This window comes from Genypterus blacodes, unplaced genomic scaffold, assembly GCF_046128005.1.
Source record: "Genypterus blacodes isolate CSIRO-AG114 ecotype Tasmania unplaced genomic scaffold, CSIRO-AGI_Gbla_v1 ptg000003l_1, whole genome shotgun sequence".
NCBI lineage: Eukaryota > Metazoa > Chordata > Actinopteri > Ophidiiformes > Ophidiidae > Genypterus > Genypterus blacodes.
The window spans coordinates 3,847,211-3,988,510 of NW_027466817.1; the positions used below are offsets into that span (position 1 = coordinate 3,847,211).

Sequence of the window (141,300 nt, forward strand, 5' to 3'; positions counted from 1 at the left end):
TCGTTGTTGTTTTGTTTTGCCTTTTTTTTAAAAACAAAATAAAGCCTAAACACGATCTATGGAAGTTCTAATAATCTAGGTCAATTTTTTATGAATAAAATGTCGCCTAAATTTCGGATTCATGGAAGGGAAGGTCAGAGGTCTATCGTCAGGTTTATATTGTGTCAAATCATTCACAAATGTTTCTAAACATGTTTCATTAAGATACTGTTACAGTTTAAGGCCTCAGTGTGAAACATTGCAGAAACTGGTTTTGTGAAATAATGTTACTTTATTACATTCTGATTGGGTATCATAAATTGAGTAAACTGAAAAACGTCTAGTTGGGCCTCCTACCTGTGGAAAAAAATTACTACCCTTGCACATCTAAAAAAAAGAAAAAAGAAAACCTGTTGGAATTGACATTAGTATTTGTTCTCGACAGTTATTTTATTTTATTGGGTTCTGCCAACTGCTTCCTGTAGACTTCAACATATTCCTACACATCTCTACTGGCAGTTTGGCCTAATCTTCTTATGCAAACTGCTCTCTCAGATTTGATTTGTGCATTTCCAAATTCCAACTGCTGTTTTCAGATCTCTCCTCAGGTGTTCAATGGGATTTAGATCTGGGGCCACTTTAGAAGAGCCCAGCATTTTGTTTGGAACCAGGAATGTATGCAAACCTCGGGTCAGCTTTCCTCTTGCGTCCTCTTCCAGGGAGATTGGCAACAGTACCTTGGTAAGATTGCACACTGTGGATAGATGGACTTGTGGTGGTAAAATAATGCACACACACAGTATTTTTCAGTAAAAATGTTTACTGGCACATTATAATTGCAAATGTTATAAGCTACCATATTGTAGCAGGTATCACCTGTTACATTGTAAAGTCTTGCAAAGGGGATTGAAACTGTCTACCAGGACAATATCTGCCCCTTACAGATTGCTTTTTTTCATTGCCCTCTGAGCTTCAACTAACAGCAACAAGCAAAAAAATTGTTACACCAGCATAAGGTGTGACATTCGTGACTGTTGATCACATTCAAATATACAGAGAAGCATTAAGGTAACCATAGTAAAGCTGCAAATCAAATTCTACAGAGCTGCAGGCCTCCCCTTCTACTGATGCTGCATTCACCATCAAGCATTTTTGGTATTTACATGAGTGACTAGGCACTTGTTGTGCCTGTGTATGCCTACAGGAGAGGTCAAGGGTAATAAGTTGCATCTTCAGCTGTGAGGCAAAGCATGGCCAGCAGTGAGGTTTGGAGTATGGCTTCACAACCATTATTACAAAAGTTTTGCAGCACCCCCCTATGGCCATGTTAGCAATGAAGGCAAATTTGAAGCGGAGTCCATCAGTGCAGTGGTTCTGATATCCGGTCCTGCCGTTTCCAAAGAGGACACTAGGCTAGAATGTATTGGCTTATGCCTGAGCCAGTGAGAAGAGGTGCTGGAGTTGTGACTGTAAATCAAAGCCATCCCATCCCATTTTCATCTGCAGGAACTTGGGGCCACCTGCTGCCCAATGATGAGAGCACTGAAAACGTGCTGCTTTTCTGTGTCCTTGCCATTCCTGTACACTCACACTTCTTTCAGTCATACACACATAAATAAAAAGGTAAATTAAAATGGTTCAAATAATGTGAAATGAGTTCCCATTACGTTATATTGATTTTTAACCCAATCTGTTGATTATTATGCAAATGATAGAATTAAGTAATCAACTGTTTAAATTCATCTTGTCATTACTACAAGATAAACAGTTTAAGTATTGATAAACCAAACCAAATGTATGAATTGAGGAAAAAGTGACTGATTAGAGCAAAACAATTTGACAAGTATTGTCAACAACAATACTTCAAAGCATGATGCCAGTAATGTCAAGGCAGATGTCTTCTATTCTTCACTTACTTGGTTAGAATAGTATGCAGCAGGAACAGACTGAGAAGATTAACATGAGCCTGATATTCCTAAAACAGTCTGCACCCACCTGCACCCAGCCATTATTGATGTATTTTTGAGGGAACAGTGAATTCAGTTAATTTACTAATGGAGTGCAGTAAAAGTTCACAAAAATAAAAGTCTTACTGGCAGCAGCTGCTTTTTACCTAAACAAGCAATCATCTGGTGGAAACGATATGAATAAGAAAAATCAAAAGAAAGCGGTTTTGAAACGTTTAATATATATTTTATAAAACGTATACTTAAAACAAGACAGTGTGTCTTCCAAAATTTGAGAAACAAAAGAAAAAAAAAAGGAAAAACTAACAAAACAATGAAAATGTCTATGTTCTTTTAGTGAAGCTAAAAGAGCACCCAACATCTCTTCCAGCAATATGGGATATAATATGCTTGCATCAATATGAGCACTTTTTCAGGTTTGCTGTCTAGAGCTTTTCTAAATCTTGTGCCATCCCGACTCAACAGTATGCAGGTGTTTGTTTCAAGCAATCGATACATCAGCTGACACGATTGATTGGTTCCTTGTTTTTGGTTGAAGGCGTGGCGATTCCTGCTGACGCGGTGTTTGGCTGAACACCAAACCTGCCGACTGTTGCTCTAGATGGTGCAACTACATACATTGTAGTACTCGGACACAGCATTAAAGGAAACAAAAAAAAAAATGCCAAACATCAAATGCGGAATCATTTGAAGTGTTCAACTAAACCAACTCAGTCAAATTTTGGCCTCATTGCATAAAGACTCACCAATGCCGGGCCGATTTCATTCTTTAAATATGGGCACATTCAAACGCTTATTTTAAAATATTCAAAACCATTACTTTGATATAACAAATACAAAATTAACAACATACTGAAGCCTAACACTTCAGGGTAATCCTGCTTCAGCTAGGAATGAGATTACTGGACCAGGGACAGCAGAGTGTCGGTGGTCATCTACATTGGTCTCTGTAGACGTGTGTGTGTGTGTGTGTGTGGGGGGGGGGGAAACATGTCGCCTCGGTCACACATCTACACTATAATCGCCTCCCTTCTCTTTTCGTTACTAAGGAGGCTTGCCTCTCTATTTCAGCTGCGACCCACAGCTAGGTTAAGGTTCGTGTCGCTGATTGGTCACTCAGTCAACTTTCCTGTGCATGTGCCAGTGCGGGACTCGGTGGACTGGCTGCTGCGATTTTTGTGCGCCTGGCGAAGTGAAGGATAGCCATGCAAAAGAGATCCCAGTTTGAAATCCTGACGAGTCAATACGGAGCAAAGCTGGTCACAGACACGGATGGATGGGTTGAGACTCAAATGTTTGTTCATACATTCTCCTGCCCTCGTATGCACGCTGGCATACATTCAGACATACAGTCGCACATACATACATGCAGTGCAAACACAGACATGGCAACCCCTCCTCCCCATCGCCTCCTTATCATTCTGACCCCTCGTCCCCCCCATTCCCCCCCTCCTCCCCCCGACTGTAGGAAAAGTCCTACACTTGATTTGTAACAGCAAGTTCCAGAAAGAGCACTTGTTAAAAATAAAAAATAATAATCACAAAAAATGCAGAAATATGGCTTGACATTTAAAACTGTAACAATCAGTGAAATAAAAAAAAATTTCTTCCCCAAATCTTGTCTCAATTTTGATTATACCTTTTAATTCTATCAAGTACATTTTGTTTACATTATGCAGTCTATGCATGGGTTGATTTAAGTGGGTGGGTGTGTGTGTGTGTGGGTGTGTGTAGCATGGGTTCAGCTGGTAGACGGGTGGTACTTGCTGGCATAACCTGGTTACAGTGAAGTGTCAAGGCTTTGATGTGGTGCCGAGTTGTAGTGCAGCAGAGGTCCTTGCAGGTAAGCTTAGAGCCACTCTGTGAGGACGCACAGAGACAAAGCTGCCAGTCTATTCAAACACACCTGCTGAGGTAAGTCATCCACGGCCCGTGTGTGCCTTTCATACTCTATCATCCATGTCTAGTATGTGTGTGTGTTTGTGTGTGTGTGTGCTAGACCCAATGAAAATGTTATCTAGTGCCAGTTTGGTTTGTGTCATTTCGAATTCCCCCCAGCAGTGCAAGTGTGTATGTGGGATTGTGAACGTGCGTTAGCCTGCCTGCTTCTTTCAAGAGTTTTGACCGATCACTCTCGTATGCTGGCAGAGTAGGAGAACTGAGGGAAGTGCGTACGCTGATCCGAATCCTCTGGATCTAAACTGTCATCTGGAGTAAACAGGGAAGGGGGAAACGGGAAAAACATCCGTAAGTTCAAAACGGACAGAATGACTCAGTCGAACCACGTACATAACAAGAAAAAGAAGCGGCGCAGTTCACCACACGAGGCCTACTTACACTTGTCTGGAGGAGTTATCGTGATGGATTGTGCTGTAAACTCGTCGTCGAAGTAACGCGTGTCTGTTTCTGATGTCACCTGGGGCTTGAAGGGTGGGACGAGCTGAGGAGGGAAATGACACCGGTGGTAAGAATGTCTTTCTTCATCACGTCTTTTACCACAGCCATCACTGCGTACTGGACTCTTACCTTTCTTTCAGTGACATCCTGCCAGTTGATGGCGGTGAAAAACTTGTGGCTCATCACTTCTTTGGCATCGTCTGCTCCGCCCCCAAGCCTGACAACAGAACCAAATCATCAGTCCCCATCATCATCAGTCCCCAAACATCTTTATTGTTCCGACAGTCATCGTCTTACAAATGACTCCATTAGAGGATCACAATTTTCAAGACGTTAAGACAATTATCCTTTTCCCTCAATCTTGCTTGTTGGTACATTTGGTTGAACACACTACACTGCACACACCTTTGCTTGGGATCCTTCTTGAGCAGGCCAGCCAGCAGCGCCTTGGCCTCTGGAGCCAAGTTCTTGGGGAAGCGGATCTCCTCCATGAGGATGAGCTCAAACAGACGCTCGTGGTCCTGATTGTAAAAGGGCAACCGGCCGCACATCATCTCGTACATGACCACGCCGAGGCCCCACCAGTCCACCGCTCGGCCGTAGTCATTGTCCTCTAGCACCTGATTGGACAGGCAGAAAAACAATAAATCAACCGTACACTAGCAGAAATTACATTTCGGGATCAGTGAAGAATTACTGATAGGAGAATATACGTTTGAAATTAATTTGTCTGTCCTGGAATTGACATAGTGGCCCACAATGAAGTGACTCCAAGATGTTCTGACAACGCTGATTTCAATACGGTGACCAGGGCTTTCCCTTCCATTCCAGGATTTGACTGAACATTTTTGCTAATCCCCTAAGTCAAATGATCAAAACTTTATATTTATAATGCACATTTTATCATCTTAATGTTCTGCAGGGTCCAAAACCAAACTTAAACAAAAAGCATCTTTCATCCGACACGCAACAATGCTGAACAACTCCAGGGTGATTTACCTCCGGTGCCAGGTACTCCGGGGTCCCACAGAAGGTTTTCATGGTGGCACCGTCTGTGATGCCCTCTTTACACAGCCCAAAGTCTGTTATCTTTATGTGGCCGTCCTTATCCAGCATGAGGTTCTCCAGCTGAGAGCGAGGGAAAGAGAATCATGTTACATTTACCGCCGAGACGCAGTAGGAAAGCGCCGATGCTGAGAGCAGGAGGACGTTACGCTCTTTACACCGCACAAAAGGCACGAGACACTGCATGGGAACAATAAATAATAATAAATACAATAGGTGCATTATGAAGTATTGAATCTTAAAGAAAATTAGGGGAAAGTGTGGCCGACAGGAAGCCAAACGAGACGCTAAAGAACGGCCACGTTCAAAAGCTCGCCATGGCGGCTTCCCACGATGGACATGAAAGAAAACAAATACCATACAAAGCCAAGATGAATGCTCTAAGTAAACACCGCTGCCTATCAATTATCACGAATTACTCCCTATGAAAATGTAGCCTGGCCACGGATAATGACTAACTTCAAATACCCTTACCTTTAAGTCCCTGTAAACTACGTTGCGTGAGTGTAGGTACTCCAGTGCCGACACTATTTCTGCACCATAGAATCGTGCCCGGTCTTCTGTGAACACTCTGTCCCGGGATAAGTGAAAAAAGAGCTGCAAAGGCATGAAGGATATATACAGGGGTGAGGAACGGAACAGGTTTGAGGTCTTTTTCAGCAGCGTACACAAAAGTAAAGGCAACCGAGACGAAACCCTTACACGGGCGTCTTTAACATCGCATATTCAGGCTAAATTCAAAAGACAGAGAACTCACCTCCCCTCCGTTTGCATACTCCATCACAAAGCATAGCCGGTCGTGTGTTTGAAATGCATATTTTAGTGTCTGTAGGGTGAGAGAAACCACATCTGTGAACGCCTTACTCTGATTAAATCGGCCCTTATTTTGGAACGCCCAAGCTCCATTGAACACGCCGGTGACTCACCGTTAGAAAAGGATGCTTTGTATTTTGAAGAACTCTGCTTTCTGTTACTGTGTGCGCCACCTCATCCTATGGGAACACACACACACACACACACACACATTAACAATACTGTAGCAAAACAACACAGATTCCTCATCTCGCGGTCATGTGAGCGGTACTAACTTTGGCGATGATGACTTCTTTGCGAAGGATTTTCATGGCGTAGTACATTCCAGTGGCCTTCTCCTTCACCAGGATCACTTTCCCAAACGTACCTTTGCCCAGCAGCTTCAGGTAATCGAAATCACTCATAGTCTGTTGGGGGAAACGGCAAGAGATCAGCCACGGCGGGACAAAATGCTGTGATTACTAGTGAGCTCACACTATCTGAGAGCACAAACACATACGACTGATGAAATGATCCTGTAGTTGGGCAAAAGTTAAAAAACTGACAATAAAACCTCTGTTCTGAGAAGAGGGGTAGATTCAATATGTCCCAGCTAAACATAAATACTGTACCTTTCTAGTATTTTATTTTGATTTAGCTGGGACAGGTTAAAGAATACAAAGGGTATAATCTAATGCTGTTTGTTTGCAGGTCCGGGGGTTCGATTGCAGCTGGGTCCTAAACACAGCCGGGTTACGTAGAGGAGAATTTATTCTGTTTATTTCATCACTCCAGCGATGAGTCCACATCATTAATGTTCTATTCCGAGTAGGTAATACACGTATTAAAAGCTTCTGTAGGTTAATATAATTTGTATATGTTTAGTAGTTATGTATTCAGTGAAATAAAGATAAAGATAAATACCCCCTGAGGATGGTGTAAGAAATGAACACATCCTAATCTATTTCGATAAAATCTGTTTCTAGGGTTAACAGTGTGTTTTTTTTTGTTCTCATGCAATATCATACAACTAACACACAACATACAGTGGGGTTTAATCAATGTCTACTTATTTCACAAGTGTGGTAATGCTGATGGTCCAAAATGAGGTGAAAATGCATAGTTTTCACTTAAATAACAACACTTTCTTTTTGGGAGAGACAGAGACTGCTATGACATCAGCTAGGACCTAAAAAAAGCTTGGGAAAACCCTGACTACAGCACAAAACCATTATGTCTTCAAGAACATAATCAATGTACGACACTACATCCTCCTGCTGCGGTGCGGAACTAGAGATCAATCCTTACACTCTGTGCCTCTTCGGCGTAACCGTGCAACAGAGTGACAGAGAAGTCATTTGGGCTGTTTACACACACACACACACACACACACACAGGAGTGTCTAGTCAGAATGCACCCTTCAAACTTGGTATCATACAGATGAGGTGAAGCTGAGCTGAATTAACAGGGAATATTGCTGCAAAGTCAATTGTAGTCTATTTTAGGTGGATGAAGAGGAACAAGCAGGATGATCACATTGGCCTCTTAATGAAATGCAAGCAAAAACTAATATTATTAGTATATATTATGTTACTATATTGACTTAAGACTTTTGCAAAGGCATGGTGACGGACACGGTATGCGACTGCACTGTACTGACCACTTTTGTGCGGGATTTGGACACTGCGATTTCCATTTCCTCTGTGCCGCTGATGTCACTTGGCGAGCCAAATTTGATCTCCATGGGCTCTTCATCCTGCTGCTGACTCTTCAGGCCATTTGCCACCGCCTGGATAGACCGCATCCATTCCTCCCTGATCCCACCGCAAAAAAAAACACGACATTGAATGAGATTACTCTCAACTTATTTTTTGAGCAATATTACACGGGGAGTTTAACAAAAAGAAGTTATGTCCCGTTTTACATTCAGAAATATGATCTGTTCATTTGGGCCAGAAAAGTACATCTTAAGGGAGAAATAACAGTAAAGTACACTAAATTCAGAAGATTTAGGTCTTCAACTGGGGGCTGCTGGAATTTGGTACCCGGCAAATTCAAATCGAACATAAATCTGACTGCGGATTGCTTGGGTTGGGATTGTGTGGGAAGGAGTCACTTTTGCACTGTAATCAGACACTGTGTTTCATCTGGGGGATGATGGCCTTCAAGCTCTAACAAACTCAAATGTGTGTGTCTAGTGAGCGACTGAACACTGAGACCAGAATGAATTTCAGTTGACAAGTGTTAAATAGAGGCAAAACACCTGTCAGAAGTCAAAGCAAATAAATAGTTCTTTGTGCTCAAATTCAGCTGACAAAGGCAAAAAACAAACAGGCACAGAGAGTTAACTTTTGAACAAGACTATGTTATTTTAAAAACATTTGAAAAGAGAAACTACAAGTAGAAATAAAAGGCTCTTACCGCTCCTCATTGCTGTCTACGTGGAAGGTGCGCTCGATGACGGAGGTCCACTGCAGGCAGCGGATGACAAATGTGTTGGGCCTGGGTCGTTCTGTCTTCATTAGCTGGCATTCTGCAGGACGGACAGACAGACAGACAGGTCCACTAAATGTAAGGAGCTGGGGACACAACATAAACACATCTCACATATTATATTTGGAGGGGGGAGGAGCTGACCTGCAACAGAAAAGTTGTTGAGCGGCGGAAGGCTGTGATCACTGGAAATCTCTGGCTTGTCTTTGTAGCCGATGAAGGAGCCGTCGCTCTTCAGGATGAAGTATCTCGGCCTCCATGTCTTGATGTATTCACCTGGAGAAAAAAGGAGAGGGGAGGATTTGTGAGGGACAGCGTGTTTGACCGGTTCCTGTGGCGTTCATCCCGGCTGACGAGGATACACACACTGCCGACGGCCTCTTTACCTCTCTTGTGGAGCCATCCCTCTCTCACAACGCTGACTTCATTCATGCTGGGACAGAAGACTCTCTGGGTTGGGAGGGGGCTACAGAGAAGCAGGCGGAAATTGTGCAAAGTCTTCCTACTGGTGAATATTGAAGTGTACGACAGGTCGCTCAGATAAAACAACGTATCACACCTTAAGGAAAAGAAGAACAGAACAATATACAGTGTTAATTAAGAAAACACAGAGAATATGAAAACAAATTCTATAGGGTTGCACTATCACATATCAGAAACCTAAAAGAGGAATGTTGTCTCTAAATGTACAAGGATCGTGACTGATTATGACATTGTAAAAGCAGTAACGTCGCCTCTACAAAAAGTGTCAAACATTAACTTAATAGGTTAAGATCAAGCTGTGAACCTGAAACGTTTTGGTTCGTATTTTTATTTCCACTTGCACTTTCATTTAAGGGTGTGCAAAATACTAACTGATCACTTTGAGGCGGCACAGGGGCGGTGAAGGAAATCAAACTACACCCAGAGTTGAGTTGAGATGAAGGCAGAAAGTGAAAGAGATTTCTCGAGCGAATTGTCCTTGATATCTATCTCAGCACGACGTCTCAAAGTCCTTTACTTTCTGCTGCTTCAGAACACACGAACACAATAGAGACCTGCTGTATGAAACCACCCGGGTCATATCTAATCATCTAACCTTCTCAAAGCCCTTGTTGCGTGTCCGTGGTAAACATTATCACCTCTGAATCCCCAGCTTATGCTAGATAACACTTAGTTTACTGGAAATCCAAAGTGTTGGGCGTGAAGATTACAGTGCACACAATCACAAGAAAACACTCGATAACGCCACAATTGCACTGTTAAAGTTTAAACGGGGGGAAAAGTCTCAAGCATTTAGATTTTAGAGTCATCATGCTAACATTTTGATAATTTCTCTGCTCAGGCCCAGATGTCATTCATATCTTTAAGAAAACTAAATTAATTAAAGCAGTTTAAGTCATCACAGCAAGTGTAGCGCAGAGAGTTAAGGGGACAGCGTATATACAGCCTTTAATGAGCTAATAACATTAACAGTCTAACCGCTGTTCCGTTATTTAGCCACATTCGCTAATGTAAACATTAACCAGAGGCAGACCTTCAGCATCCATCCGGTAAATTCTAGCTAGCGTACCGCTTTACCGACCTTACTTCCAAACACGGGCGAAATGTTTCACATCTTCTGTAGCACCCACAATGAAGAAACAATTCAATAAAACAACAATAACGCGTTCAGCTAGCCCGGTGAACAGTTTTAGCCGAGTTGTTGTGGCTCACTGACCTATAACTACAGTACGACCAAAGCAAAACCAGAGTAGCATTCGGAGCTAAATGCTAGTTAGCTATGTGAGCTAGCCACTGGCCCCCGGAGCTTCTTCTCATTGTCCCGGCTTTTCTTACCTTCGCTTCTCCGACCAAAAGTGCTCTATCCGCGGGTTATTGAAGGGCACACAGAGTCGCCGCACCAAGCCTCCCCGCCGTGTGTTTGTCCACAGCGTGTGTGTATTGAGCTCTGTCAATGATCACACAGCTTAGCCGAGCTTGTTTTCTTCCCTCACAACAGCGGCAACGGTGGCGGCGGCGTGCTGCTCTGTTGTTGCTGCTGCAGTGGTTAGAAGAAGTGAGGCGGCAGAGTAACGTCCGCTGACCTCTTAACCGTAGTACCGCTAATTTGATTTTTTAAGGACTATAAACAATTCCCCATTGCGTAAAATGTGGAAAGATTCGTTTCTTTGTCCGTTTTATGTGGCTAGTCGGCTATTTTGCGTGCAAGCCCTCCGTCCACCCAGACAGACAGTACAGGAGCCCGCAGACGCACACAAACAGGAAGTGACGTAAGAGGCCACGGCAGGTCTACTGCAAATAAAATAAAAATAAAATAGAACCTTCTTTTCAGATTTCTTTTTTCCATACGACTCATATAAGTTTACTTGAAAACAATTAATTGTCTATTTCAGCATTATAATACGTTTAGGTTCGATGTTCATTGCCACATGTACCACAGTTTTCTTTGTTATCCTTATGAACAAATGCTACAGTATCGATATTCAACTGTGCAATTGTCTTTTTGTTTGTGTGAATTACTTTTTTCGTTTGATCCGTCATCATTTGCTTTCATTACAATCACGTGTTTGGCTGAACATAGCAATCTTTTACCTGATTTTGTGTCGGCTTGTTCAATTAAGTTCTTTTGAAAAGGTTTTTAAAAACGGAACAACGTGAAAGAACATGAAGTACTAATACAGTAACCTTAACCGACCCCCGCTGCGCTCTGTCAGGGGGAGGGAGTCACACACGCAGGCACTGGAAATGGATTTTCCTTTTTTCTTTTTATACAATATCACTCTCTAAGTCAGTTATCTTTTGCCAGTCTGGTAGAGATGTTCCAGGAGGTAGAGCCCGTAGTTCGATATCATCTCAAGTTTGTTCAGAACATTACAGACGTAAACTCTATGTGAAAGAATTCCAGGAGGACCCGAAGCACACCTAGAGATGATTTAGGTTAACTTTATTCAGTAACAAAAGCTTATCCTTGTGCTTCTTGCTCTTTATGAAGTCCTGCTAGAGTATCTCTTATAAAGTGGAGACATCAAAGAGGAAATGGAAGATGTTATAAATGTAAAACTATTTATTCAAAGTATTTACAAAAATAGACATTTATAACAAATATGACATCTTCAACAAGCTTTGTGCCGACATTTTCTTCTCATTGAGCTTTGCTTTGTTGTCGTTGCTGCTTTCGTTGAAGGTATCGAGCCCGAGCGTTGCTGACGGTGGCTTCATCGTTTCGCTTTTCCAGTTTCTTCATGATCTCTTCGGGATGAAGCTCTGCCAAAAGAACAGCAAATCTTATTTGGTGTAGTAAAATTCATTAAAAACAGTTATGTTAATTGAAAGGTCTTTGATCACAACCTGTACTTTCAATCTTAATTTTAAGACCTCCACAATAGATTGTATACATGCATAGTCATAACAGGGACTCCCCTTAGCTTAACCATTAGGCTAAACTAATTACTAATTTATTAATGATTCAGTACCTGGTTGTCTTTTGGCTGATTCCTTAGTCTCCCACTTTGCCATCTCTTCGTCTGTCACCTCTTCTCTCGCCACATTGCTTAGTTCATAGACGTCAACCTCATGGAGTTTAGGTAAGAGGTCTTTCACCCAGTCATAGCGAATGGGACAAACCGTCCTGACATACACACGGGACGTTACCAGCACGTCATGAAAGACGACCCAATCCAGCTCAGCCTCTTGGTCAAACAGCTTGGTCACAACAAGCAATGGAGAGATAATAAGATAAGATAAGATTGCATGCAAAGGTTATGCATCTCAAATGAACATCAAGATTAATAAAGAAGCATTTACCGATGATGATGGATGAATGTGAACCATGGATCCATGGCCATCCATTGTACAAAACACCTTTCCAAATGACCTTTGGGGCACAAGAGACGTACCTTTACAAGTGGTAACAACCGGAATCACACAATGTCAAAGAGTTATTGGAAGATTATCATAAACAAAAGGTAAACAAACGCTGATGATACCTTCTGGCAACGTTAGTGAAGTATCCTGTGCACAGGCATCGTCTGAAGAGTTCACTTTTGTTGCCATTAAACTTTTCTAAAGGGAAATCTGTCTTCTGCGAGAAAAGACGCACATTAACATTAACAACACATTCACCTTGATGTTGACAAAACAGGATGTTAATTATTTATGAAAGAATCCACATCTGGCCACATTTATCTGCAAAGTATGGTATTAGTAATATGAAACTTATTAACGAGTTCCATTTACCTGTTGGAGGCGGTGGAGGATCTCTCGCAACTGAGTCTCCACACTGAAAGCAGACTTTAGTGCCCTCCAGTGGATCCAGTTGTCTTTACACCACGCTGAAGGGTTATCGCTGCACAAAGCAAGCTCACATTTCAGACACGGAGGGACTGAACAGACGGCAAACACTACACTTACACTGACATTTCTTTAAATAAAACACAGAGGAATAACACAAGTTCATGTTGCAGTGTCTGTACCTGTCTTTACATGTCTGAAACACACCCAACAGTGTGGTAAAGTCGTTCATACTGCCTGCTTTGGCGGCCAGCTGTCGGTGCTTTTTATCTGCATCTTTCTGCTTCTCCGGGTGTCCTGCAGGGAATAAGCAATCAGCTGAAAGCCTCACACCACAACTCAGCTACTCTCCCCTGACTGTAGATGCCCTTTGCTGATGATTAAATAAAACGCATCAATAAAAAAAAATGAGAAAAACTGAAACAATTACAAAATCTCCCTCTCTTTATAGTGGTGTCACAAGCACTAGATTTTAATGCTAAGGCCAGACGTCCATACTGTGATCAGCATCCAGACACCGGTGGTGCTTAACACACATCCTGTAAGTGAGTGAGGAAGAAATGATGCATCATCTTGGAATTTACATGGATCCTACTGAGCTCATTGGAATTCAGCTCTAGTGTCAATTTGTTTTTCTATATCGGCCTACCATTGATGTTCACCCGTCATTTGGTGGTTTAATACATAGTCAACATTTGATCAGCCCTTTATATATTTTATATTTTGTCACTTAATATCCAGAAGCCAAACCTCTTAAGAAAGCTAGAAGACAAATAACCTGGACGGATGAAGATGTTCTCTACAGACAACATGGCAGCCACAGGGAGGAGCAGGTCCTGACAGCCGAAGGAGGCGGCTTTAAGCAGGGTCCTGGTGAGTCCTGGCTGCAGGGGGAACTCCACCATCAGCTCCCCCAGTCTGGTTACTTTACCCCTCCTGCAGCACACACACACAACAAATAAAGCAGATTAATATTCCACGTCAGCATCAAGTCACTAAAACTGTGAGTGTACAACTGACAACTCCGTCAAGTGCTCACCTGTCAATGGCATCAAATTGGTAGAGCTGTTTCAGTGCTTCTAGAATGAACCTCTCCTCTGGACAGTCCAGGTAAGGGAATCTTAAAAAGAAGTGAAGGTACCATTGTCATTGAGTAAAAGAGGAGATGCTGTAAACTACAAGAGAGCACCGAGACTGGGTACCAGTGTACCTGATGACATCATGGATGCCCAGGCACTTGAGTGTCAGGACCACTGCAGTCAGGCTCGTCCTCTGGATCTCTGGAACTGTATATTCAGGCATGCATTTTTCCCAGAATTCCTCAGTGTAGATTCGAAAGCATTTCCCAGCTGAGGTTCTTCCAGCTCGTCCTGCGCGCTGCTCGGCTTCACTCCTATTCGCCGACAATCCAAAGCAACTCGATCAACAACCACTTTCATTGCATTGCAGGGAAATGATGTAAACAAACAGGCAGGCTTTGCACGTCAGGTTTTAACACTCACTTTGAAATAGGAACCACCTCCAAGATATCCATGCCTACTCTGGAGTTGTGGTTGAGTTGTTTCACAAAGCCGCTATCCACGATGTATCTTTGTGGGAAACAGAATTGCACGATGAGACGATGTTGACTCTGCATTTAAAAGCTTTAAAGTCGCACGGAAGCTCAATGATAATGCGTAACTCACTTTATGCCATTGATGGTAAGAGATGTTGCTGCAATGTTGGTGGCCACAACACACTTCCTTATACCTGGAGGGGGCGGCTGAAAGATCTGCCTCTGTTGATCTTTGAACAAAGACAGAAAAACATATTTGACCGTCTCACTGTGGCACTGAAAAGCTCCCAAAGACTTTATTTCAATCTATGTGCAACTACAGTTGAACATACTTACCAGTAGGCATTGATCCGTAAAGTGGTAAAATGAGAAGACCATCCACTGACTGATCCACCACGTCGTAGCGGTAGTCTATGGACTCGGCCTTCTGGTACAGCAAGTCGCAGGCCCGCTCGATCTCTACCTGACCTGCCAAACAGAGAGGAATTAATGTGGCAGGGTTAAAGTAAAGCCAGAGCTCTGAGCATGACACCACTGCTTACCTGTTAGAAACACCAGGATATCGCCGGCCATTTCATTGGCATGCAAATCAAGGGCCACTCTCACAACCTGGGGATCAAGAGGGTGTAAAATCCAAAATGAATGAATTGCTAAACTTAAATTAAAGTCCTAACAATCACGACTCAACATTCCCTACCTCTTTCACATAAGCAGTGCTTTCTTTGTCTTTAGGCTTCACCGCAGAGCCAAAACTGGACGTGACAGGAAAGGTCCTGCCAGGGATAGTGAAGACAGGACAGTGACCCAGGAAGGCTGAAAGCTTTTCCTCCTCCAAGGTGGCCGACATCACCACCACCTTGAGCGGCACAGATTGGCCCTTTGTGCTCTTTGCGCGGTTGGAGAAGATTTTCTTCAGTAAACCCAAGAGGATATCCTGTAAACAAAGACAAAAGCACCAATTACGTGCGCACAAAAAACGAAATATATTAAATTGTAGAAAATAGAAACAATAGACGTAACCATGGATTGAATTGACGACAAAGAAACCTTTCTGTACAACAGCAAGACCTCAATGTGAAGGCATTTACGGTGATATGATGCCTAAATTACAGATACTGTTCACACTGGGACTTTGCAAAGATCTTACGGTGTTGAGGCTCCGTTCGTGGACTTCATCCAGAATCACAACACTGTACTGAGAGAGTTCGGGATCGGCCAGGGTTTCCCTCAGTAAACAGCCATCTGTCAGGTACTTCACCGCCGTGTCCTGATGCAAACATCACTCACATCAGACTGCACGTATCCGCCTCCAATGGATCATCTAATAATTAAGGTGTGCGTTGTCTCGTTTCCTCTCACCTGTGTTGTGCAGTCATCGAAGCGCACTTGGTAGCCCACTTCTTTGCCAAGTGTGCACTGCATCTCCTGGGCTACTCTCTGGGCCACTGTGATGGCTGCCACTCGGCGCGGCTGGGTGATCCCTATTTTGCCGTGTTTCGAAAAACCTGTGGAAGCCGATCACGTTATTTTTACATTTAAAAAAAAAGTTGGTTAAATCAGTTGGTTACTCCCTCTTAACGTGGATGTGGGATCTGTTCCGATCGTCGCGCAGAAACGAGCTTACCTACTTTTCAACTGATGGTTAAGTAGATAGAAAATCGATTTACATGTAAAGTTAAAGGATTATAGAGAATACAGACATCTTACCTGCTTGGTGTAAGTACTGTGGCAATTGTGTGGTTTTTCCGCTCCCAGTCTCGCCTGTAACCACCAGAAAATCGCTGTCCCTGACCGCCTGAACCAGTTTGGCTTTGTGCTGATAAATCGGCAGCTTCTTTGACTCATTTTCTTTGCTGTGCCGCCTCGTTGGATTGGACATAATTGTAAAATCTCCGGAGTTTTAGGAGCTAAAGCGAGACAGAAGGACTGTAGTGTTCCGCTAGTTTCAAACGTTCACATGCGCAGGCATTAACTTCCGCAAACCAACTCATCGCGTGTTTCCATTGGCTGAGCAGTGAGCACGTGACTGCAAGCTCCTCCCTGTACACAAACCTCAGCTTGTCTCAGCTGCAAATATCACATTTTAGGCCATTTTATGTTTTATATCTTTACAATTCACGCACAGTGTAACAGTGAACTACTTCTCCAGCTCAGAGCCTTTAAACAATACAACAATAGAGCAGTCGCAGTTGTTTCCCGGGTTATTTACAGCTGCAAAAGTAGAGGTCCACCAGAAATAACAACATTAAGAACTGTCTGTGTCAACTGGGGGCTGATTCCTCTCAATCCACGCCTTCCTGGAAGACACAACACAACAGTTTCAACCACTCAAATCTCTGCAAATCTATTGCTATTGCTTGCTATTATTATGACAGACAAGTTTGATGAGATAAGATGTACCATCGCTGCAGGATTGTGTGCAGTCTGCTCCTTTACAGATCTCTATATTACAGTGGAAATACACCTGTAAAGAACAAGACAACTCTGCCCTGTTAGGACAAATAATACACTTTTAAATCCTGCCATACTGCCAACTTCCTGCAACTTGCCTGGATTTCTGATTCAGGGTCTGTCACAAATGAGAACATCTGGACCACAAACCACTTGTGGAGAGAAGGATACTTCAGGTCCTTACTGGACGCGACGGGTAAAACTACAGTCCTCTGGCTGTCACCGCTGTAAGGACACCTGGATGCAAAGAAGTACAGTCTATGTGTTTAATTTAAATGATTAAAAAAAATGTGTAGTTTGCTTATTTACTGTAAGCTTGCCCTTTAACTAGCAGGTTCCATCTCTGCTGGTCCTGTGGGTCTGTAGTTGGAGTGGCCCAGCAGTCCTCCAACAGCAGCACCAAATCCTTGTCTTCAATTTTGAGAACAGACACCTCCACATGCACCGGCTGGCCGAGTTCTGTTACTATCGGAGGGTCACGAGAGGAATAGAAAGACTGGTAAGAAGAATCTGTGAATTAAATATGAAAACAGAATATCATCAACTCAGCACTAAGAATTGTGACATAACTGCAAGAATATGAACCAGGAGTATGAAGAACAGGAAAGCAGAACCTTTAGCAAACCTCAGCTCAGCCCTCAATACTCCCTCGTCCTTAAGAGTTACAGGGTGCTCAGATTGTTCTCCCTTAACTTCAATCCCCAGCTGCGTCATTCCGAGCAGAGCGAAGCTGCAACGCACTGTAAGTCTAAGAACAGAACAGTTGGATCTGAAAGCAGGTGTTCCAAAATGAAGATAACCTCTCAATCAAACGTCTTTCTTACTGGAAAGGATTCTCACGAAATATGGAGCCTCTCTGCAGATGTTGTTTGGCTTCAATGTTGACCCAGTAGGTAATAATTCCATTCAATATCTGGAAAAACCAACCAAACTCCATTTCATTTAGTAATAACAGACCTATCTGAACTGTGACTGTTCTGCAGTATGATTTGCTTCTACCTCTGCCTGAGTGCCACAGTGTGTGAACGGAAAGTTAAAGGTGACAGTGTCAGATGAGCTGGTTTTAGGTTGACATCTGTGGTTTTGAGCAGAAGGAATCCATACTGTGTCCACGTTCAGAGGCGGGACGGAGGCATTTCGGGAGATTCTAATGTTGAAGCCGTCCTTGTTACAGTGAATTTGTCTTGAGGTCAATAGATTATCACCTTTCATTTGCTCTGTAGGAAACACACAAAGGGGTTTTAAAGTGATCACATCAAACACATCATGACATCTTGTCTACCTTGATGTTCCCTTGTGCAGATGAGAGGTATCAACTTGACAATTTCAACTCTGCCTCTGTCTCCAAGTGTCACAATGACAATGATTAAAGTTGTGGAATATTTCTGTAGAAATCGTATTGGGAAAAGTTACATTTGAATAAAATGTGCATCAAATACGGACAAATAGGTTCAAGGGAATTTCTTGGGCTTACATGTGCTCTCACAAAACAGCCATGGAAAGCTGCTGTGAAGATAATTAAGTTCTCCGTTTCTTTAATGAAGTAGTGGCAGCTTTGTGCAATGACAATAGCTTGGTGATATCTGCCTCCATCATCTGTGTGTGAAACAAACACTTCAAAAAAAGCCCCTGTGCAGGTTTAGGTATGTAGATATGATTATACAGTGAAGCAGGAAATGACTCAGCTGTGTCTGACTTACCTTCAACATAAATGGTGAAAGGAAGATTATCAAATTGCCTCTTTGATATATAAACAGACATGAATCCCTCACGACAAAGCAAAGTGTTGTTATTCATATCTCGATAAGCTTGAAATCCTTTTGGTTCGTGGGCTCCACATGTCACACAGAGCAATGATAGTGACAGGAATGTCATCAAACAGACGTCTGCAGTGTAACACTGCATGTTTGCCCACTGAGTGACTCACACAGGTGCACCAGCTGCTTCTCATTAGGCTTAATTACTATCACTCCCACAATAGCGTCTGTATTTAAAATAATGATTTATATTTGACAAGTTTATTCTGCATTTCTATTATTTTGGTTTGACAAAAAAATTAATGATAAATATTCATGGTAAAATCCAGTTAATTAACATGGATGAATTCACGATGTGGAAAATGTGACATTTAATCTAAAAAACAACAACAACAACAACTTCAAATTAAAAGTCATTCATTTATTTTTCATTATTGACAAGTATGAATTGTGACTTGCAGGACTCTGTTATGAATAGATTTTGCTAGATCAGAAAATTAATTTAAAATAATTATATGAACAAAAAGCACCGAAGCACTTTGTAAAGCAAACTATTTATGCACCAATGTATTAGTGGAACCAAAACATGTTACACAAATGCCATTTTGAATTGTGTCAGAATGATATTTCTTACCTTTAAAAAAAAGTAATGTACAAAAAGCAAGCTTACAGCACAATTGCATACATCAGTCAAATTCAGTTAAGCAAAGTTTACTCAAGTTAAGCTTTGTCCTCAGATATTAATACTCAAAATATCTTAACAGCGATTTGTGCGTTATCCTTTTTTGTCTACTCTTCACCTTGGCTCTTGTTGTATTCGCACTCTGACAGGCAGTGACGGCAGCACTCATTTTGTTTGGCTTTCTTCCTTACAACATGTCCTGCAAAACAAAAAACAAAAACCCTTGAATTATGCATTATATTTAACATTTCCATCTCCAACAAAGAAAGGCTGACGACTCATAATACCTCTCTGATGATTATCCACCTCAGATGATGTGGCATGCTGATGGAGTTCACTTTGGTTAACTGCATCATAACACAAATCAGTGAAATCCGTAACAACACTGAAATGAAGTAAACTGATGATGAAATAGATGATTTTATTACCGTAATAATGTCGGCTGCAACTCGCTTGGCGCAATCTGCTGAGGGGTTCTGAGGAAGGGAGAGAAAGCTGAGTTACACCAGGTCGTCCTGACTTCATTCATCTAATGAGACAAACTGCTGTGTTTCCATTGATAATTTACCTGTGTGAAATCCTGTAGGAGAAGGAGTCACATAGTGCGTAGCAACAGAGACTACATAACATAAGGGAGGCAGTAGTCGAGTGGGTAGAGCTTCCACTTAAGAACCGGAGGGTTGCCAGTTCGAGTCCCTGCTGAGGTGCCCCTGAGCAAGGCACCGAACCCTCAAGTGCTCCCCCCTCTGCGAAGGGTGGTAATATAATGTAATGTAAGTCGCTTTGGATAAAAGCGTCCGCCAAATGATTGTAATGTAATAAGGAACACATGTAAACACTCTATGGCTTATAATTTTGAAACATGATCATTTTAATGTTATGTTTTCCAAACACTTTGCAGCATTTAATTGTTGTCAGGAACTGTGACAGTTTATTTTCGAGACATTTAGCTTACATATGTACTCTTTATACACGTGTGTGCGTGCGCGCGTGTGTGTGTTCTGTTCACCTCCTGGTACCACACCCAAAATAATTTCACGATATACTGAAACCATTTTTGTTTTATTTACCATTCCCAAACTGCATCTATTGATACTCATAATCATAGGGCAATTAAAGAAAATAAAGTATTACTTTTGGAGAATATATTGAAACGTGTCATATTTTGCAATATCAGAGGATATGATGTTAATTCCATTCAGATAAAGGACGTTACTCTGATCAGTGAAAGAAATCAATACTTTGATAATGTTGGATTTTAAAGTGAAAGTCACACACATATCAGTGAGTACCACTGTCCAAATGGATATTATGGATAACTGCAGTACTTTTTGTGCCTTACCTGTGCTGTCAGGATTGTTTAAAGTGTACTTTGCTGAAATCGAATTTTTCCAAATTAGATTATTAGTCCATCCATTCATCATCTCACAGATTGCATCATTTTGCCAAAGTATATGCTGAGTAACTCACTTGCGCATTTCACACTACAGTAGCAGCAAACGCCCACGAGACAGATGACAACAGCCCCACCAACACAGATGTAGACCAGCAGCTTAATCTCATCACTCTTTTCATCTGGAAGAGACGTTGTTACTTTATGTGGGTGTCTCGCACAGGATATGCTCACTTAGTCTCCCACGTACTAAAAAACGTATGAGGTTTGAGGGGGATACACTGTGTCTCTGCACAAAACTGAGTTGAATGAGAATTGTACTTTTATCTTTTGTGTGAAATATAATCCACATAATGTAGGTTCTCACCTTTCTTGGCAACTAGTTCTACTTGGAAACAGTCACCGGCCTGCCCGCAGCGATAACGTCCCAGGTCAGACTGCTGAAGCTCATCGATGCGGATTGAATAGTTCCCTTTGGACGCGTGGTTGGGGAAGGTCTTTACCCGGCCCTGCCTGGGGTCGTCGTACCAAATAAACCCTTTGGATGTGAGATTGACCAGACGGGCTGCAGGCATTTGCAACCACGTCACCCATTGGTGGTTGGCTTTTGCAAAGTGGCATTGCAGGAGCACAGAGGAACCAAGTGAAACAGGGAGCGACTGATAGTTACAGTTTTCCACACCTGTTTGGGTGGAATACAAGCAGGTATTTAAAGTTTGATGACTCATTTCATGCTCAAATAAAAAAACATTAATAAACAACAAATTTCCTCCCTTCGAAATTCACTTCTTGACACCCTCAAATGTCAAACACTGACTTGAGAATCATAGGATTACAGGTCACACCACAGGCTATGAAATAAAAACACTAAGTGTGAATTTCTCAATTACAGATAAACACAAAATAATCTGCAGACAGATTACAGATGGAAAACTTGTTCACATTTATCAAATGTATTACAAAACAGCAAATCGGAGAGGAAAATATGGAATTAATTAATTATAAGACGTGTCTAATGTGTAAAATAAATACTCTCAAGATGAAACATCCCCCAAAAATCACCTAAAACGGATTTGGTACAAAATCAAACAAAACATTTTAGTTGTCAGTTGGGGATTGAGGTGTAATGATAAAAAACAATATTTTCGTCTTACCATTCAAAGGAACAAACGTGAGGCAGAGGGCTACAGAAAAAGCCCACGCGTCGGCACTCATTGACAGCATCTTGCACATTGTGCACAGCGTGGCGATTGCAAACTACTGACAGCATCGTGCTACAAAACCTAAAGACCATTACAGTGCATCTGCTACTTCCGGAGATGTTTACTGCCCCTCATTTTCACATGAACAGAAGCTGAATGTGAAGGTAGATGTTCCCTAGTGTGATATTTTCACTGCCGCACACTTAATCCAATTAAATCATGATTTCATTTAAAAAAAAGTGTGATTACAATGCTGTACCCAGTAAAATACATGAGTAAATTCTCATACAGAGGGGACCTGGAGAGATCTGTTGCAACAAAAGCAGGTCAAAATGACTGCTGTGACCTTAGACCACAGCCACTTCCTCTTGAAATCTATTGAAGACGAACTTCAAAACATGTAAAGTTTGCCGATTAAACATATTCAAATATATGTAGTCATACCTGATCAATTAAATTTCAAATGCACTCTTGATTAAACAGATTTATTGGCTATTCATAGGCATTTGTTTTGGAGCCACAGGGAGAAGCAGGTCCTGACAGCCGAAGAAGGGGGGATTTAAGCAGGGTCCTGGTGAGTCCTGGCTGCAGGGGGAACTCCACCATCAGCTCCCCCAGTCTGGTTACTTTATCCCTCCTGCAGCACACACACACAACAAATAAAGCAGATTAATATTCCATGTCAGCATCAGGTCACAATAACTGTGAGTGTACAACTGACAACTCCATCAAGTGCTCACCTGTCAATGGCATCAAATTTGTAGAGCTGTTTCAGTGCTTCTAGAATGAACCTCTCCTCTGGACAGTCCAGGTAAGGGAATCTTAAATAAGGTACCATTATCATTAAGTAAAAGAGGAGATGCTGTAAACTACAAGAGAGCACCGAGACTGGGTACCAGTGTACCTGATGACATCATGGATGCCCAGGCACTTGAGTGTCAGGACCACTGCAGTCAGGCTCGTCCTCTGGATCTCTGGAACTGTATATTCAGGCATGCATTTTTCCCAGAATTCCTCAGTGTAGATTCGAAAGCATTTCCCAGCTGAGGTTCTTCCAGCTCGTCCTGCGCGCTGCTCGGCATCACTCCTATTCGCTGTCCCTGACTGCCTGAACCACTTGGCTTTGTGCTGATAAATCGGCAGCTTCTTTGACTCATTTTCTTTACTGTGCCGCCTCGTTGGATTGCAGATAATTGTAAAATCTCTTGAGATTTAGGAGCTAAAGCAAGACAGAGGGACTGTAGTGTTCCGCTAGTTTCAAACATTCACATGCGCAGGCGATAACTTCTGCAAACCAACTCATCGCGTGTTTCCATTGGCTGAGCAGTGAGCACGTGACTGCAACCTTCTCCCTGTACACAAACCACAGCTTGTCTCAGCTGCAAATATCACATTTAGGCCCTTTTATGTTTATTATCTTTACAATTCACACACAGTGAACTACTTTTCCAGCTCAGAGCCTTTAAACAATACAACAATAGAGCAGTCGCAGTTGTTTCCCAGGTTATTTACAGCTGCAAAAGTAGAGGTCCACCAGAAATAACAACATTAAGAACTGTCCGTGTCAACCGGGGGCTGATTCCTCTTAATCCACGCCTTCCTGGAAGACACAACACAAGTTTCTATCACTCAAATCCCTGCAAATCTATTGCTATTATTATGACAGACAAGTTTGATGAGATAAGATGTACCATCGCTGCAGGATTGTGTGCAGTCTATATGAAAATATTCTAATATGAAAACAGAATATCATCAACTCAGCACTAAGAATTGTGACATAACTGCAAGAATATGAACCAGGAGTAGAAGAAAAGGAAAGCAGAACCCTTAGCAAACCTCAGCTCAGCCCTCAATACTCCCTCGTCCTTAAGAGTTACAGGGTGCTCAGATTGTTCTCCCTTAACTTCAATCCCCAGCTGCGTCATTCCGAGCAGAGCGAAGCTGCAACGCACTGTAAGTCTAAGAACAGAACAGTTGTATCTGAAAGCAGGTGTTCCAAAATGAAGATAACCTCTCAATCAAATGTCTTTCTTACTGGAAAGAGATAACAGACCTATCTGAACTGTGACTGTTCTGCAGTATGATTTGCTTCTACCTCTGCCTGAGTGCCACAGTGTGTGAACGGAAAGTTAAAGGTGACAGTGTCAGATGAGCTGGTTTTAGGTTGACATCTGTGGTTTTGAGCAGAAGGAATCCATACTGTGTCCACGTTCAGAGGCGGGACGGAGGCATTTCGGGAGATTCTAATGTTGAAGCCATCCTTGTTACAGTGAATTTGTCTTGAGGTCAATAGATTATCACCTTTCATTTGCTCTGTAGGAAACACACAAAGGGGTTTTAAAGTGATCACATCAAACACATCATGACATCTTGTCTACCTTGATGTTCCCTTGTGCAGATGAGAGGTATCGACTTGACAATTTCAACTCTGCCTCTGTCTCCAAGTGTCACAATGACAATGATTAAAGTTGTGGAATATTTCTGTAGAAATCGTATTGGGAAAAGTTACATTTGAATAAAATGTGCATCAAATACGGACAAATAGGTTGAAGGGAATTTCTTGGGCTTACATGTGCTCTCACAAAACAGCCATGGAAAGCTGCTGTGAAGATAATAAAGTTCTCCGTTTCTTTAATGAAGTAGTGGCAGCTTTGTGCAATGACAATAGCTTGGTGATATCTGCCTCCATCATCTGTGTGTGAAACAAACACTTCAAAAAAAGCCCCTGTGCAGGTTTAGGTATGTAGATATGATTATACAGTAAAGCTGGAAATGACTCAGCTGTGTCTGACTTACCTTCAACATAAATGGTGAAAGGAAGATTATCAAATTGCCTCTTTGATATATAAACAGACATGAATCCCTCACGACAAAGCAAAGTGTTGTTATTCATATCTCGATAAGCTTGAAATCCTTTTGGTTCGTGGGCTCCACATGTCACACAGAGCAATGATAGTGACAGGAATGTCATCAAACAGACGTCTGCAGTGTAACACTGCATGTTTGCCCACTGAGTGACTCACACAGGTGCACCAGCTGCTTCTCATTAGGCTTAATTACTATCACTCCCACAATAGCGTCTGTATTTAAAATAATGATTTATATTTGACAAGTTTATTCTGCATTTCTATTATTTTGGTTTGACAAAAAAAATGAATGATAAATATTGATGGGAAAATCCAGTTAGTTAACGTGAATAAATTCACGATGTGGAAAATGTGACATTTACTCTGAGAAAATGTAAAAAAAAACAACTTCAACTTCAAATTAAAAGTCATTCATTTATTTCTCATGCAAAGTATGAATTGTGACTTGCAGGACTCTGTTATGAATAGATTTTGCTAGATCAGAAAATGAATTTAAAAGAATTATATGAACAAAAAGCACCGTAGCACTTTGTAAAGCACTGCTTAAAATATTATCCCAAACTATTTATGCACCAATATGTGAACACACTCATCTTTCATTAATCATACACAGCCACATGTATTACTTGAACCAAAACATGTTAAACTATTTTTTTACACACATTTTGAATTGTGTCAGAAGGATATTTCTTACCCTTAAAAAAAAGTAATGTACAAAAAGCAAGCTTACAGCACAACTGCATGGATCAGTCAAATACAGTTTTGCACTTAAGCAAAGTTAACTCAAGTTAAGCTTTGTCCTCAGATATTAATACTCAAAATATCTTAACAGCGATTTCTACTTTATCCTTTGTTGTCTACGCTTCACCTGGGCTCTTGTTGTAAATGGGGTTGTTGTATTCACACTCTGACAGGGAAAAAAACAGAAAAGACATATAGCATCAGTCCACATTATCAGTTCACCCTAAACATGACACACTGATGTAGACAGCACTCACTTTGTTTGGCTTTCTTCCTTGCAACACGTCCTGAAAACAAAACACAACAACCCTTGAATTATGTATTATATTTGACATTTCCATCTCCAACAAAGAAAGGCTGACGACTCATAATACCTCTCTGATGATTATCCACTTCAGATGTTGTGGCATGCTGATGGAGTTCACTTTGGTTAACTGCATCACAACACAAATCAGTGAAATCCGTAACAACACTGAAAGGAAGTAAACTGATGATGAAATAGATGTAATGTGTAGATATTACCGTAATAATGTCGGCTGCAACTTGCATGGCGCAATCTGCTGAGGAGTTCTGAGGAAGGGAGAGAAAGCTGAGTTACACCAGGTCGTCCTGACTTCATTCATCTAATGAGACAAACTGCTGTGTTTCCATTGATAATTCACCTGTGTGAAATCTTTGTTTTACTTTCTGACTCCGATTCTGCATCCTGTCAAAGTTACTGTGGTTCCTGTTTGGATCAGCTTGACTGGCATTGGCAGTGTGTTCATTGCTCTGCGGATATGACGGGCCTCCTGCTTGATGGTTGGCTGGATCATGAGCATCATTTTCTAGTGATCAAAAAAGAAATAAGATTTGTTGAAGATATGTTAATAAAATCGCCAGGAAGGATGGAATGTAAAAAAGATTAAAAAACAACAACACACAATCTGTGTTAACGTACCATAAACAAGATCATGATCGTTGGCTCCTGTAGGACAAGGAGTCACATAGTGCGTAGTAACAGAGACTACATTACATAAGGAACACAACAACAACAATTTTGGAGCATGATGATTTTAATTTAATGTTTTCCAAACACTATGCAGCTATTAATTGTTGGCAGGAACTGTTAGGGTGACAGTTTATTTTCTAGACATTTAGCATATATATGTACTCTTTATACATGCGTGTGTGTGCGCGCGTGTGTGCGTGTGTGTGTGTTCTGTTCACCTCCCGCATCCCCTCCTGGCACCACAGGTGGAGGACTGATACCTACATTATGACACAGACACATGATTCAAGCAAACATCATCTCATGTTACTCACCCAGACAAGGTCACCCAAAATAATTTCACGATATACTGAAACCATTTTTTGTTTTATTTACCAGCACCAAACTGTGTCTATTGATACTCATAATCATAGGGCAATTAAAGAAAATAAGTAAAGTATTACTTTTGGAGAATATATTGAAACGTTTTGTATTTTGCAATATCAGAGGATATGATGTTGCTTCCATTTAGATAAAGGACGTTACTCTGATCAGTGGAAGAAATCATTGCTTTGATAATGTTGGATTTTAAAGTGAAAGTCATTAAGAGGGAGGGAATGATGAAAGACTCAAACACACAAATCAGTTAGTAACAGTCCAGATGGATATCATGGAGAACTTCAGAACTTTTTGTGCCTTACCTTCGCTGTCAGGATTGTTTAAAGAATTCTTTGCTGAAATAGATTTTTTTTCAAATTAGATTATTAGTCCATCCATTCATCATCTCACAGATTACATCATTTTGCCAAAGTATATGCTGAGTAACTCACTTGCGCATTTCACACAACAGTAGCAGCAAACGCCCACGAGACAGATGACAACAGCCCCACCAACACAGATGTAGACCAGCAGCTTAATCTCATCACTCTTTTCATCTGGAAGAGACGTTGTTACTTTATGTGGGTGTCTCGCACAGGATATGCTCACTTAGTCTCCCACGTACTAAAAAACATATGAGGTTTGAGGGGGATACACTGTGTCTCTGCACAAAACTGAGTTGAATGAGAATTGTACTTTTATCTTTTGTGTGAAATATAATCCACATAATGTAGGTTCTCACCTTTCTTGGCAACTAGTTCTACTTGGAAACAGTCACCGGCCTGCTCGCAGCGATAACGTCCCAGGTCAGACTGCTGAAGCTCATCGATGCGCATTGAATAGTTCCCTTTGGACGCGTGGTTGGGGAAGGTCTTTACCCGGCCCTGCCTGGGGTCGTCGTACCAAATAAGCCCTTTGGATGTGAGATTGACCAGACGGGCTGCAGGCATTTGCAACCACGTCACCCATTGGTGGTTGGCTTTTGCAAAGTGGCATTGCAGGAGCACAGAGGAACCAAGTGAAACAGGGAGCGACTGATTGTTACAGTTTTCCACACCTGTTTGGGTGGAATACAAGCAGGTATTTAAAGTTTGATGACTCATTTCATTCTCAAATTAAAAAAAATTAATGAACAACACATTTCCTCCCTTCGAAATTCACTTCTAGACACCCTCAAATGTCAAACACTGACTTGAGAATCACAGGATTACAGGTCACACCACAAGTTATGAAATACAAACACTGTAAACACTGTGTATCTGTAATTTCTCAATTACAGATACACACAAAATAATCCGCAGACAGATTACAGATGGAAAACTTGTTCACATTTATACAATGTATTACAAAACAGCAAATCGGAGAGGAAAAAACGGAATTAATTTATTATAAAACATGTGTAAATGTGTAATGTGTAAAACATATAACATCCCCCAAGAATCAGCTAAAACGGAATTTTGTACAAAATCAAACAAACTTAGTTGTCAGTTGGGAATTTGAGGTGTAATGATATAAACAATATTTTCGTCTTACCATTCAAAGGAACAAACGTGAGGCAGAGGGCTACAGAAAAAGCCCACGCGTCGGCACTCATTGAAAGCATGTTGTCTATGTGCACAGCGTGGCGATTGCAAACTACTGACAGCATTGTGCTACAAAACCACAAGACCATCACAGCGCATCTGTTACTTCCGGAGATGTTTACTGCCCCTCATTTTCACATGAACAGAAGCTGAATGTGAAAGTAGATGTTCCCTAGAGTGATATTTTCACTGCCGCACACTTAATCCAATTACATCATTTAATTAAAAAAAAGTGTAATTACAATGCTGTACCCAGTAAAATACATGAGTAAATTCTCATACAGAGGGGACCTGGAGAGATCTGTTGCAACAAAAGCAGGTCAAAATGACTGCTGTGACCTTAGACCACAGCCACTTCCTCTTGAAATCTATTGAAAAAAAATTTGAAAAAAAAGTTTGCCCATTAAACGTTTAATATATGTAGTCATACCTGATCAATTAAATTTAAAATAAACTCTTGATTAAACAGATTTATTGGGTATTCATAGGCATATTTTCTGTCCATTTAAATGTGCAGTTTACTTGCTCTCTTGCTGTAAACAATAAACTGTGTATGGAGATCATGAGTGAGCAAAGAAAGGAAGATGGATGACCAACATATTGTTCCCCTTCCATGCTTCCCAACATTCAAGTTGACCTTTGCATTGGTTCTGCTTTACTTTGCGCTGACTTCTAAAGCAGATATCGGATATTTTACAGGGGATTTTTGACTTTATTGTGAACATCAGTAACTGTAGTAACTGTTGAATAATAAAACAAGAGGACCGTATGCAAATGTCACAAACCTCAACTGAGCATTTCCTGTTTGCCTGTGAGTCTGAAATACAGTACGTGTGGTCAAAAAGAGAGACAATTGTCTAACACCTACGCAGAAATCCTGGTGTGAATGCTTGATCTGGACCAAGACCATCTAACCATAAACAAAAGGAAACACTCTGGTTTATAATAATAATAATAACCTTTATATGCAGTGCACCTTTCTTAAAGACACGCAGTCAAAAGTGCTTTACAAGACGCTAAGAGTCTAAAAGTCAGAACTAGCATTACAAAACTAAAGGACAGCATAAACAGCATTGGTTAGAAAGAAAGACAGAAATTAACAAATTAAAAGCTCCTTACCTCACCAGAAGATGCGCAACAACTAAGAGAAAAGCAGTTAAAGAATGTTCTCTGGCAGGAGTACAAAGAGAAAGATAATCTTTGATTTATAATGGAACAAGGTGATTTAAGCCTTTATAAATAACTAAAAGGACTTTAAAATCCATTCTTAAAGACACAGGTAACCAGTGCAGAGTAGTGAGCAGTAGTGAAATGACATCTTTTCTTAGTATTAGTTAAAACTCTAGGTGCAGCGTTTTGAAGGAGTTGTAGTTTTCGTATTGATTTCTCAGGTAGAACAGTAAAAAGGGAGTTCCAGTAGTCTAAGCGTGCACAAGTGTTTAAATAGGGTCTGCCTTTGCTTATATATCCCTACGGCCTGAGAAGCTGATGAGCAGGGTTGTGGATGTGTGAGGGAATCAGGTGATCAAGCTGAGGCAGGAAACTGGGCTGGGGCAACTGGTGAACTGGGTTAAAAGGAAACAGTCTGGAAACATAAGTAGGCTAAAGGCTAGGTAAACAAAAACCTCACTAGTAAACAGTGATCCCTAAACCCAACAAACTGAAATTAACCTATAACAAATATATTCCACTAGATGGCAACAAAACACATTTATAGTGGGCAGCACCCTGTTAAAATCTTTTCACATTTCACATTTGATCTAATTGACACATTTGTCCGACATACAGGTTCATAGAGTGTGTGTGTTTTATTTCTGCACATTTACACTCACAGTTACATATTTACACTCTGTGAAGGATTTTTAAGGCGGAAGATGTGTAGACGACTCAGGCTGCAGGCTGTTTTCTCTCATGGAGACTGTTTGTGTGTGTGTGTGTGTGTGTGTGTGTGTGTGTGTGTGTGTGTGCGCGTATGGATGTGTGTGTGTGTGTTTGAGCGTACAGTGATACCTGTCACTCCGTATGGACGCTGTAGCCCCACAGGTCAACACACGCTGTCACACCACCGCGTGCCGCACACACGTCGCACACACGTCGCACGCAGGGAACCGCAGGATGGCCGGGAACTTCTTGAAAGGACGCTTCCTCTCTTTATTCGACTATAAAACAGAAAAATATATTGTCGCCAATAATAAGAAAATAGGAGTTTTGTACAGATTGTTGCAGTTATCTATCATCGGTTACGTAATTGGGTAAGTGGCGCTGATGTTTTGTAATGTTAATAGCATTACACACTGCGGTTTAAATGAGCGATTAATCAATTAATTGAAGGTTTGCTGTGTGATTGTAAGCCAATTCTGCACGTTTTAACATTAAGGCGAAGTTAGAAACAAATGCAATGCCTGAATTTGATATGAACTCACTGAAGCAGATCAATACAATATTCAAATAGAGTTTATAGTTTTAGATGTTTGAATATGCTTACAAATGTATTAATTATCACGATACATGTATTTTTCACTGTTATCCCGATGAACAGAAGGGATTTAGTTATTTAGACCTTTACGCTGAAATGCTTCATTTAAAAATATACATATTCTCTGAAAGTATTGTGTTCTGTGACATTCAGCGGCAGAAACACAGAGAAATGTAGTATTCTCGTAGCAAGTAAACCATTATTGAAGTATCTTAAATGAGCAGTTGTCATGGGGATATCCACTTTCCTATAATATGTTTTGTAAGTCGCTCAAAAAGATCTTATGCAGAATTCATTTGTTAGATTTCTTCTTAAAGTAAATAGAAATTACACACTCTATCCAAACATTTTCAGAATGTTTGACTGGTCCTGTTTTTCCACCAGTCATGTTTAGTTGGCGTGTTGCTTCTCCCCTTATAGGTGGGTTTTCTTAACCAAGAAAGGCTACCAGGAGACGGATGAAGCTATCCAGAGCTCTGTCATAACAAAACTGAAGGGAGTCTCTGTTATTAACACCAGTGAGTCTGCTCTGTTGGTGTGGGGGCCTGAGGATTATGTCATCCCCCCACAGGTAAACACATATGCAAAATTAAAAAAACCCAAACATTTGCATTTACATTTATTGACATTGTTTTGTCTCTATGTGTAGGGTGAAGCTGTACTTTTCGTCGTTACTAATTTCCTCGAGACGCCAAACCAGAAGCTGGGTCACTGTGCCGAGGTAAGAATATTAGACATGCATGCACAGAAATGACTTTTTGCAGGTATTTGTCACAAGAAAAATGATAGTTTGCATGCAAGCAGAAATCTATGACCTACCAACAAAGTCAAACAAACAAGTTCTGAAGCTGTAGTATTGCTTAGCCTCAAGTAACACAGCGCTCATGATGTGATGCTGCAAGGATGCGCTGTGTAAATGAGAACAAAGCTATAGTTTACTGTTGTCTGTCAGGTTAGACCAGTGGACACGATTTGGTGTTTGGACACTGTGCCCCTTAAGCAAAACTGCTCACTTTGTCATGACAAAGACAACAAGAACGCCTCACTGATCTTGTGCTGTTTGTCACTTACACTGTTCACAATTTCCCTCAGCCGTCCTCATTGCCATTAGTTACATATTTCCAGAGTGCTCCTGGTATGTAAACTCTGCTTCTTTTGGTTTGCGGATGGTGCAACGGCTGCAGAGAAGAATAGCCACACAGCTCTTGTATACATTTACACTCTCGAGACTGCAGCGTCTCTGCACTTGGGTGGCAGCCGAATGCCTCTAAAACAAGATGGTGACAACGTATTCAAAGCACTTTACATCATCATCACACTTGCCTGTAAATTTATGGCCGGGCTGGTTTTGTTTACATGTGTGAAGCTTTCTGAAGTTCACAGTATAAAGATCCGAGCTGGTTGATTCTGGTGTTTGATGAACCTCAGGCATCTTGCGTGTGGTGTTTGTTTCCAGAGTTCTAGAGTGCTAGACGGCCGGTGTAAGAGGGACGATGACTGTGAGGAGGGAAGGCTGGTAGTGGCTGGGCACGGTGAGGAAGAACTCCAGCACGACTTTCAACTTTCAGTATTATTGTTGACATATTGACTCCCTGATTGTTCAAAAATGCACTTGTTAAAGTTCCAAACTAAAGTACTAGAGTACTTATGACCTCTTGGCTTCCTATTGAAACCTGACAAAACAAAAAATAAGAGACTAGACTGATATTTCCACTCAATCCAATTAAATCACAATTTAAAGAAAGAAAGTTGTCATTACAATGCTACGGTATGCAGTAAAATATATTAGAATAGAGTAGAAAAGTAAATTCTCTCATAGAGGGACCTGGAAAGATCTGTTGCAGGACAAAATGACTGCTATGACCTTAGACCACTTCCTGTTGTCTCTTTAGGACACTCATACCTGATCAATTACATTTCAAATACTCTCTTGATTAAGCAGATTTCTTTGCCATATGCATGTACAGTATTTTCTGCCCTGCTCTTGCTGTAAAAGACAAACAGTTTATAGAGTCCACAGGTGCCTGGAAGATAGTAAAGTATACATAAAGAAAGATAGTAAAGTATACATAAAAAAAATCCAGAATTATAAACAGAAATCCTCGAGTAAAAGGATGAACCAACACGTTCCCTCAGATCGTATTGGAGTTGTTGTTCACCTTTCATGTCATCAAAAAATTTGATTTCAGAATGTAGCAATGAAATATGATGAGTGTAGTTTGGGAGAGTAGAGTTGGATAAGTGTCAGAAATGAGTTTCTGAGTAATGCCGGCCTGGAAAATCTAACTTTCCATATGTCACAGTTCAGGATGTTTGGTTGAATATTACTCAACAGAGATTTAGAAAAAGCAGATGTTCAAACATTGTGTCTTTTCTCACAAACTGTGTGCTGATTTAGATGATTTATGCGGTTATATTGTTGTGTTTTTTGAAGGAGTGATGACTGGCCGATGTATGAAAAAGGATGAAAACTCCTCGGGAAGCTGTGAAGTCTACGGCTGGTGTCCGATTGAAAGAAACTTTAAACCACGGTAACCACAGTGATGCCACATAGAATCACATGTAAAGACTAAAATGCGAACTAACCAAAAGTCTATAGTAAGAACACACATACAGAAATGAAGCACTGTCATGGTGGACCAAAGGAATCATAGCCTGTTGGTTTAATTGTCATCGTCTGTATTGTTTTACAGGCACCCCCTGTTGCCAGAGGCTGAAAATTTCACCATCTACATCAAGAATTTCATCCGATTTCCCAAATTTAAATTTTCGAAGTGAGTCAACTGTGTTGAACAACACTTTGAAGACACTTTTTGAAGAACAACAATGGCAACGTGAACAGCTCTAATCCCCTGCTGTCCTTTCCTATCACCTATAGGTCTAACGTCCTCGAGACCGACGATGAGTCCTATTTAAAGAAGTGTCGTTATGACGAGGACAACCACCCTTACTGCCCCATCTTTCGCCTGGGAGACATCACCAAACGAGCTGGACACAACTTCCAGGACATGGCCTCGTCAGTTAGTATTACCCCCGTTTGTCCGGATACAGTCATTACTTACATTTATGCCTTGTATATTCCAATAGTTTAAACAGAACATCCTGCACTCTCGGCACGTCACAGAGCTGTAAACACAGATCAGGGGTTTACTGCTATGTCCATTTGATCTTAAGATTTTATCTTATCTTGTGTAAAATGTGTTAACTTTGACTGAATGCAGGCCAGATGTTTCCTTCAGGTATCTCCCTATTAGGCTGTTTGGTGCAGTTTGGGAAAGTAAAGGCCCAGGTGGAGTTAGAGCAGTAAACCAATCAGCAGAGTCCAAGCTTGTGTCAGCTTAGAGGAGGTCTACAAGTGACAACACCACTGTATTTCACATTTTCTGTGGATGACAAAGATAAAATTGTATGATTTAAGTGGCCTACTGAAACAAAATGACCTAGTTTCTACTATAATGAACCGAGCTTACGCATGATTGTGATTTTTATTAAACCACAATCTTTCGCTGATTGATACCAGCAAAGAATATTACAGAAAATGTATTTTATGAACATTCGCATAAGAATATAAGCCCCCCCTTAGATGTTTCGTCTATTTAACAGTTGTTTTGCAAAAACAGACAGATCTAATATATTTGCATTTAAACTAATATCAGTCAAACCAAATGCTACTTTGGTTAGCTTATGTGATGATCTTTTATTACCCAACAGTTTTACTAACCTACAACATTACAGTTTTGTTAAGTAAACTGACTTTGAGCTCTTGCATGGTTGTAATTTCCTAAATTAAATGAAAATGAAAAATTCTGAAGTTTGCTGAGTATTACAGTCAGATTGATGAATTATAGAATTAGAACAAATTTACAACAACACATTTAATTTACTTATTTTATGTAATTATTTCCAAGCCTTATATAAATGAAATGCTCTGTTGTTCAGGGAGGTTCCATTGGTATCCTGATGGATTGGGACTGTGACCTTGACAAAGGTTATTCTAACTGCCATCCACAATATGAGTTCACCCGCCTGGACGTCAGCATGTCCAGCCAGTCCATCACATCTGGATTTAACTTCAGGTGAGACACACATTAGAGATGAACTCATTTACTATTGTAATCATCTTTATTCTAACACAGAAGCCATTGATTTCAAGCAATAGAAAATAAAGGTTGGGGGGAAAATAACCCTTAATGCCTCATCTACTTTGCTGTTTTTTCCCCACAGACATGTGCGTTATTTTAAAAATGATGCTGGTGAGAGCTACAGGTCTCTATTCAAAGTCTACGGTGTGAGATTTAACATCATGGTGCATGGAAAGGTTTGCAAAATCATTTTTTTCCAGTGTATGCATTAAGTATAGTCTGAGTTAACAGGATAATTATTATGATAAGTTACCTCTGCTGTGTCTCTGTGCTCATTTAGGCTGGGATGTTCAGCATCGTACCTACAGCCATCAATATTGGTTCAGGTCTGGCTTTGATGGGCGCGGTAAGTAGCATTATTCTGAAATAAGTTCCAGAAAAATCTGCACACGACAGTTTTGCAACCAATTTACATCAATGAATGAAACTCTTGTTCACACAGGGAGTTTTCTTCTGTGACATGGTGCTGCTCCACCTGATGAAGAAGAGCACCTTCTACCGGGAGAGGAAGTTTGAAGCGTCCAAGTATGATAAAGCTACTGTACATCTCCTGTGGCCTCTAATCTAATAATGGAGTGCCTATGATTCATTAACAGCAACTGATTTGAATCTTATTTGATCAATAATTACTTAAAATTATTATTATTATTATTATTCAAAGTTATTCCGTCCAGTTTAATTTTTGCTCTTGTGACCCTTTCATGTTCAACCCTTAGAATGTTACAGTCTGTTCTCAAAACAGAGCATTTATATTTGCCTGCTTGTTACACAATCTCTCTCTCTCTCTCTCTCTCTCTCTCTCTCTCTCTGTCTCTCTCTCTCTCTCTCTCTCTCTCTCACAGACATAATAATCTTAATGATGTGAAACAAAGTAAGGATGCCAGGGAGGAGCAGAGTGAGCTGGCAGCAGAGCACTGAAGGACCTGATGGCGGCCAGCATCACTGAGCACACACTTGGAGATGTCCACTCTGTGTTATATGTTTTGCTTAATTCATCACTTTAAGATCTTATCATCATCATCATGATTGGATATGTAGCTATTAATTTATAGAAGCTTTTGAGAAGAACTTTTGTAATTAATGTTTTGAAAAATGTTTAATGGAGGAACTTGTGAATATCTGAACCTCAGCTCAGTCTTTTGTATTGAGTCTCTGTCTGCTTCTCAGTCAGGATCAGCACTGTAGTGTGACTTTGTTGCCTGGCGACTCCTGGGGGATCAAACTGTTGGATATACTGTAACTTCAAGACCTCCAAAAGGACTTCTCAAGGTCCAAACTTTGCACTAATTACCTGATTTCACCAGATCATCAGTCTGCTATCAATGCTGATTTGTGCTGGCCTTGTTTATAGAGTTATACAGTAAATACACAGCTCAGAGTCAGTTTGAACATATTGTTATTGATAGCAGCATTATCAAAATGACCTTTGGTGCCAATAAATACATAATATCTTAACATCAGGAGATCTATTAATAGGTACAATCTGGCTTGGATCAAACACTACTGATTCCGATGACAATAAAAGCAATAAATTCCTACTATTCTTATTTTTTTGTTTCTTTTTTAGGTCAGGGTTTATTTAGAACAAGACACATTGGGTTAAAGCTTGTTCAGCCTAAGTATTGATGAAGCTTCCACAGGCCGTTCAAAGGGTTTCATGTTAGTTTAAGTTTTGATCACGCTGACATATCAGGGTAAGAATATTTGACAGATTCTGAACACTAAAAAGAGGTTATATAATTAAGACGCAAATAATTGAAGTAGAAGCTATGACACTCAATTAGGGCGTAGCTTAAGCTGAGTATTCTTCCAATTATGACCGCCCCTGATCGGCGACAGTGGCTCAGTCCATAGGGGATTCAGCTTGGGAACCGGAGGGTCGCCGGTTCGAGTCCCGTATGGACCAAGAAAGTGGACTGACAGCTGAAGAGTTGCCAGTTTGCCTCCAGGGCACTGCCGAGGTGCCCTAGAGCAAGGCACCGCACCCCTAACACTGCTCCACGGGCGCCGTATAATGGCTGCCCTGCACCCCCTCTGTGATGCATGTGTTTGTGTGTGTGTGATATGAGGGGGTGCAAGATACATTTCAATTGCATGCGATTTGCTGTGAATTGCATGCAAAATGACGATTAATAAAGTATCTTAAATCTCAAATCTTAAAATCTGTACGTATACCCACATTTATCCTGTTGTTTGACATAAATGTTTATAGCAGTATAATGTGTGGTAATGATGAGTCATGCATCAGGTGGAAGCAGTCAGACCAGTCAGACTCAACCAACAGGAAGATGTCTCAGCCTCTGTGTCTTGTTTTGGAATAAATATTGATGATCAGTGAAACGCCGCTTTCGAGGTGAATAAGTTCAAAGGCAATGTTACACACACATAATCCCTCAATTCCCACAATCTACATATAAGGCATCAGTGTCGACTACAACAGATGTTATTATGGTTGAGCATTAATTTAGGAATACAGAAACACAAACGTCTATCAGTAATGTCAAAAATGCAGAATTTAGAATAACGACACGTGCTAAAATATGCACGGCTCCTTAAAACACATCTTCTTGTTGAGTTCAATGTAGAAATGTAACTTAATGTGGCAGGGAAGTTGTACAACTGAGCTGGAAATGTTTCTGCCTTAGAAACCGACCGTGTAGTTCTCTCTACCTGCCAGTAGATGTCACTGAAGTCACTTTGGTACAGATATTTTCGATGGCATCTTTACAACCCAACCAGACACAACAGGTCACGGTCGTTTTCTTGATCTAGTTCCTTGTCAGTATTTTTACCCGCAAAAGTGTTTGCAGATATCTGACCTAATTAGTCCTATTTGACCCAGATACAAATATTACACTTTGATGTAAATCCCATTATGTCTTCTCATTTCTGCTCTGTATATTAGGTATATAGAAGAGGAAGAGGTGCAGATATAAGTTCATGATGGAATAATTCTAAACCAGTTAATAAAGACAAGGAGATGTAGTTCAATATCAGGAAGATGAGATTATTAATTTCTACATCCCATGTGTCTTATTCGATAAAATGTGAATAATGGGTGACAATAAACAACAATATTTTGAATTTTCTGGTCTGATTCATAGTTAAAATCAAATTGAATTCAAGGAGATTTTTATTTAAACAGTTTTTACAGTTTGATTTATTTTCACTTATTCAACAAACTTATACTGTCACACTGTTCCGAGAACCCTCTGTATGTTTCCATCGACAAATCTTGACATATTTATTGTGCTTAGCAAATAAAGTGATGATGTGATTTCGTTAAAGAGAATTTACTCTTACTCTACTCCTTAGGACAATTAATCATACGTTCTTAATTAATACGAAATAAGCCTTTTTGCCAAACTGCTGTAAAATGGAATGAGGTCCGTGGGAATAAGTTGTGCCAGTATAACCCAGGGCAGAGCCGAGAACAAGTCAAGCAAAGCAAAACACCTATTGTTGAGTCGTGTGTGTGTGTGTGTGTGTGTGTGTGTGTGTGTGTGTGTGTGTGTGTGTGTGCGCGCACGTGCGTGTGTTGAGGTAAGGATGTCGTCTCACCGGTCGGACCATGTCAGCACAAAAGGCCTCCCGGGCGACTTCAGTAAACACGTACTGAAAAGAACAATGAAGACACGCAATGTTCAGGAATATTTGAGAGAAAACATGCTAATCTTGATACACATTGTGCACACACTGTATGTATCTATGAGCTGGATAAGTCTAGTCTGGATTTATAAAAAATAAAAATAAAATAGACGTGTGTGCATATAATGTGTGCAGTATAAAAGCACTGATTTCAGACATCTAACTCTTGTTTCAACAACTATGCGTGTGCCAATGTGCGTGTGATTTATCAAAGCAGCAGTACGGCCCATATATTTATCTACAGTAGACCTGCTGAAATCTGACCTCACTATGGATCGTAACACAACACTGCACCTGCAAAAGAAGAAACCACTTTAAATATGTCTTTGTTTGTGAGTCTGAAATTCTTTTCCGTGTTGGAACAACAGATTTGAAAGGAATGTCCATGTACAACATTTACTGGAAGACACAAGGAAGTAACCGATTCAGATCCTGCTTGGTATGTTGTGTGAGAGTATATAAGGGTTAGGTTCTCATACCGTCGACACACTGACATCATGAGGTTCCTGGTTCTTACGCTCCTGATGCTCCTGTGCAGCACCCAAGGTAAGACAAGTCTCCTTTGCTCCTTTGTTCAACTTTGTGTCATTTTACTTCAGACATTTTATAAATACTCTTTCAAGAATAACAACTTGATTTCAAACATTGATCAATCACAAAGACTAGTCTCCATGACTCCAGCTTGCTGAAGGTCAAACTAAATGCTGATTTCTTGTCTTTGTCAGACTTTTATTGCCTTTCATATTGCCTTCATTGTAAGACATAGTTCTGATGCATGTTGTTCTCTCTTCAGTGTTCGCACTCAGATGCTACACTTGTAACGTTACGGATAATGACGACGAATGCAAGACGGTGACAGAGTGTCCATCGACCTCTAACTTCTGCAAGACCGCTGAGATTGGTACATATATATCATTCTGCTTAATACATTCTTATTTCTCTCTCTCTCTCTCTCTCTCTCTCTCTCTCTCTCTCTCTCTCTCTCTCTCTCTGTGTGTGCGTGTTAAATCATTGAACATTTTTTTCATAATTTTCAACAGGTGAACAAATTCAACTCTCTTGTGCTGACACTTGCGACCAAGACACAAGCAACAATGTCTGGTGCTGCAGTACCGACGAGTGTGTTCCTGACGGAGAGGACTAACTCAGCATCCACTTTCCCTTTCTGTAACCTCAATCTGAATGAAAAAATAATACAATGAAACTCTTAAAATCTGAAAATGATGAATGCTTTTTCTATTGATGATGGAAGACTTTGATCTATTCTCTATTCTATTCATTTAACATGACTCTGATACACACACACACACACACACACACACACACACACACACACACACACACACACACAGAGGCACTGCTGTGATGGATACTTTAGCTGCTTTTCGCAAAACTACTGTTAAGAAGACATTCAAATGAATAAGAAATAAATCTGGAAGGAAACCTGAACTAAATCTCTGTCGGTTCATTTCTGGTGCACAAATGTTATATTTCTATGTTATATAATGTTATATTTCTCATCCAGAGCTTTTTTTTTACACAATCCATACTGATGTTTAAGTCAACATTACAATAAGTACACGTACAAGTATTTGGGTTTAGTTATATGGATCTCATGTGACTAAAACGGTAAAACAAGACAAGAAAGTACAGTTGAAAAGATTAAAAATTCTAATTAATGCTGCAAAACATATACAAGTTATAGAGTATCTGTTAGTCCTACGAGCAGCAAATGAAAAATCCAGCAAGGATATGCTCGGAAGATGTACGGAAGACTGAAAAACCAGCAAATAAAAGAGAAGGTCAAGAGATTTTCTACAATAGATTGCTCCAAACTGATTGAGACGGAATTCATTTTGGGAAGCAGGTGAATTCTCTGCTGGCCACATTTCAAGATAGCTTCTGTGCTGAAGTCCAACTTAAGTAATGTACATTTGTACAAACTGAGGACTTCAACACGTTCATTATGTATAATGCACTCTGTGACCTCATCTTTGTTTGGTCTAAAGTCAGTGGACCAATTATTTAGTCTTAGACACATTTAAATCAATCTAACAAAGTCAACAATTAAGTTAGTTCTTTCATTGTCCAGCTTGGATGTGTCACTATATGAATACCATACATTTAAAAGGTCTCAACATGAGGTAATACTGAAGGACGTGTCCCACTCTGATCAATAGAGGGACTGCGATCTAACCCTGTCATTGCCTGGTTAAATATGGGGTTAATTAATAGGGTGTTGTTAGGTTTAACTTGTTCTTAACTACTTCCAGTCATTGTTGATCACACTCTGTCACACCTTCTTACTGACAGTCATGCATACCTGCCAAAGCTGGAATTCTGTCCAGAAGAACCCAGTTTGTCTGTTTTCATATCGCCTAAAGTTCAAAATATAAGACTGTGAAGAATTTTGTACACTTGCACATTGACCCCACAGCAAAGATCGAACATATAAAATGTTATGAACAGTTGAAAGAAACCATACAAAGTGAAAATGAAATGATTCATTGACTCATTATGATGTTATTTCTAACATCCAGTCAGACCTCTTTCACACAGGCATCATATGTTTCCTTATCAAGCAAATGACACAAAGGTATTCAGGTCACACAGGCACGGGAATACCCTGTGATGATACTTATTTACTTAAGTACACAGGGTGGATTCAAAATACTTTTTCCAGAACTACTCCCTATTCCTGTTAGAGCACTGCCTATCATAGCAGGATGGAAATATGGGTCATAAGTGTTAATCTTTCTTCTCTGCATTAAAGCTGTGCAGACATCAGATGTGGATGATTTGGGGATTAATAACTTAATGTGTAAAGAGGTTAATACACACACATATTGTCTCTCTCTGCAACACACAAACAGACAACATGCACACACAGAACCTGTTGACCTGTAGCATATGCTTTATATTCAGTAATTTACCTCGGGATAATAAACTTTCATCTTATCATTTCTTATCTTATCTTATATTTAAATGATGCAATCGTAGAAGATGTACAGATTGGATACTTGATGCGTTTGAGATAGCAAAAAACTCCCTTTGAAAACCCCCCACACTCGCTGGCTTGGCATTATCTTTTGCCTACAAACACTACCACTTTCCATCCTTTGTAGCAGTGATTATGCTTTCTGGGGAATCCAGCTATCAAGCCAACAAAGCCACATCTAGAGCGGAGGGGAAAAAGTACTGTACTACACTCATCTGCCACCTACACAGGAAACTGTTGAGGCTGAGAAGGCGTAGGTAAAGGTAAAGGTAAGTATGCCCCCTGCTGTGCATGTGGGTGGATGCACAAATGAAAGACAGAAATGAAGCCCCAGTTGTCATAGAACTCTGGAAATCTATTTATCTCCCTCTTACAAACACATATTAATTAGAACAGCAATGAAAACAGACAGAGTATGTATCTATTTCTCCTCTATTACATTCAATATCAAGCATGTAAATGAAAAAGAGGACCATACATTGATCTAATCCAGCGATACAATCAAAACACCTTCCTCACTTGGACTGATGGGAGCAAAGAGGGTGACCTGTTATAGAGGGTGACCTCACGGGTCTCTGCTGTGTTTAAAGACATTCAAACTGAATGCCAAAAACAAAGCTTCCCTGCTAAAGAAATGAAGGTTCAAAACAAAGAATTTGCTTTGCGTTTTCCCCCGAGTGTGAGGCCTGCTTTAGCCGGCGGAGTAATGGTGGTCCATCTATTGGATTAGTGGAGGATTTCAGCGTGGTATTAATCTGGGAAGACAGCAGGCGACCTGGGCCGGGCTCACACAGGGCGCAGAGTCGTGCCACTCGCTGTTTGTTCTCCATCAGATACACCGAGGCCACGGGAGAACACTCATACAACATGAATCTTTTCTGCTTTTCACTGGTAAGTGGCACTGTTCAGTACTTTCTGCATCTACTTAATAAATAGTGAGTATTGTAGAGCGAGTGAAGTAACAGTTTGAGATGCATGTGATGCCATTGAGAGCTTGTTTTTGCGGAGGAGTAACAAACAAATACGTATCGAGTATATGAATATTCTTGACATTGAGCTGATGTGCAAACAGCACCAGGACTGTAACTGATCATTTGGTTTGTTGGTGTGTTTATCTGCTGAGCTCAGTTGTTGGGTTTGTGTAAACAGTGCAATAACACAGAATGACTCAATGGTCAGTTAATGCAGTGGGATAATGCAGTTTTCATTCACGCGCACATATGGTCCTATAGATGCTGCTGCAGCTGCATCTCCTTATGAGACAGATGTTGCCGTAGTTGACCAATGATATCAGGATTATCGAAAACTGATTATACATTCAGATATCCTCTGACTTCCCTCTGTGTTGTGATCTAATGTTTGCTCAGACAACCAGATCACAAAAGGGAAGCAAATGATAAAATGTCTCTAATGCAGATTAAAGTGCAGAGATTAATGTGCAGAGTGATCTGTGTTTTTGGATTGAATCAATGAAGAATGTTTACATGCCTGTGTATATACTTCAAGCATTGGCACATTATGAATGAGACAATGCTGGTGATCCCTTTAAGAAGCTAAAAAAAACATTCTGTCAAAGGCAAAGTGAGGGAGGATGAAGGTTATGCATCATCATACGCTGAAGAATCTCAAATTTGAAAGCTTTTGAGCAGAATTGGTCGCAATTGGTTGCCTAAAGCCTTCATATGTCTGTATGTGCTGAATGTGTTACACGTCATGCTGTGTGTTTTCCCCACAGGCCTGAAATTTGTGAAATGTTTGAGTGTGTCGCCTTTAAAATGTGTTTGATTTGTATATACGAATTTGAAAATACATTGATTTTCACAATGGATGAAATCACATCTGGTTTCAATTTGTCAACCCTGTGTATGTGTGTGTGTGTGTGTGTGTGCGTGTGTGTGTGTAATCAGGAAGGATCTATGGACAGCCTGTACGAGGTCGTGCAGAGCTCCAGCAACGGCCCAGTTCTGCCTGTGCCAAGCCGCTCTGGCAGCCGCACCTGCAGCCGCTCCTGCAGCCCGGCAGTCATGACAGACAACAACTCAAAGTGGCGCGGCTCTGGAAGATCTATTTCTATGGTGAGAGAGATGCGAGCATGAAATATTCACAAAACGGCATGTACACACTTGAGCCTCATGTATACACAGAAGCAGAACGTACAGAGTGTGTATGCAAAACCAGATTGTATTTAGTCACAGGGGACCAATAACAATATATTGCATAAAAGCTGATTATAATGAACCGACCCAGTTGAAAGCTGCCGATTTGGAAATCTGAACTCAAATCTTCTTCTTTTGCACTGATTGAACATTAATATGGGACTGAAATGTTTTCTATGCCTTCAGGACATGAATCAGATGCAGAGGAATAACTCTCATAAAAAGAAAAGAAGGTGAGTCCTGGTCCATGAATCTCTTGTGTGATAGTGGTGTGTGTTCTGTATTTCTGTTTGGGTCATTGGTTTAATGTGCGTGCAAGCCACAGGAAAAAGCTTTACCAATCCATTCAAGTGAAAGGGCTTTCCCACAGAATGATAATGTGGCTTGAAAGGCACCCTGTCTATTTTTTTCTGAGGGTTTAATACCCTAAATCCTTCCTGCAGCGGACCAAACGGCTGCTATCTTCTGGATCTGGACTCTGTTTGAGTCACTGGTGTATTGAGTTTCAACATCCTGAAACTCAATCATTACGGAGAAAGTTAGTAAATTGATGCTTTTGGTGGTGGACTATTTCCGTGTTGTTTTTGTAGAAGGAAGCAATTTGCCTGAGAAGTGTTTGGCCAACAGCAGGCAGATTATGTCTTTGTCTAAGCAGATTCAAACTGCACCTACTGAAAGTCTCCAATCACCTGAACTCCTCTTAAGGCTTTTATTTGTGGATGTTGTGATGTGGTTTCAAACTCGCCAAATGCTACAACAACACTAAATCTTTTTTCTTTTTTTTTTTTGCTTGCAGAACACATATATCCAGATCTGCATCAGACAATGAAGCTTTGGGTGAGTAAATATGTCAATAAAGTGTAACAATATGAAAACAAACACGAGACTGTTTGTGTTTAAAGAGATTCGATAGCAGGAGGACGAAAGTTTCATTTTTGTGTGTCGGTGCGTTGACCTGGAAGTGAGCAAACACATTATGACTCAACAGCCTGATGACTCCATTAACTGATGATTCCATTCAGATTCTGACCTTGTTTTTTTTCAGATGACCGCAGCTGTAACAATGAACTCTGGCAGCCTGCGAAAAGCCAAGATGACTTATCTCACATCAAGAACAGTCACAATGCAGGTGAACACAAAATGGCCGTAAAAAAAACCCCCATCAGTTAAATCAGCTTCCTGAGTAACTTTTGGATTGTTTTTATTTTGTTTACCAACGTATCACTGCTCAGGTGAAACATACTCATTGTGTCTTCACAGAGATGAGGAAGACGAAGCACAGAACAGAAACCAGAGCAGGAAAAGCAGCTCACCAGTCTGCTACCAAGAAGAAGGACAAACCAACCCCTCAGGTTAGAATAAAACACATCCTGCTTCCCTCACTGTAAATCACGTGTCAATAATCATGGAAATATGATGACAGCATTGTGAGTGAGGTGTGCAAACTGAAACGCTGCCAAATGTGTTCATGCTGGAAACCTAACAAGCACATTGTGTTGACTTTGGATCACAGGTTGGCATTTATGACGAATGGAAGCCAAATGCAGAGCGGCCCTGCAGCCAACACAAAAACCGGGTGAGTAGCATAGCGTGAAAATCATATTTGTGCTCTTGTGTTTGTTGTTACAGTGTGTGTGTATGTGTGTGTCAGAGCTGCTGCCTTTATCACCTCTGTGCGTATGACACCAATCCTGAAATGGACGAGTATGATTTGTGATCTCTAACCTGACCTTTCAGCAGCAATCAAAGCAACCTGTTATGGTACTCTGTGGGTCCTGTGGCTTTGTAAGCCATTTTGTGCCAGTTTAGGAGTTTACACAGTATTGCAAGCGCCACCTGCAAATGCTGATTGGTTTTGAAAACAGATGGTTTAAAGAGAGGTAGAGCTCTCCCGCTAATCTCTGGACTAAAGGCCTTGTGCCAGGTCATCACAGTGACAACCAAACCAAACCAAACGTGCCAGTAGTGGATCACAATATGTCCATACAGCACCACTAACAGCTTTATAAAGCAGCTGTGCAACCGACTTAATACCAGTTTGACCCAAATGCTAGTTTTTGGAAGAATTTGTCAGATTCTCAACAACAGCGGAATGTCATCAGTAAAGAAAACATTGAGATAATACTGTGTTTCCTTTACTGTTTGTGATCGTTCTGTGCTTCTCTTCAGAGTGTGCATGCTCCAGGAGCGGTGACTGAGTCTAAACCCGCTGTCAAAAGATGCCAGAAAACAGGGAAGAAACCAGGCGGAAAGAGCGGAAAAGACGAAACAAAGACAAATCAGAACACAACATGTAAGGTCACAATAAGGATGAGAAATCCTCAGGTTCATTTCTGCTTCTGTCTGTTAGTAAATGGCCAAGCAAGTTGCAAACAAATTTGAACTTAAATGCTTCTGACAGATCCAGTCCACTTTCCTTTTAGCTCTGATCTGGTTTGTTTAGTTCATAGTAGTAGATAGTCGGTAACTCTGTCAATGTCTCTTAATGTTATTGGAAACCTGTGCTGATGAGAGCAGTTGAGATTCAGATATACGGCTGGTAGCTGTGCTTTAGTTTCTCTTCTTCTCTTTCAGTTTGCTCCACACAAGGCACCGTGAGTCCACCCAAGGGAGCTCACTACCTAGATGTCCCGAACCGCTCAGATGGGAGGCCTTACTCAAACAAAGCGTCCACCCTCCCAGCTCAGGAGAACGCCATCCCGGGCTGGCGCATGGACACAGCCGCTCTACCTGGAGGAGCCACACCCACCCACCAGCGCTGGAGCAATCCAGGTGACGGTAGTCCGGCCTGGGGGTCCGTCCTGCACACCTGTCGTAGACCGCTAACGGAATATCGGGCGCACTCCCATGACTTTGTCACATCCTACAGCGAGGATCAGGTACAGCAACAGCAAGAAACAGTCTGTGGCGACAATGTGGAACAAGATGTTAAAGCTCGGATTCCCTCAAGAGTTCCACGGTCGATCACCGATGTGGATCTGGCAGAACCAAATGTAAGTTTCTGAGACTGTGAATATGCTATATTTCACGATTGCCATGTGATTGAAATCCTCTTCCGCTTCCTGAGGCCCTGAACATGTGCCACAGATATGTTTTGAGCATTTGGATGCTTCTTAGAGGGGAAATGTAGTTATTTACATTGTTATTCAGTAAAATTGAGCCTTTACATTCACAACATGCTGCTGTATGTTCAATCTTCAGTCAGGGTTTAAACCACACGTGTAGGTTGAACTCAAAGGTCAATGCCTTCACACGCATGTTGTGATCCCATTGCTATCCAGTGAGCACATGCAGTCGTTAAGGCTTAATGTGACTGAAGACGGATGATCCGTACAGAGATTGTAGAGTATTGTGTCAATACTTCTTAGAGACAAAATGACTTTTCATTTGACATGAAGCCTCTTAAGAGACTGTGCACAGATGATGTAGAAGTTAAGACTCTGGCCTCAGCATCTCTGCCGGCAGCTGAAACTTCTCTTTGATGACATTGAATCCAAAGTGTTAACTCAGTTGTTGCCATGGTGAGTGGTGTTGTTTTGTAAGACAGTGTTTGGAGGCAGGAAGGGGTGGAACATTACAAATGATAAATTGTACTGTATTTTATTTTGTATTTTTAAAATCTCAATGCTTTCCTCTTTTACAATTCTGCTTGTGAGACTGAATGTTAAAGTATTTCAGCTCTACTATGATAAAATTTAGTACAATGCTATGAATACATTTGGTTCCTCCTTATGGATTAAAACTCTGCAGATGAACCACTGCCTGTTCGGGGAGCCTCCACAGTGGATAAGAAGCCATAATCTGGATTGAGAGGAGTTTACGACTGATTGAAAACAGCGGGATTAAGCAATGGTTTACTTTTTGGAATGTGCTTGATTGAAACCCCCTGCAATGTAAACACAGTGGCAGTTCCCAATCACAATGACGTGTCAGAACACAAACATGTCAACCTAAATTGCTACACACTCTCAGATTCACTGGCAGGGCTGTGACGGCCAAAACTGGATTGGTTTAGTAAGAGTAGTGTTTTATTTACCTAATAACCAATGGTGAGAGATGCAAACAGAAAAAATCCAGATTCAATGTGTTTGACCATGTGTGGCAGCTAAGTAATTAGAAACACAACATATTAACTACTTAAAGGTTCCATATTGAGGACAGTGATGAGGCATGAACTGTTTCAACACCACAAAGTTGCCACTTTCCGCTGTTCCTCTATGAAGCATCAGAGTATCAACACTTCCTCAAAAGTAAACCCCACATTAACAAATGACGGCACGCGTAATCACCACAGCATCATTTACCATAACTGAGTTCCCCATTGATTCTTAAGGGAAACGTTTTAGGAATAATGACCTCAAAGATTTGATACTGAATCACACTTTGTTTAACTTATAATGCATCCATGAAATCATGAAAGCAATCATGAAAGCATCTGACCAAATGTTAACGTCATAACTACTAAGACTTCATAACTACAAAGACATAACTGAGACATTTCCACACATATTACACAAGGAATTGTACTGTTTGTTCGTGACACTGATCCAAATATACAGCACAACTTTTGTCAAGCATTTTCGACTTGTTTATACCAGGTGACACCCAGAAAATCACCGTGTATGAGGCAGTAGCAAACAAAACAAACATATCTGCATTGTAACAGGATACCACAGTTCCAGCGACACATGTCACACTTCAGTAAGCTATGCTTCTATTCCTGGAAGAGCATCTTGATGTTTTCTCAAATCAGGCCACAAAATGCACACTTAAGCACATTGTACTTTTCCCTTTGAAACCGATAATAGACTCAACACATCCTGTGTGTTGTAAGGAAGTGGCCCAGCCAGCAGTCAGAGCTGGGGCGGCGTTAGTGTTAGTTAACACTTCACTGTCAGGAGAGCAGCACATAGAATAGAGAAGAGAAAGAACTGTGCATTTATCAAAAATCTCAAAGAACAGGAAAATGTTACAAAGGGCAGCATCCAATGTCTCAGACAAGACAAAGAGCAACAAACCAAAGGTAGGTGAAAATATGAGCAAAATCTGAAGACTGGAATAAATTTAAATAATTTTACAAAATGACTGCAAAACAGGCAAACAAGTGACAATGAAATTATCTCCATACAAAATTCAAAAATGATATTTGTGGACAATATGAGAAAGTCAGTCAACTTAATAGAGGTCGGCCTCATTTGAACAGGATTTTCATGGATTATTCATTTATATAATTATGTTGGTGTCTGAGGTGGAGATGATGGGGGATGGGGCAGAGTAGGATGACTTTTAGTTTTATGAAAAACTGAAAAAACAACGTATCTAAGTGTATCATCTAACCATAAGGGAACTGCCACACATAACTTATACTTTCATATACCAAATTAACTGTTAAATACAGACTAGATGGTTGGATCCACTTGAAAAATGTTGGATTTCACCTGTGACTCACTTTTTTGTATTGTGTAAAACAAACTTTGCAACCTCAACCACTTCATGTCACGTAACACTGTCAGACGTTGCAACACAAACCGTAAAAGTTGCCTTTTCAGACATTCTCTCTCTTTGTCTCATCTTCCTCACAGCGCTCAACAAGCTTCGGCAGGTTCGAGGGTCTAAGGGTTCAGTCGTTGCCAGGCAAGCTAGAGGAAAATGGAACAATCACGGTGCGTAGATTCATTATGGCTCTGACTTTGTAACTCTGCTATCTGTATGGTTTCTTGTTGTGTGCGGCAATCTGTAAATGCAAAATGGAAGATGCTGATGCTCACAGGTTATAGAAGTATAATGTTGTCATACATACGTCCAATAGGCGAGACAGAGACAAAAGAGTAAGGCCGATCAAATACCTCATCCCAAAGCTATCCAAACACCTTGCTTGCTACTGAATCAGCAACATCTCACATTCATATTGTGGTTGTTGCATGTTTGTAGTTGTTGCTGCAGAGTCAATGTGAACTGTTGATGAATAAATACCTTTTATATTCCACTTTGCATTTACAGCTTACAGAGGAGTGTGAGGGTGCAGACCCACACAAAACAGCTGGACTTGGTAAGAGGATGAAGGCTATTTCACTGACCATGCGCCGAAGAATGGGCAAGAAACACGTCAAGGCATTCTCTGAGGAAACAGTGAGTTATAGGCACACACACACACATGCACGCACACACACACACGCACACGCGCACACACACACACACACACACACACACACACACACACACACACACACACACACACACACACACACACACACACACACACTTCAGTAAATACAGATAACGTTTTTGTGAAGAAGCCCATCAGTTCAATCTCTCATCAACCCACATCCTCTGCAGTGACGCTCATTACAACATTTACCACACACACTTCAATCTAAGTGTGGGAGGAAATATCCAAAAAACTTCATCAGCTGTTAGGCAACTAAAAATCTGCACTTAAAAAACATACTTGACAGAAATACACATTTTGGCTCATTAAAATCTTGAGAATGGATGATACTCTAAAACTTAAGGTCATGACCTTTAAACAACTACAATGAAATGGAACATTCTTCATGAGTTGATGGTCATATTGTCCTATTTCCATTGAATCCTTCACACTTGCTTTGTAGACAACAGAAGAGGCCTCCAACCATCTTAAGCATCCTTATTGTGCCACTTCAATACTGAAAACAACACTTTTGGCTCACAAGTTATAGTTATTTAGACAAATGTCGAGCAGGGAGTAAATGTATTTATCGTCTCAGGGTGAAGACACAGACAAAGAGCCAGAGACGGAGACAGACAGCAGCGCTCCAGCTGAGAGAAGCACAACCAAGACCAGCAACTCCTTAGAGAGTCTGTACAGCGGCCAGAGCACCTCCAGTAAGTATCTGCACACACTGCACAGTACACACACACACACAGACCTGTGTGTGTCTGCAAAGGACATGGTGACATATCGCTCGTTCCAAATGTGTCAACAGGTGCAGCCACAAATAGGTCATGACCAGGAAACACAAAGAGGCCAAACACTCGTTCTAATTAAAACACTTTCAACCATTTTATTCTTAGCTGTTATGAAGTGATTGCTGTCGTCTGTCGTCACACACCTTTGAGTTGACAGAGTTGTATCGCCTCAAACTCGGAACTAATCACTTGTAGTAGATTGTAATTGATTAATGTGATGTTTAGTGTTTGTTTGTTTTTTAAGAAGCAAAAAGATGATTTTTTGAAACCATTTTAAAGGATTTCATGAGCACTGTTGCCGACTGTACTGAAATATGACATTCTTAAATTCCTATTTACTTATTTGTCTGATTTCAGCTGTTGATAATGAAGTAAACAAGTCAATGCCCTTTCACCTTAATGATGTGAATTGCTTTGATCGGTGTTTTTAATCAGCTTCAGCCTATATACACACCAACATAATGTGTGTATACTGTAATCTGGCCGGTTGTTACTGTGTAATCATACCATGTTGTGTTGTGTTTGTGGGTTTAGGTGGTGTGACCAGTGAGTCCAATGGTTCCGGTCAGAGAGACAGTCTGAGGCTGGAGGAGGACGGATCTTACCAAGGACAGTTTTGCGGCAGAGCCCGAGTTCACAATGACTTTGTTCCCAGCCCGTATGACACAGACTCGCTCAAACTCAAGGTAGAATCTAATCGGTCAATCAATCAATCAATTCCATTTCAACTGAGGAAATAATTAATTTAATGGTTCCAGTAAAACATTACTAGTTAGGTATTATGTAATCTACAAATCCCACCCATGCTCATGATGTTTGTTTCCCCGCAGGTTGGCGACATCATAAACATCATCTGTAAGCCTCCGATGGGCATCTGGACCGGCATGCTGAACGACAAAGTGGGCAACTTCAAGTTCATTTACGTCGACATGTTGGTGGAGGAAGAGGAAGAGAAGGAGGAAGCTCCCAAAATCAGACAACAGAAGCTGTGCAAAAGACCACGACCCAAAACACTGCTAGAGTTACTGGAGCGGCTGCATCTGGAGGTAAAGGATCCCACTCAGCTGATAATTTCAGGGTGCTTCTGGGTTTTTGTGTTAAATGTGTTGAAGACAACATTGCTTGCTCTTGCAGGAGTACGCCTCTGCTTTGCTCCTAAACGGCTACCAGACAGTGGAGGACCTGATGCACCTGCAGGAGAAACACCTGATCGAGCTGAACGTCAACGACCCCGAGCACCGACACAAACTCCTTGCTGCTGCAGAATATCACTACACAGGTCAGGAGCTCACCAACCACCATCTATAGAGTCTATAGCAACAATAGCAAGTCTAACCTTTATATTCAATCACAAATGTTAAATAAATGAGTGAATAAGTAATAATTGCACGTGTTAATATTTTAGATGTCATGTCAAGTCATGGTTTACTAAAATGCTGATAATGATAATGAACAATGAATAAATATTAGCTAATATAAAGCTGGTTACAGGGTGAATAGAGACTTATATCCTATAGAAGAGGCTTCAGATGTAATAACCACAGCATTGGTAATGACAACTTGCTGTTGATGATCAAAGATTGAATTGCTGGACTTTGTGTTTCACAAAACATTAATACAGGAGCACAATATACATACATATGCTTTATTGTGAAGTAGATGAAAGTTATACACAGTATTTAGTAGAACATAGGATAGGAAAACAGCCTGCACACAGGGACAGGGCTTATCGATGATTTCCTGTTACTCAGATAGAAACTGCTTAAAGGGGCAAAAGGTGTTCCTGTAATCTGATGAACCGAAACAAGGCTGAATAGAAACTGATTTCTAACCGAGATATAAAGGGTTTGAAAGGAAACTGTGTGGGTTTATAGAATCTGTCAATGCTCTAATTAATTCTAAATACTGTGTGATCCGGCCCAGTTTATCGACGTTAAATGGCAGTTATATAATCAAGCTGAACTGCAGTTTGTTTGTTATTGGCAATCTGGACAGAGGGATTAGCCGCCAAAATGGACATAAACTGTACAGAGGTTGGACAATAGCAACTGTTGAAGGCGAATATTTGTTTAGAAAACTGGATCATCCTCTGGGAGTAGTAAATCCCAGAGGATGATCCAGGTGGTGAATAAAGAATGGCACTCTGCTCTGCCACAGCTGACCACAGACGGTACAAAGGCTGACTCTGGACAGGTCTGCAGAGAAACAAAACAATAACAAAATAGTGCAAATTGAGTTATTATTATTATTGTTGTGTGCATGACACACATACACACCGAATTCCGTCTTGTTGGTAAGGTGGTACTTTGATGTTGAGGTTTTGCTCAGTGGTGGGTTTATGTTGTTCAAAGACTGTGAAACCCACTGTTTGTGTGGTTGGGAAGACTTTTGAGAGATTTGACTTGATCTGTGTCACCAGGTGATGATGTCAGAGACGCAGAGGAGCACAAATCATCCCACAGTCTGCAGGAGGAAGACAGCGACTGTCCCAGAGACTCAGGATGCTTCATCCCGTCTGAATGCTCACCAATTGACACCAAAGAGGATGGAGAGCAGCTCACACACACTGCGGATTCTTAATGTGGCTCTTGAAAGCTGCTAGCAGAAAATGTGACCTTTAGAATTCAACATTCAAAGGTTAAGTATATGTCACCACATAAGTATGACCTTGAAGGGAATTATTTCTGTAATGATCCTTTCATTTTCTCAGAACGCCATATTCGCATTCCTCATCCAACGAGCTATACACAAGCTTGAGTTGACAAATAAAATACTAATAAATAAATATTCCCCCATTTGACACATTGTGATGAGTTTGCCAATACTCCGCATGTAAGTTTTTATTTCCTACATTTTATTACGTTGTTGGCAAAGTGACCTTTACCTGACTGAATCACTTGTTTATATTTATTGATCTCTAAATCCTTCTTTGTTGTTTCATATAAAGCCTTTATTTATCAAAACTGCATCATCTTGGCATTACTCGGATACAGATTATCGCATTTCAAGATCTGCTATCATCAAATTGCTTCTTTTAATATGTGAAAAGTGATGTTTCTGATAGGTAATGTTTGGGTTTGCATGATAGGCCTTGTTCAGATAGTACATTTTGCCTATTTTAACATAAGTATTCTGTACATAAAATTGTATTTTCTGAATATGTGAGTGTGTGTATGTGCCTGCGTGTCATAGCCTTTGTAAAAAGAAACAATTTATTATGTTTTGTTGTGAGAATTACAAATGTCACCTTCATTAGCAGAGTGCATGACGTTTGAGTGCCTGATGGTGTTTGCCCAAAAATGAATAAACATAAAATAAATCATCTAGAAATTGAATTGAATTTTGATTTTACTTAATCTATTAATTTTAGAACGGTTTTATTTGATTTATCCGTATTTTTTGTTTTATTTTCTTACACTAACCAACCGCGTTGCGTTACACTTAGTTGTGAGTCACACTTAGTTTTTTGCGTTACTGACACATGGACACGTTGGGGATTTTTCATTTTGCGTCACATGTCGCTAGTGTTCATGGGAATTGTAGTACACAGCTAACATCTTCCGCACCATTGCTGTGACGCAGCGTCACCTACACAAACACAAACACGAACTACATTTCCCGGCATCCACCAAGTGAAAACACAGCGTTGACGTGTTGTTCGTGGATAGCCTGAGACTTTCCAAATTTGCACAGAGCCGGTCATCATTTCTCTGTTGCTTCGTCACAGTTTTACCTCCATTTCGTTACATTTGTGTCTTAAACAATTTGGTAACACTGTGTCGAAATGTCGGGTGAAATGTCTATGATAGGTAAGCTAATTTTAGTTAGTTTTTTCAAGTAATTCACTGGTGGATGCTAACCTCGGCTAACTCCGTTCTTCCCCGGTACAGGTTCGGTTATCCTCGCCCTCTTCCTCGCCGGGTACCTGGGCCAGCAGTTTCTACCGCCCCCGAAACCCAAAGTGATCGGTCTGGACCTGGGCACCACCTTCTGCTCTGTCGGCGTGTTCCAGGCGGGCAGCGGCGAGGTACAGGTGATAGCGGACGAGGAGGGGAGGAAGAGCATCCCGAGCACGGTCTCCTTCACCGCTAGCGGGGTTCTAGCCGGATTCCAGGCTCTAGTCCTGGCCGACACTCATCCGCAGAACACCATCTACGACGCGAAGAGGTTCATCGGGAAGATATTTGACCCGGAGGTGCTGGAGCAGGAGAGCGCTCGCTACCCGTTTAAGGTGCGTCACCTGGGGGGATAGGGTAGCATATGGGTCGCTGGGTGGCACCACGCAGGATGAAGGGCGGGGGGGTTAAAAATTAAAATAGATAAATAGAAAGATACTTTACTGATCTCTAAATAGGAAATTGTAAAACGATAAAACACACAAACAGAGGTGAGGTGTTGTAAAGGGACATAGCAACAGGCAGGAAGGATCTCCTGTATCTCTCCCTGTGACAGCGAAGTTGGATCAGTCTATTAGAGAAGGAGCCCCGCTGTCTGCCCAGTAGGTGATGGAGAGGATGGTCAGGGTTAAAATGTCCCTCCTCCCCCACCTTTGTATGTTTGTAGAATATGTTTGTTGATTCTTTTTTTGGTCTCTATTTTACTCACGAAGAAGGCTTTGGCCTGAATTGGTTAGACCTTAAATGAGTGCATCCTTAAAATTAGTTACATTTGTTCAACCATTGTTGGTAGAATTGTCTGGAGTTGGACTGAAACTAAATTGAAAAAACCCCACATAATTTCCAATTTTCCATACAAAAAGAAAGAAGAAAAAAAGCTCAGAATTTATCAATCATCCCTTGTTTAGCTGTTTAGTTAAAAGTCATTGGAGCCATAACAGAAATAATCTGATAATCTGTTTCCCTTCCTCTTCCAGGTGATTAACAACAATGGAAGTGCAGAGTTTTTGATCTCCACCAACACGACCTTCACCGTGACCCCAGAGTTCATCGGCTCCCGGCTGCTGCTGCTGATGAAGAAGATGGCGGAGCGACAGCTGGGTGTGTCCATCCACAAAGCTGTCATCTCCGTGCCTGCAGAGTTTGACGAGACACAGAGGAACTACACCGTCAGGGCTGCGAACCTCGCCGGTCAGTCTGATACTTAATTTAATACGTTAGAAGTCTGTTGATGAAGTGTTATGTGCTTTAACCTCCCTTATTCCTGTCTGTCAGGCTTGGAGATCCTGCGCGTGATCAACGAGCCCACAGCGGCGGCGATGGCGTACGGCCTGCATAAGGTGGACGTGTCCAACGTGCTGGTGGTCGACCTCGGGGGTGGAACTCTGGATGTTTCTCTGCTCAACAAGCAGGGAGGCATGTTCTTCACCAGGTCCATGGCAGGTACATACGGCACACACAGCTATACTTCACTACAGCTTCTGCTCCATTGTGAGTCTCTCCTAAATGGATGTTGCTCGGTGCAGGAAACAACAAGCTGGGAGGCCAAGATTTCAGCCAGAGGTTGCTCCAGTACGCCATCGAGCGAGTCCGCCAGGAGTACGGTGTCCCGCCCTTTCTCAAAGAGGACATCCATCGTCTTCGTCAGGCCGTGGAGGCCGCCAAGATCAACCTCACCCTGCAGGACAGCGTCACCGTCCGGGTGCCCCTGCAGCTGCACATCCCCGACAGTTCCGGGGCACCGCAAGAGTCGTCTCTAGCACCGGTTCAGTTTCAGGCTGTGATTACTCGCGAGTTGTTCGAGGAGCTAAACAAGGATCTCTTCCAAAAGATCCTGGCCCCCGTCGAGACCGTGTTAGCCGAAGGCCATTTGGAGAAGGGGGAAGTGGATGAGATCGTTCTGGTCGGAGGCTCCACCAGAATCCCCCAAATCAGGAGGCTGATAAGCGAGTACTTTGGCAAGGAGCCCAACACCTCAGTAGATCCTGACCTGGCAGTGGTCACAGGTGTGGCCATTCAGGCCGGCATCATGGGCGGCTCCTGGCCTTTACAAGTCAGCGCCATCGAAATCCCCAACAGGCACCTGCGCAAGACCAACTTCAGTTAATAGACTTTAAGAGAGTGCTCAACGGAAAGATGAAACTGATGGAACAGCCTCATCCCTGATGTTTACCTGCTTCATGCTCCTTTTAGATGCATCATCATCATTTAACAGCTGCTGAAGTCACAAGAGTGCACAAAAAAAGAAGGTCCACTAAATGAAGATGTCCATTATCCATTCCTCCAACTGTCAAATCATTAAACTCGTGCTTCCGTAGTGAAAGGCAGCTGATATGATGTAAGTGAAGAGTCCTGTTCCTGTCTTCAGAGTCACAGTAGCTTCAGCTGTAAGAGCTAACAGAGATACTGATGATGATGTGTGAACATGGAGCCTGTTAGAGCTTCACCCACTCAGCTTTAAGGGAACAGCCACTGTTTAAGTTTGTAAGACAAGCCAGTGCATCTTCTGCTATTTATTTATTTATTTATTCCCATGGACTGTGTGTGTGTGTGTGTGTGTGTGTGTGTGTGTGTGTGTGTGTGTGTGTGTGTGTGTGTGTGTGTGTGTGTGTGTGTGTGTGTGTGTGTGTGTGTGTGTGTGTGTGTGTGTGTGTGTGTGTGTGTGTGTGTGTGTGTGAGTGATGTTCACACATTTCCAGTACCCTTTGTGCTCGTGCCTTTTCAGAAAGCTGCTATGTTGTTAGAAGTGTAGAGTAGAGGTGACTTTGGCAATGTCGGCGTGACGCAACACTTCCTGTCAGGCTTCACGTGGCGTCTCAGCGCGGGGACACGTTTAGCTCCACTGGAAAAGCAAACACTTACATATGTTTAAATCATCTTACCTCATGCCTCTGTACAGATGACTTCTCTCCTGATAAACCAGATACTCTTTGTTAGTCTCGTCTAACTTGTTGGAGAAAGCCTTAATATTCACAGTACTGTCGTTCCTAACCACCTTTTGAATCCAATATGGACTAGAGATCATTTATCTTTGAGGAATTCTACTTGCCAACTTTACATTTCTGTGCAATAGTGTCAGTTTAAACAGAATTACACTGGGCAACACACAGTTGCGTTCACCAGCCTGGGTTCACTACTGTAGGTATACAGTACCAGACCTCCGGGTGTTGAAGGACCAAAGGTTTGCTTGTTGCTGCCTGTGCATTTGCTTTGAGAAACGTGTCACTGTCTGATTTAGGACATGTAATGAACCTGATGCATGGTTTCTGGCGGTCAGAGTGCCTAAAAATGGTGACTTTGTTCTCTAAATAATTCATTTGACCTGCTGTCTTTTGGCCAACATTTTCAAGCAACACCTCCAGGTACCAACATTTCTTTTAAGATGAGGTATCTAATTTATTTGGTTGTATTTATTTATTTTTACCAGATGTAATGTACAGCACATTCCAGTAAAGGTGAATGTTGTGCTGTTATTCTTGGATACTGTATTAATTATTTATCAGTCTGTATGAGAATATGGAGAAAGAATCCTGTGAGACTAGGATCTATTTTTGTATCAGAGTCTATAAGAAGTAAGTTATCACCTGCCTTTCAATACAATAAAGTTAATTCAACTTCTACAGCGCCTCTATATGAGATTTCATTTGTAGCTTGTGCATTTACCGCACACGCACACACGCGCACGCGCGCACACACACACACACACACACACACACACACACACACACACACACACACACACACACACACACACACACACACACACACACACACACACACACACACACACACACACACACACACACACACACACACACACACACACACACACTTCATGACATGTATGACAAAACCTGACTAAGTGCTATGACCTACACAAAGAAAACGCAAAAGCCACAATTGTTTTGCATATCAGAGTGTAGTTGGTGCTTCTGCAAATGGTCTGTGTGAACTGTACTGACACAAAAACACAAATGTTTTTTAGTTTTGCAAAAAATTCTAGTTAGTGATTCTTAGGCACCAAAATGTAGTTGCACCATTTGAGGAGCCAGAGGGCTGTAAAAATTGCCAATAAACATTCTTGGACATTTCATCACTTTAATCATCTGATTTCGCAAACAAAATATTAAGTTGCCTTTTCCAACTATTAAATCACACATGACATTTTTTATTAGTTGAACCAACTCCACCCACCAACATTTACTTCCATTTTAATGAACTGATGACCTCACAGCAGGAACATTAGTAAACCTTAAAAGGTCAACTACAGGAAGACACACACCACCAATGTTGACAGAACACAGCTCGTGTCAAGGTAGTTTCCCTTTTCTGTTTTCAATATGCAGCCCATCTAGCTTCATTGTATTTCAAGCAATCAGAAAAAGCTGTACTGAAAGTAAGATGACATCACTCCTGCATATTACACTGTGAAACTAGAATGGAGGTGCTGGTCCATTATTAACCCTACATGGTGTAATCTGAGCTAAATGGGCAGTTAAGTGTGAACTAATACAACTTCATTCTACAGCCTGGACCTGTGTGATTACAAACCTCCACACAGCTGCAGACTCCGAACTGATCACGACTGCAAAACAGGATGTGGGGTTGTTAGGTCTTAAAAAACTGGTGGTTGACGCTTCCGACGCTGAGGCCATTACAGAAGAAATTCCGCGGCTTTGTTGATAAGAAAGGCGTTCAACAGCATTAAATGTCAAGATAGTGACATTGAGGATATAGAGAAACTGTCTCCGGGATAATCAATAACAGTATTTAGGTGGGTATTTATGTAGTTTCCCCCAGCTGCTTGATGAGCTGTGCACTTTGTTTATATTCATATTTTCTCTAAAACCGGTAACAACGGCTCCCTTTTTGTAACATAGGTGCTATAACTTCATTCAGTTTCAGTCTTGTTGCCATCCCTTAATTAAAACAGAGCATCTCGTTTACCTGATTGTAGTTGTGAGCGAAATACGAAACACCGTCACAGCCAATGCAAAAAAGAGGTCCATTCTGTGGCCAACTGCGCCCTCTAGTGGCATATAAAATAACACTCCTCGTTTCATTTCCTCTTTTAAGTTAAACGACACAAACATCCAAAGACAAAGGGACAAGAGTCAATTTCTTAACCTGGTTTCACATTTTGTTTAACTTGTAGCATCCATTCAACACTTTATTGTCACATTCAACACCCACTTCACTTACCATACAGCAGTCGTGTTACACCTGCAACCAACACTAAGACGCATTTCACTTCCATAAGATTCAGACTATTGCTCTCCTAATCCTGCTTGAAGTACATCGCCGTCACATTTTCCAAATCAAACTCTTAGGGTGGTTGGAGCGTCTCACACGGGGGTTCACCTTGTTATGTGCAATAACACACTCAACGTAACACTGCACACAGGGTAAAATACACACAATGCACTCTACGAATGTTAGAAAAAAAACACAAAAAAAAAACAAACAACCCAAACACGTTCACATTAACCACAACACAGACCGCACATATCCTCATCCCAAAACCATTTTTAGGAGTTCTGGTTTCACCGGGAGCACAGCTCACACACGTCCATTGATATGGTCATTACTGTAACATGCACTGATCAAAAGTGGAGCAGAGGGCATCAGACACTGTTCAAATAATTATCTTATGTACACTATGTGAATGTTTCATTTGGAGGAGAGGGCGGGGCCTCTGTAAACAGCTTGGTAGTGTTCTTTTCCTTTTCAAAAAAATAAACACAAATCTTGGTTTATATATATATATATATCGAGAACAGCACAGCACACTGGAGTGCCAACGGAAGGCAGGAGCATACGAGCTTGGAGGGCTTTGTCTCATGCTTGCGACAGCCCTGAACCTAACGCCCTGTTTCGAAAAGGCTTTCGGTCCGCTGAGAGTAGAACACCCAACAAAAAAACAGTGCTTAGAATGCTTTGGCCAATCAGCTTAAAGCGAATATCTTTAAAAAGAAGCGGGCAGTAAAACTCGGTGGCCTCCCTTGCAGGTGGGAGAACGGAGGGCCGCCGATTTTGGCCAAATCATTCTATCAATACAAAGTGCTTGTAGTCCCCTGTGTGATATCTGACAAGCAAAATAAACACAAAACAAGACCTATTTACAGAATGTACACGTAGCAACTGGGCGGCAACCGGGCAGACACAGCAGTCTGTCAATCAGTGAATCAGGACAGAGTAGTAGGAGGAGGAGAACGGAGTCCAAAAAGAGGAGGAGACTCTTCGCTCGTCTCGTTCCTTTCAGTGGATCCGCACAAGCCGAGTCCCAATCACTGGCTAATGCCCTGATTGGTGTAGTAGTCGTAGCCGTTCTCTTCGTACAGCTCCTCGGCGCTGCCCACACCGTTCCCCACCTCTGGGGGGCGCCAAAACACAAGGGAACATCGTCAGTGGGTGATACAATAAACTCTTTGCACTTTAAAAAATGAAGATCTACACCCAGTTTGAATGAAGTCCAGAGCATAAGAGAAGATTAGAGTTTGTGTTTTAAACATGGCCGTCACTCTTACCTTTCACCCCCCAGCACTACAGGCTGCCTAGGCAGACTGGGGCGTCTATAAGCTCCCCTACACATGGTGCTGTCTCCAGAGGGGGGTGGGGGGGTCGGAGGGAGGTGACATGGATGAAGTGGGGGGGGGGGGGGGGGGGGGGGGGGAAGGGCAGAGTGTGCAGACAGAGGCAGGCAACAAGGGATGGAATGGCACGGAATAAAGGAAGAGGTCGCGGCCGGCGGAGAAGAGAGACGGCAGGGCGGACAGGAAGTGGTTGCACGTCACACATGGAGGATGGATGGGGCGGGCTGACCTTCATATAGGAAGAGAGGAGGAGGAAGAGGAGATGCGAGAACATTCACAGACACTCCGAAAGACGCATGCTGGGACAGAGTCACATGCTAAGCTGGGTATCCAATACTCCAAAATGCCTCCTCGTCTTCCGTGTTGAGCAAACGAGTCAATTCTCTTTAAAAAAATCAATCAAACAAAGAGGTCATTTCTGAGTGGAGGAGCCCAAACAAACAGCAACGACAACAACAATGAAACAAGAGCGACAAGACATTAAAAACACATTCCACGCTGTTGAAAATGAGAGACTCTCGGTCCGAACGGCCTCACCTGAGAAGATGAGTTTCTCCTTCATCACGCTGACGTCTCGGCTCGACCTCCTGACAGCGGCGCTCAGCATGATCTGTTCAGGGTTGTAGCTGTGCATGCCACTCATCCGAAACCTGCGGAGGGGAGGGGGGCGGGGGGGGGGGGGGGGGGGGGGGGGGGGGCACACGTGTCAGCTCAGGCGTCATGTCGGCTCAGTGGACACACCGCCGAGTACTGCTGCCTCTGCTCTCACTGCGCACAGCGTGTCCCAAGCTATGGCTTTTGGTACGTGTCAAACTCAAAATGAGGTGCGGTGCCGTTCGCTGATTCGAGATCTTGCTAATGAAATGTGAAAATGCTGAATGGGTTCGTTTGTAAGATGATCACTGCCTCACCTCCTGACACTTCTATCATAAAGTCGTCCATTACACTCTTGGCAGAGGTGGGTTGTAAAGCCCCCTTGCTTTAAAGACATAAAGCTTCATTTCAATTAGATTAACCAGGGGAGCCATTAGTCACAATTTACTATGACTAATGCACAGAGGCACTTAACAGAAATGCAAACAAGCAAGGTTTAGCTCCGATCGGCATCAATAAAAGCAACTCCTGAGGCACTTCCCTTCATGAATGCATATCCATTATTCATTTTGGACATTTAGTCATTTGCTTAACAAGGTGGCCGCCAGACTGAAAGCTCAGCGGGAGACTAAATGTGGTGGATATTGGTGTGACGCATTCATTTGAGCCTACAGGGAGGAAAATGACGCTTTGGAGAAGTGGCAGCAGTGTCGTATTAAAAAGGTTGAGCCGAGACACAGAGAAGAGACAGACGGGAAAACAAAAAACAACAAAAAAAGTCAGTGGAAGTGAAAGAGAGAGAAAGACTGAGACAGATCGAGAGAAACAAACAGAATGAGTGAGAAAAAGAGGAGAAGGATAGAGAGAGGGCACCACGGCCTCACAGAGGGAAAAAAAACAGAGAAGAAGCTATAGATAAAGATCACGAGAGGGTGAAAGGAGAGAAGAGTGCGGGTCATAGGAGGTGACCCAGTTACCTGATCGTGTGATAGCTGAGAGAAGATGCCAGAATGCAGCAAGGGAGAGGAACATGCACATCAGGGGAGAGAGGGCAGAGGACAAGGAAGAGAGGGACAAACACGGACAAAGAGGAGGAAGAGGAGACGAGAGAGGAGGTCAGTTGAGGAAGCTGGGCAGAAGCTGCTGAAGAGCTCGGCTAAGCAGCGCAAAAGTTCACACGTTTGTCGGGGGCAGCTCGCCGCTCCGACGCGCGCTCCAGCAAAGGAAGGGAGCCTCTGTAGGAGAGCGGAGGGGTTTACACGCTTAAGCTAAGACACAGCGGCCTTCTCTGTCCTCACTGGTATGTGACGACGCCATCCCAATTTCACATAAAGGCACAAGGGGGAGTGAAGCGCAAAATGATGCATGGTGACAGCTTATATAAGCGCATCAAAAGGGGAACATCATTGTGTGTTCTTTCCAACATGTCTGTGGAAAGACAATAATGAGGAAATCGTTCAAAAAAGGGAGCAATTAAAGCAAGTACAGAATAATCTATAGGCTGTTATTGCCGATGATCCAAAGCGCTTTACAATGACCTCACATTCACTTATTCACACACTGATGGCAGAGGCCAACCTGCACATCAGGAGCAGAGCAGTTAGGGGCTCAGTGTCTTGCTCAAGCCCAGAATTGAACCAGGAACCTTCCATTCCCTAGGTGCCCACGCTACAATCCTGAACGTTGTGCTATAATACTGACCAGTAAACCGACTGTTCCCTGTATACTCACAATCATTTCATACCTGCTCAATTAAGTTTTGTAAAGATGGGATTAGGCGACCCCTCAGCTACTCAAGTCATTTGCGAGTGACTGGATACTAAATTTGTTTAGGTCTTTGTCCACACGTCATCACGGCGTTTTAGAGAAGCCGGCCGTCTACATGATAACGCCTGAAATCATTTTCCCCTTCCGCTTGTGTTGCCGCTCTTTGTATTACGGGGCTTGGTTGCAGCAGCTGCGATTGTAAAGCACTTAGTCTTTTGTGCTCGTGTGACCCAGATAGAGAAATTTGTACCCGACACAACAACAATACAGCTGGACTGAGGCGGTACGGGCCCTCAGTTTGTGAAAAGAGGTGAGAAGAGACACGGAAAACAAGATCAAAGTTAATGCTTACACGACTAGAGAAAGAGAAACATTGTTTAAAGACTCACTATGAGGATTTGCCGTCAGTGAGCATACTTACTTCTGCCAAATGAATATTCCTATGACTACAGCAAAGGAGATGACGTCTGCAGAGACCCACATCATACAGTACTCATTTGGTCTCTGGAAACACACACAAGCACACACAGGTAAGTACACGCCTTGATTTGATGCCCTGATGAGAATATTACAGTAATAGTACAGTGATGATGTTACTTTTAAAACGTGGTGCACAGCTGCAGTCACTACATTTCTTTATCGCTGCATTTTTCTGTCCCATTTTTTGTTGTTGCCCCATTTCAGCTAGAACACGAGCAGGTGAGAGCACACACACCCTCTCATACACACACATAAGCACAGTGTGTGTGCTCCCAAACTCACAGTGCCCCCAATTTTTTTTTTTTTTAAAGATTTTAATTATTATCATCAGATTATTATCCTCCAAATATGATTCGGAAACTAAAACATGGCAGATGTGGCAGCAGCCTGGACTCTCCCTGACCCACAGCAGGGGCTGAGGGGGCCCGCGTCCACATGTTGTCACGCAGGGCTCCCGTATGAGCACAGACGGGGAAAACCCACGTTGGCAAAGTGCACAGACGAGGCCGGGAACATGATAACAGAGTGGCGCCGCTTCCCATCTGAAGAGCTTTCAGGAGATACTGAGCTCCAAAAGCCACGAGTCGTACGCCGCAGGGGCACTGGTCATTCCTTAAATACTACGCGTTAGGAGCACTAAGGATGATAAAATGACACTAAAGGGGTCTTACCATGAGCCAGATGGGGTAAGGCACCTTTTTGAGGATATGTGGAGCCTCTGAGGAGACTGAAGTCACTCCACTGCACCACAGCACCGAGTACAGCCAGGGCTCATTCACCGCATGGAGGCTCAGGCTGACGTTGCTCTCTGAGAACTCTCTAACAACCACACACATTCAGGAAGATGTTATTTCTATACAAGGCATGTGTTAATGTCCCACTTGTATGTGACGTGTGTGTGTATGTGTTCCTACCGGATATCCTCTGTGCTGGCCTGGTTGTATCTGAGTAGCAGCCTGTCGATACCCTGTTCATGGAGACTTTGGGGGCTCTGTTTCTTCACTGAGGTTTGGACGAGACCAGGTGCCAGCAGTCTCACCTGAGCTCTGTCCTCATCTGGAGTCCACATCACCTGCACACAGCAAGCAGGGAGATTATTATCATCAAATAGGGAGGGAGACGGCAGGATTTCCTTCCATTCTCATGATTGTCTGATGGCAGGTTTGATTTCTGACCGCTCACCAGGCTCTGAGGCACGCCGGACTGCAGCACGACTCGCAGTGTGTCGTTGATCCAGCTGTGGTAGCAGGGGTGCATTGCAGGAGGTCGCCTCAGCCTGAAGACCACAGTGGTGTTATGATAGGAGGCCAGCCGCAGAAGCTGCTCCAGGCTGCATACAGTCTGATTGGCGATCAGAGTTTCCTCCCTCTTAGACAGCGAGTTCACCGTCCAGAAGGGGTCATCCTAGAGCGCAGAGAGCAGACAGCATGAGGACAGAGTGTGAACGTGTGTTTACTTTGATGAAAGCTCATAAATAGTGTTCTCCTCCTCCTCGAGGACGCACTGTACCTTAAGGAACCACTGTCCCGCGTTGAGGCGCTGCAGTTCCTTCCAGTAGAAGAGTGAAGCGTCATCGACCTGTCTCTCCGGGAATACGTTGTGTATGTCTGTAGTCCTTCGCAGCGTGTTGTCATGCATCAGGAAAGGCACACCGTCCATACTAATGAAAAGGAATAAATGGAGGAAGAGACATAAACATCATCCAGCAGTGTGCCATGGTCTTGGTGAATACGCCTTCTGAAGGAGAAGAGGGTGTGCAATGTCTTCAGCCAACTGCATCACTGCAATGTAGCGTCCTTAGTGTATTAATACTTTCATTCTGACCTTAATGAGCACTGATATGCGTTTGAGGTTCGGCGCCAATTTCATCTACGTAAGCTGCCATCATCATCACTTATGAGTTGGGTTTAAATCATTATACTTCACAATGAGTTCAGATCAGATGAGAGCAGAAGAGACAAGCGTTGGTTTGAGGCCAAACTCAAAAGTCCTGTCAATCAAGACCGCAAGATAGCAGAGGAGACGAGAGTTCGACTCAAACAGAAAGCGCTGCTCAACATTTGCAGGCAAGACAAATCCCTTTTTAGAATTCACTGCAGAAACGAAAGTTCAATTTTTAATCACCGCACTCGCTCTTGAAATAAGTGTCTTAACTGCGTGTTCAAAGTTGGTTCTATAATGTTACATTTCAAATATGTTAAACCATCGTATTTATCTTGATGAAAGTCTAGCCAAAGTTTATAACTGCAAATGCTAAAATGAGAAAATCTTATATATATAAATTTATAGCACGTATAAAGAGTTTGTTTTGTGTACGTGTTGCGTTCTGATTGTCATCAAGTCCAATTACTCAGCCAACTCTGGAGTTCATCTGTCACCAGCCTGCAGCGATCACACACCCATTCATCTCCAAGGACTGCACACACCATGCACCATCCATCTCTCCTTTCCTCTCTTACACACCAGCTCTCACGTCTCAAGGGCTGCAACGACATAACTTTCAAACTAAACAAAGAGAATCTTTGAGTCAGCTACTAAACTAAGCCCTTCGTTAACGCCCTCAAACCTCCATAATTCACGAGGACGACTCACACGCACATCCTCCAGCCCTCATATACCGCTGCCACTACAGTATCCACCCGTCTCACTCCCCCCAGGTCTCCCAGCTCAGCCCGTCACCTCCCATTATGCGGGGTGATGTCATGACTCCGTCCAGTGTGGGGTGATCCACTGATCTGAGTGCCTGGCCTACTTACTGCTGCGGCTTCAACCGCTGTAGTTAGAATCCCACACAGCTATATTGTAATGGAGAATAATGCAATGATGGCAAGAATGTAGGACCAACTCAATTTGAGCAAAGTGCAAAGTACAAAGTGCTTTGTGGCCTGTTTGTTTGCCGCTGCCACCTTGTTCTGTTATTAGGACAAATAAGGGCCTACCATGATGAAGATGTATGTTTTGATTGACAACTATTTTCTTCTCTGCAGGTTATTCGATCAGGAGGGTCAGAGTGCTGCTTTGAAGATTGTTTGGGGAAATCCATGTTATGATAGTGTGTGTGTGTGTGTGTGTGTGTGTGTGTGTGTGTGTGTGTGTGTGTGTGTGTGTGTGTGTGTGTGTGTGTGTGTGTGTGTGTGTGTGTGTGTGTGTACCTGATGGCCACATCAGCCTCCAAGCCAGTGACATTCATCTGCAGGGCCCGTTGGAAGGACAAAAAAGTGTTTTCTGGAGCAAGCTGAAGATAAAACACACACAAACACACACAGAGTCAGTACTTGCTGCTGTGACTCCTGCAATCCTAACATAAGTCTGACCTTCAAAATAAGTTAATTGTAAGTCAATATTAGAAGGACGAGTGAATCTAAAACATGAATCTTCATTGTGAAGATTAGAGGTGGATGTGAAAATCGACACCCCCCTGTGAAAACAAAAGAATTCTGTGGAACGACTTCGACAGGTCTGATTATTGACACTTCAGGCTGGGGGTCTGAGTCACTGCAAACCCAATAAATCCCTCACAACAAAAACATTTCCCACAAGACCTTCGGAGTCAGGCTAGTGATTGGGAACCACGGGATAGGAATGATGATGTAATCAATACCGAGATCTTTCTGGGAAACTGAGTCCAGGCACGTGACCCCCCACGCCCCCCCCACTGTGGGAGACTCTCACTGCTGCACAGAGCCACACCTCATTTGAGATTCCTCTGTATTGATCGATCACTTTTACATGACAACCACAGAAACAAGGCGTGTCCCTGAGCATGTGTGTAATGTAGCATGTACTGTTTTGATGCCTTGGGATCCAATCATTGCATAATGCTGAGTAGGATTTTGTGCCAGGTGCATAAATCTTGCAGGTTAGAGGCAAAACATTAAATCACACCCAAAACTTACATATACAAAGCTACAACGAGCTTAAGTGAGCATAAATCACAACCTTTGAAACGCTATTTATCTTGTGTAACGCTGTTTAATTCATGACTAATTTGTTGAGGTTGCTGAGGTCTGGAGTGTGATCAGTGAGGAAGAAGGATGATAGAACTGAAACTTTTGATCGTCTCTGGCTGATTGATTTTGCCAATTTCAGATGACAATATGGCTGTGCCATAAATCAGGCTGTGAGAGTCTGGGGCACACCTGTCCCTTTGTGGGCCACTTTCACTTCTGTAAACGCACAATCATTTATAAAAGCGGCCCCCAGACGAGAGGAACAATGCATATTTTTAAAAAAAGGAAGAGAAAGACTGTGGGCTGGACTCCACTCGCTGAGGTCGAGGGCTGCATGAGGCCTGTTCTGATGGACAATGTACATCATACGACTCACCATGGGGTCTCCCTGGTGACCAATGACATCAGGGCGTGGTTTGAGGGTGCTGGGGTCCATGATGCAGGGGGAGGTGATGTACAGAGGCACCAGGTAGAGGCCCAGCAACACACTCAGGTACAGCAGCAGGACCACCACCTGGAAAACTGCAGGAAAGAAGCACAATCAGATGCTGGATTATAACCCTATGAATAAGGATTTATGGAAATGGAAATTTATTATTTTTTCTGTTTGGGGTAATGCTGCACATAGCTATGCACATTTCCCTGCAGCACTGAGCTCAGGGGTCAAAGAGATACACTTTCCCCTGGAACACCACAGCGTTAAGTGACTGATGAAGGCACTGTGTGTGTGTGTGTGTGTGTGTGTGTGTGTGTGTGTGTGTGTGTAGGCATACACACAAACACAGGGGGCTGTATACGTTTCAAGGTCAACTCCGGGGCGAGGTTGAGTACGTCAGATCACTCCTGTTACAGACGGGGGACTTGCAGCCTTCACCCACACACACACACCCACACACCCTCTTTGCTATTCAGACTTCACTCTTACATCAGAGGTGCTGACGCCGGAATTCTATTTCTCTGTAATTCTCTCTCAAAGCATTAATGACCCGGATAAAACAGCCTTGTTGTTACTTTTAAATACCTCACAGGGGAAAATGATCTTGTTTAATATGAGGACAAGTCATCGTCTGCGACAGTTATGGACTCTTATGAAAGTGCAGTCCTTTACTTTACACAGGTAACTTTACTTCTACCTATAAATGAAAATTCTAATCTGTGCCCTGTACCCAAGATAAAAATGATCCAAGGTGTCCTGGCTGGAAAACATCACATGAGCCCGTAGGAATGTTCGTTATCTGTGACACCCTGGGTGGAGGTCCTGGCCTCTGACAACATGGTGTTAATCATTCACCACTCATCCTGAGAGTGTGGGCGCGCCAGTGTGTGTGTAATAACGACAGCTGTGTTAGGTAACAGTTTCTCATCCCCTGTAACGCAGAAGTAAACTTACTTGTTTTCTCGGCACGTGCAATCTGTCCCGCCACAATCCAAGACAGCGCTGTGACAGCAGCAAGAGCCCCGATGTGGAGGAAGGGACCTGTAGCCTGGACACGGATGTGACACGGAAAGAGAAAGAAAGGGACAGGACGCAAACAAAGAAAGAGGACAAAGAGAAAGTGAGACAAGGGAGTGACAAGGGAAAGGAACGAAAGCAGAGGAGAAGAGAAACAATGAGACAGAAGCACAGATTTACTGACATTACCTCGCACACATTAGCGACGCCTTTCAGGGATAATAGTCCTAATTTGTGATTTGCAGATGCATTTAATTTTAAATCCCATTCTGTCAGGAAATTGGTTTCTTTGGAATTGTCTGACCACTTCAATCAAACAATCCTCGCGGGCAATTATACCACACGGACACACTAATTATAAGCTTCTCTGAGCTGCTTGAACATCATTCAGCCGTTAAATCGGTTCCAATACTATTAATAGGCCCAGAGGCGTTTGTGAATATAGAGTCACTTTATAGTATGGTGTTTACTTTGTTTAACATTGCCCACAATTTGAAACACTCACAGTTACAAATGTTGATCATTACATGCACAAAGGGACAACGTTTGGCACATTATCCATCTCTCTGCTCTGTGATCTTGTGTAAACGCATGCTGGCAGTTAACGGAGCAACAGTACACTCAGAGATTTTGTTTGGATAAGCAATCTGAATGATGCTGAATATAATAAATAAGAATAAATCAAATCCCTACCCCCTCTTTGTAGATGTTGTGGTGTTAAGTCGTTATTCATCTGCATTCTTAAAATCAAATTTACTCAAATCAACTCGCTGCACACTTTTAAAACTGCCTACTGTTTTGTTAGTGCGCTTTTCCCATCATACAGGTTTTGGAAGTGACAGGCAGGTGCTTGTTTTGAGGGGAGGGAAAGGAGACACCGAAAAATCTCATTCCCAGAGAGCTGAACAGCAGGCTGGACTGGATTTGTGTCTGATTTGAATCATCTTGAATGTGCAACCTGCGGAAATGGAGTCAAGCGCTCGCTAATCTCAACTCTGAGTCTCCTAGCATGGATCTTTTGACAGAAGCACTCCCTCTTAAGTCACCTACACTGAAGAATGCTTGACCTCTTCCACAAAGCGGAACAGATTACAGCCCAGACCCAAGTTGATATGTAGAAAAAATGGCGTGACTCACTGCTCGCGCTCACAGTTCAGGGTTATGAATTGGCCTCAACGATTTAACAAGTGTTTTGCCTTTTTCAGTTTACTAACCTGTAGTGATATGGGGATGACGTCCCACTCTTCCCACCATGTTTGATTGACGGATATCACTGCAATAATGGTGGTGAGCAGAGCAGTAATCACTCCTATCTGGGTGGGGACAGGGACAAAAAAATAAATATGAGAGACCGCCACCTTACTTAGTAAGGCATGCAGATTACAAAAACACACAACTATTTGGTCTGGTGATAATGTTCCAGGTCAGGTCACTTACTGGGATTTCCCAACCTGCCTGGGACAACACAATTCAATCGGTAAGTTCAGGACAAGTTCAGCTGATCACCGAGGATTGAGGACACATATGTAAACAGGTCTGTAAAAAGAGTCTGTAAACCCGCCCCCCACACACACACACACAATTGCTCAATCTCACATCTCCCTTTTTACCTTGTGTAGCCAGTGCAAATTCAACTGTTGCCCAACTGCAACGTGGCACAGTAATAAAACCTGGAGAGAAAAGGACACACATGCACAATTTTAAATAATAAGACTTAATAACTTTTTCACCTATTGTTACAAATTTAAAATTATTCAAAATCTGTTTCAACACTATCAAGGCATAATCGAACAATCATCATCTTATCAGTTAATACTGTGATGGACTGACCACTAAAAATCCAATGTAGGTGAAGCCAGCAGCAGTGGTGGCGAGGATGGGAATGGTGCTGTCACTCCACTCGCCAGAGCGGTTGTACAGGAACCTATAGGAGCAATTAATGAGTTAATAATGTTTCTCTCTTTTTGATTATCACAGCAATTCATCATTATGTGATATGGTGGCCATCTTTGTGTCATTACAAACAGTTTAAACACAATTTAACACTCGCTTACCAGGTCCAGATAATGATTAGAATATGACGCATGAATTAGTACAGTTAGATCATTTAAAAGCATTATCCTCCCTTCATCATCACAAACAACACCTTTGCAGTCTGACATGACTTATGTAGAAAATGAATACAGGTCATAAAGACGTATAACTGCTTACAAAAGGTGGCTACATTTTGTTGAACAAACAGAAAGCAGGGAATTTGAGTTAATGTGGGTCAACAAAATCTTATGTCACATTCTTCGCTTTAACAGTGCTACTCCCTGGTTTTCCCTCCCATTCTACTTATTAAGCGCAACACATTTTTAAAAAACGAATGAGTATTTCCGACATCGAGGTCAAAACAAAATCAAAATGACCCCTCATTGGCTGTCTAAGCGCACATACACACATACACACAAACGGGAACAGTAGGATCAGCGCTATCTGACACATATACTGTACGTCAATGAATGTTGGATTCAGACATTCTCTTCCAAACACCCGAATTATAAACATCCACCCATATCACCCTGGCCTGAGCTATCAAGATCACAACTTTTGACAGTGGGTGTCTGAAGATGTCCCAGTATGACGACAGCTGCAGACCAAATGGAAGTTGTGTGGCTGTGTGTATGCACAACATGACAGCTGGGATCTGTAGAATGCCATAGCACCAATTACATTCAAAGCCTTATCAGAGTTTCCAGGGGCACAAAGCCTCAGCAGGAGCACTTCCAGCTGATGGTGCATAGCTTCTTGTGAATGTGTGTGTGCTGCAGATGGTAAAGGACACTACCTGCTGCTAAACAGTTGGAACATTTATGGGTTGGGAGGTCATGGACGATGAACCAAGGAGCCATAAAAGCAAAAAAAAAAGACCAAAACCCAAAAGTATTGGGAGATAAAACTAAAGGAAAGCATAAAACAAAAGCACTGAAAAGCACTTTACTGATGAAAATACAACTTGTTTCTTGAAATGGTGAGACGATAAAGAGGAAGAGGTGTTCAGGGAATACAGGAATACATGAGGAAGAATGTGGGGAAAAAACTGAACCGAAGGCACAAACGATAACTAAAAATGTGACACTGAAGAGAGAACAGGGAGCAGGAGGCGAGGGGGAGGGGATTAGGGAGGGCTTGTTATTAATAACAATTTACCAGGACATGTTATCTCAAGAGAAATGCAGTGACCAAAACCGGTTTCCCTTCATCCACACAATATGCAAATCTACAGACGTGGATGGCATTCAAGACAAACACAATGTTAGAGTCAGAATTTGTATAAGTGTGCCCTGGCACTGCACAATTATGAGAAAATAATCATAATTATTATAGTTAAGAGTAAATATGAGAAGAGACAATCGTGATTCCGTTGTAACTTGAAATGCCATGACTAAGAAGACACTTGAATTAATTTACTTGTGGTGTAAAGGATCCTCTTATTATTAGATAAATCATCTCTATGCACTCTAATACTACGGTTAACCTGCCGTATATGAAGATTAATGTCTGTGGGTTAATTGTGGTCACGTAAAATTCAATCGTTGCTTGCTTCATTATGGGCTTGTTGATGTTATTGAATAGAGAGAGAAGATATGATTGTGGATGCAACACTCGAGGATAGCAATTATCTCTAAGTGCATCTAATCCCATCTTCAGTGCTTGAGTAAATTTGACACCTAGAAATCGTAGTGAAGTAAATGCAATAGAAATCCACTAGTCTCAAGGAATTTTACGGCTAGAGGTATTTACAGCAGAAACAACAATGTGGTTATAGGAGACAGACAGGAATCAGGAAGGTAGGTGCTCACCAGTTGAACTCATTGTAGTCATTATGTGCCTCCCACCAGAAGTAGAACCAGACCAGCAGCAGACAAAAGGTAAGGAGAAGGATGAAGGACCACAGCAGCTCCCACTGGAAAAACACACACAAACATTACTGTGCATTCACTGGATTTAACTGGAATTTACAAAACAAACATTGTAGAGGTTCAACACGACAATAAGGGCATTAGATGTGACATTTGGAGTGCCTCAGTCTGCCTGTGATGCCAAAACAAACCAGAGAGAAATATTTACAAAAGGTCCCGTATTATGTTCAATATTAGAAATGTAGTACGGTCACATGTGGTCAGCAAATAGAGCTCGCGAAGTTTATTGAAATAAATCTAAAAGAAGAGAAAGAAGTCAATAAAGACTCGATTTCTGATGCGATGAATGTTTGCATTGCTATACATTGAGCTTCAACAACATTGACGGTAACTGGCTGCCACTTTTGAAAATGATGTGTGAGAGTGAGGTTGTTCTTCTGCAGTATCTCACCAGCTAGTGAGACAAAGATGTGTAAAGAGGTAAGCCACTGATGCTGATTTGCTACATATCATGCTGAATAGTCAGGATGGGACGTTTTTAAACACACATGCGTGACAAGGAATGTGAGAAAGGGTGAATGACCAGGTAGCTGATGGCAAGCGTTCCAAATTTGCATTATTAATTGGGGCGAGTGAGTGTTCCAACAAAGGTACAGCAGTCTAGCTAAAGTTGCTTAAATTCAATCTGTCACCTTTTTTTAGTTACTCACAGACAAGTGTCCTGATGCGGACACGAACACTTTTTGATAAGATTCGGCAATTATAATTCATCTGAAACCACCAAACATAAAAACGGACATTTCAAAGTATTAAAAAAAGAAAGGGGATGTCTGCTACAATGTTTCCATCAGATGATTTGCTGAAATTTGAAGACCTTCATATTGCTGGCACTGGCAACTTATTCTATTCCACTACCCACAGCATTAGCATTATGAAATTCACAAATATGATGATAATACTCATCATATTTGAAACATCATGGGGTATCTGACAATAGTTTCATATAAATGTTATATATATCAAGATAAGCCTTTCATGACTACAGACTTCCATAAAGAAGGGCCATAAGGGACATATTTAGCACAATATGGGGTCTTTAAAGATTACGGTTGTGGGCACAAAGCATTTATTATGCATGCTCGTGTTCTGGTTTTATAGTATTTTGTAAAATCTAACAAAGTTTAAGCAAAAGTTAGAAAATCCTTGGAGTGCATTTAATGGATTTCTGACCCTTTGGAAAGAACTATTCCCTTGTACACTTGACTCATTAACGATGAATGACTTTAATAGCTTCATAAGCAGGGTCACAAATTAGCCCTGATCCATCATGCACTGGTTTACCACGGCAATTAAAACTACAGATAACAGTCTGACAGCCAGGTTCACACACACACACACACACACAGACACACAGACAGACAGACAGACAGACAGACAGAAATGTGCACGCACACATCGTTATGTGGTTGTATCAGTGTACTTTAAGGACCAGTAAAACTTTTTTGTTACTCAGAGAACGTATTGACCTTTTCATCATGCTCAGGAAATTGCTTAAGATATGAGCAGCAGAGATGTTAAGTCTGCTTTAAATAGACTGATAACCCTTAAACCCCCCCCCCGCCCATCACACACACACAAATAATGAAGGACCCAACATGCCCACAACGTGCATGTGAACAATGTGAACAGAGAAAAACAGAGCGAGAGAAAGTAATGAAGACTTAAATAGAAACAGACACATACTGCTATTTCAAGGAGAAGAGTGAACACACAAGGTTGTAGTCTAAGCAACGCTACTTATTAGTGTTTTTATTCCCTAGAATAATAAGTAGATCCCACCAGACACCTGTGACTGTGAAAGTGACTTCGTAGTCGTACAACCCCATCTAAACTGGATGAGTCAATGATTTTAAATGTTGGCAGGACAGTGTAGTTGTCCAAAAATATACACACAAGATAAACATACTACACATCAGTGTAAATAATGTGCACTTCCTTGTGTATGTGTTCTGTCCTCTCAGAATAAAGAGTCAGTTCAGCAACCCAAGGAAAGCTCTGAATGAACCTTTGTTTGGTGAGCCAAGGATCAGATCGTTATCGCCCCGACCTGACGATGTGATATGGAGGTAAGAGTGTCAGCCTGACCTGCTTCTAGTGACAGAGACGACAACACGGCAGCACCAACACAGACGACTCTGAATTACATTCAAAACTGGTATTTCATCCACAGTTTTGAATACCGATCGACTATGACGTCCCAATATGTTTTGAGAACAGATTCTAACAAGTTAATTCACTTAGATAGATTAGACAGATTTGAAATTGTGTCCCTGCCAGACGATAACGTTTATGCCAGAGGTTTATGTGCTGAGAGATTGGGCAGACAGTGAGACTTGATTGGGAGATCATGACGACCTTGGATGTAATAATACATTTCTGGGAAAGATTCTTCAGGCACAGGGGATACAAATAAGGGAAAGAATTCTGGGGGAATGCTCATCCAACAGCATTTCATATTTGGACAAAACTGTGCAACAAAGAGATGGAAGAGGTCAGATACTGTGGACACAATCCACAATTTTTGGCAAGTTTTGGCGGGACATGTTAGTCCTTATGATAGGGAAATCACTTTAAAACAACAAGCAGTCCTGTTAGAAAATGGATTTTGTCAAGAGCCAATATCTCACACACTCATTATGATACAGCTCCCTGTGTGTGCGTGTCTGTGTGTGTGTGTGGATGTGAATGACTGGCCTTGCTCCTTGATCAGAGAGCATCATTCCCGGTTCCCATGGTCCTCAGTGACTACCTGGAAACACCTGGGAAATTAAAGCTTTCTGCTGCAGAGAGGCGACATTGTTCCCTCTCCCACTCTCAGGGAACACACCCCACCCCCACTGACCTCTGTGTAATTCCAGATGAGACCTGTGATACCCCAGTGAGAGCAAAGGTTGTGCGGTCAATAAACGTCCACCAGCCTTAATTCACCGTTTGACCTAAATAATTCTTCTTCTGTGCGCTTCAAAAAAGGGGTTTGTCAAGCATGTCCTCATCTTTTCTTGTGCTTGTACACGCGTGTGTTCAAGCGGAGCTCTTTACTGTGGTGTGGATATTCGCTTTCATTTATTGTATATTTAGGTGGGTAGAATCTTGGAGCTGATGTTGATTCCACCGTTTCTCATATTTCTCCCTCTCTCCTCTCCTGGGGGATTATTTAAGCACTATATTGTTAAGTATTGTCTGATTTGTCACTTTATTGGGAGGGGGGTATTGGCACTATCTTGCATTTCAAGCAGTAAGCAGTAGACTATAAGCAATATTCAGAATGGACAATAATACTACAGAAACAACTAGACTAGAAATAATGATGTGAGGAGAGACACAGAAAAACTGTTGAGCGAAAATTGCTTCTACATGAACCTTCAAAATATTTCCAGTTTTCTGTTACAATTAGTTCTTTCTTTGTTCTAAAGGAGTTAACCCCGCATGACCCGATGTAACTCTTCCTGCCCTGGTGACATGACATTCTGCGTGGCTGGCATTTATTTGGGCCCAAACACCCAAGGACAGATTACAGCAGCCAATGCCACAACTCCAGAGCTCTGGGAAAAGGCTGCATGTTCTGCAGAGAACAACCACACATACTTTTTACCATTATCATCATCAAGTACATCATAAATTGCATCATATTTCCTTTTAAAAACCCTCCTACCTCTGCTATGGTCACTGAGTAATGCTGTCCAAACATCTGCAGGGGTAAGATTTAACATCATATTTTAGACCAGTAAATCATTTGCTCCCCAAACAATAAAAAGGAAATAATGAATAAACGATGCCTTACTGACCAAACACCACTGCTGCAAACATTAACAGGAAAAAGCTTTACTCCAGCAGGGTGGAGTTGACATATCAATAACCCTAGATATGTATTTAGCATGCAGACGTCTGCTACACTGATCTGTAGACTTGCCATTCATCTGGTGACCAGACTAGATTCAAACAAACAAAACGACTTCCCTCAATGTTGACTCTGTACATCAGGGACATCTTGTTGCATTTTGTTTAATAACATTGAAATGCACTGAAGAACGGCTGTGCGCATAAGGGGAAGCATATGAACCATTTTCGGGTTTGGTTAGGAAGACGCACCAATCCAAATGCTGTACACATGCCGGATTCACAGACACCACGCAGTTAAATGAGATATTCAATTAGTTTTCCATAGCTCAACTCAGTTTGCTGTCATCTAACACGCCAACGCTGGCCAGAGAAAAATATGGTGTGGGATGGACCGCATTTAAATATTCTTCCTCACAGATAAACACTGAGGCACACAAACATGTTGGTGTAAATTAATTCACTTGTAGACTCATGTAGGAGTTTAAAAATACGTGGGAGTGAAAAATAGAGAGCTTTGGCTGCATTAAATGGAAAAAGGACCAAGCTTATTGTCTGTTCTTCTTCTACTGTCGTCACTGCTTCTTTCATTCCTTTCATTGCTTTGGCCTCCCCTCTTTACTTGACTTAACACCTTGGCCCTCGATACATTCCTGAACGTATCCAGATAAGACCCCGGCATTTGACACAATGAGTGCTGCACAACTACATCGCCGTGACAATTCAAACAGCATGTGCAGACAAAGGAAGAAAACACCTTCCTAGTGAAATGAAGCTCCTTTGCATAAAGCATTTTCATTGTCTAAAAACAGTCCAAGTTTCTGTTGCTGTATCTTCTGTCATGTCCATTAATATTATTTCAAGTGAAGGAGGGACAGGGATCAGTACCAGGACAAATATGGTTGATCTGTCCACATATGTGAGCAGTCAGCAAGGCAAGCTGACCCTTTTATCTCAGCATGGATCTAACCGACTCTGGCAGTGAACCAAGGATTGGAAGGATTGCAGTAAACAATATCTTGGGGATTTCCAAACTATACCAAATCAATGAAATAATGTTTTGAATTTTCCTTGTCCTAACACGGACAACAGAGTGCTTCACTGAGGACAGATGTTTTAGAGTAAGTGTACTTTCACTTATGACAAATCACTGAAAGATTTAAATCAAGGGTTTCGTATCATTTGAAATATTGGATGGAACATGTGTAATAATTGGAGTCAGCGGAAATGGTGTATTCTAAAACTCTTCTAGTGGCAACAGAGAGAAAAAAAAATTTTTTCACTAAGAGCCTCTCTTCTTCATCTTTGAGTGAGAGAGTGAGAGTGAGAGTGAGTGTGAGAGAGTGAGAGTGAGAGTGAGTGTGTGAGAGAGAGAGAGAGAGAGAGAGAGAGAGGCTCGAAGGCATATGGTAAAGGCGGATGTATACGTGGATGTGATCATTCAATCAGAGGACAGCAAGCATGGAAAGGTGGTACAGAAAGAATGACATGTAATATTGTTGACTTTTGTTCTGCAGTTAAAGCTCTAAGTGGATCAAAAGAATGAGTGCTACCATAGTCTTTAGAATTGAATAGATGTTACAGATCCAAACAAAAAAATAATAGGGAAAAACAACCCTAACCCTATCCAAGAGGGCGCTGTATGACAAAAGAGAGAGAAAGCAAACAAAATTAACAGTGTGGTGGAGGCAGAGTGGACTCATTGTTAATGCTGTGACAAAGGTAACTGCAATCTTTATACCCGAGGCCATTGTCTTTGTCATCTATCATTTTACAGACTGGGGCGAACGAGGACCACAGGATCACTGACAAATGAAGACAGAGCAACCTTGCTTGCTTCTATTTTTGCAGCCTTTGTGTGGATGAAAGGTAAAGACTGGTTAAATGGAAATACTTTCAATAATTACTGAGAGGCCAGATCAGCTTGCGCTGCGTGACGTGGGCGGTCTTCCTACAAAGCACCTTATACACGCACAAAGGCAGCTTCAATGAGACAGTCAGTTAAGCTGAACGACTCATTAGAGCGTTTAAAGATGAAAAAAGGAGTGAAATAATAAGATCTACAGGTGGATTATGAATAGGTGTACCGTTGTTTCAACGTCAGGGAATCACAGAAGCCTGAGAACCGAGAATCTGAGGTCCAGTTACATGTAGGTGATACCTGTTCTTGCTTGGTCACACCGTTTGCATATTGGGATCATTAAAGTTGGAGTCCTACATGACATCACCTCACCCTATGCTAGGGAGTGTTGGAAACAGGTCTTTGGATGCAAGAGAAGATACACTTGTGACGCTTCTCAGAGTACAATTTTAGCCTCAAGTTCAACAAAATTTGAGGAACGAATACTAATTTGCTTCTACTCTTAGAATTACAATAAGAGTGTTGATTTATGTTTGAGGGTTCAGACTTGGTCTTAGTGCCTGCTTCCATTATTTAAGAATGCTGAAGAGATACCCTAACATGAATGCTGTGTTATGGCTCCTAGAGCCTGCAATTACAGTACAGTGCAGTGATCCAATAAGCTCATTGTATGTGACACTGTGCAAGATATGGAGCTTTGTTGGAATGTACAAAAACAGGTTTGATGCATTTCAGATTGTGGGATGACTGGTGTATTGAGATTTCTACTGTACAATTAGTAGGAAACAAATGTGCAACTACCAATGCGTCATCAACTCCATCTGCTCTGCTGTCACATTTTGACAACTGAGTGAAAGAACTAACATGTTTTGGTCAAAGCTCTGACAACTACAGAGCTAAATCTGTTTTCTTTTCTCATTAACCTTGAGGTTTGCATACTGAGCAGACATCACTGTAGTTCTGATTTCATAACGCTTGATTATAACCTCAGTGAGTCCTGAAGATGCTTCCACATAGATAGTTTATTTAAAATTTGACTGTAGCCTCTGGAAAATCTTGTGGCTGACTCTGGCCTTCTTACTCAGGGGTCAAGGGCTAAACACCACCACCACCACTACCACCATGGTCAAAACAAAGGATGGACACTAACGCTGAACAAAATAATGCTGACTTGGCACTCTCCTATCAGCTCGCCCGAAAGACAACCACTTCAAACAGGAAACGGAGCTACGTAGTGTCGAGTTTCCTGCAAACAGGGGGGGGCTGGGGGGATCAATAAATCTTTAGTCCTGCACTGTATTTTATATTATGCAAGAATACCATTTCTCCTATGACTTATTTGCGTTATAGAAGTAATGTAGTTTCATTTTGGCAATAAATTTAATTTCCATAAGTGTGCACCCAGGGACATGAATTCATTGTGACCCAAGTTTCTGCTTGTGAGCAGTACAGTATGTGGCTATAAATAAGCCATCCAACTAACAATGTGTGTGTGTGAGTGCATGTGGGTACATACTGTATGTAGGAGTTTGTTGCATCAACATAACCCGTGTGTCCTTGGACAGCACAGATGGAAAGAAAGGTGAGAACAAATAGCTTGCCTTGGGAAGGCTTTGGTGCAGTTTTTTAGCCTGTGCCCGTTTACTGGAAAACATGTTGGGAGTCACTTATGACTCATTGTGTATTAATGCATGCATGTGCCACACCCTACAGGGGTGAGAAAATGTTTCTTTCAGTTGAAGGTCTTTTAGTTAAATTGTGGTACAAGTACTAGATATACATTTTTGGGCTGTTGCAAAATTAGTTGACAAGAGGCTTGTGTACAAGAACGTACAACGGTTACCAGATTATTGGACTTCATTCTTTACCGATGCAGTCTGACTGATGTGAATGATCCCACATTTGCGAATCTGACCTTAACTGCTGGTCCTCCATTGCAACAGAACATGCATTTGTGCAAATATAAAAAAGAGTAACACAAATCACACAATGAGATTAAACAAAAAATGTAATATCTGCAGCTCTCTGGAGCTGACAGACAGCTGGAAACAAAGGGGTACTGTAATGCTCAATAAACCTCCATGAAAAAAATCTCAAGGTTATTGGCCAGGGGACAACCCAGCAAGGGCATTTCAGTGCAGGATAATTATCCTTTATAAATCAATGTTGAGAGATCCGTGTGGGGAATCCGGAAACCACAAGGGATTTTGGATACTGCATTGATATGCATGACAACCCTGGCACTGTGGCAGACAGATGTACTTTCAAATATTTACACCCTCTAAACCAATATCTTGATCCTTTGAGCCATGAAAGGGAACCACATAACAATTACAACTGTAGCTTTCCTATTCAAGCTTGCACAGCAACCAAAACTGCAGATAAAAAGGTTCTTTTCAATAGCAACGATTAGATTAAGCTCATGTATAAAAAAAAGACAGATTCAGGCCATCAGACCATTATAGACCAGATTATATTGCAATTTAGGCAATAAATCAATTTTTGTCAACAACATATACAGCTTAAGGTATTTTAAAATTGGCAGGTATCAAAGTATGGCTTACTATGAGGAGCAGACCTAGATAATATGCAATTATGGAAAACGTAATTATCTTAATTGGCGTATGAAACCTACTCATGCGTTTCTTCAACATGAGCACTTACCTCAACACCGCCATTACACAACAAATTATTCTCAGAGGATCCAATTAATTCTATCCATGTATCAAAATACTGACAAATATGATCAAATCAGGGTATTAAACAGTATTAAGTTTATATGAATGTAGTGATCGATCATAAACACACTGAGAAATACTCATATTTGGATTTCTATACCGTGTGCCTCAACTTTTTCAATATTGAAATTCAATATTACATCCTAGATTTAACAATGTGTGTTCTTTAAAGTAATGTTATATCCCAGATCCATAAAGATCGAGACACAAGGCTGACTACAGTATTCCAACCAAACAATCCCAATGACCAGCACAAAGCACTCAGTATATTGTGAGTATACAACAATGATTTTGCTACCAAAGGGGTGGAAATGTTGCTTGCTTGCAGCAGCACCAGTTGCAGTGTTATTTTGTAAAAGAAATAGCTGTTTTACCCATACAAACAGATAAAAGACTAATTGGAAAAATAACATTAAATATATATATTTTCATAAATATACAATTACAGACCAAACTGGTTGCTGGTGGAATTGCTCTTTTACGGAGTGCCGGCGCTGAAAGTGGCCTTGGGCGTTGGACAACTGCACCCAATTTGAAACCAAAACGACCTTGAACTACCTCACATGAATTAAACATATTTTACGATTTCAATCCAACCATGTGTCCTGCTTGGGATGAAAATACTAAACAGAAGGGCAAAGCACATTTTAAGGTTAAAAGACAAAACAAACATGCAGCAGCACTGCTTGTGACGCATCCTCAGTCAAGCGCCATCGTTATTTGACGCAAACATGGAGCGACATGAATCGTCTACTAACCACTGTTATTCTGACTGCATCCAAGGTCACGCAGCATGCACAGTATGCCTTTGCACTATGGGCCGGATTCAGAGTTTCCCCTGAAAGAGGGAGTGGCTGCAGCTATCCACGATTAAGGTTTGGGCCTGGCATGGTTTCCCCATTACTGACAGCAAATGATTGTTATTAGTGCAGTTCACCCAAAATGGAGACCCCCTCTCACCTTGGTAGTGTTATCATGGGACCGCTGGTAGCGTTTCCAGCGACAACCATAAATCCCGGTGATACATGACAAACACAGCTGGCGCTCATAGACTTGTAAAGGTTGGTGTTTCACCATGCTCCTTCAGTCACTCCTCATCCAGCTTCCAGAGCTGGAACATCCCACTGCCAGCAGAGGATCCTGGAATATAAAGGAAATCAGACTGATTAACATTTGTGTTGTGCATCATGAATGGAAATCCAGAGATCTAGGCTGCTGATTCACACTACTTTGTACATTTCTCCGTATACCGCCAGACCCTGAGGGTAGTGAAAATGCCAACATACTGCACATACTGTATGTAGCCAGGATGTAATGTAACAGTGACATTATGCAATGTGGAGGAGCAGCAGAACACCACAAGGCTTTTGAAAAAACGGTTTCCTTTTCACCGCCATCTATTGCTGTGGTTCTACCCCTGGCAGCATGAAGCACCTTGAACTCGGATGGTCGTGACCGATAACTGTTTAATAACCTCAGCCTGCCAACAAGGTTCTGCTGATTTGGCACTGCAATCTGCTGTAATGACAATGATATTCCATCAGGGCTTACAATTATCACAAGTTTAAGTCCCTGTCTCCAGGGACATGAGGCAGCTGGTTGTGCTGCAACTGCAAAACACACACACACCACAGTTCAATATCAGTGTAGTACAGGCAAGTACAATAGCAGTACATTAGAGCCAAGGCTTAGGGAAACCATTATAAATAATGAACACAAACATTGGTTTCTAGGGAAGAGGTTGATGATATGCACTTTACCTTACAGCTCGTAAAGCTAGGATATGGCTATATAAACAAAAATAAAGTGACAGCTGATGTTTAGAGAAATTATGTATGTTAACTACTGCCTTCCTGCTGTAATCAGGCCGTCTCAGGCTCTAGGCAGCTGCTCATTAGCATCTGCAGCAGTGGCCGTGTTTCCTGTTATTACTTAAACTGCTCCGACGTGGGCGGGACAGACCCCGGGGGTATCAAGAACCTGACCCAGCACAGCAAGATCACAATGGACTTTGACAGGCAGAGAGCTCAGTGCTGCATGGCTAAAATAGATCATAGTAGTACTCATAGTGTATTATTCTATTTTTAATTGGCCACAAAACTGCTAAGGGCTACATCTATCAAATGTATATTTGTAGTGACTGCAGTATAAAGGCGGAAATGCATCAATCATAAACATAATTAATGCAAATATTTGCCTGAAAGGACCAGTATAAACACATCAAATGGTCTCACACTCTCACAGACTGACAAATTAAACTTGTAATGGTGATATTCACTGATGACGTTCTTTGCCAGTTGGACTGTTCTATAGTAACAGCATCTGGGGCCATATTTAGGACAAGTCAAATAGCGCTTGCATAGTGGGGTCTTAAAAGGCTGCAGCAGCTGCAGTCTTATTAGCAGCACTTAATTCAAATGAGCTGCACTGCGACTGTGCGGACTTTACCTCATCAGCAGAAGCAACTTCCCTTGGCAAACTTGAAGAAATGCAGCAAAGAATTGATTTAATATCCCTGGTCACAGACTAATCACATCTTAATGGTTTTTAAAAATGTATACATATTTACCCCAACTTATTTGCATGTGGTGCTTCTGCACAGACCAACATGAAGCTGTCAAACTGAGGAGCAGTCAGAGATTTGGACAGGACCAGCTCAGGCACTGCTTGACTAACAACGGTTATTATGCTCATCTCATAGCTCTTCTAAATAAATCATGTCTGTGGAGCAGATGAGGACCACAGGATAAAAAAAAAACAAAAAAAACATGCGATTATTTAGACTAGAAAAATTAGACAAAAGAATGATTAAATGGTATCTTAATCAAAACCACATCCCTCCTGAAACTGCTGTGATTAATAAACCTCAAACAAAGATTCCTTCAGTCCAATCAATATCTAACACGTGATTTCAAATCTAAGATAAAAGCAGGATAAAAGATACATATTTCACCTGTATCTTTTCCTTTTTGCCACTGCTTTAATAAACATTAGTTTGAATCAAAGGCAATGCTGATTTGGCCGTTCTTGGAAAACCTGAAAGGTATTCATGAATCATGAGTCAAGATTTGACATAATACACAAACCTGCAGCCATGCAAAGTATGGGGATGATAACTTGCATTTGAAAAGATCAGGAAACAACGAGCATGATCAACAGCTGCCGACATAATAAAAACAGACAAAATATGTGTCTGGGCATGCAGGCCAAGCCTTCAGTGCAAAGCAAAAGACAATCCTGTAGTTGACACAGTGAGGCTCCAATAGTGTGTTCATCAAGATGTAGTAACCACTACTTTCAGGACTGTCATGTTGTCACTTGTTGACAAATTATAGTATTTGAACCTGTACCCACAGCAATGCCCCCGTGATGCACCAAAGTGGTTAGCGCGCTTTATGCTGCAACTTGTTAACCTCCCTAAAGCTTCTATTCATACCAATGTGGCATCATTGATTTCCTCAGAATCAAGAATATCACATATACATACCTCAGCTATTTCAACTGATCACAACATCAAATCACCTTTTAAGTGTAAACTGTTTATCTGGGATACCATCATAATTAAAAGACATGAAAACTGAAGCACTTGATTTGCCACCTCGACATCTACCTCTCATCATTTCCCCGCCACTCTGTAGTCAATAGTAACTCCAAGCTATACACTGTATGAAAGTGTAGCAATTAATCCTCAATGAGCCAACTTATTAGCTAGATATGATCCGCTGGAGACGATTAAACCTGAAGTTTATAATAGTGACTTGCATTTAAAGGATTTACAGCAGCAAGATGATCATTTCAAACAATAAAAGGGGAAAAAATAACAAAATAAATACAAACTTTTACTCCCCAGTGTAAATGAATGAGATCATTCCAAGGTCATGAATTTGCATTGTCATGTTTTGCCACCGAGATAGCAACATCTCAGACCATAGTTAAGTGTAGAGCTGTGACCACCATAAGGAGTGTGGGTGCTCCGTCAGTGCCTCACTGTGTCACACAACAACAACCAGACCACAAATGCCCAGACTCTAGTTATGGTCATGGTTGTTTGCACACTTCAGTTTACAAGTCAAAATATTCACGTTTGGAGCCACTTAACATTCAGCACTGCATCATCTCAAATGCCCCTGTATGACCAAGGTTAAGGGGATTTAAAAAGTGAAGTAAATACGGTTTAAGTGGGACATTGTCTTAATATTTGACACATTTATCTGTCACAGGGTAGCTGAGCGAGAAGAGGAGATACGGGGGTGTAAAAGACCCCAAAATTACTGTTGTCATCTCCTTTTTTCGCTGCCTCACTTCCTCCAGGAACATTGAGGGAAAACAGTCTGCAGGGGAGGAAATGCTTCAGCAGTTTCCCAGCAGCAAGCAGTGTCTTCTTCAGACCAGGGAACTAAGGGAGAGGCCAAGCAGCAGAGAGCTGTGGGAGCAAAAGCCCACGCAATAATGATGGGGGTAAAACATTCTTAAAGGAAAAGCTCACCAAAAAGACAGTTTATCTTACATTCTCACCCTATCGGAACAAAATTTAACTCTGAACAAGGAGAGGACAGAATAACCTTATACTCCAGTGAAGGCAATACATTGATTTATATTCCAAACATTGTCTATAGGGAATGATGTGAGTGAATGAATTGGCATAAATTTGAGTAATACACCTAAATTCGATGATATTATCAATTCCATCCACGTGTTAATCTCTCACGCCTGAGCCTTGATGACAGTAATTGCAAGGCCACCGGCAGAGATTTCCAATAGCGTACCGATACCCTGTGTGTAAACAGCAAATGTACGCTGCAGCTCCAATTTAGGCCTCTCACCAAATGACAGAAATATTTTAGCTCAATCAAAGACGCGTAAATTACATTACAAACGGAGGAGAATGAGCAAACACTAGGTGGTAGAGAGAACACTTCTGCGACTACATTCTAGTTGGTGGCCCATTTGCAGAGGCCTGATCCAATTTTATGACTGAGTGATCTGAATCGCTCATGGAGAAGTGCCGTACACACCACGTTAACAAAGCACCATGGAAACTTGGCTTCACAAAGTGGCACCAATGATGCCTGTGAGGGAGTTGATTAGTGACACATGGGTGATAAAGCAATCATAACAAGCAACGGAACAGTCCCAACATGAATGCTATTAAAGCTGGATCAGCAGTTGCACCTCAGTGGAGTTTCTTTCACTGTGGAGCCTCATTTAAAAGGAGAGGCAATACTGAAACGTACAATGCTATTGCAGTGGCGTACTGCCTTAGTTTTCTTTTAGTGAATAGACCTGAAAACACACCCGATGCCTTCAGAAATTGAGGAGTATTATCCATGCAACATATTATTCATATTCTTAAAGGACACATCACTGGCTAACCATGGAGTGAGTGAGTGGAGCATTTATCTCTCGCCTGTGCTTTAGGCCCTATCACTAGAGTTGTGCTCCTTGATAGAGGGCAAAGAATTACCAACTATCAGAGCACAGGCAAGTATGCAGACTTGTGCGCACAGCCCTCTAATCATCCAGACTCTCTCAGTAAGTTGTAAACAAGTCTGAAATGGCCCAGTCATCCGTTATAACAAGTGACAGCTATCACACTTGCAGAGGAAACTCAAGGAGATTTGGTTCACAAACTTCGATCGGGAAAAACAGTCGTATTCATCACCTGCACAGAGAATTACATGTCAACAAAGTTTGCAAATACAACAAAATTAAAAACAGAAAAGCTGCACGGGTGATAAGTAAGGTAGGTGCTATACAAGTGTAGAAAGACACGGCAAGGGTACAGCAATACAACAGCAGAATCAGTCCCTCCAGAATCCGTGCTTCCACAATCAGGGAATTGAAACTGTTCACTACCGCCGACACTGGCCTTTACGGCACCGGCTACAGCTTTAGTTCAAACGGGCGTGTTACTGCATCGGCTCCAGCAATGTTACTTGGGTTTCGTTCCGGAAGCAATTTGTCCAGCTTTACTGCTCCAGCTGATTCAGGCACCATTTACTTAATGAAAGCTCTGGTCTGCAACCCATTCCCCACCAAGACCAAAGAGGTTAGGGTAGCTTCAACTGAGGCAATTGTGGAAACTAATCAACTGAATGTAGTTTCACATGTTAGAACAAATTACCTAAAGCATGTCATCACATGACATCACATCACATGACATCATGACATCCCACATGACATCATGACATCCCACATGACATCATGACATCACAACATCACACCCCAAATGACATCACATGTTCCTTGCCCCATATGACATTACATGACATCATAGCTGAAGATGCCCAAATCCTGCTGTGGGTAACTGTCCCGCTCATTTACATGCCTATTGATTAATGATGCTGAAACAGACAAATCCATTGTACCTGTATTCTTGACTCAATGTATGGCGATAACGAACAAACCTGCAGCAAGAGCAACCTATTAACATAAGCATTAAACAGACGCCACATAAGGAGAGCAGGCTGATGGACCAACAGCCCACTGTTAAAGAATGACTGATGTGCAACTGAGTTGACCAGACATTTCAGCAATGTCATAAATTAAAGGCAAGCTTTAAAAAGGAAACTCTCAGGCAATGTCAGGGGAAATAGAAAAGCCTTACAGCGAGTAGCCAAAGCCAGCTAGTAGGACACATCATTGTGAGGACGGAATCAGAGGTTTGTGCATAATGCATATAATCAAGAATTACATGCAAAACCTGAAGAACAATGGCCAAAACTAGAATGGCACAAGCACATCCAGGCAAGTGGAGGCTTATCAAAGCTGACAACTCATCAATCTAAAATTCTGGGTCAAAGATAATCCAAACAAATATTAATCTAATCATAGTCCATTATTGTCTTCAAATTTGAAATGCAGCAAAAAGGAAGAGGAACTGCAATCCATTGTCATTTATTAGAACAAACAAAAAAAGGATGAGAAAACCCGCCCACTAATTTCAGTGATGAGGAACAGGGGTGGAAGTGGGTCAAATGATGTGTGGCGCGCTCCCACTCATTTTTCATTTAGGAAAGAAGCAGGAAGGGCTTTGGTTTCCATGCTGAGGAAGGTCGATCCGATGAGGAAAGGTGCTATTCTGACAAAGACGTATATGTGGGTTTGACACTGCAGGGCACTGGGGAAACAATATGAACACAGACAATAAAAGCTAAATTGCAAGCCTTGGGTGAGTGACGGGAGGAGCGGTGGTCATCGATTTCAGTTTAGGGAAATGCATTTTTCTTTCCCTGAGGAATCACCTGATGTAGCATGAAACAAGGGATCGACCCCTTTCAGCTTGGATGGTTCAGAAAAAATGTGATCGGGTTTTCCGGGTGTAACCTGCAGTTATCTTTTAAGGTGATATGACAGAATCAAAAATGCCTCATCCAATCATTTTTTTAAGTTTTATCTGGACATCATCACTGTCTCCATTTACTTGAGCTGAACACAGAAAATGACTTGAGTTGGAATCTGCTAAGTAACTTTATTATTAGGCAGCTGATGGTGTGTGGTCACCTTACAACACACAGTATGTACTGTATGTTTGCATAGTGTCTTCTCTTCACCTTTAGTACAGGCTGTGATTTTGGATGTCTGGCATGAAAGTGAAGGGGGACCCAACTGAACGTGACTTGACATGGTGCCCATAAACCAAAGGTTAAATATAATGGTGTCCTAATTACAGCTTTTTAATAACTGCTACATAATAATAAGGCGCCTAGCACATAACTGGAGTTGAGTTAATAAAACAGCATATTCAAGACAGGCTCTACTCAATCTCCAAAGCAATCTGGCACAGCGGCAAGGAAGCATGCCAGTGGGCAGGGAGCGAGGGAGTTTGGATACCAAAGGAAAAACACTCATCATTCAGCAGTTTGGGGACCATCTTCATCATATTCTTCAGTTTCATGGCCAAATGGCTGACAGAGTCCCTCACTCAGAAACATGAACAACAAACACTTCAGTGCAGTAGAGCAGAATCCCTTATCCCTTAGTCCTGGTCAGTGCCTACAGTTAAATCCCATAAACTGGTGAGGGCTTTTGACTGGCATTATGCTCAAGGCAGGTCCAGGAATTTCATCATGGACTACTAGGATAACTACCACACCATCTCCTCCAGCCACATCCTATTTAATATCCCACTGCTTTCTGCTAAAGATGCACCAGGAAAAGGGCTCAGGAAGGTTGCCTCATGCTGGTGATACTGTGGCCTGGAAAGCAAACAGCTGACAAAGGCATCTGTGGCATGCAGAGACCTGGGGAGAGCCATTGTTGTGCAGCATGGGCAAATGGGCCGCCACAGCCTTGGGTCCCTCGAGCTTACTCTGTTTTTGTTTTATGGTCAAGAGGAAAGAAAATAGTAGATGGACTGGTACATTTTTATCAAGGTACCATCTGTACATGTACAAAGGGCTTTTCACCACCATCTGTGTGTGTTGACATCACACCGAGTCCTGTCCTCTGCCGGGCAGGCAGCGCCAGACAAGCAGGTGCCACTGAGCAGCTTGCCTTTCTGACACACACAGAGAGAGAGAGAGACAGAGAGAGAGAGAGAGAGAGAGAGACAGAGAGAGAGACAGAGAGAGAGAGAGAGTGGGTGGGGGAGAGAGAGAGAGAGATAGGCACTTTCCTCTCATAACAACTGTTGTCTCTTTCCTTTAAGGGGGCTGATTTGGAGCCCAACATGTTAGCCAAAGGGCAATACACAGAAACTGAAGATATGAAAATACATTAAATGGATTATTCCCCATTCTAAAAGGATTTATATCCATTTCCGTCAAAAGGCAAATGTTTGAATCCGAGTGAGTTTCTCATGGTGGGAATATTACCAAGAAAGAAAGAAAAATAAGCAGAGGGATCAAAAGGGAACACCACCTTTGACATAACTGTGCACCTCCCAGTGTGTGTGTGAGATTGGTGCTTTGAAGAGAGCTCAAGTTGCAAACTGGGAAACACTGAACACAATTACCTCTAACGCTCCCATTAGGGTAAACTAATCCCAATCAACACTGGAAATTCCACATGTTTAATTAATGTCGGTGGGTGTGTATGACGGCAGTGTCGTCAAACTATTCAAATTCCCTTAACTCGCAAGGAAACCGAGGTTGATGCAAAAATATAATAGTTTTTACCACACCCTCTTGGGCGATCACTGCAATTCAACACTTCTCAACTAGTAGTTTGTTTCACTCTCAGTGTCTTTATACTGTTGGAGGAGCCAAGGCGTATTATTAGGTAAAATAAAGCAAAGCAAAGTGTCTGTTCAGTTCATTAAATATGGAATAAAGACTGGTGATTGCCAATTAGTTTGAGGCTTTTTGAATGAATTAAATCACAAACACAATTTTTGATCTGCAATGCGGAATGTTTGTTATTACTGAAATGATTACCATGGCAACACATTGAGCTCACTTAGATAGTAGGCCTGGTGTAGGCCTTTCTCTTCTTGTTCTACATAGAGATCTGTACAGACTTTCATAAAGCTGCAGCATCTTCATCAGCTGGTTGCTAGGCCATAAAAAGGGGCGGTAACATCGCAATGCAGTGACCCTGAGGAAACATTTTTTGAGACATTCAAATATAGAAACGATGAACGAGAGGGCGCTGACAGGCTCCGTCGGCAACAACCATGCTGCTGCTGAGATATCCATTGGTTAAATGTACTCAAATATAGTAAGTGGGTTGATAATGAGAGCTGGAACAAGAATGCTTACATTATAATTTCTAAATCCCTAATAATGTTTAAGTTTATACGACTGTGAAAAAGGTCGCTTGACAATGTGTGTGTGATTTACAGTTTTTTTTGATGATGAATGGAGGATCTGTTGTTTTTTTGTAGACAAAATGTGTAAACCACATGAATACTATTTTTCTCAGTTAGACCTATAAATACCTTAAAGCTCTCAACTAATAACTAAAATCTGATCAGCATTTACTGTATTTGCCCACACTCTCTCCACCGCATCAATTTGACCACTGTAGTGCTCCATCACTGTCCCATTAACTGTTCAGAGATGGAATGTGTTGGCAGAAAGGAGAACTGGAGTGGCTGTTACAAATACAAACAGTGGTGTGGTGCACAGTGTGTGTAAACTGTAGTCCTTCACTGAGGTTAGGCTCTGTTATGTACTCTTCACATCCTACCTTTACCTAGCACTTTATTTCCCATATCTCTGAAACCATTTAGCAATCCATGAAGTCCTGATGTTTGCTGATCACATGACGTGGATCCCTGAGGGATCTTGCTATTTTTAAAATGAGGTTACTGCAAATTTAAGGCAATTATTTCAAGAAACCTGCCAACTGTTTGTCAAGAGAAACGGATTTCACTGAGGATGCATTATTTTCTCCTCTTCGGTGTGGTCATCTAAGGATATATAAACCTTTAGCCAGTCGTACAAGCTGTTATGGACATATTGAGCAGTACAGAAGGGCAAATCACAATGGCTGAGGCACAAAGTCAATACTTGTCTCAAATGGACAACACTTCTAAATGCCATTCAGCAACATGATGTCATTTGCAGCAGCCACATCAACGATGCATGCAACCATGGTTAAAGAGAAAATGAGTAAGAAATGGTTTAAAAGTTCTGCAAATGACCAAATAATCCAGGGGAGGATGCATCAACAACATTCTACCTCTTCCCCACTATAATGCAAGCACATTTCAGGAGCTGTACCATAAGATGTTTGCTATTTTTACCAGCTAACCTCAAAGTGTCATGTTATTTTCTATATCCTCTCATCTGAAACTGGAGCAGTCTGAATGTCAAAGTACTGTTTATTTTCTCATGTGCTTTACAATACGACCCTCAAAGTCATGACCTCAAAGCATTCTCACAGCCCAAGCTCCCCTCAGGAAAATAGCTCCACTTACAATGCAGAAATATAGATACGTACATGGAGGTGAAAAGGAATTCAAAAACAGTGTCCAGTACACTTAATTCAAAAGCCATTAAGTAGAGGTTGTGATAAAGTGATGTGACCCCTAGGACACCATTCATCCATGGGAATACAATTCAAGAAGCAAATTGGGATTCACCGTTTTTTCCACTGGCTTTACAGTGACAGAGTGTGTTTAAGAGTAGAAATGGTGAGAGACTGTCCACCCCCTCCAGATGGATTCCACCAGGTGACTGTAATTTAAATCTTTAGAAATTCTGTTTCAGTGAAAAAGATATTTAAACTAAATTAGATTCTTTAAGACAGATGTGAGGTTTCCCCATTACTCCCATTTTCATTAGGAGTTCTAGGTTTTGATGAAATTAGCGCAACCTGCCCTGTGTGCATCTGAAGCACATCTGTGAAATGGTGCAAGGTACAAGAATATTTTGGCACGTGTTGGAAACGTTTCACTTTCAGTACAGCACACATGCAGCTGCGGCATTTTTCATGAGTAGAAGTGAAAGTTGAATCATTTGGGTCATTTGAAGACAGTTGGGTTTGCTGAGAGGTGGTGGGTAAAAATTCCAGTGGGTAAAGTCCAGCATACATAAAATACATATATTACACATGCCAAAGACACAATCAATATATTTAAAATATTTAAAATGCTACAGACCGTGGGCAAAGAAACAAACTACTATCATCTCCAAAGGAAAATCTAGTGGAGTCATGAATTATGCAACTTAAGTGCTGCACAGGAACAAAGACAAATACTGTATATGTGTATGTGGAGGGTGTCGACCAGCTTCCATATAGCCTCTATTTGCATTAAGCACATGCATTCAATTTGTTGCCACAGATACATTGAAGAGGAGCAAATCAAATATTTACCATAAACATTGTAAAACTGCTCTAGATGGGACACATCATGGGTGTGTCAAAGTGCATCTGAGGGCAACTAAGAGACAAATAAAGAGCCCAAAGCCTAATGATTCAGCCTCTGTAAGAGCCATGATAATGCATATTCTTGTGGGGGGGAAATGCTGACTTACAAACACAAACTCTCACCGTCTTGCCCTTTGAAACTCTTAACACACAACGCCGTTCCTCATGCTTTGTGTGGGAAAATGTGTCAAAACTAACATTAAACGACGAAGAAATACGATGACAAAAACCATAAACACTCACCTGTCTAAGGGCTGCGACCACTTTTATCTCCTTTCACTTAGCTTTACGGTTGTTAAGATTAAAGTTGAGTTTTTGTTGTCGTTGTTTCTTTTCCCCCTGGTAATCTTTGTTTATTCTCCGTAGTGTCAACCGGGGTCCAATCGTTTCACAGGAGAGATGGGCGGCTAATGAATGCTGACAGAGCCGAAGTTAACGTAAAAAACAAAGAGGAAAGTCAACGAGCGGCTTAGTGTAAAATGTCCCGATAAAGGGTCCTTTCGTTTCGCTAGGAGTCCCGTCTCCTGCTTAGTCAGTCCCCCGGGTTTCGCGTTGTTTCTGTGGGTAAAACGTGCCTCCTCGCCTCCGTGGGCTGCGAACACACCGGGAGAATCATTCAACGCAGTCCGTGGTCAGTGGGCGGAGTGTGAATGCCTTATCCCGGTACAGTGGGAGGGCGTCACCAACAGGACTTTACTACCGATCCACGTTCAGGTCGCATGGGATATAACGCTTTTCACCTTCAAACCATACGCGGAATTCACATTTTCTGCAATGTTCCCACTTCCAGGATCACTTACATGTTATTCATTGGAATGCACTTACTTCTTTGGGACACTTTGTGTGCCTATAGGTACATGAGCGACCTCAGGGGATAAACATGAGACAAATCTGGGCTACACGCGGCTACATAACTCCTCAGATGGTGATGGGAGAAACTCCGATGTGGCGTGAACACACCATGGCCAACACGATATCAATAGCCAGGGAGGTTTATGTTTTAGACATGTTTATGTATTTAGTAGTTTATACTTGTGATCGGTTTTGTTCTTTCTAGCGGTGTTACTTGTTTGCGTTTTTTTTTTAAACTAGCGATTTTTCTTAGCTTCTTCTGATTTTGCAATGATTGTTGTGTGGCTGTATCAACAATGTTGTGGCTGTCTGTAAATCTTAAAACACAGTGCAAAGACAATGACAATTCAAACGTTATCTTTCATTTAACTGCTTCGTTAAATATACTGAAGTGTTATTCCTCCAAACAAATAATGGATAGATATGGCCCCGTGTATTTGTATCTAAATTCTATCATAGCAATAGTCAATCAAAGTTGAATCAGTCCAGTCAAACTTTAATGTTAATGTTGTTGGCGTGGTGACATAATACAATACAATCGTCTGTTTTTAATCAATGACCAGTACAGTCATAATCTCTCTCTCTCTCTCTCTCCCCCACCCACTCTCTCTCTCTCTCTCTCTCTCTCTCTCTCTCTCTCTCTCTCTCTCTCTCTCTCTCTCTCTCTCTCTCTCTCTCTCTCTCTTGCACGCACACATAAACACACAACACACACACCTTGTTTAAATAAGTCTGCTTTCCACCAGACATACCCTCAAGTAAACATGTAAATCAGCAAAAGGATTGACTTGCTCTTTACACAAGCAATTTTTCCATGTTGGGGCTCTGTCATCTACTATCATATTGACAGATACCAGATGACTCCTGGAACTGATTTATTGATATTTTCCTCAGCACAAGGACAACATCTGTACCACAAGACAGCATGCAAAATGTGCCAAGGAATCAAACAACCACTTGACACACAATGTGACATCGTATTTGTCTGCCCTGTTAGCTGCACTCAAAGGCCACTGAAAGTGTCACAGTACTGGTGGATTATATAAAAATGCTAACCTCTGTTGTTAAAAGATTGAGATCCCACTCTGTTTTGTTCACTTGAACTTTTATAGACTGTTTTCAAAGACCTGTGGGATGTTTTTGAAGTCTCTGGAGTGTGAACTTAGAGAAAAATTGAAACAGATCATGTTTGAGATGTTGAACATATTGAGCTTGAGCTTCTTGCATCTAGATATATTTAACTAAACACTGTCTGCAGTCGACTGGAGGAGGAATGATGATTTAAAGGCTTAAATGTTCAACATTGATCACCAAGGAAACGGTACAGTGAAAATCTCTCTCTCTCTCTCTCTCTCTCTCTCTCTCCTTTCTCTCTCTCTCTCTCTCTCTCTCTCTCTCTCTCTTTCTCTCTTTCTCTCTCTCTCTCTGCATGTGTGTTTGTGTGTTATCTTCAATCAAACAGAATTCAGAACAAACTGAACATTAATTAATCATTTTATACTCCACTAATTCAATTAATCAGATGTTAAGATCACCACCCACACTTTCGTCAAAGATGGACACACACACACACACACACACACACACACACACACACACACACACACACACACACACCTGAGCATCATCTCTCTGTGTGCCTCTCCCGGAGAGAGGAAGTGGGAGAAGCGTTCCTCTCAGGATAGTTTCCTGTGACATATCCGTGTTTGATGCGGCTGGCTCAGGCCTCCTGGTTTCTCTCTCCACATGTTGGCATTAGTTAGTAGGCCCAGCTGCTGAGCTTTGTTCTGAACTCCACCCTTTTGAAATGCCACCCATCCACAGGCAGGAAGAATAGCACAGCTGGAAGAGGTCTCCTCTGCACGAGGTGTTACAGAATGCAACAGGTTACAAGAGTTCGCAAAGGATAGTGGAAGAAAGGCTGCAGAGCTTGTTTGAGACAGAGACAAACAAAACACGAATAATGAGATTGCAAACACAGACACAGATTAAACACACTAATCAAATTTGCAGTGATGCTCTTGCATATTCAAGGAATGCTGCGATTTCACACCAGGAGACAACTCAAAAAGAGAGAAAGGATTTGATTTTAATAGGCTTATCCAATATTTCTGACAACCAACTCAAAGTAAGTAATCATAGAGGAAAGGCTGCACTGTCCAATTGTTAGGGAGTTTTGTCTACCTTTCAATTTTGTTTCAGTGAGAATGAAAACAACCCACAACATGAGGTCGTAAGCACAATTTATAAAACTGAAAGAGCCGCTGGTGTTTTTGCTTAAAGCTATCTGAGCCATGTCTTTACTCTGGTTGTTGCTTTTAATGTACTTACAAATCAAACATATTAAGTGGTTTTTGTTTACATTGGGGATGAGGCTATAACTGGCTGGGTTAAGAGGCAATTTATTTGGTTACTTTGTGCACCACCTAGTGGTTAGACATCCACAATGCAATCTTGTAGCTGTCTGGCATATGCATATAACAGTCCTGAGATACAAAACCATAGGGAGATAACAAATGACAATTAAGATTTCACATACCATGGTAAGCTTTAATGATGGTGGAGAAAAGGACAACTCAATAAATTTGGCCAAATTCCACTGAATAAATCAAATACTCAAATTAGATCAAGACAGGGAAGCTGCATGCATCCAAATGTTTGAATCTACCACTACATTTATTTGGCAAAACATGAATATATTCATATCAGAAAATCTGCTTATAAATACGGTTCGTAAAGCCACTTTTGTTTAATTGTTGGATTCAAAGGATTTTGAATGATGATGGCTAAACAATTGAAATGCCATATCATCCAGTGTAGTCAGACATACTTACACTAACTTAACCCAAGCAGATATGATGTGGATATGTGTTTGCATATTTTAAATCAATCATCTATGTTGATCAGTGTTATTTGTCATATAGAAAGAGAACATGGTGTTAACTACCCAGCATTGTTATAAAAATGATTAGAGAAATATCAGTGCATAAAAGTTGGAGTCACAGCTCAGCTTCTAGTAGTACAGCAGCATTCCCACTACCTAAACTGTTAATTAAAGGTCTTGAGGTGTTGTATACACCCACCCATTAAAATATTGACATGCATGAGGGATTTATTTTCTTTGTGCATCTTTGGTTTACAAAGCATTTCATTTTCTGTAAATGGATAAAGAATAGGCCAAAGATATTTTATTTTTTAACAATATGGTGGCCCATCTGGAGACTGAATCACCTGGCAGAGATAAACAGGAAGAGAAGCGTTTCACTGAACAGTAGCAACAGGCTGCCAAGGTCCTGAACTAACACAGATGGCAGGACTTTGTTTATTCACAACCCCCATGGAAGACCATATTATCTTTTAACAGCCTTAAATGCTGAGCAACAGCATGGACAACTGATATGAAATTGCTTTTCATTGTTTAAAAAAAGTCCCGAAATTCCCAACTACAATACAACAAATATAGAAGAATCACAAGTTAACATAAAAATGATAACTCTGAATATTTCTTTTAATATTTCTTAAACATTGACAGGCTGTCAGATAGTCAAACCTGTGTGGTATCCAGGTTACAATCCAAATGTGAAGACAGGACACACAATTAATTTATTGCAGGAAACCACAAAACATTATTGTCAGATTTCATGCAAGATAAATTTCAATTGCATGTAATTTGTGCGTGAATTGCATGCAACGTGATGAATAATCTTAATCTTAATCTTAATCTTAATCTTAATCTTAATTTCCATTTTACCAGCAACGTATAGTTGCAAGTGACCACGTGAAACGTACATGCCAGGATCATGGGTAAAACTTTCATTGTGCAGAATCATCTCATGATCTTTCAGTTATAAGTTTCTAAAAGATTGCACATTTATCACTTTATGTCCAATTCTTATGTCAAATATGTTAAAAGTGAAACTATTGTATGTACATACACTCATGCACGGTAAAGAAGTTAAGTAAAACATTCATGGAGTAAAAATGTAGTATATCAGAAATACAGATTTCCCCCCAAAATAGTGTGTTCTAATTTCATTCTTTTGATTATTATTCTTTCAGATTATTTGAACAAGGACATTTAACCAGACTTGACCCAGGAGTTACCTTTACCCGGCGTCATGATGAGGAATTCCATTGTATTTTGTTGCTCCTGCAGCTTTTAAAGAATGACAAACCCCCCCTGGAGGGAGGGAAATGCTGGGGCCTGCCCCTGTGTCAAAACTCACAAAGTCTGAAGTTAATCCGCCTGTCCCGCAAAATCCCCAAATTTTGAGTTGCACGATGTCTGAACTGAGATTGGAATCTTCATCTGCTTTAGTGAAAACTTGCTCAGCACTTTCTTATTGTAATCACTCGGTTATGAGTTATGGCTGCACCAATCATTTGGGTTTATTGAACCTTCTGGAAACTTCCCCCTACCAGGCACTCATTAGGGGCATGTCAGAACAGTTTCTAGGGTCTGCACAAAAGGAGGAGGATTAAGAGACTGAAGGAATCCCTCAGGCTGCAATATATCACTGATCACTTTAAAATCAATGATATCTGTCAAACTCAAAAGGAAAGTGCAGCTTCTGAATAGTGTCAGTTTACTGTGACGAAACTTCCAAACTCTTGTTCCGTCCTCCAGCGTGTCTCTATTGTTTTTGGAATAAAGGCAAGAATTTCTAGGAAGATATATCAAAGAGTAGATGAATTTTATTTTGATAGTCTGACTGATCACCTCTGACCGCACCATTCAGTGTCCTGTTTGATATGATGATTTGACTTAACATTATGAAGCTAATCGGCTTGTCATTGAACTGAAACGCACAATGTTTTAAAGCTAGACGGCGATTCTGTTGAGTGTTTTCTCAAAGGAGGTCCTGCTGACACGCCAGGGCCTGATTCCCCTCAGACTTTTATGATGCAATCCACAGCAGCCCCATCCTGGAACCACCCAGCTGAGCTGAAAGACGTGGCACTTTGGGGGAGGGGTCACTAAGTTCTTACCACTTCTCTTAAGCACAGCTACTATTGCATGAAGATATAACCCTTTCCTTTTAATTACAATTCCCTCTATATGTTAAAAAATGTGTACAACACAACCGACCATGATTTAGTGTTGCTTTTCTTCTCATAACAGTGATGTCACCAGTTCTTCTTGTTGGCAGTGGGGTATTGACCTAGCCTCAACACGCATACGCATACGCATATGAGTAATGCTGACACAATCTTTTTTTTAATGCTTTAAAGCCATTCAGTATATATCAAATCCAGTTTCTTTGCACGTTTTAGATGTGATGAAACCAGAGTTTGAGATTGAGTCAGCAAACAGCATTAAGAGTCTGAGGCTAAGGAGCAACAACTGACCAACAATCAGATTTCCTCTAACTTCTGTCTGTAAGCGTTGGTGGCGTTTTATTTTCAAAGCTGAGCCCAGAACAGTGCTGAGGAGTTCATCCAACCCCTCTCTCTCCAGCCTGTGGCTCAAGGGGGATGTCCCACCTCTCGAATTCCACAGGAAACCAGCTCATTTGAATAACCCATTCCCACTTCTTGAACATTCTCTTCCAGCGGTATATAGAGAGCAGGAGAGTGTAAGAGTCAAGCTCTTTCCAGGACGAAACTCAAGGAAGAAAACCTGAAAATCCGTGCCAGGTAAGGATTAGGAGATAAAGCTTTGTTTTGTGGATGGAATGCAGTGGGTGATTGTAGAGCTTTGTTTTTGTACATTAAAGAAACAGCGCAGTTTTTTTTTGTTTTTTTTTTACCACTTTGAAAAACAGGTCATCAGATGAATCATCAACTAATGAACCTACTCTTTTTGTAGACAAACTGTCTTCAAAACGACGAAGATCTGTAGTAAAATGGAAACAAGTAGAATTGTTCATAGAGCTTCCTGCCACGCATCAAAGTGTGGTGATACAAAGTGTTGTTCTTGTAGTTGTCACTCATGTATATCCATGCTGTGTTAACACATTAATTGAAGATAAAGGTTGTATATGCACACTCTGGCTGTGTTGAATGACTTAATACATCACTTCAGGAGCAGTCAGAGGTGCAAATCTGTATCTAGAAATAAGTGCTGCATGACTGTGGCATAGCTGATTGGTTGATACGTTTTTTTTTGGAGGAGTTATACACAACCATGAGGAATGGTTTACGTGTCTGTATGTGATTAGTACCACAACTTAATATTAAAAAAAGATAGTGTAAATGACTAAAGATTGGAATAGGGGAAATAACTGAGAAACCATAGAGATTACATAGAGAGAGGATGCCTCCGTCAGAGCCTGAATAATGTCTTACTGAATGCTCTGTGGAGATTATTACATACCCGTCTTGTCTTTCAGAATGAAAATCGCAGACATCAAAACTTCTCAAGGTATCCAGACTTGGTGAAAAGTCATTGCTGTAGTATCACAAATATACTAACGCAGACAGAAATGCAGACAACATAGTTATAAAACACTTAAAACACCAGAAGAATCTAAAAGAGTAGTTTGTTTAAAGATGCAGCAAGTTAAATACAGCCCGAAGCTATGAATTTGGTCCTTTGTGAAAACCATTGATGGGTGACTTAGATAAAACGTGCTGACAACACGCCCTATTTCCTTAAGAGGATGCCTTAAAACCCTGCCGAACACCACTTAAAAGTAGAAGTAGCCTACATTTGTGATTGATCTCTTCTTATCCATATATCCCATGGCTTGATCAAAGTCTCATGAAATGGAGAGATGCAAGGGCTCACATCCTTTAGAAGAACAGATCGGTATCAGGTTTCAGCGACATGTCAGCACAGAGCTTTGCTCTGAGTGGTGGAACATCAGCATTAGAGCTGAGGCCCAGTTGCTGCTGACGTGGCAACCAACATGTCTGCATTAGGGTGGAAGCATTCCTGCAGTGTGTGGGCTCAGCCAAGGCTGCCAACAAGCCTCAAACCCAATCCAACTCACTTATTTCACTTTCCTAATTCAAAAATGAATTTTGATTATTTTTCAAACTGATTCTAATGATATTCTGACGTGTTTCTTCTTACCATCATCACACACATAAATATATGTATTTGCTTTATGTTTAGAGAAATGCTAACCTATCTGTTTTGGCAACTTATCATGCTTCCTTTTTGCAGGCTTTTATAGCTGCTTGTGGCGACAGACAGGATGTGGATGACAAACATTGTAGCTCTGTGTCTGCTGGCCTTTGTGGCCTCTGCAGAGGACAAGAAGCTGAGCAGCCATGCTACCACCCTGGCTGACACCAGCGCCAACCTGGCGTTCAGGTCTGAGATCAATTGTGAATTTGTTCAAGCTGGTGAAATTCCTTTTTTTTTAGAAAACATTGTGAATAATTGTTTGTGTGATTTTGATTTAGTCTCTACCACAACATGGCAAAGGAGACAGATGCAGAGAACATCATGATTTCCCCTCTGGTGGTGGCCTCTTCTCTGGGCATGGTGGCTCTTGGTGGAAAGGCCTCCACAGCCTCCCAGGTCAAAACTGTCCTCAGTGCTGACAAACTGAAGGACGAGCATCTGCATGCAGGCCTGTCAGAGCTGCTCTCAGAGGTAAAGATACATCATTTATGAGCCTTCATTTCAAACATTTGATATGTCCTATTCTGGAAATGTTCTAAAAAACAAAGATTGAATTCTCATCCACCCTAAAATGTGTTGGACAGATATGAAAAGCAATAACCAGCTTAAGCTTACATTTTCATTCTGCATATTGTTCATTGTCACACTTTAAATGTTACACATTTGCAGGTGAGTGATGCCAAGACACGCAACACTACCTGGAAGATCAACAACCGGCTGTATGGTCCCAGCTCTGTCTCCTTCGCTGATGAGTTTGTGAAGATCAGCAAGAAGCATTACAACTATGACCACTCAAAGATCAACTTCAGAGACAAGAGGAGCGCTGTGAACTCCATCAACGAGTGGGCGGCCAAGTCAACTAATGGAAAACTGTCTGAGATCACCAAAGATGTGAAAAATTCAGATGGAGCCATGATTGTTAACGCCATGTTCTTCAAGCGTAAGTAGAAAATGAATAAATATTCACTGAATGAATGCACAATGTTTCAGACGTATAACTGAGTGTTATGTACGCCATTTGTCCATAGCTCACTGGGATGAGAAGTTTCATGAGAAAATGGTGGACAAACGGGGCTTCCTGGTTACCCGCTCATTCACTGTTGGAGTTTCCATGATGCATCGCACAGGTGTGTTTCTTAATAATCTTTCCTTCCATCCCATCCTTCGTCTTAGATTCTTTGATGACATGTAAATATCATCTACAATCACTGCTTTGCATTGCTTCTCAATGTGACCCATATTACTCATATCTCATTTGTCTATCTGCACTTGACAGGCTTGTATGACTTCTATGAGGACACACAGAACCGAATCTTTGTGCTGAACATGCCTCTGGGCCAGAAGCAGGCCTCTATGATCATCATCATGCCCTACCAACTGGAGCCTTTGAAACGCGTGGAGAAACTTCTGACCAGAGCACAGGTGGACACCTGGCTCAGCAAGATGGAGAACAGGGCTGTGGCTATCTCCTTCCCCAAAATCTCTCTGGAAGTCAGCCATAACCTCCAGGTAACTGAGAACAATTTGATCTATAGAGACAGGAAGACATTCAAGCGTCATGAAATTGAAAGTCAACCAAAGGTATTTTTGGTGTTGAGTTCTCTGTCTCTTCTATTTCCATCCATTCTAGAAACATCTTGCTGACCTTGGCCTTACTGAAGCTGTGGACAAGGCCAAGGCCGACCTGTCTAACATCTCTGGGAAGAAGGACCTTTACCTCTCTGACATCTTCCACGCTTCCGCCTTGGAACTCGATGTGGAGGGCAACCCCTTCGACACCAGCATCTTCGGCACCGAGAAGCTGAGGAACCCCAAGCTTTTCTACGTAGATCACCCCTTTGTTTTCCTGGTGAAGGACAACAAGACCAACTCCATCCTCTACATCGGCAGAGTGGTCCGACCCAAAGGAGATAAGATGCGCGATGAGCTATAATGTTGCTGTTAAGAGCTGTGGTCCGTAGTTTTATATACAGTAGGTTAAATGACTTCAGGAAATTCTGTGTAAGTGTCGTTATGACTGTTACCTCAAGGGCACATTCCAACATGATATGATCTGTGGATGGAATATCTGAGCTTATTCACTTCAGTAATCCTCAAAGTGAACCAATATGGAAAAGTATTCTCAATTACACACATAAAATTCAATATGTGTCCCATTTAAAATACACTCTCCAAGCTGAAAGGCAGTTGGCACAGCAGCTTATATTAAGTATGATCGCCTCTTTAAACATCCTGTTTATTCCCAGTATGGGTTTGGCAAAATCTCTGTGTGTTTTCTTGCATTACCTTTAACGTTTAAAGATTCGAAGTAGAAGAAAAATAAGCATATTTTGGTCATGTCTCCCTCACCCTTGTGCATGCTCAGTAATTTCCCTCTGGATAATAAACTTTCATCTGATCTTATTTTATGCAGTTTGTTTTTGCCTCTAATCTGCACTGAATTGTTCCTCTGCAGTCGCTGTGCTTGCAGTGGTAAGTTGGTCTGTTGCTTTACTTAACCTTCACTTGCCAACCATATCTTGTCATTTTTGTTGTTGATGTCAGTATTTCCCACAAAGAAGCTGTTGGAATGGTGTGATATTATGCAATGATTTCTGGGGTTTTTTCAATAAAATGTAAAAAAATCATCCTTGTCTGTTCCCTTCTTTTTTGAAAAGTAAGGAATGGCCTCCAAACAGAGTTGATATGTTCCTGTGGAATGCTAAACAGTGGAATGTATGGAGTTAAAATCTGTGAGGAAGAAAAAGATAACAATCATTCCAGTTGGCTGGAGGTCGAAACTTGAGTTATGGAATGTCGGGATAAGACAGTGAGGTCTCTTTCCCCTCGCTGGGAATAATTTCACAAACTAGAAAATTTAATTGCTGACTTTTATAACCACCATAATAGAGAAACCTTGGAGTGCAAGGGTCTCATGGTGATTCGGTAAACAAAATCTTAAATCTGTAAAAAAGTTTAATTTAACCTGATAAGGTACAACACAGAACCGCCAATTTAGTTTACTATCAAAATTGTCTCATCAACAGTATACAAAAGAATGCAATCATGTTTAATTAAATATTTTCAGTTCAATATATTTCTGGGTCATTACAATGGCGCCACCCCCTGGTTGCAAAGAGTACAAGCATACACTATGAGCAAAGTCAAATGAGTGTTACAAACCACTTTGCACCTCAGTAATGACATACAAGCTAAACAATACCATTAATCAGGAAAATGTATTACATAATGTTCATATTTCTGACTGCTTTCAATGTTTAACACACAAAGCATGAATGTAAATGTACATTTGAAATGACGGTATGATCAAATTGTATCCAAAATGTTATAAAACTGAACAACAATAATAACTGCCTAGAGTTTATCCATTCATCTAGATAAGGGATTTAACAGGTTTGCAAATGCTACACAACCAAATATCATGTCATTCAAGTTTGTGCACTTATGTATTCAATTTCGAATAAATTAGGGACATCAATGTTTATTGCAAAAATAATGAATGGGTATTATAAAACAATGAGATGTGGGGAGAATCTTGTACTACACGGTCACAGATACGGTTGGAATAACTGTTTAACTTAATGGGCGACCATGAATTTGAAATTTAAGAGATTTATCATAAAGAAATGATTGAAATTAAGCGTTCAAACCACTCCCAGTCTCCCATACGCAATCTGTCAATAGATTAAAATGACCATGGAACACTTTTAAAACAGTGATATGTTTTACTAAAGCACATGATATTTCAATAGACTACAAACATGAGAGAAAGGGGTTTCAAAAGTGTCAAGTGTTACACAATCCTGGACGTTATCAATCTATCTCTACTTTTGTCAGAAGAAGCATCATCCTTCCATCATCATTGTTAACAAAATGTGTTTTCAATCACACTTTGCTGTCATTCTATATTAACTTATTGCTCTCTTCTGCAAATACAGTAGAATCATAAGTGACATATTTCTCCTGGTGATAATCACATCAAATAGCAGCCTTAGCCTCCAGCTTTGGTATAGAATAACAATATGATATTTAACTAGAGCTACATAATTGCCTGATCTTCCTCCACATGACCTCATGACATTACATTGCAAACTAAAAAAACACAAAACAGAAGTACAGCAGCTTTTTATTTAGAAAGAAAAAGTATGTGGGCTATTCTCTTTTCCAATGGGTGAAGCTCTGTTTGTCCGGGAATAGGTGACCACTCAGTGGCCAGTGAGTGTTGAGAGGAGTGAATGAGTGGAACACATTCAGGAGGTGCTGTTTGTAGGCAGGTAATGCAACAGCCCTCATTACATTAGCACTTCGTGTTCTGCTGTGCTGGCTGCAGGCGGATTACCCAGTGGATGGCCAATCCTATTAAAGAAGTCTGCATAAGCCACTGGGAGAAGTTGGGCTGTACTCTTAGTCCTCTGCCTGCCCCTCCTGGCTCCTTCCGTGTGTCTGTGGAGCTGTCCTCCTCATCAAACTCATCCCCTCCTCTGGTTTTGTTCCTTATATTTGATCCTTCACTTCTTCCTCTTATTCAGATATTTTGCTACTTCACCTTCCTGTTAGCCTTTCGAAACAGGGTCTTGATCTCCTCCGTCACCATATCCTGCCAGTTGTCCCTGATAAAGACAAATGATGGACTTAAGACTTATCAATTTTGTAGTTTGCTTACATTTGATTGCTCTTCAACCAAAAAGCAGAAGCATACAAACACACAGCAAAAGCTACCAAAGAGTGCAAATCATGAAAGAGTGCTAGCGACAATAAAACTGAATGAACTAAACACAGACACCTTTTCCCAATCTGCTTAAGATATAGACAGAAGGTGATAAGATCAAGAGATTAATGAGACTATGAGACAACCAATCAGACATTGGAATAAGTGACAATGAAATATGAGTGTGTATGTGTGTGTGTGTGTGTGTGTGTGTGTATAGGCTCAAAGGATTGCAGTAAAATGAAAGCCACAGAAGCACAGGTCACATTAGACTGACGGTCACAGTTCTACCACGACAACAGCTGGCATGCAGGTCTCTACCTCCTGTGTGTTTACTAAACCGCTCAGGCCTTTTTCTCAGCTTTCTTTCGCTTGTATGCCGCTATATCTTCAGGGTTCAGCCCGTGATTGTCTTCCCTGTAGCAATGCGAATAGTTATGATAATACACAGCACCACACATATTTGCTTTGTACGAAAATAAGACCGACTTTCCATTCCAATTCATTTTTGAAGGGACATTGCAATTGCAGGGACTGTAAACTCAATCATAAATCAATCTGTATCATAAATCAATCCCAAGTATATTGAAGACTTAAATGTGAAATCAGTGACAGTGTATTTATGAACTTACCCTGGTTTAATATCTGGCGGGCTTGGCAAAGGCTTTGAAAAGTTTGCTTTTCCAGTGAGCCAGTATGTCTCTTCAATACCTTTACCCTGAAAAAAATCAGTACATGAAAAGATATATTCAAAACTGTACTCAATGGTTTCCATGACTCCCATTGGACTTTGCACTCCATAGTGACATATGGTTTTCACAAGATTCAGAAACTGTTGTACTGTACTGTAAAACAATCAATTTCTGATTGGACTTCAATTCGTGTTAATGTTACCTTCAGCTCTGTCTTGCCCCTGACTTCTATTTTATAACCCTCATTGAGAGAATGGAGGATATTCACAGTGGTTAGGTTTACATGGATTCTATAAGCTGGAGAGAGAAGAGAAGAGAAGAGAAGAGAAGAGAAGAGAAGAGAAGAGAAGACATTAAAACAAACCATGTAAAAACAGGATACATCATGATGGGGATGTGAACAGGATACTCACGCAGCCCAGTGGATTCCATACGAGAGGCAGTGTTGACTGTGTCTCCAAAAAGGCAGTACCGAGGCATAGTCAGACCTACTACGCCGGCAACGCAGGACCCTGGAAATACACATGGAATATCACTGGATGACAGAAAAATGTTTACAGTGGCAACCAGTCAAGTTAGCTACAGTACACACATTGTATTACCCCTCTATCTGCTCACTAGTGTCCCCCTTTTAGTGGCATAATACACATTAGCTGTTCATTTGACAATACATTCAAATTCAACGTTCAACGCTACTACAGTGTGATGGTGGAGGAGAACGAAGGTCACCTGAGTGGATTCCTATGCGTATCCTGACAGGTACGTCTGGCATGTGCCGCATCTTGAAGGATCCCACTGAGCTGAGGATGTTGAGGGACATGTTGGCGACCTCAGCAGCGTGCTTGTTGCCGTTTCTCTTTGGAAGACCCGATGCTACCATGTAAGCATCTCCAATGGTCTCCACCTGGACAACACCATCATATTTACTTATCCATGGGTGTGTACATGCAGTTGTTTAAACTGTATATCCATGCACACTGAACATGAAGGAGGGCACAGAGTCACAGTGACATACTGTGTGATACTGTATAAACTCATACGCATAGTTTCCTCCATTCTCTTTAGTGGTGAGTATAAATGTAATATCACCCAGTAGGTTATGTAGGTTATTAGAACAGCACCAAAATACTTACTGAGAGACAATTCAATCTAAATACAAGCAATATTTGTCAATATAGTACACAAAATACAATGCATAATGTATTCTAATATTTATACATATGCAATCTATCAACTGACCCAAGAATCCTGAATAAATCAAAACAATCTATGAACCTATGAACTGTAAAAAGCGAAAATGCAGTCTGACCTTATAAACATCATGGTTGCTGAGCACAGCGTCAAACAGACTGTAGAGGTCATTGAGAAGGTCAACCACCTCGATAGGATCGCTGAGCGAGGAGATGGTAGTGAAACCCACGATGTCACTGAAGTAGATGGTCACCTGGTCAAAGTACTCAGGCTCCACTGTGGCTCCTGTTTTCAGAGCCTCAGCCACAGAGCTACAGGACAGACCAGCATAGGAGGATTTTATAGTGAGTAAACAATCAATCAGCTTAATTAATTAAATAAAAAGTTCAATAAAAAGCTTTTTTTTAAATGTAGGAAGATAAAGCATAACGTTGCTCCAAAGCATTGTCTTTGTTTTAGTTGCGTGTCCTTGTGGAGAAACTCTTAATTCCATTTCCTTTCCACTGCATCGCTGGAAACAATAATTATGCATGTACGTGTGAGTGTGTGAGCGTGTGTGTGTGTGTGTGTGTGTGTGTGCTAACTCACGGTGGCAGCATCTCTGACAGCAGTTTCTCTGTCCTCTGTTTTTCCACCTCCAGCTCCTCTGTTCTCTCCCTGATCAGGTCCTCCAGGTTGGAGCTGTACTGCTCCAGCATCCTCAGCATGGAGTCGATGATATTAGTCTTCTTACCTTTGTTGATTATTTTAAACTACACACACACACACACACACACAAACACACACACACACACACACACACACACACAAACAGTGATTTTTCATCGATTTAAAGTAGAATACAGAACAATACACTCACACATATAATGCAACATACACAGTGTGTTTGGTAGAAACTCAGGAACTACATAAATGCTAAGCACACACATAAATATGGATTGAAATAGTTGCAACATTATGAATATGCAAAGGGGTGCAGGCTTCACAATTTGCGCTTGTGAATTAAATGAAATATAATAGAATAAAATTGTGTGTTTTTTTCTTACCCTGTCAAAGATTTCTTCAAACATTGGTCTGCGGTCAGGCAGTTCGCCCCAGCACTGCTTCATCAGCTGAATACACTCCAGAGGGGCCTGGTCAGGGGCCACAGTGGGCCGACACATAGGAGGGGGCTTCTTCACCTTCCGGATGATCTCTGGTGAGGGAGTGAGGAATGCAAGATGAGACATATCAGCATTTTCTGGCACAATTGAGTCTAAGCTCATTTAGAAGTAGAAAAGCATTTGGAGGATGAGAGAGAGAGATCGCTTTTATCCTTTCAAACCTGTAAATAGAAAACATTCTCAATATCCCTGAAATCTATTGGTCTTAATTGTGTCTGCTTGTCTCTATGGTCATCTCCTTTGTCATACACACCCTCAGGTGAAAGACCCAGCATGCAGTACGGTAGCCCTCTAACCACCACCTCTTGAAGTATGATAGCAAAGCTGTACACATCTCCCTTGCATGTCCCTTTGCGTGAGAGCGGCAGTTCCCTCAGAAACTCTGGGGCGGTCCAAAATAGATCTGAGAGGAAAAAAAAGGAAGAAGAATAACACCATCAACAACAGCTAGAATACCCTTTGTCATATTTGCAGTATCTGCACTATCTGACACTATAAGAGATCAGTGATTATCACAGCATAATTTATTCATGGTATAAAACATATTCTGAATAAATGTGAAAAATCGGGATCACAATGTCGTTGCTGCCCTCATTAATGAGCGTATAAGATGAGAATGCTTTCATTTACATAAATCCTATTTTAGAGGACAGCACTGTGAGGTCTGTTGGTCGCTGTAAAATACCTGAACTGTTGTGAATGAATTTCCAAACAATTGCTACAGACATTCATGGTATCCAGAGGATGAACCAGTAACAGTAACATTTCTGTAGGATATGTTACCTTCAGGTGCATGCTTTTCTGGAGGAGCTTTTTGAGATTCCAGAAGCTCATTAAAGCCATAATCAGTAATCTTGAGGACAAAACGCCCATCTACCACACAGTTTCGAGAGTTCAGTCTGCCATGGGCGAAGTCTTTGTTGTGGAGATATTTCATACCCTGGAGGGACAATATGTTCAACACTTTTGTTCTACATTGTCAAATATCACAAGAAGCACAGAGAATTCAGAAAACATTTGTATAAAGATAAGAGCGTATTGGTGTTGACCTTAATGAGATCGAGCAATAGAGAGGACTTGAACATCCAGTCCAATTTAACATCATCGTTCTTCAGGAGGTCCTGCAGGCTGCCGCGTGAGCAGTGCTCCGTCACTACTGCAAACATGGAGCAGTCGGAGAAGAAACCCAGGAATGGATTCACATTTTCATTTCTCAGGTCCTTCATCTGGGAAAGCAAGAAGATAAACTAGTTAGATGTCCAAGTTCATGAGTCAGAGGTCAGGACACAGTGTGAAGGTTAATGTTGGGAGTTGAAGTACAGCTTTTCCACACCACATTATGTCTGTGATGTGGATTGTTTTTTGGAAGATCACGTTATATCAGAACATGTGTTGCTCTACCTTGGTGAAAACCTTTGTGGTGCTCGGCTTCACCTCCTTGAACTGCCCGTCCTGAAATTTCTTCAGCCACACCCAGTCACCCTGGAGGAGCAGCAATGTGTTGTTAAAGTCGACAGATCACACTTTTCAGTCGATTCTTTATCTTTCACAAGTAACATAAGTGACATGTTACCGGGAAAGATCAGTCTCAAACCAGATCTGTCTTAAAAACTGTGCTACAGACTTCAGCAGTGGATGCAGTCACACATAAATGTAACTCACCTCATACACAGCCACATTGGTGTTCTCATGAGTGGCAGTGTGCATGCTGTTCATAGAGTGCGAGCAGTCGCCCGATTTATCCTCCAGAGCGCTTTTAGACTCACTCAGGTCATCCAAAGTGAGTTTCTGTGGGACAGCAAGCATCAGATTAAGATTTGAAAGCAGCATTTAATCTTGTAGACTGTATTTATCTAACAAGGACATATTCAAGGCTCCAACATCAGACATGAGCACAACGCCATTCAAGGTGAAATAATACCATCAAATGTTTTATTGCAATGTAACTCTTAAAGCTGATTATATATATATTAATGGAATTTAACTTATTTTAAACCAAATTAAGATTAAATAAAGTAAAATGGCGGATATAATAAATGTGCAACAGCTTAATAGCTCAACGAGATTAAAAGCTGTAAGTCATCATGTGAACGACTGAGTGACAGAGAGGTGTGTTACCTTTCTGCTCAGCTGAGGGTTGATAAATGTGAGATCCTCTAATGTCAGGAGGATCCGATTGGGACCCTTGACCAGCTGGATTTGTTGGAGTCGCCTCCTGCCAATCACATTACAGATCAGAGATCATTCATGGCACAGAAACACAGCAGACATTAACCTTGTATTAAGCATACAAGGCAATTTAACCACAGTTCATGTAAATCAATAATATGTCATTATGTCAAGGTTTTCTATGTAATGCTGCTGAGAATGCAAATAGTTGTACCTACAGTAGGAAGATGAGATGGACAAACACATAATACACAAAGTAACATGGTGATTAATCTATATCAGTACCAAAGAACCTTTTTAAACAGGCTGTACCTTATGTAAAGACCTACAGCGAGCCCTCCTACAGCCAGAATGAAGATAACAGCAAACACCACTATGATATAGGTGATCTCCACACCTGGGAATGGAACATGATGATGTATGATCATGGAAACAAGAACAATAGAAGTATGACAAAATATATGCAGAAAATGATTGTACATGGGCAAACATGCAGCAGCAAACACTCATACATGGATGTGTGCCCACATTCACACACAAACACATACAACACACATACAAATATCAGATCCCTTTACCTCCAGTGCAAACAGCATTCTTGTCAAACCAGCAGCTGGAGTCAGAAGGTGGAGGAGATCCCCCTGGAAAATTGATTGACCTCCCAGCAAAACGAAGCCTTTCAGAAGTAAGATCCACCAGATAGGTTTGGTACAGCTGGTCCCCCGTGTTATCAGAATCCAGGATCACGTACTTGGTCACAACATTGCCATCAGTATCCACTCTGACTTTCTGGTTGAAGCCATTGAAGGTTGTGTTCCTTGTAAAGTAGGCCAGGTTTGAGCCTGACAGGACCCTGCCAGCTCTCCTGGCATTTTGAATGGAATTGGCCAGCAGGTATAAGCTGTTATAGATGGTACCAAAGAGTGGGTTTATCTGCAAGGTAAAGGTGGTTAGTAAGGATCTGTCTATGATCGTTAATTGGGCTGTACCAAATTAATCACTGTTATTAGAATAAGAATTATGATATATTCTTTTATTTTTTTATTTTTTTGTATACAATAAAATGTAATTTGACAGGTAGATTTCTTTTAAAATGGCAAAAAAATTATATTGAATGTATTTCCACTGCAACTAAGAGTAACATTGATACCATTGATCTCATAATAAAACCTCACAGTATTGATTCCAAATAGAAAGAGGTGAGTATTAAAGTGACATTGTGACATGTGAACAGTTCACCTGCTCTGGCTGGACCGCTAACGTCAGCTCGCCGGCCGCTTTTGCCATGGTGAAGGCCTGGCTGAAGGACAGAGACTCTGAGGCCACAGTGATGGTGAGCACGGCGTCGTAGGCCCGCCTCAGTCTGCTGTTGTTCCGGAGAAGGAAGTAGGAGGTGTTGGTGTACGGCAGGCTGTACAGGAGGGTGTCGTAGGGGACAAACACGTACTGGCCCCGAGTCAAGCCCATTTCTTGAGCTTTGACCAGAAAAGTAGCCTGCTGCTCCCCTCCAATCAGGGCCGAGTGCATGCACATGATGATGACTGGAAGAAAAGCAGAAACGCTATAATGGTGATTTGGAGTTCACTCTGTAAATTAGTGTTATTGTAGCTACTAAATCATTTCAGAAGCAGAATATTTTGTATTTGGATCTGTAAATAATTGAATACAAACTTCACTGGGCTGAAAAAGTAGAGAAGGACTGATCATTTGCTATGACACTGGCACTTAACTGTTCATTCATTTGATATGATTTAAACAGATGTAAACTACAAATATAATTTCAACTTCTGTCTTTAAGTCCAAAAAGATCACAAAAAACCCAAGTGAATCACAAAAGGGTCTGCCCTGATGTGATCACACTCTCATTACATGCATCCTATAACTGTAGTATAATTAAAACCTATGATTGGATGATGTTTTCACTGTAAGTTATAGTATAAGGTGTGAATTGCTTTGTAGGTCAAAATGGCTTCCTGGTCAGATAAGCTGAACATGGAGGATGTGTGCAGCAGGGATAAAGAACAACAGTCTGATGGAGGAAATAAGAACAGCTGACTGATTTGTACTTGCAAACATAACATTTCTTCAACTTGATGTGACATATGTGATAGTCATAAATCACGTGTCCTTCTGCCTGATGTGTGCGTGTGGGTGTGTGTGTTGCTGAATGTACTGCTTCTTGGACACAAGAATGTGAATGTACTGCATCAGGACACAACACAGGAACTGACCTCTGTGTTGAGCACAGACTCACCTCTTATCTGACCCGCAGCTTGTATCCTCCTCAGTGTTCCCTCCACCTCTGTATCATTTATGCCAATAGACGTAACCAAGCCGACGGGAAGGCCCTTATTCCTCAGAGAATTAGACAATTTACTAGCGGTATCCAGCCATATATCCTCCTTGGAAGAGACCACGACAATACTGGCCCACCTGAAGTGTTTCAACACGGTGAACAACACACGAACGGGAGACGGTACAGTCCTGGAAAAAGTCGGGTATCTGAGGCTGTCGAGTTCGTAGTTGATGCATCCATAGGAGAAGAGGGACTTTTCCCAGTTGCTGGCCAGCAATGAAGCTGCGTTACAGTATCCAGGGTTAGTGGGGCCCACAAATGCATCTGCCGTCTTCTGATAGTAAATAAAAGCGCTCAGTGCTTTGGAAGTCTCACACGGCTCCTGGAGGATGGTGAAATCCATTTCCAGGCCCAGATCCAGACCGGCGTCTCCGTTAATCCTGCTCACCGCCAGCCTAGCAGCAGCAGAGGGCTGCGCTCTGTAATAAACGGGGTCGCAGTTCCAGGGCCCAAGGACCCCTACTTTGAATATTAGACACCGGACACAACACGGGAACGTCAACACTCCGAGGAGCACCCATAATAAAACGTTATGAAATGGGAGTGCAGTAAAAGCGTGTCTGCTTTTAATTATGGGCACACATAGTTGGTTGGCATCACATAGCGCCCCTCTTAAATTTGGGGGAGAATGTTGCATTGTCCTTTCAGAGTGAAACTTTGCATTCACTATAGCATCATCGATCACACCTGTGACACCTGTAAACAAGGAAAAGACCACTCAGAATTTTTTATTTTCTGAATGAAAATGTTGCTGGATCTTAACAAATGAATCACTTACCATCTCTTTCATGCCCTTATATGTACAGATTCCAGGGCCGATGAGTCAAGACGTCCTTTTTAAGTGTTTAAGTCAAGTGTTCTCGTCTCCTTACCATATCCAGACCTTACCTAGGACCCTCGGTGTTGCTCCTGTGAAGAGTCCTGTCATATGTTTAGATGTGGGCTGAAAGCGACATGCAGAGCGTGGCGTCTGTGGCGTTTGGAGACAACTTAAGCACCCTGGAGAGCTACTTATGTCCCGCAGTCAGCGCCTCTGAAGCCTCCGTAACGCTTCCACCAACAGCTCGCTTGAAAGGCAGCACACTGAAAAGCCACATTTATTCCCTCAGATACTTTTCTCCCCACGTGTATCTTAAAGAGAACTGTCATTTAAAGTGTTCTTTTAAAAAAAGGGTTCAAAATGTGAAATCCTTTTGAACAAAACTATAAAACTTCCATGGGAAAAAGATGATATATTCGCTTAATCCAAAGGCCGGCATCAGCTGCAGGCCATTTCAATCAAAGTGTGTCCAGAGTGACCCGGGGCCAAAACGTAGGTGTTACTCGCTAATCCATTTTCAGTGAGCGCAATATAAGAGGATTGACTACAGGCCTTAGCCTACACTGAAAGCTTTGTTATCAGACAGGGGAGTGAACTGAGATCCTAATGATGATACAGTGGATCTAATAAATGATGTTAGTAAAGAAATATCTATTCAAAAAAGTTCTTTAAACCAATATTTTGTTCTGAAGGTGCAGTATGGAGGACATTTTATTCTTACCATGGAGACGCCTGAACCACAGTGCATGCAGACGCCTGAACCATGGCTTAATTGGTTTAATATGGCAGCAGAACAGCAGCCCCCACAGTTAAAATGAATTTGAACCCTGGTGGAGTGGGAGTAATTAAAGTTAACGAAGGGTTCTCCCTCTAGCTCCCTTGAGCTCAACTACCATTTGCCTGCGTCAGTCATTTCAGCTCTTTTTTTTTAAAGGCTCTACCACGAATGCAGCCGGGGACATGAGTCAAGATATTGGTTTGGTTTCCACAACATGAAAGGAATCATAGAAGTAGTTGTTTATTCCAAGAACATTTCATTGTGATTTATTGGCACAAAGACACATTTAAGGTGTAAAATAATTAGGTACTGAACGTTTTGTTTCATTGTATGTTTGCATTCAGCCAACAGAAACAAGCAACCAACCAATATAGTCTCCTGAGTCTCTGACTATGTGTGTTTAAGTGAGAGAGCATCTTCCATTCTTCTTTCTCTCTTTTTCTCTTTCACTTGCTCTCACTCTCTCCCACCTATAACATGATTGGAATATTGATCAGTATAGCAGAGCATTTCGTGCTTGTGAAGAGCAGCAGGAGACTGGCAGGGGAAAGTGATTCCACCTTAGGTGACCCATATCCCACATAAGCTGATGAGCCTCTTAAATCTAACACTTTGACGCTGTTGTCCTAAATCCAGGAATAGAGAACATAAATGATGACTCCACACAATGTTTAGCCACTGAACACAACACAATGGATGCTATGGTCAACGCAAAATAGACAGGGAAGTCAAAAGATAGACAGACACACACATACAGTACATATACCAAACGCACATACACACACAAAAGTGACAAATTATCTCAACAATCCTGTTTCAGAGGCCTAAAGATGCTTCCTCTGACCTCAATGTCTTGGTTTTAGCTTTAACATAAATGATCAGCTATGGGCTTTATCTGAACAAATGTGTACCTTTTGAAATCATGACAATTATATTTACCACATTGGGGGTAAGAATATAGTTCTTTATTAGTCAAAGTGCTTTTATAATGTCCCCACATTGACCCATTCATACACTGATGGTAGGGGCATAACATGCAGGGAGCCAATCAGGAGCAGTTAACGGTTCAGTGTCTTGCTCCAGAACACAACATGCTCGTCACATGCTCGACACCATCTCAGTGATGAGCAGTCCGACCACAAAATAGTGTCTCCAGAAACTGTTTAGCAGTGTTTCAGGTCATTTGGGGTCAATTGGTACAACTTTTGTCAACACTGTTTTCCCACCTTAGTAAGTGGATGTGGATGTGGATGTGGATGTGGATGTGGATGTGGATGTACTTGTGAGTTAAGGTTTCAGGCTTGGATCCAGGTTTGGACCTAGATAGAATGACAAAAAGGTAAGCAGGACAAAGAGTACAACCCAATCTGAGCAGAGTCTCCGTAGCCTCCATAATCAGGACATTCAGAGAGGAGAACAGGTCACTGGTTCTTTTTAGGTATTCGGGTTGTGATTATTATTATCATTTTTTATTACAAAATACTTTTTAGGTACTGTGTATAATAAAGATTTCTCCTGTAACTGCATGCCCTGGACACTGTGTTCTCAGTGATGTAGTGTCTAATGCTCTGTAGTGGTCATAGATTTACTGGCTGTGTATCTGTGATCTGAAAGCGGTTTGATTTTGAGCACAGATGAAATGGTTTTGAGGTGAATCCTTGACTTTGCCAGGAGATTCTGGGGTTTTGTGAATATAGTTGAAGTTTGGGTTTTGTGCATAACGTTTAATAGCAAATGGGTGAAGGTTTTAAGAAATGTGTCTTAGCAAACTTGAAAAACCGTAACTGTAATTTACTGGAATCATATTTGCCTTGCAGCGCTCCCCTCTGGGCAAATGACCAAATTAGCCATCAAGATGATTTACTCCACCAACCATTTCTATTCACTCATAAGAAGAGTAAAGGGACATAAATCTATACACTGCAAAGCACTGTATTACATTTTTTCACAATTAGTCGTTACATGTAAGATGTTAATATAAATGAGACGGGTGAATGAGATGACCTGAACTTATTTAAGGTTTTGCCAAGGGAGTGATTGATTTGGTTGGTTTGAGTGTTTACACAATTCAGAAAACTGTATCTTATCTTAACATTAGATTAAGAAACCAATTATTAAATGATATTATATACACATGTGTTTGATGACCTCATTCAATTTGTAATACAATTCTTTGACACTAATGGCTTGCCGGTGCACTGAAAAAATCTATTAAAGCTATAGGAACAATCCTTGCTTTTCACATTTGTTCAGATTTTTTTCTTGTTGTTGTTGTTGTTGTTGTTGTTGTTGTTGTTGTTGTTGTGGTTGTTGTATATTGCACTATGAAGCACTAAGAAGGGTCAATGTATGTTGTTTGCTGATTCTATCCAAAAGTTTGGAATACCACAGTGGATTTTGCATTACTGGTTTGCTTTCCTTAATTAGGATTTTTAATACCAAATACCAACATTTTAATAACAAATCTAATCTCGGGGTCCTAATAAAGAAACATATTTGTGATTCAGGTAGAATAAAAATTTAACCACACTATTTATGACAACTCAACAGTTCACATATTGGAAATGAGACTTATGGTCTGAAGTCAATTGAATTAATGTGTTTGATTCTAATCATGGTCATAGTTTCCCTTTTGTTTTTCGTGTGGGGAATTCAGTCCCTTTTCTGCTGTATGAGCCCCCACAGTGTAACTGCTGATGGTTATGTCTTTAACTCTAGCGCCATCTAGCAGGAAATACGCTAATACAATACAATGCTTATACAATAATCACAGTGCATCGTACTGTATATCTCTACTGGAATGAAAGGGATAGTAAATATCGTATTTCATACTGGATCCATTTCTTGAAAGGCTGTCAAATCTAAGTACTTTTAGTTTTAAAATAAATTCACAGACACCCTTTACCTTAGCAGAAGCAGAAAGAAGAGCTGAGGTAAATTACAGATTCAGAAATGTCCTTCATTTATTCATCCATAAACACCAATCGATATGTGGTCTTTTCTTTAGGAGATATTTGTAATTATTGCAAAACTTCATTTCCTGAATTTTGTATTTTTTGCATGAACTCACCCCTCCTTAATGTTTTGAAAACTTTAAAAGTGTGTTTAACGGTTTACCTTGCCATTACTTATCTTTAGTTACTCTCTGTGTGTGTTTTAAAACAATAACCTAGTTCTTAAATTTGGGGCGATTAAAATGTGAACCCCTGGGGGTCCATGTGTGTGTGCGTGTTTGTGTGCGTGTGTACTGTATGGGTGTGCGCTGTGATTGTGTCATGCTCTCAGGGGAAACAATAGGGTGCAGATGGAGAGCGGAGGGCCCCTCAGCTTTTGTGTGAGCAGCAACAGATGTTAATCATAAATTCATCTCAGTCGACCTTTCTGTGTGGAGAACGTGGAAAATATCTCATCCAGCAGGCGTAACGTCTCCGAGCCCTTTGCAGGAGTTATTGTTCTTGGCTCACTTTCAGTAACAGAAAAGCACATAATATTCAGGAATGTTCCTTTTTTTCACAACACAGATGTAACATCTAATCATTTTAATTTCATCATCTTCTTGTGCTTTTGTAGGATAGATTTTAGGATTGATCTTGTATCATTATGTAGTTCGAGTTGCAGATCAGATCAAATATGGCGGCTTCGACAGGAAAGACAAAGTTTCCGCTCATCGTTTCCCCCCTAATATGCCGCTCAGGCCAGATAGAAGCCCGAACCGCCGCCTGGTTGCGTAACACTCTGGAGCGCAGTGTGTCTTTTCATGTGGCTTTGTCTGCGGCGTCTCCACCAGATGGCGCACCGACCACCCGCCATCAAGCCGTCAGTCACAGCAGACCTTAGCTGGAACACACACGTCTGGGCTTCCCAAAATAAAAGCGCAGTATTTGTCATAGGAGCTGGTCTTGTTTTTTGTAGTCACAGAAGTATAACTTACAGGAGGCGGCCTTTATAATATTGCAAATATACAGATAACAATGTTTACTTTTACATGTAGAGAATCCTGTTTTAGTTTTTGTAATTCATGCTGTTGAGGTATTTGGGATGCAACTGATGATTCCTTTCATTATCATTTCATCTAATGGGATAAGTAGAAATACCAAATCGTTGTCAGTCATGCAAACATTTCACGTTTTTTCATCAAAATTATTTATAAATGTTCTGCTAATTAATGTATTACTGAGAGAACACAAGATATCATTGTATTTATCCCGAGGGAAATTGTTGTACCAAGGCCTGCTCAGTAATACACTGCGATAGAGGATGTCTAAGATGTCTAATGTCCTTGATGACATTGACATTATAATTATCAGAAATTTCCCCGACAACTAAAATTGTGCAACACGCATGTTCGAACACCGAATGCTGCGTTTTATTTTGGAAAACACGTCCCGGAAGTTATCTAATTTTGCAGCGGGTTGGACTTAACTTTAATAAATGAAGTAGAGTGTGATGGGGTGTCCTAGTGTGTCTGAGAGTCCCGCTGACAGCTAGTTGTATGAGCGCGTACACACACATACACACACAAACGCGCACGCATACAAACAGTCAGACACACTTGCACGTATAAACACACACGCGGTGCTGTGAGAAGGACTTTCAGCAGAGCAGCGCGGATCTTGGATCTTGGATCTTGGACAGAGTGTATAAATGAAGTGAACATGGCCTGTGAAGCGGATCAGAGTTTTCCACAGCAGAGGTAAGTTTGTGCTGTCTGTTCTTCCTTTACTCCCTCACAGCCTGGAGGTCCTCGGCCCGGGAGATCAGAGCTCAGATCGGGCTGATCCCTCCTCAGGGATCCTAAACTGATCCATCTCTTATCGCAAGTCACTTGGAAATTTTCGAAACGTTGACGAGAGACTTGACGAGTTTACGCATATGACAACAAACGGAGAAACAAAATACTTAGGTGTGGGTTGTGTTAGATCTCCATGTCATGATGGTTTTAATACTTTACGCCTTTAAATGTTGCAGTAGAATCCACTGCTCTGCTCGCTCTGCCACGGCTGCAGGAAATTTGATCTGTAGAGGTCCACGGGAGTGTTTGCCCGCCTCTAACGGTAACTTCCAAAGCTCTGCAGGCTCCCGCAAGTTCATTCTGTAGACATTTCTCACATCCAATATCCGTTTATAACACGATAGGGAGCAAAACCTGAGAAAAAGTTGGATATGAGTGGAAAAATGGGCAGGAATTGTGTTTTATAATGGCTATGGAATCACTGAAAGGCCTCTGAGATCTGTTTGCATTATTCATACTGGCTGTATTTGTCAGAGTTTGCAGTTTTGTGACCTATAAACAGAATGAAAGTGTAATATAACAATAGGAGTGAGATGTTTGTCCATTATCTGACTCTGAAGTATTTAATTATAATCCTGTAAAAGTGATACGTCTGTAGTATTCTAGTATTCTAAGTATTATAAATGTAAGCAAACCTTCCCAAAACATCAGAAAATGAACTTTGTGTGGTTCGCAAAGTTTGGTTCATGTACCAACATCAGTACGAGAAGTGCCCCCTAGTGGCCACAGCTAAAATTCCCTATCTCTCTTTAGGGCTTCCTCTGATTTTGAGAGTTTGTGGCTTGTTGGTGACGTCTCTGTTTAATTTTGAGCACCACTGAGCTCGCGTCTCAAAAAAATAAATTGTAGTCTCATATTGATCGGAAAATGTTACGTGCTGGCGATCGACCTCTGCTGAAGTGCAGCAAACAAAACCTCCATGATCCCAAATCCCATAAAGCTGAGTTGCAAATGAATGTAGGTGAAGCCCAAAGATGTCGACATCACCTCCACCGATTCTATCATCAGCCTTCCTCCTCTTCCTATCAGCTTCTCTATACTCTTCCTTAATGGGATCAGCTCCTCGGCTTTATCTTATCTCCTTTCTGTGGAGTTTATTTGCTCACTGTAACCAAAGGCAGCATAATTGTTTTAAACACTTAACTACAGTCAATTAAATTTACAGTCCCAGCCTCCTTGTCATTTTCACGCATGAAACTTGTCCTAATGCGATCGGTATGGTTTCCTTATTCAAATTACACACTTGTGGATTAATTTAGCGCAGTCTGGGCGACATGGGGAATATAAGAGCGGTGCAGGATATGGAGTGTGTTGATGGTCGCAAAAGGTTCAAAGTATATGAAATGAAATAAGCACTAAATGGATGTAATGTTCAGGGGATTCAGTCGATCAATCTTAAATGCTTTAAAGCTGAATCCTCGCTTTCATTTGACACAAACTCATACAATTGTGTTTCTGTTGAGCTTTTCCCCAAAGGCCAGAATGTTAAATTGAAGGGATTTTCTATCTCTTTTCATGTAGAAGTTATGAAATGATTGTGTTATAAGTGAATAAGACGGCGCCATAAAAGACACAATAGATATAAAGAGCCACAGATTCCCAGGACAGCAGGGGCTTTGGATGTCGTTTTCTCAGGGATAAACGTGTGAATAGACCCCTGAAAGTGAGAAGGTGTCGGGCCTTGATTTCACGGGCTCTCGCCAATTGTCCACTCAGGGGTTTCACAGCTCTAACTACCGTAGCCGTTGGGTTAATTACGGCAGTTAGACTGCGTGTGATTTGAAGGCCGCGGCAAACAGCGCCTCACTGTTAACTGAGATTTATGAGGGATAGGCTGAGAGGAACACCTGGTGCAAAACACTCACGATTCCCGCTGAAATAACAGATGGAGAGAAGGAAGAAGGAGGGACAGAGACGTGAACCCACACACTGCTAATGACCTGCTGACTGAACCAAAAGCTAATGTCCACTTGCTGGGTTGTAAAGAAAGCAGACCACTTTGAGGTTGTTTGAGGTGAGACGACTTCAAACTGAAGGAGTCACACACTGTTATGATTTTGAGGAAACTGGGTGGAAGGGTGGGACAGGATCCGCTAACTTTTGGTTCTGATCCAGATCAAGGGGAAAATTGAGAATTCTATGCATAAACTTGAATGCAATCGGCCATATTCAGCCAACGATATACTATTAATAAATTCAATTTGGTCTGATTGAGAAATCAAATTAAAAGATACTGTTTGTTATGAGAAATAAAGCAGTTAAGGGTGAAATGCAGAGGAGGGCCCAAATACTATCTGATCTCCTTTGACTTCTGGGGAATGTAAACAAGAGTTATGCACGTGCTACAGAGAAGCAAAGCCGTTACTCAAACACATCACGGTTTGATCTTGAAATATAAGCCTGTGACACAGTGATTTCATGTGCAGTAAATAGAACCTGTGTTTGTATTGCATTTGCTTTCAACGGTTGGACTTTGTAACCTCTGGAGACCACGGACAAGTAAAGAGCCGCGGTGCATGAAACATTTGTTTACTCAGCTTAATTTGACACTCATTAAACTGGCCCATTCCTGTTTGGTCAAAACTTGCAGCTGAAGGGCACACAAACACACACACACACACACACACACACACACACACACAGACACACACAGTACACACACAGTACACACACACACCATCAACATCAGTTTGTTTAGAAGTACGAAGCCTCCATCGGGGTGATTTAATTAGTTTCATGAAGATGTTTCCAGAGTGAAAGTGAGAATGAGTGCAATATTAAACTAAATTCATTCAGTATGTTACACAGATTTATTTTTTTTGCAATTTGTTTTTATGGAAGCAGATATTGTACATGACATTGTGCATACAGGTGTAGGATATTTTGGAGATCATTTTTTATATAGAAAGAGGGGAAAGAGGAGAGAGAGAGATAGAGAGAAGGGAGGAAGGTTGTGTTATCCCTACTATTGTTGTTGAACTTTATACATAGACCCTGAGGTAGAGTACAAGTGGGCTAGAGTTGCAATAATGTCATAGGGTACATACAGAACTTACAGGATGATGTCAAACAGCAATGTAGGCTAGGGAAAATCATAGGTTGTGAGAGAGAGAGAGAGAGAGATAGGGGAGAAACAAACGGGAAAGGAAAGAACCAGAGAGATGGCGTCCCACCCCGAAACCCCACCCAACCCCACAGTCATGCAACCCCGCATTTACAGATTTATAACATTACAACCATGACAGTATGAACTATAGAGCGCAGGGTGTCAAAACAAACCCCTCCATTGGAACAAACAACTTAGAGACATTGTAATCAGCCCCTACGCTCCAGCGCCGCTATGCAACCTCATCCTGTTATGTGAGCAAAGATAAATGACCTCAGCAGCCGTTAGATAGAGCTGATAGTAGTTGCACCTCTATGTTGCATGACGAAAGAGAATGCATTCCTCAAACACATGCCAGTTTTAAAGACAGACTTGACTTTTAAAGCAAGAATTCAAAGGGTCTACACACACAAACAGTCAATCAAGAGGCTCCACAGTGGAATCATAGTGCCTGCCGGCGTTTCCATTGTGATCCCTGTGTACTGAATGATACCTGTATCTTTAATAGACTTTGTGCTGTGTCATGACTGTTTGGGTGGCTGTTACACAACGCTTAACCTCTGTCCACTATGCCTGTGTATTTTAACCGTTTTGTGTGTGTGCATGTGGCAAAGAGACACATTCACTAACAACAAGAGCAGAACACAGGTATGATAGGTTTACTGGCTTTTCCACTGATATAGATTTTAGCATTTGATTTTTAGTATTAAGACTTTTTGAAGCTATTGGCAGGGTGCTTGATGTTAATGTACATTTTAATTTGACAAAGATCTCGCTTTCTTATGTTCAGGCTTAATTTTCTTTCTCAGGTGTCGTCCTATTACAGCATTAGATGCGGGTTTTCGTCTATCGTAGTACTTGCAAATTGTTTTGCCTGAATGCAGCTGAACTTCAAAGCCTTAACTCTTACTCAGATCTTGTTCTTATAAATGACACATGACTGCATTTTGTCTCTTGGATGTATCAGAAATTTAAGGGCCTTGATCTACAGTACTCTCCATCCGTTTTTACAGCCATGTGCAGGCCGGCTTGTTGTATTGTGTAAACTAAGAAAGTGCAAATGAACTCTTTGATCAATGAAATTAGGCCAGGCTGACTGGTAAGTGAAGGACGAGGAAAATTGAAGCTGCTCAAGTTGCATGAAGGAAAATCTCTCCATAAAGCTTAAGATAGAATTTCAATGAGAAACTCTGAAATTACAGGTAATGTCTAATGTGAAGTACGGAGGTCTGGATGAGCCGTTGTGATTGGTTAAAGAATGCAAATCAAGGCAGCTTAGGCTTAGACGCTAGTGTAAACATCATGAGCACTCTGATGAACGTCAGACATTCCTCCCCTCTGTGGGAGTAGCATGGTTTAACAGGTTAAAAACATAATGAACTTGTTTTCTCTCCAGAGCATAATGGTACTCCCCCTGTGGTTCGTCCTGTTGCTACTGGCAGCAGTCCAGTGCAGCGCTGTGAGGAACTGCTACCCCGGCTGCCACTGCGAGGTGGAAAGCTTCGGCCTGTTCGACAGCTTCAGCCTGACCAGGGTGGACTGTCGAAATCTGGGACCCGGCACCGCCATGCCCATCCCCATCCCGCTGGACACCACCCATCTGGATCTGTCCTCTAACAGCATGGGCCCGCTCAGCGACACCATGTTGGCCGGTCCGGGATACACGACCCTGGTGAGCCTGGACCTCAGCAGTAACCACGTCAGAAAGGTCAGTACCATCGACCTGCACGCACAGATGCAGAAGCTCCAAATGATGATGATGCCACATGGCAACGACTTGAGGTTGTCAAGAGATAAAGGACTGGGTTGAGAACATCTTCACCTTAAACGTCATACAGTTCTACTTTAGATAAGATAAGATAAGATGATAAGATTGAAGAAAACTTTTGATTGGTACCAACACCTAACCAACCCAATAAATTAATTCAAACTAAGTGCCTGTCATATTGAACTAATTTATTTTTCTAGTCCTGTTTAGGCAATTAACTGTGTAACAGTAGGAGATCATACTCTTATTAATAGTTTTACTCAGGCATGTTAACTTCATAACTGGACTTGGCTGCCTTTTCGGGCATTACGTCAATGATTGGACACTCTTACTCCAATTATGCAACAATTAATTTGTATACAGAGACTGACAAATTTCATCACATTTTGGATTAATCATCTGGCTAATGAGTTCTTGTAAATGTAGTCTGTGTCTTCATTTACAACCTTGTGCTCTGCCACAAATACCTTTGAGGAGAGACAGAGAGTCTGTACCGTTATCTCCACTGATATGAGCCATTGTATTGGAATTATTAAAGAACATTTCTGTTAGCAGTCCGTTCGGCCAATGTTCTTAATAGGTCTAAACACCACCTACAGATACATTTTTGTCATTTATGGCTCAGATCTCCAACAGGATCCTAAAGGTTTAGGACCTTTCCCTTCCCTCTTCCATCATTCCATTCCCCTCTTGTTCCCTCTTGTTGCTTTCCTCTCTTGATAATGCTTAACACTTTCTCTTCTTCCCTCGCTTCCTTGCCTCATGACTTTCAGATCAGCCAAAATGCCTTGTCCAAGCTCCGTTACCTGGAGACGCTGGACCTCAGCCACAACTCCCTGCAGAGCCTCGCCCCGAACTGCTTCTCTGGCCTCCCCCTGACTGAAGTGGATCTCAGCCACAACAGCTTCCAGCACTTTGACATGGATGTGTTCTCTACTAAAGTCAACGGTGAGCCTGTGAGCGTGGATCTGTCTCACAACAAGCTGGAGTCTGTCTCCAGTTCTTTGCACGGACGAGTACTTCACATTCAAAGCTTGAATCTGACAGCAAACCGGCTGTCGAGCATACCAAACTTGGCAGGTATTCCCCTGAGGTACCTCAATCTGGATGGTAACCCTATCGCCTACATCAAAGAGGGAGCGTTGGCTCAGCTAAAAGATCTGGTTTATCTATCTCTCAGCAGCCTCGGTGAGCTGCAGGAAATAGAGGCACACAGCTTTAAGGGCCTGCAGGGCCTCCAGGTTCTGGATCTTTCCAACAATCCCAAGCTGAAGACACTCAGCCCTGCAGTTTTTAGTGGACTAGACTCCCTGCAAGAGCTGAATTTGTCCATGTCTGGGGTGACATCCTTGCCAATGAACATGCTTTCCCACCTGCCCAGTATTAAGAGTATAATACTGGGACAGGGCGTCCACTGCTGGAGGACACAGAAACAGGGACAGTTCCACAGGCAGCTGGGGCAACTCCAACACGACGAGGTTCTGAGCTGTGACGTCCAGGGTGCGGTTTTGTGAGGCCTTAGAATTCGGACACCAGAACTGTGCCTTACTGCTCTTTAAGATATCCAAAACACTTGTTGGTGTTTTTACCTCTCCAGTTTGTTCTGTGGTGAATGTCTGAACAGTAAATGTAGCTTTCATGAACTCCATGAGCTGTCATTAACTCTGCACCTTTTAAAACACACAGAACCAAACCATTAGCCTGGCTTGGAACATTTTGTACAGCAGTTTAGATAATCCATATAATGAATTTCAGCTTTTCATGTAATTGAAACTGGCAAATACCATGCAGAATCTAAAATGTTATTTCCAGTTGATTTGCCATCATACATGGTAGGATGTTTTGTAATTTGCACTTATTCCAGTTGCATTCCAAGTGTGTTTGTTAATGTACTTACACATCGCCAAAATGCCACGATACAAAACCTCCTCTGCATTATTCCATAGCCACACTGATAGTTTTGTTGAGTTTTGACCACTAAGGTTGTACGCTTTGACTTTGAATGTGAGGCTGGAGTGACGTGAGACACAGTCACAAGTGAGTGTGTTCTCTGTCATTCAGTCAGTGTGTATATGCATGTTAAAAGTGTGATTCTAATCTGATTATGGCAATGAATTTGTTTTCTTTAAATGCCATGTTAACGCCATAAGCAGATTGAAAACGGTGTAGAGTGATGTTGGGGTTTCCATAGTAACATGCCTGGATCATGGTGGTAAAAAAGACTTACAATCATTGTTTTATAATCCGTGCATTTTGACTCCATCCTACTGATTAACAATGTAAACACAGGTTTATAGTTTTTTAACCACATAATGACCATTTCATTACTTGACTTTAGTTGTACCAGAAGCCAAATGTGAGAACTTATCTGTGTCCTAAATGTGCACTAAATAGGGATTTTAACAGCTATATTGCAACATTGTATGAAGTGTGGTCAGCGTTGAAACAATTTCATACACTTCCTTATGTGTTCTACATTTGCCCTGTTTTCACAATGTGGTCTTGATGGACTCTATCGTCCCACAATGCACCGCAGCGCAGAAAGGGCGGCGCTAATCAGAAGAAGCATTTTGTGTATTGTATATTTGGGATGCAGCTCATGTTTGTTGTATTTAGACAGTTTGTCTTCATAGCGTCCCTGTCCTGGGTTTTGTTTCCACCCAATTACACAACAGGATGATGTAATCGTCTCCCTGGAGTTTTTCTTTGACCTGCTGTCATATCAGCCTCTGCTGAAAAAAGCACATCTGACCAAAGAACCATCGCAAATTTATTCTAATCTACTAAAATTCTCATGAGCCACCCAGCTATGGCATGCTTTCTGGGTGCGTAAGTATGTGTCTGAGTGTGTGTGCGAGTGTGTGTGTGTGTAACCTGACATTGGCATACCTGTGGTGTTTCTGTGGACTATCAGCCTCACGACTGCAGACAAGAGCTTTCGAATGTAGGCAATCAGTAGATAACGAATGGGACCAAATGTTTTGGTTTTGAGATCACAAAAGAGATGAAGCGTTAAAGTTGTGCTGAATGAAGCGCTAATGACTGGATGAGCCCATCTTCGGTATAGAAGTTTATATTTATGCATCTTCACTGTACATAAATTTATATATAAACCATATGTATAATAAATAACTTGTCACAGCTTCTTCTGTCTTTATTCACATTCCCTGCGATGCACAAACAGGAACAGCGGTGAGGTGTGTCAGCGCGGAGCACTACAGATCCCACATTAAGAATGATTGTTTCACAGTCCCCACATGACGTGTCTCATTTTATCAAGGAACAAGTTTGTCAGAGCTTGTGGGTGAGGGTGAGACAAGAGGAATGCTCAGATCTTACTGGTTCCTTCACGTTAACGATGCTGCGTTGGAGCTTGTCCTAATCACTCTGAAGCTGGTGTGCATGAAGACACGTGCGCACAAACACACACACACACACACACACACACACACACACGCACACATTTGCAATCTTGGAACAGCCAATGCTTCAGGTCAGACACAACATGCCTTGGTAGGTTACTGTGTTCCGCTGGCCAGCCTCCCTGAAGAAGACAGGGGGGCGGGGGGGGCGGGGTGGAGAAAAGGGAAAGGGGCGGAGGTCAAGAGAGAAAGAGAGCCAAGTATCAGTCATGGCAGCTTACAGATCTCCTGTGTGTGTGTGTGTGTGTGGTGGAGTTTCGTTGTAAGTTGTCCTGGGAGACACAGAGAGCATTATGCCCTCTTTTCTCTCTGCAACACATCTCTTTTGAAATTCCAAGACACCCACACCAGAAAAAGGGTGAATAAAGTGAGGGCCTTTCACAGATTCCATCAGTGTTGTATCTGATACTACACATTCAAAGAGCAGCTCAAGGAAACATAGGATCTGCTGTGCAGGAGATAGTAGTAGTACACTTATATTCATCTAAATGCACTGGGAGGTCTGTGAACAAGCCGAAAAACAAACGTCTCCGTGTGTTTTGGGGTTTGAGTTTTGGGTTGAGGATTTGTGAGAGCTTGTTTATTTTCTTAAAGCGTGTGAGTAAGGGGATGCCCTGAAAGCCGGCGCCCCCAGTGGATGACCCCTCTTCGCAGAAAACACTTCCAGATGTCTGCCTTATTTGTTTCGCTGGCATGTTGAGCCCCTCTAAGGACCGACCGTCCATCACAAGCTGTCCCTGCTGTATTCAGGTCTACAGGGAGAAACGTTCACTGCCGCACTGTGGAATTGCAAAGTCATCTGTGGAATGTGAGAGCACAACAAATCAGGTTACGAACCAAAAGACTGAGATATCCACCAATTCTGTCCACATCATATAGCTCGTGAAGGATTTAAAGTCCATTTGGAGTTTGAGGTGTACTCTTTAGTCCTCTGATATGAAATAGGGGCATTAGGGATGTGGAGAAATTGGTATAAATTGCATCAAGACCCTAATCTAAAATGCTCCTGTCACATGTATTCACAGTAAAATCAACAGTTTTTAACAATCTGCATCTGTGTAGCTTGAGACATACACACAGTTGTTCAGAAGCATCGCAAACTTGGAATGTACATGACAGGCTGCAGATTATTGCTTATCCATGCCTATTTTCTGTTTCTCTCTGTTACCCACAATTCAAGAGTTGGTGCCTCCCAGATCTTAATGTGAAAAACACACCAGATATAAATTATGAAGTGTTGGGTACAGCTGGGAGAAGATGGGAAATACAGACCAGAATTGAGAATTACTGGTTAACAAACTCCAGTTGGACTTCTTTCAACAAAACAACACATTCCTTATTGAAATAGACCAAAAATTACACATTGAAAGCATGTTATTTGTGTATAATTGACCAATAGGAATTTATTTTAAGTCTAAGTACCACCAGTGGTACACACACTACCATTTGAGAACCACTGGGTCAGAGTAACTGCACAAAGAAAAAAGCATTTTCACTGCACACCCACAATCTTTTATTTCTTTAACAAAGAGTGAACATGGAGAAAGTCTCCCAGAGCGGGAGAGGTCGAACAGAAACGTGACACTGCTGTTTGGCATTAAAAGATGATATGCAGGCTGACTGTGCATGTAGGGACATTTGTTGGGAATATTCTTGCACAATCATTGGCAAAACACTGGAGCAAAGTTTGATTTATCTGTAAGAGCGAAGAAACACACATATTTGCCAACATTTTGTCTCTTCGTGGCGTCTCGCTTCTCTAAGTTTGAAGTAACATCATCCCGCAAATACCTTCTGTAAACAAGCTTTCCCCCCTGCCATCATACGGAGGGTAATCAGGGGAACGAGGACACACTGGGGCTTTTTCATACTGGTTTTCAATGGAGTTAAAAAATTGGGTCAGTAAAGATCTGGATTGGGGGGAAAGAGGCGTGTTAGCAAACACAGCTGAAGTTTTTTAGGGGATAATGTTCATGTGTGCCCAATATTCAACATGCTCATTTTGTTAACTTATATGGCATTAAACAACTCCATTTGCTGTTGTGATGGAGAGTAGCGTAGAACATGGGTGAAGAAACCAAAATGGGAACAACTGAGCTCTCTGCTGTAGTTGGGCTCTGTAGTGCAATTGCTTCAAAGCAGAGGAAAGCTTTGAAGTGTGTTTAATGAACACAGTCAAGCAGAGCCGGGCTGCCTTTATTAAGTGATCTGTTCTTGCTTGAACAACTATCAAACAAATGTAATCTGACTTTCCCGGATAGATTCGGTAAGACTTTGCGTCAACAATGAGCCCACACTTCTCTGAGGACAGACCAGTTTTTCTTTCCATTCGCCCAAGAGACGAGAAGAAAACCAAGAGCGTGTCTCGCTTGCAGAGGCATTGTTTAGAAAGCCAAAATTGATATTTGCTTATTAATTCAACCATAATGTGTTGAAGCCGACGTGAAGCTTTGATCAAACAAGTTCTGAACGCCCTGTGGCCTGCGGTGCAGCAGGGACAATAGATACCGAGGCACCGTGTCAATGATCTGCAGCTCGGCACAGACAGATTGTTTTTCACACTAACAAAAGAATCGGTTGAACTTGTCACAAGCCACAACGATGTATTTGCTCATGGAAGTACCGAAGCTGATGACGCTTGCACAAATGTATGGTATTTTATGTCATATGTGCCACAAAAAGCACATTTAGACTTTTACTTGTGAATCCCTCACATGGTGCCTGTGACTTTGTGTTGTTATCACTGAAAATATGGCAACATTTTATAGATGAATCAGCGTAATCTCAGCTAAATGTTGGTGTTAGTTGCATGTTTCTGCCATTATTAGTGATGCCATCAATGTGACCCCTGCCCGACTATACATGATAATATAGCAGATCTGAGTCAACATTAGAATCTTGAACATTGACTCATGCACCCACGCAGGAACATCACTCTTGAGGTTATACGATTTGCTATTTCTATGATGGCCACAAAGTAGACGCCTCCCTCCTTCCTGTTTAACTCACTAATCAGTGATCAGTAAGAGTAATACTGACTGTTACCTTTGAAAGAGGTTTTGACGATTGTTGCTATCTGAGGAAGCTCACTGTCATTGCTGCTATGCAAACATACTCCAACTTGATGCCTTTAGTCAAGAGACAGTCCCATTGAGGCAAATAAAAGGTTCTTCAGCAGTGTATTTGTCCCAGCTAAGACATTTTATAAGACGTCCATGAGTCTCTTACTCAGCCAGACTGTTAATAATAACCCTCTATTTTTCCTCAAGTCTGTCCAGAGGTCTGTAACTCTGTGACTCATCCACACGTGAGCTTACATGACAGACACAGAGGCTCATGTTGCAAACGAAGGCTCATTTTCTCCTGTGTTAACCACCATTACACACTACCTCCATGGGAATGAAACAGGTTTTGGCTTCATAGCAAAGGGCTCGAATTATAAAACTAATTTGTCAGAAAACCACAAACTTTTCCATGTTGTGATACTGAATGGGGTTAGATGCAGATTCTGTAAAATGGTCAGAAATACAAAATGTATGCCTCATTATTATGACTTTATGAATTTGACAAGAAACATTATATATTCTGTGCAGTATTTTGTAATCAACAAATACAATATAGCAACAAACAACAACAAAGAGACAATAGAATAACAATAGATTAAATACTATAATTTATTTATTCATTACTAAAAACAGCATAAAATACCATGAATTCTTGTCATCATATGGAAGAAAGGATAAGAAAACGTGTGAAAACTTGTAATAGACTTGTTTGAGCTAATACACACACGACCAGCACACACATGCCATGAGATGCCTCGAGTCACACGACATTCATGTCAGAGAAACAGAAGTTCTACTCTGATATAATGATGAATACTTCCAGGCAATTCATTATTCATAATCTGTAGAACATAAAGCCAGAACTTCTCCGATAAAGTGCAAGTTTTGACTCATAGCTGTTGTAAAATTGAGTTTTATGGTCTTTTTTTACGAAGCGGTTATATCCGGCCCTGGGTGAAATCAGGTCTGATTCCCTCACTTTCCAACATCAAAGCGAAGAACCAAAGTAGACCATAGAACCACACTGACGTAAACAAAAAGAAACCAGCATCATTTTCTTTTATCTACCTCTGTACTTTAACAGGCTGCACCATCTCAGCTACGCATTTGTGGTTGTTTCATATCTCTGCACAGCAACTCCATTCATGTGACTCCTGCACGAGACCGTCTATTATCGGATAATTATTAATTGGCAGACTGGTGGATGTCTTTTGAAGAAACTGACCCAAAACGATCTGATGTTTCCTGCACATGCCCTTTGATCTAGACACGTGCTCGATCTGCTATCAACTTTGGTCAAAAGCAGGGCACGTTTTTGGCGAAATCTGCTAATTAAGGATCGAACCATTCGCGTGTTGGAAGAAAGAGAACCTCCTTGGTGGAGTTTACAACAGAAAAGTTCATACTAACTTAGGCAGTGCGGCAGTTAATAGGCTGGATTGGAGGAAAAGAAGCGTACCTGTTGCACTCTGACCCCCATGCTGTAAAATGTGTTCATGCATGTGTTAGTCATTCCCTCAGGGAAAGTAAGTGAAGAGAAAATGAACCGCCTCACTAGACACTTCACTTTATGCTTCAAAGGATTTGTAAACGGCATCGTAAACCTCTTCCCATTGTCACAATCTCAGACAGAAACAACTGCAAACAATCTCACAGTCAGAATAATAAGCTTGGTGTGTGTGCGCTGCAGTGTTGCGTCACCCCTGTCATAGCGGTGGTCTGAGGAGGGAGTTTCCCCAAGGAAAGGGGAGACATCCTGAGATTGTTGCCCTCACCATCTGTTTTCCATCAGGAGCCGCTGGGACTGGACTGCGTAAAGGTTTTTTCTCTAGATACCACCTTTCTTTCCCTCACATTGCCATTTGTGCATGACCTATTTCACCATCCAAGTATTTATCAACTCCACAAAACCTTTCCAAGCAACACAGCAACTGTGTGATTCACAGACTGAGTTTATACTGAGACTGAAGCTGCTCTGTGCCACACCCTTGGTTTTATGTAGCAGCTCTCCCACAGTTTATAAAGTGCCTTTTAAAAGGTCACATAGACAACACATGTAATATATATAACATGGAGGAAAAAGCTGAGAAGCATATAGAAAGAACTTGTTAAAGTGCTGTAAATGAATTGTAAAGATTCAACCAGAAAGAGAGAAACAGAATGGAAAGAAGTCAAAGAGGCTAATTTCAGTGTAAAGGCAACGATTGGCCAAAACCTCTAGAGAGAGATGTTATAGATACCATGTGAGTCTATGATCTCATTTGGAACCTGTTCAAATGCTACCTGCTGCATTTTGAATGAGCTGCATATCAAAGTGACTGTGGTATGAGCAGTATAAGGAGTGACTGGAATGTATTAAGAAGCCTGCTTGACTGGTAAATCCACATAGATTTAAACTGATCTAATGTGTGATTTTCTCTCCTATACATACCTGCTCTTTAAAAGTCACAGCACTGGCATTTCACATCTTAGATACTGATAAGATGAACGCTCACACATTGTATTATGCTCCTAGGCTACAATGTCATATCTGGGTGTAAAATAAAATACACTCTTTAGAAGTTTCATTTTCCCCATCTAAGCTTTACAAAATTGGATTTGATCTTGTGACATTGGGCAGCAGTTCTGCACCTCTACACATGATCCTATAGAGGAGGGTACAGTTACAGGGAAAATGAGGATTTGAGGAAGTCTTTCCCGGCTCAGCTCTAGAGTCTCTCCCAGCACGGAAGCACTGTAACTGTATCAGTGTTTGCTGAGATTTTGCTTAACACAATCAGCTCACTTGTATCAGCGTGGCCTTTGTTGGACCAACTTACAAAAGATTTCAAGCTGGGAAATTGAAATTACACAAAGTTTTTTTATCTTCCAATCAGGTTCAGGTTCAGGTTTTACAGGTTCAGTTTTTGTATTTGCAGCTGGTTCATATCTGCAGTTTGCATTGAGGTCATGAGGCACAAGGTGTTATCTCACTGGATTCATTTGAGTTCACTGCCCCACCGATGATTCAAAACTAAAAAAGCTACTTGGATGACTGACCCCCCCCTTAGCTAAACAGACATGATGCATTCTGAAACTGGAGCTTTTAAAATCGCCTTCTGTCATGAACGTCAGTGGTGAACACACAGGGTTTGGGAAACGGTGACGCAGCAACCAAGCAAAACTGGGGAAATTAGGCGACTGCTTCACTGCACTGTAATTGCATCTACATGATTGGATTAATGCTGTTTACTCTAAACTGAACTGTTTTTGTGTCAGGACTTAAACTATGGACTGTTCCTGTTACATTAGGTCACAAATATCACAAATCAGCTCACATTTTCACACACTTTATACTGAGATAATTAGCTTTGAGGTCTTAGTGTGTATTTAATGTGTAGTGTTTACAAAAGTAACATGGATAGACCAAATTCTTTCCTAACAATTGGTTTACCATTCATTTATTTTTTCTAAACCCAAGAGCAGAATGAGACAGTGACAGCACAATGACTCAGACCCGAGATGTCTGCCTACAGGAGAATATATCCTGAAATCTGGCATTCATCCCCAAAAACATACATTTTGCCAGGTTCAAGGTTATGGTTAGGTGTTGTTTAGGGGTCAATTATGTAGCCTTAATCTTGATATTCATATAAAACCGAGTAAAGTTGTGGTGTCAATGCAACTCAATCCAGTGTTACCATTTGGGCCCCTTTCACAGGACCACCATGTATCCAAACGGTTTAATAATAGTGCCATCTAGTGAAATACCTAAAGAACTACATCACATAGTTCTTATTTGAAGAATTTAAAGAATGCAGACTGCAACCTTTTTGTAAAGTTATGTGAATAAGATTTGGGAAAGCGTAGTATAACCGCTACAGCAGCACAGGCGTTTGAATAGACACACCTCTTGCACCAATGCAGGAGTGTACAGGAAGCAAGTTAATCCATGATACCAGTTTAATAGTTGCAGTTGACATTCAGTTACTGACAAAACTTTCGTGGTGCAGCTGCTAAAACACTTTTTTTTCAGTGATATAAACCATACCTGCAAGAGTTGACTTCATTTTGTTGGGTATTGACACAATAAACAATAGTGGCTGTGCTGAGTGTTTGGGAACTTCCAGGATCTCACTGCTGTATACCAGCATTGTAACCCAACATATTTCTGCCAGGTTACATCATCTGATAACTCTACAAATCCCATAAGATGATTATGAATAAATCCATTGACAAACATTGTTTGAGTCTCTGGTCTGGTTAGAGTGCCAAGGCCTGTGTGTGTGTGTGTGTGTGCGCGTGTGTGTGCGTGTGTGTGTGTGTGTGTGTGTTACATGCAGCTTTCAAGTGACGGCGTGATTGTGAGTTTGTTGAGCTGCCGCACACACAAATATAACAGGATAACAATGACACATCTAGTGAATGGTCGTCTTTCTTTCACTTTAATAAATCATTTGTCACCTCTTCAAAAACATTCACAAAAAATATCTGTGCTTAAGCCAAAATATAAAAAAACACAATAAAGACCAACATGATAGCATATAATTAAATACATAGATGTGTACTTGTTATGGAAAAGGGACTGACACTCCTACGGTGTAGTACGGCCCTGGATGAAAGGGCTCTACCGGTAAATGGGTAATAATTAAACGGGTATTATCGTTTCACAGTCTAATCTTCTTGACTTGACAGCATAAATTCTGATGTAAAACACACACACAGTTCTACACTCATACTTACATTTCTTAGCTGTTGCTCAAAAATACAAAATATTGGCACAACAAATGTTCAAATGATGAACTAACACACCAAACTGTTCCTCTCTTCTTTGAAATAAATAGTAACAATCCTCTCACATTCTTTTACATGGAATTTTCCAGCATTCTGTGTCTAAGTAATACAACAAACTTGTGTCCAGCACATAAATAACAACACTTATTTCTGAACCTGCCACAAGCACATTCACTCTATTTCAATATTCAGCATTTGCATTTCCCTGTATGATGAATGGCTGTGTGCTGTTCTGTCATGTGTTTCATGTTGGCTGATCAGCAGTTGAGAATAGAGTTGGTCCTCAGGATGCGCATGACCTTCCTGGAGTTGTAACTGTACTCGTACTGCACGTGTTCGTGGAAAAAATACAAGTATCCTGAAAACAGCAAGAGAAGACAATGCGAGTAATTATTATCATTAGGGAATGGAACTGTCGTGCTGCTTTTATACAGCTCTGTAATTGCGAGTTGGGAGGTTGAGGCTTCACAATACCGTAGTGATAGGCAGCTGCGTCGACCTCGTCATCCATTCCAGGGAAATCTGTCTCAATGGTTCGTGGGTAGCCGCTGTCCATCGTGCCTGTCGCTTCATCATAGCTGAGATGGACAAATGAAAAACAAAGATTAGAGATTTCTCCTATATTCCATATCACCGTGACGTGATAATGGAGCATTGAGGTCAGCAAACTGTCATTATATTCCATACCTCCAATAGTCTTCCTCAGCGAAGAACAGTGTTTTCCCTGTGTCTCTGATGTACACAGCAGCGTCTACTTTCCTTACAGACTTAGGAAGGCCTAGTTTGTGTATATACTTGGGGTAGCCTTCCACCAGGGTGTATCCATTCATGGCCCACACTTTGATGCCTGTCAAAGAGCATAGCAGAGGTTTGATCCACGTGTATCAGAATCAAGCCAAAGATGAAGAAACTGGAATAAATGTTAAAGGATGAAAATCTATAGTCACTGTGATTACACTGTATACTGCCAAATCACCTCAATAATGAGCAGCACCCATGTGTTTGTTTGTGATATGATCATAACCCACCACTAAATAGGAATACCAGGTCCTTCTCTGGGTTCTCGTATGCTGCGTCCACCTTGTTGGGGATGGAGGGCCATGTGGATTTGATGAGTGTTTGCTCAGGCTCGGGCATCTGGGGATGGATACGCCAGTAGAATCTGTAACAAGGAGGACAACAACAACACTCTTAATTAACCCAGAGCTACAGCTGCACCCTGAACATCACACACCGGCTCCAAAAAGATGTGACAGGTTGCGTAAATAACGCCAATATTTGGTCATGTTCGAAAATGCTAAATCAGAATGTAACATTAGAGATTGAGGGTGGATCTTCTCTTTATAGTGGTTCCATGGTTTGTATCATATTCTACCGTACAGCAGCTGAAGGTATAAAGGCCGAATCAATGAATAAGCAAATTAAATTGAATTGACTTTAGAGGAATTAAAGGCAGGCAAGTGTTTCCTTTTGAATGCTCATTCTTACTCATCCTTCTGGTTTCGGCAGCTTGGAATGAAATCTATTCCAATGTACCAAATATGAGCTTTATGAGCAATAATGATGTATGGGAATAACCTTGAATACCAACCGGGTATCATTTAAATCAATAATGAGTCCCTTTAAGGTGTGAAATATGCAAATGATGACACATTAACATTTTCTGAATCACAGCATTTTAAATAATATAAATGTCCGAAATGCCAGTGGATTTGAATTATTTTGATCAAGAAAATGACACATTATGGTGTTTAAGATGAAGTCATACGTTAGAGTAGGTATACAGTGTATCAGCTGGTCCTGTACCTGTCTTTGAAGATGAGGGTTTCTCCTCTGAGCTCTGTCACAGCGTCAAAGCTCATCATGGGGTCACATTTGTCGGGTGCGTCTGGCTTTGGCTTCACTTTCCTGGGGTTGGGGTTTGGACCTGTGGGTATACATCTGATTTGAGTTTTCGCAATATTTACACAAGAAATACAATGAAACAAGGATAATTTGTCAGTAAATTCCGAGGAATTCTGACCCGTGCTCATGAGAACCACATCTTATTAATATGTCATTTGAATTATACTTTTCAATTTCTCACCATAGAGAGCTTGAATGCCGTCAATGTCATCTTCAGACAGTGGGTAACCTGTGGCATATGAGTAGACGGGGTACATCAGGGCTCCTGCGTCTGAGGAATGGGACATACCAAGGGCGTGGCCAAACTCATGTGTCGCCACAAGGAACAGGTTGTAAGCTGTCGGGGGAAAAATGTAGTCACGCATGATATTGTTCATATTAATGAGTGATCGTTCCAGTAGAGACTATTAATTCCTCAAAACACTAACCTGCTGAGTCTTTGGTCCAGTGTTCCTCTTCATCAAAGTGAGTGTCTCCTCCAATGCCTATGCCAGGTGGATAAGCATGAGCCAGGAGTCCATCAGGTCCATCAAAAGGGTTGTAGTCTCCGTGCTCTACGCAGTAAAGAAGCCATGATCACACAAGAGCCTATCATTAGTATTAATCAGAATTGATATGTGGGTTTGTTGTACCTTTTTCTCCAAAGGCGATCATAATGTCAGCGTTGCCATGATACAGCTTCTTAAAGGTCAGAGGGGTGACATCAGACCAAACGTTCAGCGCGTTGCGGATGGCTCTGTCTACGTCAGACTTCTTCAGATCTGGTGTATAATTTACTATCCTGAAACATCAGACAGAAGAAAGAGAATGAATAATTTACACAACTTTTCTCCTTGTAAAGAATAACGTTACCACCTTGACGTTCCAGAATAAATTCACATGTATCATTGATGCGCACCTAAAGGTGACATTGTCATGGTCCCATTTGAGGTGTCGAGGGAAATGGTTGTACTCTGCAACATCTGGGACACCACACCTGGGCAGCTTCATCACCTCCAAAGTGTTTGCATCCAGATTACCCGTCACCTTCAGAGGAGAAAAGAAGGTAAAATTATTCAGGAACATTTACTGCCAAAGACTTTGCCCTCTCATCTCTCCCTCCAGATTACACAGAAACAAACTGAAGCAGGTATATGAATCCATCTCCTCACCTCAGTTTTAACATTGACTAAAGCTCACTCAAATATACAGTATTTTGTATTTCGTTTGACACTATTCAGGGAGATGAAAAGGTTTTGTTTTATGTACGTGTTCACCTCTAAATTGAAGAAGCTTTGCATCTCCTCGATCTTTGCCTGTAAAGCAGCCGGCGCCCTGGGGCCACCACGCAGACCCGCTGGAAGACCGTAGAACCGTCGAAGGTATTTCTGGAAATTGAGAGAAAAGAAAATCTTGTTATCAAGTGAAAAGAAGAACAGAACTTTAACAGAGCATTTTAACAGTATGAGGAGTGTGGAAATGCCCTTTTCACTGACTGCCAAAAGAAGAAACTCTACTGAACAACTCAATAAATTGCTTCATATCATGTAAAGGTCAGGTATGAGAGAAACTTGTAGACTTTGGATGCTTATTTCTGTTCTTTAAAAATGTCAGAAAGAGATCTTACCTCTGCTTGAACATAGCTGTCTGTCTCCTCAGAGGGCAGAGGCAGAGCAGAAGAATAAGCCACCAGGAGCAAGAGCAGTAAAGGTGTCATTGCTGTTGTCTGTGTGTTGTCCAAACCTCTCATTGGGGTCAAAGAGCTCTGAAGGGGTATTTATACTGTGTTCAGTCCAGTTTTAGAAGAAGAAAAAAAGGTCTTGGTGATTCATGTAAAAGCACCTCACCACTTCCTCCTTCTTCCTGTCGAAAGATGTGCTTGGCTCTACTAAAATTAGAGTGCGTGCGGCCTGAGTGAGCTGTTTGATCCTGTTGCTGCAATGTAGCATTTTCTATGCCAAATAGCCATGATTTGAGGGAGGGGGAGGGTGAGGGGGGGCTTTCCCTTCCTCCTGAATCCAATGTTTGTCATAGGCAATGTCTGACTTTTCAAAGATGAGCAAAATGTGATCTGTTTTTTTATGTTCCATCAGGATTTAGACGATAACACCACTGATCTTTATTTCTTCATTGAGAGAAGCAAACACTATTAATCTAGAAGGATGATCATTAGAGCAGGTACCTGCACGCAAGCTGAACAAGCCTAGACATAGTTTGTCTTGTTCTAGTTACACACTGGCCTCAAAAGAAATGAATTACTTTAATGACAATGTGGCACAGATGATATCGTGGGAAGAAATTGCCAACAATATCAAAAATCTGCCCCATCCTGAATGTGGATTAGGAAAAGATGCCATCGGTTCTTACCACATGGCCAAACCTCACCCCTCCAGAAAGAAAGAAAGGAAGAAAGAAAGAAAGAAAGAAAGAAAGAAAGAAAGAAAGATGCTTGGTGGATATAAACTTTTTGAATTGTCTTGTCATTTTTCCTACGAGAGTCACTGTGTGTGTTATAGAAAGATAAGACACCAGGAGTGACTAACACACACAATCAACAATGAAACAAGTCTCTGTCTGAAAACACATAATTTCAATATATATTATCGCATAATATTGCTTTATGGAGTATATTGTGCAATGTTTCATTCCGTATTTGTGATGTCAGCAGTAATCAGCTGTATGTGAAAATTAAAACATGTTTTTTGTGGGTTTACATCTGATTCAGAGTTCCCAGAATCCCCAGATTACACATCAGATGTTTTGAGTGTGATGACGTGCAAGTGGGATGAAATCTTGAATATTGCACCACTGGACAACCACAC

At 41.5% G+C, this 141,300-nt stretch overlaps 12 protein-coding genes across 18 annotated transcripts; 6 read left to right on the forward strand and 6 right to left on the reverse strand.

Annotated features, from left to right (window-relative positions):
- Positions 1 to 2,147: 2,147 nt before the first annotated feature.
- On the reverse strand, positions 2,148 to 10,931 carry akt2 (v-akt murine thymoma viral oncogene homolog 2). Its single transcript, XM_076144643.1, has 14 exons — positions 10,513 to 10,931; positions 9,081 to 9,253; positions 8,839 to 8,970; positions 8,623 to 8,734; positions 7,862 to 8,015; positions 6,497 to 6,628; positions 6,335 to 6,400; positions 6,166 to 6,234; positions 5,883 to 6,005; positions 5,343 to 5,471; positions 4,749 to 4,963; positions 4,473 to 4,560; positions 4,284 to 4,386; positions 2,148 to 4,154 (listed from the first exon to the last, which is right to left on the reverse strand). The coding sequence occupies exons 2-14, from the start codon at positions 9,124 to 9,126 to the stop codon at positions 4,075 to 4,077; spliced, it is 1,449 nt and encodes a 482-aa protein (XP_076000758.1). The 5' UTR covers positions 9,127 to 9,253; positions 10,513 to 10,931; the 3' UTR covers positions 2,148 to 4,074.
- Positions 10,932 to 11,739: 808 nt separating this feature from the next.
- Positions 11,740 to 16,489, reverse strand: dhx40 (DEAH (Asp-Glu-Ala-His) box polypeptide 40). 2 transcript variants are annotated; one of them, XM_076144665.1, is made up of 17 exons: positions 16,229 to 16,489; positions 15,881 to 16,026; positions 15,669 to 15,788; positions 15,219 to 15,455; positions 15,064 to 15,130; positions 14,858 to 14,989; positions 14,652 to 14,751; positions 14,469 to 14,555; positions 14,177 to 14,359; positions 14,006 to 14,086; positions 13,745 to 13,902; positions 13,149 to 13,263; positions 12,913 to 13,021; positions 12,663 to 12,754; positions 12,481 to 12,550; positions 12,150 to 12,378; positions 11,740 to 11,940 (listed from the first exon to the last, which is right to left on the reverse strand). In XM_076144665.1, exons 1-17 carry the CDS (start codon positions 16,398 to 16,400, stop codon positions 11,819 to 11,821), a joined length of 2,220 nt encoding a protein of 739 aa, XP_076000780.1. In that variant the 5' UTR covers positions 16,401 to 16,489; the 3' UTR covers positions 11,740 to 11,818. The 2 variants fall into 2 exon arrangements, with proteins under 2 accessions (XP_076000780.1, XP_076000771.1); XM_076144656.1 differs by having other exon boundaries at positions 11,742 to 11,940; positions 12,663 to 12,757.
- Positions 16,490 to 25,287: 8,798 nt separating this feature from the next.
- On the reverse strand, positions 25,288 to 28,625 carry LOC142991760 (uncharacterized). 2 transcript variants are annotated; one of them, XM_076141875.1, is made up of 11 exons: positions 28,496 to 28,625; positions 27,705 to 28,019; positions 27,415 to 27,519; positions 27,286 to 27,318; positions 26,824 to 26,865; positions 26,555 to 26,581; positions 26,277 to 26,441; positions 26,137 to 26,184; positions 25,989 to 26,048; positions 25,872 to 25,901; positions 25,288 to 25,780 (listed from the first exon to the last, which is right to left on the reverse strand). In XM_076141875.1, exons 1-11 carry the CDS (start codon positions 28,608 to 28,610, stop codon positions 25,731 to 25,733), a joined length of 990 nt encoding a protein of 329 aa, XP_075997990.1. In that variant the 5' UTR covers positions 28,611 to 28,625; the 3' UTR covers positions 25,288 to 25,730. The 2 variants fall into 2 exon arrangements, with proteins under 2 accessions (XP_075997990.1, XP_075997998.1); XM_076141883.1 differs by having other exon boundaries at positions 26,555 to 26,620.
- Positions 28,626 to 30,575: 1,950 nt separating this feature from the next.
- Positions 30,576 to 36,704, forward strand: LOC142992795 (P2X purinoceptor 5-like). The gene is made up of 12 exons (XM_076143313.1): positions 30,576 to 30,797; positions 31,442 to 31,592; positions 31,671 to 31,742; positions 32,478 to 32,553; positions 33,456 to 33,552; positions 33,715 to 33,795; positions 33,900 to 34,041; positions 34,961 to 35,097; positions 35,246 to 35,339; positions 35,444 to 35,509; positions 35,606 to 35,688; positions 36,006 to 36,704. Exons 1-12 carry the CDS (start codon positions 30,661 to 30,663, stop codon positions 36,079 to 36,081), a joined length of 1,212 nt encoding a protein of 403 aa, XP_075999428.1. The 5' UTR covers positions 30,576 to 30,660; the 3' UTR covers positions 36,082 to 36,704.
- A 2,495-nt stretch (positions 36,705 to 39,199) lies between these two features.
- On the forward strand, positions 39,200 to 40,265 carry LOC142995914 (uncharacterized). Its single transcript, XM_076146799.1, has 3 exons — positions 39,200 to 39,357; positions 39,605 to 39,712; positions 39,852 to 40,265. The coding sequence occupies exons 1-3, from the start codon at positions 39,309 to 39,311 to the stop codon at positions 39,953 to 39,955; spliced, it is 261 nt and encodes an 86-aa protein (XP_076002914.1). The 5' UTR covers positions 39,200 to 39,308; the 3' UTR covers positions 39,956 to 40,265.
- Positions 40,266 to 48,802: 8,537 nt separating this feature from the next.
- Positions 48,803 to 54,198, forward strand: samsn1a (SAM domain, SH3 domain and nuclear localisation signals 1a). Of its 2 annotated transcripts, none has more exons than XM_076144709.1 (8): positions 48,803 to 48,988; positions 49,548 to 49,628; positions 49,966 to 50,094; positions 50,712 to 50,829; positions 51,442 to 51,599; positions 51,744 to 51,959; positions 52,048 to 52,192; positions 53,333 to 54,198. In XM_076144709.1, the coding sequence occupies exons 1-8, from the start codon at positions 48,932 to 48,934 to the stop codon at positions 53,491 to 53,493; spliced, it is 1,065 nt and encodes a 354-aa protein (XP_076000824.1). In that variant the 5' UTR covers positions 48,803 to 48,931; the 3' UTR covers positions 53,494 to 54,198. The 2 variants fall into 2 exon arrangements, with proteins under 2 accessions (XP_076000824.1, XP_076000832.1); XM_076144717.1 differs by having other exon boundaries at positions 51,448 to 51,599.
- Positions 54,199 to 54,533: 335 nt separating this feature from the next.
- hspa13 (heat shock protein 70 family, member 13) lies at positions 54,534 to 58,429 on the forward strand. The gene is made up of 6 exons (XM_076144697.1): positions 54,534 to 54,722; positions 54,804 to 55,144; positions 55,787 to 56,000; positions 56,085 to 56,252; positions 56,336 to 57,158; positions 57,204 to 58,429. Exons 1-5 carry the CDS (start codon positions 54,698 to 54,700, stop codon positions 56,914 to 56,916), a joined length of 1,329 nt encoding a protein of 442 aa, XP_076000812.1. The 5' UTR covers positions 54,534 to 54,697; the 3' UTR covers positions 56,917 to 57,158; positions 57,204 to 58,429.
- Positions 58,430 to 58,887: 458 nt separating this feature from the next.
- Positions 58,888 to 94,515, reverse strand: gdpd5b (glycerophosphodiester phosphodiesterase domain containing 5b). 3 transcript variants are annotated; one of them, XR_012961337.1, is made up of 17 exons: positions 94,108 to 94,515; positions 83,008 to 83,187; positions 73,492 to 73,595; positions 71,477 to 71,570; positions 71,257 to 71,316; positions 70,861 to 70,959; positions 69,584 to 69,677; positions 68,570 to 68,715; positions 67,396 to 67,478; positions 65,753 to 65,903; positions 65,426 to 65,647; positions 65,158 to 65,315; positions 64,915 to 65,062; positions 64,185 to 64,267; positions 61,940 to 62,052; positions 61,337 to 61,631; positions 58,888 to 61,182 (listed from the first exon to the last, which is right to left on the reverse strand). XR_012961337.1 is itself a non-coding variant. In XM_076144677.1 (16 exons), exons 2-16 carry the CDS (start codon positions 83,122 to 83,124, stop codon positions 61,097 to 61,099), a joined length of 1,758 nt encoding a protein of 585 aa, XP_076000792.1. In that variant the 5' UTR covers positions 83,125 to 83,187; positions 94,108 to 94,515; the 3' UTR covers positions 58,888 to 61,096. The 3 variants fall into 3 exon arrangements, 1 of the variants encoding a protein (XP_076000792.1); XR_012961338.1 differs by having other exon boundaries at positions 61,337 to 61,820; XM_076144677.1 differs by lacking the exon at positions 61,337 to 61,631.
- A 5,736-nt stretch (positions 94,516 to 100,251) lies between these two features.
- On the forward strand, positions 100,252 to 104,418 carry serpinh1b (serpin peptidase inhibitor, clade H (heat shock protein 47), member 1b). Its single transcript, XM_076144730.1, has 7 exons — positions 100,252 to 100,353; positions 101,828 to 101,977; positions 102,070 to 102,262; positions 102,461 to 102,731; positions 102,820 to 102,918; positions 103,068 to 103,300; positions 103,422 to 104,418. The coding sequence occupies exons 2-7, from the start codon at positions 101,859 to 101,861 to the stop codon at positions 103,722 to 103,724; spliced, it is 1,218 nt and encodes a 405-aa protein (XP_076000845.1). The 5' UTR covers positions 100,252 to 100,353; positions 101,828 to 101,858; the 3' UTR covers positions 103,725 to 104,418.
- A 1,910-nt stretch (positions 104,419 to 106,328) lies between these two features.
- Positions 106,329 to 114,998, reverse strand: gucy2f (guanylate cyclase 2F, retinal). Its single transcript, XM_076142636.1, is given in 21 exon segments — positions 106,329 to 106,401; positions 106,766 to 106,852; positions 106,854 to 106,916; positions 107,132 to 107,217; positions 107,394 to 107,488; positions 107,605 to 107,703; positions 107,921 to 108,095; positions 108,501 to 108,693; positions 108,971 to 109,134; positions 109,429 to 109,577; positions 109,799 to 109,948; positions 110,329 to 110,485; positions 110,595 to 110,771; positions 110,947 to 111,027; positions 111,208 to 111,333; positions 111,664 to 111,760; positions 112,027 to 112,111; positions 112,293 to 112,647; positions 112,954 to 113,255; positions 113,969 to 114,766; positions 114,959 to 114,998. Coding segments are annotated over 21 exon segments (3,552 nt in total).
- A 5,117-nt stretch (positions 114,999 to 120,115) lies between these two features.
- Positions 120,116 to 128,476, forward strand: tsku (tsukushi small leucine rich proteoglycan homolog (Xenopus laevis)). 2 transcript variants are annotated; one of them, XM_076144749.1, is made up of 3 exons: positions 120,116 to 120,361; positions 124,963 to 125,274; positions 126,108 to 128,476. In XM_076144749.1, the coding sequence occupies exons 2-3, from the start codon at positions 124,969 to 124,971 to the stop codon at positions 126,846 to 126,848; spliced, it is 1,047 nt and encodes a 348-aa protein (XP_076000864.1). In that variant the 5' UTR covers positions 120,116 to 120,361; positions 124,963 to 124,968; the 3' UTR covers positions 126,849 to 128,476. The 2 variants fall into 2 exon arrangements, with proteins under 2 accessions (XP_076000864.1, XP_076000856.1); XM_076144741.1 differs by lacking the exon at positions 120,116 to 120,361 and adding an exon at positions 124,106 to 124,214.
- A 7,850-nt stretch (positions 128,477 to 136,326) lies between these two features.
- mmp13b (matrix metallopeptidase 13b) lies at positions 136,327 to 140,215 on the reverse strand. The gene is made up of 12 exons (XM_076142986.1): positions 140,106 to 140,215; positions 139,756 to 139,866; positions 139,398 to 139,525; positions 139,132 to 139,280; positions 138,928 to 139,053; positions 138,681 to 138,836; positions 138,401 to 138,521; positions 137,623 to 137,756; positions 137,282 to 137,441; positions 137,069 to 137,172; positions 136,472 to 136,952; positions 136,327 to 136,394 (listed from the first exon to the last, which is right to left on the reverse strand). Exons 1-11 carry the CDS (start codon positions 140,193 to 140,195, stop codon positions 136,852 to 136,854), a joined length of 1,380 nt encoding a protein of 459 aa, XP_075999101.1. The 5' UTR covers positions 140,196 to 140,215; the 3' UTR covers positions 136,327 to 136,394; positions 136,472 to 136,851.
- Positions 140,216 to 141,300: the final 1,085 nt, after the last annotated feature.

Bases quoted from the DNA above. Each gene is read 5' to 3' on its own strand.
- akt2 (XM_076144643.1), bottom strand. From the start codon at position 9,126: ATGAATGAAGTCAGCGTTGTGAGAGAGGGATGGCTCCACAAGAGAG. The intron at 8,735-8,838 runs GTCAGCTCCTCC...TCCGTCCTGCAG, and splicing joins CAACAACTTTTCTGTTGCAG to AATGCCAGCTAATGAAGACA. The intron at 5,472-5,882 runs GTAAGGGTATTT...CCTCGCTCTCAG, and splicing joins TAGTTTACAGGGACTTAAAG to CTGGAGAACCTCATGCTGGA.
- dhx40 (XM_076144656.1), bottom strand. From the start codon at position 16,400: ATGTCCAATCCAACGAGGCGGCACAGCAAAGAAAATGAGTCAAAGAAG. The intron at 15,456-15,668 runs GTAAGATCTTTG...CTTTGTTTACAG, and splicing joins ACGAACGGAGCCTCAACACC to GATATCCTCTTGGGTTTACT. The intron at 12,758-12,912 runs GTAAATGGAACT...CTTTTCTCGCAG, and splicing joins TCCTCCACCGCCTCCAACAG to AAGACAGATTTCCCTTTAGA.
- LOC142991760 (XM_076141883.1), bottom strand. From the start codon at position 28,610: ATGCTGTCAGTAGTTTGCAATCGCCACGCTGTGCACATAGACAACATG. The intron at 26,442-26,554 runs GTACGTTAACAC...TTTGATCACTAG, and splicing joins CGATCATGATCTTGTTTATG to AAAATGATGCTCATGATCCA. The intron at 26,049-26,136 runs GTAATATCTACA...GTTGTGATGCAG, and splicing joins TTGCAGCCGACATTATTACG to TTAACCAAAGTGAACTCCAT.
- LOC142992795 (XM_076143313.1), top strand. From the start codon at position 30,661: ATGGCCGGGAACTTCTTGAAAGGACGCTTCCTCTCTTTATTCGACTAT. The intron at 31,593-31,670 runs GTAAACACATAT...CTCTATGTGTAG, and splicing joins ATTATGTCATCCCCCCACAG to GGTGAAGCTGTACTTTTCGT. The intron at 35,340-35,443 runs GTTTGCAAAATC...GTGCTCATTTAG, and splicing joins ACATCATGGTGCATGGAAAG to GCTGGGATGTTCAGCATCGT.
- LOC142995914 (XM_076146799.1), top strand. From the start codon at position 39,309: ATGAGGTTCCTGGTTCTTACGCTCCTGATGCTCCTGTGCAGCACCCAA. The intron at 39,358-39,604 runs GTAAGACAAGTC...TTCTCTCTTCAG, and splicing joins GCTCCTGTGCAGCACCCAAG to TGTTCGCACTCAGATGCTAC. The intron at 39,713-39,851 runs GTACATATATAT...AATTTTCAACAG, and splicing joins CTGCAAGACCGCTGAGATTG to GTGAACAAATTCAACTCTCT.
- samsn1a (XM_076144709.1), top strand. From the start codon at position 48,932: ATGTTACAAAGGGCAGCATCCAATGTCTCAGACAAGACAAAGAGCAAC. The intron at 50,095-50,711 runs GTGAGTTATAGG...TTATCGTCTCAG, and splicing joins AGGCATTCTCTGAGGAAACA to GGTGAAGACACAGACAAAGA. The intron at 51,600-51,743 runs GTAGAATCTAAT...GTTTCCCCGCAG, and splicing joins CAGACTCGCTCAAACTCAAG to GTTGGCGACATCATAAACAT.
- hspa13 (XM_076144697.1), top strand. From the start codon at position 54,698: ATGTCGGGTGAAATGTCTATGATAG. The intron at 54,723-54,803 runs GTAAGCTAATTT...TCCCCGGTACAG, and splicing joins GGGTGAAATGTCTATGATAG to GTTCGGTTATCCTCGCCCTC. The intron at 56,001-56,084 runs GTCAGTCTGATA...CCTGTCTGTCAG, and splicing joins CAGGGCTGCGAACCTCGCCG to GCTTGGAGATCCTGCGCGTG.
- gdpd5b (XM_076144677.1), bottom strand. From the start codon at position 83,124: ATGGTGAAACACCAACCTTTACAAGTCTATGAGCGCCAGCTGTGTTTG. The intron at 73,596-83,007 runs GTGAGAGGGGGT...GTGTTTTTCCAG, and splicing joins CCCATGATAACACTACCAAG to TGGGAGCTGCTGTGGTCCTT. The intron at 62,053-64,184 runs GTAAGTATGCTC...TCCCCTCCGCAG, and splicing joins GGAATATTCATTTGGCAGAA to GTTTCGGATGAGTGGCATGC.
- serpinh1b (XM_076144730.1), top strand. From the start codon at position 101,859: ATGTGGATGACAAACATTGTAGCTCTGTGTCTGCTGGCCTTTGTGGCC. The intron at 102,732-102,819 runs GTAAGTAGAAAA...ATTTGTCCATAG, and splicing joins TAACGCCATGTTCTTCAAGC to CTCACTGGGATGAGAAGTTT. The intron at 102,919-103,067 runs GTGTGTTTCTTA...TGCACTTGACAG, and splicing joins TTCCATGATGCATCGCACAG to GCTTGTATGACTTCTATGAG.
- tsku (XM_076144741.1), top strand. From the start codon at position 124,170: ATGTGGCAAAGAGACACATTCACTAACAACAAGAGCAGAACACAG. The intron at 124,215-124,962 runs GTATGATAGGTT...TTTTCTCTCCAG, and splicing joins ACAACAAGAGCAGAACACAG to AGCATAATGGTACTCCCCCT. The intron at 125,275-126,107 runs GTCAGTACCATC...CATGACTTTCAG, and splicing joins GCAGTAACCACGTCAGAAAG to ATCAGCCAAAATGCCTTGTC.
- mmp13b (XM_076142986.1), bottom strand. From the start codon at position 140,195: ATGACACCTTTACTGCTCTTGCTCCTGGTGGCTTATTCTTCTGCTCTG. The intron at 138,837-138,927 runs GTTAGTGTTTTG...TTCCCCCGACAG, and splicing joins CTGGACCAAAGACTCAGCAG to CTTACAACCTGTTCCTTGTG. The intron at 137,442-137,622 runs GTGGGTTATGAT...GCTCTTTGACAG, and splicing joins CCTGGTATTCCTATTTAGTG to GCATCAAAGTGTGGGCCATG.